General features: G+C 36.3%; 4 protein-coding genes and 2 long non-coding RNA genes across 11 annotated transcripts; 1 reads left to right on the top strand and 5 right to left on the bottom strand.

Moving 5' to 3' along the window:
- Positions 1 to 12,351: 12,351 nt before the first annotated feature.
- Positions 12,352 to 14,671, bottom strand: LOC117326803. Its single transcript, XR_004532514.1, has 2 exons — positions 14,536 to 14,671; positions 12,352 to 14,297 (listed from the first exon to the last, which is right to left on the bottom strand). It is a non-coding gene; the product is annotated as an uncharacterized LOC117326803 (long non-coding RNA).
- Positions 14,672 to 15,737: 1,066 nt separating this feature from the next.
- LOC117326776 (tRNA methyltransferase 10 homolog A-like) lies at positions 15,738 to 21,789 on the bottom strand. The gene is made up of 6 exons (XM_033883498.1): positions 21,290 to 21,789; positions 20,682 to 20,844; positions 18,190 to 18,333; positions 17,741 to 17,887; positions 16,594 to 16,699; positions 15,738 to 16,142 (listed from the first exon to the last, which is right to left on the bottom strand). The coding sequence occupies exons 1-6, from the start codon at positions 21,610 to 21,612 to the stop codon at positions 15,823 to 15,825; spliced, it is 1,203 nt and encodes a 400-aa protein (XP_033739389.1). The 5' UTR covers positions 21,613 to 21,789; the 3' UTR covers positions 15,738 to 15,822.
- Positions 21,790 to 22,227: 438 nt separating this feature from the next.
- LOC117326768 (microsomal triglyceride transfer protein large subunit-like) lies at positions 22,228 to 50,003 on the top strand. Its single transcript, XM_033883490.1, has 19 exons — positions 22,228 to 22,398; positions 24,181 to 24,365; positions 24,626 to 24,841; positions 25,161 to 25,277; positions 25,559 to 25,698; positions 25,961 to 26,049; positions 26,925 to 27,010; positions 27,351 to 27,511; positions 28,511 to 28,679; positions 29,032 to 29,142; positions 29,816 to 30,031; positions 30,395 to 30,612; positions 31,458 to 31,555; positions 32,047 to 32,168; positions 34,044 to 34,238; positions 34,876 to 35,030; positions 36,949 to 37,119; positions 37,421 to 37,569; positions 49,831 to 50,003. Exons 1-18 carry the CDS (start codon positions 22,329 to 22,331, stop codon positions 37,563 to 37,565), a joined length of 2,664 nt encoding a protein of 887 aa, XP_033739381.1. The 5' UTR covers positions 22,228 to 22,328; the 3' UTR covers positions 37,566 to 37,569; positions 49,831 to 50,003.
- LOC117326785 (zinc finger CCHC domain-containing protein 24-like) lies at positions 41,151 to 77,909 on the bottom strand. Of its 3 annotated transcripts, XR_004532510.1 has the most exons (5): positions 77,569 to 77,905; positions 74,243 to 74,428; positions 58,504 to 58,668; positions 55,797 to 57,115; positions 50,332 to 55,672 (listed from the first exon to the last, which is right to left on the bottom strand). XR_004532510.1 is itself a non-coding variant. In XM_033883521.1 (4 exons), exons 1-4 carry the CDS (start codon positions 77,827 to 77,829, stop codon positions 41,560 to 41,562), a joined length of 627 nt encoding a protein of 208 aa, XP_033739412.1. In that variant the 5' UTR covers positions 77,830 to 77,909; the 3' UTR covers positions 41,151 to 41,559. The 3 variants fall into 3 exon arrangements, 2 of the variants coding, with proteins under 2 accessions (XP_033739412.1, XP_033739401.1); XM_033883521.1 differs by lacking the exons at positions 50,332 to 55,672; positions 55,797 to 57,115 and adding an exon at positions 41,151 to 41,574 and having other exon boundaries at positions 77,569 to 77,909; XM_033883510.1 differs by having other exon boundaries at positions 50,332 to 57,115.
- Positions 77,910 to 84,820: 6,911 nt separating this feature from the next.
- LOC117326761 lies at positions 84,821 to 85,998 on the bottom strand. The gene is made up of 2 exons (XR_004532502.1): positions 85,830 to 85,998; positions 84,821 to 85,519 (listed from the first exon to the last, which is right to left on the bottom strand). It is a non-coding gene; the product is annotated as an uncharacterized LOC117326761 (long non-coding RNA).
- A 2,886-nt stretch (positions 85,999 to 88,884) lies between these two features.
- Positions 88,885 to 120,770, bottom strand: LOC117326735 (SEC14-like protein 1). 4 transcript variants are annotated; one of them, XR_004532498.1, is made up of 15 exons: positions 120,658 to 120,770; positions 109,861 to 110,010; positions 108,668 to 108,799; positions 108,110 to 108,238; positions 105,458 to 105,698; positions 104,774 to 104,907; positions 104,295 to 104,484; positions 102,464 to 102,552; positions 97,440 to 97,817; positions 96,900 to 97,037; positions 96,495 to 96,743; positions 96,150 to 96,295; positions 95,765 to 95,869; positions 93,364 to 94,167; positions 88,885 to 93,283 (listed from the first exon to the last, which is right to left on the bottom strand). XR_004532498.1 is itself a non-coding variant. In XM_033883468.1 (15 exons), the coding sequence occupies exons 1-14, from the start codon at positions 120,718 to 120,720 to the stop codon at positions 94,155 to 94,157; spliced, it is 2,157 nt and encodes a 718-aa protein (XP_033739359.1). In that variant the 5' UTR covers positions 120,721 to 120,770; the 3' UTR covers positions 88,885 to 94,076; positions 94,114 to 94,154. The 4 variants fall into 4 exon arrangements, 2 of the variants coding, with proteins under 2 accessions (XP_033739359.1, XP_033739351.1); XR_004532497.1 differs by having other exon boundaries at positions 88,885 to 93,576; positions 93,614 to 94,167; XM_033883468.1 differs by having other exon boundaries at positions 88,885 to 94,076; positions 94,114 to 94,167.
- Between the last annotated feature and the right edge of the window lie 1,493 nt (positions 120,771 to 122,263).

Genomic DNA, 122,263 nt, shown 5'->3' with positions numbered 1-122,263 from the left:
ACATAATTTATTTTCAGTTGTACATCCCAATACACAAGGATGATAATGTGTAGATAAACACCACTAAGACTAATGTGCAATACCAAAAAAGATGATATATTTATTATAATCATAGCTTGAATTTGTGTTCCATTTTTAGGTATTGGCCACTAGGACTGAAAACCAATGGCTAACTAACTACACCCCAGCTATCTATCATACACATGTATACAACAATGGTAAGGAATAGGAAAATTCATAGATACTTGATACACATTATATCCTGTTACTGTCATCGATCATGCAATTTAAGTAAGTTACCCTATTAAAATGAAGGGGGGAAAAATGGGCAATGTGAGTATATTTATTGCACTGTATCTCCTTCACTGACTTTTTACCTCTTAACAAATTTTGATCAAAATTAGTTTAAGAAGGGCTTTTATAAAAAAATTTGATCGAAATTAATTTAAGAAGGGCTTTTATATCAAAACCTGTGGGAGTGACCAGCTAAATATGACAAAACATAATATCACACACATCTACATATGATCCTGAATCTTACTACACTGTAATTATAATTGACTCACAAAAGAAGTAGCCTGGACAAGGTCCAAATATGCAGATCCTTTTCCTTGCAATGGCAAACAAATGACAATTATACTGGCCACCAATGCAACCCTAAGTTTAAGTAAATAATTGCCCAGTTGTTTTCTAATACACTAGATAATCTCACCCTAAAACTTGAAACAGACAGCCAGACCTTGAATATCAAATTACAAACCTCATCCACATTTGATATTCTCGAGACATGAGCCAGTCTAAATGACAACCAATAACTTTGAAAATAGTACCATTGAATGCAAACTTTCAGCTTTATCAAATTTTTAACAATGAGAATTCATTCTGTTTCCATAGCTACAGGGAATATCTGATGATTCAAATTGTAGGCAATGATCAGATACAGCAATAGACCAGGTTTGAATAAAAATGATAAAGGCTAATGAGCTATGAACCATTACACAAAAACATGTGTAAAGTGACCATGTCTAGTCATAGATCTTTTTGTTTTGGTTACCATCATGGCAACCAAATGGTTTTTAATACTTTGGAAAACAGTACCATTGTAATTGCCATCCCTATAAAGACTTCCAATGTTTCCATAGTAATATAATCATTCTTGAAACACCTGATCAGTAAAATTACAGATATTGATAAGTTACACAACTTCACCAAGTTTGAATATAACTGATCGAAGGACTGATGAGCTAAGGGTCAGTACACAAAACCTGTGCATAACTCTTTTGCCATGGCAACCAATTTTCGTTTTGTTAAAAAATCTTCAATGCTTATCTATGCATGGTCCTAACTTTCCTGCATAGTTCATAATTTTAGGAGGTGTTTTCTGGACAACAGACAGTCATTCAGACAGGTAATTACATTATACCCCAGCATTGTTTTGGTGGTATAATAAAATTATGAGAAGATACAAACTTTTCCAAAAGAGGATATTCTTACGTTTTGTTTTATTCCTATGTAAAGATGTATTCCTTAGAGTTGTTTCCAGTCCTGCAAAATTACGATGATGTTGAGGGTCTTTAGGAATGTACTTATTGCCCTGTATAGCAGTCTCTAGATCGTCTTTCTTAGAAGTGTTCATGGCTAGAAAATAATAATGATTATACCACATATCAGCTGGTAATCTGGATTCGGATCTTACACAAATCATACTTTTCTAAAATTTCTACAAGCTACTTTGAAAACAGAAGAATTTATTTTTGTTACCTGCAGAAAGCCTTGATTCAAGAAGAAACCTAGGTCAATTAGAAGTAAAAGTAATAACAGTCTCATAACTATCTTAACTTATTTGTCCATTTTAGATGGTTGTCAAGGTTATTTGTAGATATCATGCAAGGTTATTCACCAATTCTGTAATGAGTGTGACAGAAGGACCAAGGTTATATCTTCCAAAGCAGGATAAACATAGGGTATCAATGTCAACCCTCCTTTGAACTAGAGGACACCAAGGTCAAACTCTCCTAGAAAGAATTGACACAAGACACTATGGTTCAACCCTCCAAGCAAGGATTAATGGAGGACACCAAGGTCAAACCCTCCAAGGGAGGATTAACAGAAGACACCAAGGAAAGATTAACAGAGGTCACCAAGGTTAAACCTTCCAAGGGGACGATTAACACAGGCTATCAAAGTCAAAACTTCCTAGGAAGGATTAACAGAGGTCAACAAGGTTCAACCCTCTAAGGAACTATTACATGTAACAGAGGTCACCAAGGTCAAACCCTCCAATGAAGGATTAACAGAAGACACCAAGGAAAGATTAACAGAGGTCACCAAGGTCAAACCTTCCAAGGGGAGGATTAACAGAGGTCACCAAGGTTCAACCTCTAAGGAACTATAAACAGAGGACACCAAGGCCAAACCTTTCAAGGGAGGATTAACAGAAGACACCATTGAAGGTCAAAACATCCAAGGGAGGATTAACAGAAGACACCAAGTGATGATATAACAGAGGACACCAAGGTTCAACCCTCCAAGGAAGGATTTACAGAGGCAGCAATGCCAAACCCTCCATTGAAGGATTAACAAGAGGACACCAAGGCTCAACCCTCTAAGGGAGGAATAACAGATATAGAGGACAGTACTCAGGACACCAAGGTCAAACCCTTCAATGAAGGATTAACAAGAGGACACCAAGGCTCAACCCTCTAAGGGAGGAATAACAGATTAGAGGACACCAGGGTCAAACCCTCCAATGAAGGATTTAAAGAAGACAACAAGGTCAAACCCTCCAATGAATGATTTACAAAAGACATCAAGGTTCAACCTTCCAAGGGAGGATTAACAGAGGACATTAAAGGTCAAAACTCCCAAGGAAGGATGAACAGAGGACACCAAGGTCAAACCTTTCAAGGGAGGATTAACGGAAGACACAAAGGTTCAACCCTCCAAGGAAAGATTAACAGAGGGCGTCAAGGTCAAACCATCCAATGAAGGATTAACAGAAGACAACAAGGAAGGATTAACAGAGGACACCAAGGTTCAACACTCCTAGCAAGGATTAACAGAGGACAAAAGTTCAACCTTCCAAGGAAAGATTAACAGAGGGTGCCAAGGTCAAACCCTCCAATGAAGGATTAACAGAAGACAACAAGGAAAGATTAACTGAGGGTACCACAGTCAAACCCTCTAAAAGGACTATGCGTAATTAGCGTAAATTTCCCCGTCATGTAAATTTCAATGTTTACAGCAACAAAGGGCACTAGGGTTAACCCCTATCCCCTTGGAAGGATCAACACATGACTCCCAGGTTAACACGATACGACTGTTATATCCTTCTAAGAAGAAGACGCTAAGTTTTAGCACTCCTGACCCCAGTTTCATCAATAATTATTCACTAGAGGAAATTTGGTTACATGAAATTTTCCAGAGGAAAGCATTACAGATTTAAGTAAAGTTCGATCCCCTTGAATAAAATTTGCCCTTAAATCCAAATCTAATGATGCAGCTGTATGGAAAATTATAAGTTACTGGTTTTTAATAAGTTGGAGAGCAGTGATTAAATGGGGTAGATTAAAAGTAGACACCAAATTGCATGTTTCCAAACTAGGTAAGATTAGCAGTTCTTTATGCCCTCCTAGTCCTGGGAAAGATTGGTACAGGAAAAAGATTATATTAGCAGTGAACACAATAATTAATTATATTCTAGGTAGGATTTTACATGTAAGGATATTGAATGATGTACTTACATGTGTAAATGATGATGGTGACATGAAGAACAAAGAAAAACAATGCTGCCTTGGGAAAAATTCGAATGAACTTTGATACAGTGTTTGGAGAACAGCAGAACTCCAAACATGGTCGCAGTGCAGACATGGTTCACCTGAAAATGAGAAAATGCAGATAATATATGTTTCATTCAGGCCACCAATCAGCAGTATATTTATGAGCATTTTTGTGGTTATGTTTCATTTTCATGTCTCTATAAATTGTGAAAAATAAAACAAATCAAAGTGGGGGAAAATCACACTTTAAACTGGAAACAATCGGAATACTGCTAAGTCTTTACCTTGACACCACATTTGACTTGGGAGCAATGTCTACTTCTTCTATTTAGGAATGACTGACTTAAACTGGTTGAAGGTTATGTCATGTAGAAAATGGTTGTGACAATAAATGGAGAGAACAGAATGAATATTTGAAAGATGGGATTGCAGTTTTGAAGGAGGATACTGTGTTTGCTAATGAAACTTATAATGAGTTCCAATCAGTGATTTTCCAGGAAAAGAATTTTTTTTCTCATGGATGTTCTGCAGAGGACAGTTTAGAAAGAATTTTGATGACAATGTCTTGATAATCTTTTGGAGGGGACCAGATGTTTAGGGTTGATGGCAACTTTGCTATGGCAAATTTGATAGATCTAGAGCATGTGGTCAAATTGCCCATCTTTTCTGCGATAAGCTGGTAGCTTTTTTCAGGGTAATTTGCCATACTAATTTGGACAGTCTTGGTCTAGAGTGTGCAAACTGATTTCATCCGAGGTGGAAAAAGCTGATTGGAATAGCCTGTTTAGTATGTTTGCATAATCCAAAAGTATGGTAAAAAGTTTGCCATCTTGTTCGAGAGAACCAACTCGATTTTAATCAGTTATTTGGTGTGTAAAATTATAATTCTTCCGATTGAGGACATGACAGAATTAGAAGAAAGCGGCATCATGATCTGATATGCCTGGGATAACCTCAAGTTTGAGCATTTGGTTTGGGGTGTTGGTGAGATCAAGTATGTTGTTATTGCGAGTGGGGAAAGTAACAAGTTGGGTAAACCCTGTGTCATCAAGGAGGTTACCAAAGTTATAATGGAGTTTAGGGTGGGCAGTATTTTATAGGATTTTTCCAGCGGTCACATCTCGACTTTAATGACGAAGGAGTTATTTATCTGGGAGGCTGTCCTTAGAGATTGGTTAAACATTTTTGCACTCTGTTCAAACAAATGGATAGTGTTTTATCACTGATAATGTCTATCTTAGCCCATACTATTTCATATTCTTCAGGTGGATTTGGTTCTTCAACAGAGTCACTATAATAATAACATAATTTCTGATGGCAATTAGGACTCCACCATCTTCACCATATATTCTGTCCCTACAATATGTTTTAAAATCAGATGGGAGGACATATGAAGATAGTACACGTTTAAAGTTTCAGCTTTATCCAACAGGTGAATTTTTATCCTCATTCTGTTTGTTTTCACCATTTATTCTAGTTTTTGTTATCAATCACTGGTCAGAGGAAAGAGTTTTATCATTCAGATATTTTTTGTAATTTATCAATATATTCCTATAAAATAAGGATTAACGGAATTAAACCTATACTAAGTTAATTGTCTAAATTTTGCCCTTGCCCGATTAGTAACGGACTTAATAGATGTTTTCTATTACGTTGCCTTAATTTTTGTCAAAAGTTATTACTCATCCAAATTTATAAACAACTTTTTATACGTATTGATCAACACACTGAATTTTTTTCTGATTTTACTTAAAATGTACTGTCGCAACATCAAGACTGGATAGTTCTATTAGTCTATAATTAGATCAGGTTGTGGTATAAAGAGTCATTATTGTATCAATATTAGCCTTCGTGGTTGATTGAAGTGATGTCTGGTTGATTTTTTTATTATTGTCGGAAAGTTTAGGCCTACTCTAGCTATATATATAGGAACCTATCAGCTGATTATTAATATTGAAATCGGCCTATGTGGTACTGTCAGTACAGTACAGTACTGTACTACTGGAGTGGAGGCCTGCTATGCGATTGTTAATCCGAAGGGTTCTGATGTTAATATCGCCAAAAGCTGATTAGTACATAGTAAGATCGTCAGAAAATTCGGACTATGCGAGTGTGTGCTGTGTTCCGGTCATTCCACTCGGCCAAGAAACAGACTAACTGTTGAGGCCAAAACGTACCTGCGGAAGCTAGATATCCAACTTGGTCAAAAAAATGCCCACTCTCGGGATCAAGCCACTCAAACACCTAGGGCCTATAGCATAATGTCTGCGAAGATTAAGGTGTTTTTCTCGGGTGTACCTAATGAGTGACCAGGGAGTAATGAGTGTCCAGGGAGATACTTTTCACGCCCAGGAATTCGTTAATGAAGATTTTTTGAATTTTTTTTCTGTAACGTACATATTGTCCCATTATCTACCACCATGCAAAATCTCACTTCGATCGGACCAGTGCATATTATTAAAATGCACCGATGAAGTTGCAGTGCAGCGTGCACTCGGGTGTCCCGGGCGTATTTTACACGCCCAGGAAGTCGTTGATTTAAATTTTTTGATTATTTTTTCTGAAACATACAGATTAAACCTTTATCTAACATCATGCAAAATTTCACTTCGATCGGACGTGTGCATAATACTAAATTTTACCATTAATCTTACGAAGTTACGATGAAATTGCCCTGTATTTCGGCTGCGGTCAGCACGTGAGTGTCCAGGGCGTATTTTTCACGCCCAGGAAGTCGTCGATTTATATTTTTTGATTATTTTTTCTGAAACATACATATTATACCTTTATCTAACATCGTGCAAAATTTAACTTCGATCGGACGAGTGCATAATACTAAATTTTACCATTAAATCTTACGATGTTACGATGAAGTTGCCCTGTATTACGGCTGCGGTTGGCACAAGAGTGTCCAGGGAGGTTTTTACACGCCCAGGAAGCCGTTGATTTATATTTTTTATAATTATTTCTGTAACATACAGATTATACCTTTATATAACACCATGCAAAATGTCATTGCGATCGGACGAGTGTATAATACTAAATTTTACCGTTAAATCTTACGAAGTAGTGTACTCCAAAGATTGGAAGGGAAGTAACTCTATTGTTAAAATAAGAATGTTACCAGACTGCGATGAGGACGCGGTTCTACAAAGTGTCCATTATTTATTTATTTTATAACGAGTATAACTAATATATTGGCTATATGTAACACATTTACTTTATTTTTTTGACTCTCCATAATTTTATTTTATTTCTTAACACTAAGATATTGTTTATGATAAAGTTTTTCAAGTATAAAATCAGAATATACTATTTGGAATAATTTACTCACTTTGCATTAAAACATTATTTATTTGATTATAGATGAAGATGTAATTTATTATAAAACTTATATTATGTGTATTTTGTACTGAATAATGTCACAATGTTTGATGATGATTTAATATCTTAACCAATTTCTGCATTGTACTTTGCATAATAGTTATTGTTGTAACTCATAATTGATTCATCTATATTCATGCACCGGTATTATTTTTTATGATATTTATTTATTAAATGTTTGATAATAACTTAATATCTTAACCAATTCATGCATTTTAATTTGCATAGTAATTATTGTAAGTCATGATCTATTCATCTTTATTAATGTATTATTTTTTATGATATTTATTTATTGAATGCCTTTACATGAGTTATATATACTAACTGTTTTAGACTTTTAGTTAATTTTTGTTGTTGTTAGTTACTTAGTTATTGATAAATTGTTCAATTGGATATTTATATAATTACATTTTTTTAATAAACTGCTGTAAAACTATTCTGATGTGAAAAATTCTGACAGGATTGCCTGATAATAATGCTATGTACAGTGTGATTTTTGTTTTTAATATGTAGCATTATTTCTTTTAACAGTATAATTACAAATCTTATAAGAGCTTACAATCAATTTATTTTGTATATATTTTTTCTATTGCAATATTCCCTTTAGAGTGTTTAAACTTTGTATGAAACCTTTTGAAAAAAAACAAATTTTACTTTTAGAGTATCCTAAACTTTCATTTTTTTGGCAGTTGTCTTGGCATTTCTTACCCTTTTTCCTGTCCTGTCTCTTCTTTAAAAGGTTAAATATTGTGCTAGCTAAAACCGGCTGTACTTCTTCCTTTTTAGTTTAAACATATTTTATTGACATATAATAATGACAAAGGGATTAGTCAGCAAGTTTTTCCAACTTATAGACGACTTCTCCCATAATAATAACAAAATAATTAACAATAACATAGTCACATGATGGCATATACAGAGAGAGAGAGGGGGGGGGGGGGGGGGGGGGGGGGGGGGCAGGAGGGAAGAGGAGATAGGTACATATAAAGTTAAATGACTGCATCAGGAAAGATCACGACATATAAATGTTTGGAATGAATTCAAATATACTTGATCGATTAGAAGAAAAAAACATTTTTATATTATATGGATAAATGGAGCATTTTGGATTAAGTTTTTTTTATTATAGGAAAATAGTATGAAAAGAAAGGGGTGGGGGATAGGAAGTGATGATTAGTCGAATCTTCCCGACCTACTCAAGAAGTTTTGCACAACTTTGGCGATTTTTACATTGTCAGTGAGGGGAAGTCACCATTAAAAATTTTTGGATCCCTTTTCAAATATTTTCCCCTTAATTCCGATTAAAAAAAAAATTTTTAAAAATTTAAGAAAATTTCCCCTTTTTTTTATTTAATTTTTTTATTTTTTTTTAAAAATATATTTTTAAAAAAGGGGTTTGGAAAATTAAATTTCGAAATTCTCGACCTATTAGGTTTTTTTCCCTTTTTTGGGAAAATTTTTTTTTTTTTTTCAAAAATTTAGGCGAATTTCGGGTCAACCCTAAAAATTAATTTTTAAAAGGACCACAATTTTTAAAAAAAAAAAGAAAAAAAATTCTAAAAAAGTTTTTTTGTCTTAAAAATTAAATTTTTTAAAAAAAAGAAAAAAAAGTCCCGCATTAACTGGGCCTATATAAAAGTTTTTTAAAAATTTTTTTAAAAAATTTGTTTAAAAAAGGATTTGTTTAAAAGTTTGTAAAAAAATGCATATAAAAAGTAAAATTAAAAAAAATAAATTTTTAAAATATTAAAAGGTCCGTGTAAAAATATTTTTTTTTCGATTTAAATTGGTTGAAAAACCAAGGAATAAATACAATTTACAAATAAAGAAAAAATCTTATTTTAAAAATAAAGGGGATAACCCTTTTGGGAAATAAAAAGGAAAAAAAATTCATTTTTTAACCAAGACTTTTAAATCTTAATTTAATCCAAAAAAAAAAGTTTTAAAAATCCGAAATTTGGGGTTTCCAGGGGAAACCCTCCTTTGGGGGTTTTAAACTTTTTCCCCCATCCAAAAACCCCTTTTTTCAAAACCCCCTTTTTACAAAATTTTAAAAAATTGAAATGAAATAAAAAGATAAACTTAATTTAAAATAATTTTTAAAAACGTGCATAAAAAATTGAAATTTAAAATGGAAAATTTTTTTACACGGGGAAGTACGAGGAGTCTTTTTAAAAATATTTTTTTTATTTTTTGGGCAAAAAATTCTTTTAAAATTTGAATTGCAACGAGGGGGAAAAAACAGACGACAATATTTTAAACCCCCCTCGATGGTTTTTTAAACCCCCCCAAAAAAAGGGGGAATTGTTTTCCAAACGGGAAGAATAAATTTCCATTTTACACCGGGGGTTCATACCTAATTTTTTTTAACCTAAAGGAAAAATATTAAATTTAGTCCCTTAAAAATTTTTCAATAAAAAAATTTTTTAATTATTTTTTATATAATTTGGGAACCAAAATTTTTTGGGAAAACCTATTTTTTTATTAGACCCTTTTAAAATAAGGGATTTTAAACCCTCCCTTACCCAAAATTTTTGACATTTTTTTCGGGTTTTTCTTTAAACCCCTTTTAAGCGGAACTTTCCATTTTAAAAAACCGAAATTCACCTTAAAAATTGAAAAAAAACTTTTCACTCCCAAAAAAATTGGTTATATTTTTTTCCCCCAATTAACATAAATTTTGATTAAAAAATTCATTTTTCCCCCCCCCAACAACGTCCCAATTTAAAGGTTGTTTTGAGCATAAAAGAAAATTAATTTTTTAATAAAAGGAATTTGGGTTTTTTCCCCCCGTTTTTCTGGCAACCAAAATTTCCTTTTTATTTTAAAAAATTTTTAAAACAACCCTGATTTTGGGGAAAACCGACGACCCAAATTTTGTTGTTTTTTTTTTCTTTTGATCTTTCCCCAAAAAAAACCCCCCCACTTTTCTCCATTGGGGAACCAATGGGGAAATGGGGTTTAGGTTTTTAAAAATTTAACAGGGGCAAATTTATAACTTTTCAATTAGCCAAAGCGTTTTTCGGATTTTCAAAGATAAAAAAATTTATTTTTTTTTGTCGTAAATTGTTTTTAAAAAAAATATTTTTTTCCCATTTATTATCATGATGTCAGAATTTAAACAGGGGGTTTTATTAAAATTTTTTTAAAAAAAATTTTTTTAAATTTCGGTTTTTAAATTTAAATTACAATGAACTTATGAAGGAAAAGTGTAAATTAAATTTTTTGGGGAAATTTTTTTTTTGTTTTACCCGGTCTTTTAAACCAATCAATTAAGGCCCCCGGGGGGGCGGGGCCCATTAAAAATTTTGTGATCCGGGAGTTTGGTTTTGGGAGGTTGGTGGTTCGTTAAAAAAAAAAAAACCTGTGATAAGTGAAATTTTGCGTTTTAGAAACAAAATCTTATTTTCCAAAAAATTAAAGAAAATAAATTAAGGTTTCCCCGGGGAAAAACCCCGGGGAAAAATTGCCAAGACCGTAATAAGGGATTCCCCTTAACCTAAAATTTAAATTTAAAAAAATATTTTCCTCTTTTCGAATGAAATTTTTAGATTTAAAGGATTTTTTACGAAAAAATTAAAAAATATAAATTAAGTTCCTCTTTTAAAATTGGTTGGCCCCCAGGGTTTAAACAAATTCTGCCGTTTTTGAAAAAATTTGCAATCCCTACAAAATTTTCAACATTTTAAAAATTCAAATTTCCGAAAAATTTGGGGAAAATTTAAAAAGACCCTGGCTTGGTTTGTTTCATTACCCCCTTACAGGTTATTAACTTTTTTGAAAATCAAATTTATTTATGGCGCACCAGGAAATTTACGGTTGTAAATAATCTTAGCCCAAAAAAAAAAAAAATTTAATCCGGTTTGGGGGAAATAAAGCCCCCCCCTCAAATCCCCCTTAAAATTCATTTTGATTCCCGGGTTTTTTAAATATTTTTCTAAATTTTTATTTTTGAAAAGGGGTTAAAGGTTTCAGAAAAAAAAAAAAAATTTTTGTTTTGGGGGGCCCCCGACACCCGGGTGCACCCGATGCAAACCGGGTGCATTTCCCTATTTATATTGTCAAAAATTGTATTTTAAAAACTCAAAGTTTCGAAAAAAAAAATTTATTAACGTTTTCTAAATTCCCCGGGCCCCCCTGACTAAGGAATTTTTTTAACCTGGGAAAATAATTTTTTTTTACATCTGAAAAAAATTTTATTCTTAAAACCCCGGGGATTTGGGGTTTAAAAAAAACAAAAACGGTAATTTTTTGGAAAGTGGGCGCCTTTTTTCCCGAAAAATTTGGTTTAACCATTTTTAAAATAAATTTCCGACAATTTAAAAATAAAAATTTTTTTTCCCTAACTTTTTTGGTTCAATAAAAAATAAAAAATTTTATTTTTTGCTTTTGTTTTTTTTTTTGTTTTTTAATTAATTGTATGTTTTAAAAGAAAATTAAAAAATGAATTAAAACGGCCCCCTTTCTTTTGGGGGGTTAAAATTTTCAATTTTTGGCCCCAAGAAACGGTAAATTACAGGGGAAATTTTTCAGTAAACCCGTTTTAAAATTAAGGAAAAAGAAAAAAAACACCTCTGATTTTTGAAAAAATTTTTCTAAAAGTAAGGTATTTTTTTGATTTTAAAAGAAAATAAAAAAAAATAAAATACTTGCTTAAAAAATCTGAATTTTTGTTTTTCCAGCAATAAAATTTTTAGGGTTTTTAATTTCGCCGTTAAGTTATGAAAATTTTAAAATTAGCAAATGCATTTCGATCGAAGTGAAATTTGCATGGTGTTAGATAATGATGTTATTAATATGTTACAGAAAAAAAATTAAAAAATCTTCATTAACGAATTCCTGGGCGCGCCCGACACCCGAGTGCACGCTGCACTGCAACTTCAGAGGTGCATTTCCATATTATGTAATCATTCGATCGAAGTGAAATTGTGCATGGTGTTAGATAATGGTCTCATAAGTATGTTACAGAAAAAATTATTAAAAAATCTTCATTAACGAATTCCTGGGCGTGCAAAATGTCCCTGGACACTCCCTGGTCACTCATTAGGTACACCGGTTTTTCTCAAACCAAGGGAAACCACCCGTACAGTATTATCTTCTTCAGCATCAATAGAAATACACAATTATTGATGACGTATAACACGCATTGTGATCGGGTTACTAAAATTAAAAACAAAGAACGGATGCATATTTTCGGATAATTTAGTGGCAAAATGTTTCTCTTTTTTCCTTTTCAGAAGAACTGTATGATTCAACTTCTTTTTATTTATAATTTATACTTAAGTACATAACAGTACTTTACAGTTACAGTACAGTACATACTTTCAGATATTTCTAATGATCTAATCAATTTTGGGTTCAACTGGAACATAAATGAAACAAAATTTATTTTTTGTGCTTTTTGTTTTGTTTTTTGTTTTTGTAATTATCAGTGTGTATGTTGTAACAGAATAATCGTCAACCAAAATCGATCATTGGGAAAATGCTTTTTTGCTGCCCTACATAGAATCTATATTGGGATAAATAAAATAATCATAATTACTTACTGGACCAACTTTAATATGTAATTTTTAATTCTTGGATAATACTTGACATGGGGTGAATGGTTATATTGCAAGATCAGTCCATGTATAATACAGATTAGAGGAAAAAAGAAAAAGAAAAAAATCACAGAAATACTGCATGTCCTATGAATATTGCTAAAAGCCTTCAAGTGCTATTGGCTTTTACTGCATCTTTAAGACAGAAAAATCATAATGATAATTAATAACAATACTTGCTTAAAAATATGGCATGTATTTAATTTCTTAAAGGTTTTGCTTTCATGCAATGAAATTTACTAGGCTTTCAATTTGGCCTGCAGTTGGGCTGATTGAAGTCAATATTGAATAATTTCCCATTAAAATTACGCAACATGTGTTTGCATGAATAATATGAAAAGTTTGAGCTGAAAATCTCATTAAATATAATACATAATTTCAAATAAAATCTTTAATAAAATTATGGAGTTTTGTGAATATGAACTTCAAATTTATTTTATGATTATAAATTCTGTTGCAAATTATGACGTCCCACTTTGGGCTATATTTTGAGGAAATTGACTGGACTAAATGTATAAACCAAAAACTGAAGTCCACTCTGGATAAACTTCAAAGCAGTTTGTGTAAAGAGTGCACTTTGGTTTATGGCCTATATACATCAAAAGATAAATTCATGTTCTTATTTGATCTTTATATTTTTATATTTGAAACAAATAAAGGAAAAAAATTATAGAAAAATGTGTCACAATTGAAATAGTAGGAGTATTTTGTTCTCCTTGTGCAATGATTTTGATGTTGACCAACACAGGCCGATTCAAATTTCTGCACTTTCGCTTAAAAGAAACCCATATTTCAATCTCAATTCCAAGAATGCTGTTCCTTTACATGACAAAAACAACATGTTAATATCAACAATGTTTATGTAAGATAGAAGATTGCAGCAAAAATCGCCTTAGTGTCATGTTGTCAAAACTGGAGATCTACCAATGAAAAAGATTGTTGCAACCCAAATTAAAATTTATGAAATGGCTACTACATTTTTGTTCTTACACATATCGCTTTAAGCACCTGTAAATCATTGTCTAAATAAACACATACTTGTCGACATGAAAAACCACACTTAATGACATAGGTCTGTCTCATAATGTCATCACACACCTAGATATTGTCATTACATATATTACCCGTTCCAAAATGTCATCTCACATGGTACACTTCTATGTCATCACACATCATATACCTGTCTATGTCACCACACATCATATACCTGTCTATAATATCACCACACACCTGTCTATAATGTCACCACACATCATACACCTGTCTATAATGTCACCACACATCATATACCTGTCTATAATGTCACCACACACCACACACCTGTCTATGTCACCACACATCACACACCTGTCTATAATGTCACCACACACCTGTCTATGTCACCACACATCACCCACCTGTCTATAATGTCACCACACATCATACACCTGTCTATGTCACCACACATCACATACCTGTCTATGTCACCACACATCATATACCTGTCTATAATATCACCACACACCTGTCTATAATGTCACCACACATCATACACCTGTCTATGTCACCACACATCACATACCTGTCTATGTCACCACACATCACCCACCTGTCTATAATGTCACCACACATCACCCACCTGTCTATAATGTCACCACACATCACCCACCTGTCTATAATGTCACCACACATCACATACCTATCTATAATGTCACCACAAATGACATACCTGTCTATGTCACCACACACCACACACCACACACCTGTCTATAATGTCACCACACATCATATACCTGTCTATAATGTCACCACACATCATATACCTGTCTATGTCATCACACACCACACACCTGTCTATAATGTCATCACACACCACACACCTGTCTATAATGTCACCACACACCACACACCTGTCTATAATGTCACCACACATCACACACCTGTCTATGTCACCACACATCACATACCTGTCTATGTCATCACACACCACACACCTGTCTATAATGTCACCACACATCATATACCTGTCTATGTCACCACACACCACACACCTGTCTACAATGTCATCACACCTGCCTGTAATGACACAATTTCTCTACCAGATTTTTAGACCAAAAGAAGTCTGTAAAAATTGTGCATTATGCCCAAAGAAAAATTTATATTTCTGTAAGTAGTTCAGTTGTCACCCACCCAAATCTTAACACCTTTTGCTGGAAACAAAAACAGCTGATGTATCAAGCAGGACCACTAGATATTATTTTCAGGGTGGTCCTTCTCAATTTCAAGTGGTCCTTTCAAGATACGAGAAATATCAATAAAATATGTTGTTACTTTTTAATTCAGGTACAAAGTAAAAGTCAAAATATAATTAATATAATGAATTTTACAAAATCATTTTTAAATCACCATTTTTAGACTTGGTATTGACTATTGAATATTGTTAAGGTTATGTAACTGATAAACTAATTATATCAAAACATCTAAATGTTTTTCAGCTTGATGTAGCTAAAAAAAAGTTTCATTTCCTAGAATTTGATTGAAAAGTGACTCAATCGTAATAATGACAAATCTATAAATAGCATATGGGAGTTTTGCTTAATATTATCTTTAGCATCTAACTGATTGAAATCCAAAGTCAATCTTTTCGATATGAAAGAAAAATGGTTTAAATTGGGAAAGACTTTTCCTTTCTTAAAATGATTCATTTTTCATTAATACCAGTACAATCCAATTGAGAGCTGCTTTGAAAACAACTTGAAACAAGTAGATTTGTCAGAAGTATTAAATTTCATTAGTCGGCCTGATGGACCACCAGCCTGGACCATCTCGGTGGTCCTTCCAATACTTTGGTGGTCCAAGGCCACAGGACCAATGCTAGTCTTGAGCCCTGTAAGTAAACCATTCTTTCTGGTAAACATGTAAGTTTAATAAACCCAGCTATTTAAGAATCAACACAAACCTGTTCAGAGGAGGATAAAAAAACTTAAAAATTAACTTTTTGATTTATGGTACTTTAATGTGCCCTTCCGTCATGGAGTTAATCATCTTTACATTCACAATAATTACTGTACAAGTATCAATCAAGTTATTTGTTTTTCTCCTGCACTATTGTCAGAATGAAACGATGTGTGATCACTATCTGTCCTTTCTGTCGTGTGATGACCTTCAGAGGTATCTCCTTGACCTTGGGTACCCATGCTATAACAGCCACTATTTATCTGGTCACCAATAGACAGTTCCTGATCGGATTCCTCATTGTCACTTGTGTCATCACTTAGAGATTCCTTCTGTCCCGGATCAGATAAGTCTTTCAGTTCGACTCCCTTTCTCTGTGGTAATACGGTGTAAAATGCTTTTTGCCAGTCTTTTGTTTCTGTATAACTCAGTAGAATTTCAAAAACTGAAAATGAAAGAATATTGAAGTTTTATTTTTGCATTGATGTTCAAGAAATAAAGATCTAGTTTATGGTATATTTTCAGAACTGTACAACAATATTTGATAATATATATTCACTAATGATTTTTTTATTATCATTATTAAAGAAGGGAAGGGCTTTTGAACTCTAACCTCAACCATTCAATATCAAATTTTTGGAGTTTTTATCCTCAAACTGCAACCTCAACCATTCCACATCTAATCTTTGGAGTTTTCATCCTCAAACTCCAACCTAAACCATTCCACATCAAATCTTTGAATTTTTATCCTCAAATTCCATCCTCAATAATTAAAAATAAAATCTTTTGAGTTTTCATATTCTAACCATAACATACATCTTGTTATAGTGAAGCATATGCAATCTGCTTCTACACATATAGTCAATCAGGATATTGGAGCAAAACAAACAACTTACCATGATTTATGGTGAGTACTTTGCGTGACTTAAGTTGTATGTATTCTGATATTGGAAGCTGTGCATGTGCCAAACCTTTCTCTACTGCAATCTGGTGGCAAAGGCCCTGGTAAAATGGAGCAAAAGGTGTAAGACTATGATGGGATGCACAGATGAAGACTTGATAGTTGTTATTAAAATCAAGTAATTTTCTGACAAAATGTATCCACATAAATCAAATTTTACCAAGTTTAGGTAACTAAACACAGGTAGGGGAGGTGATAAAACTACATGTACAAGTAACAAGACACATCAAGGGGAGATAATCCAGTTTTAAAGGTAACTTTGGACAGCTAGAATGGTATTGTCTATACTGTCATCTTCAGAAAACTGGTGGAAGTTAATCTATCTGTAGACAAAAATAGGAACAGTAAAGAGAAAATATAACCTATCTGTACCTATGGACAATAAGGAGGAGTCTACTTGTAAAGAACCAGCAGACAATTAGGTGTCATGATCCATGTATACAGGTGATTCCCTATATTTAGAGGTGATAAATTATCACAGGTACAGGTAACTACAGTCATCTAGGGGAGATAATCTATCCATACAGGTAATTCCTGATATTTAGGGGAGATAATCTATCCATACAGGAAACTACAGACATTTAAGGGAGATAATCTAACCATACAGGTAATTCCTGATATTTAGGGGAGATCATCTATCTATACAGGTAACAACTGACACTTAGGGGAGATAATTTACCCACACAGGTAACTACTGACATTTAGGCAAGACAATTTATCCATACAGGTAACAACTGATATTAAGGGGAGATAATCTATCCATACAGGTAACTACAGCCATTTAGGGGAGATAATCTATATATGTATACAGATAACTACATATGTACTGACATTTAGAGGAGGTAATCTCGCCATACAAGTCTCTACCAAAATTAAGCGTTAAAAATTTATCAATACAGGTAACTACTGACTTTTAGGCGAGATAATTTATCCATACAGGTAACTACAGAGAGTTAGGGGAGATAATCTAATATAGGTTAATATTGACTGAACAGGTATCAACTGCTGAGAGTAAAGAAAAGGTATTATATCTAAACAACTTACTACAATAAAGACATTTAGGGATATTCATACATGCTTACCTTGTGGTGGTTATGATCCACAAGTCCTCCAATGATGTAGACTTTATCTGGTTCAAGGTCTGTGAGAATGTTTGGAGAATCACTAGACAGATAAACTATTGAGTCTTGGTCAAACAGTTCCTCATACCCCTTCTCTGAGCTATGAATCTGATGAACAGAAAAACTTTCTTCACATTTTCTTCGAAATTTAAACACCTTAAAATGCTGGTATACCACATACATTTCAATTTTGGGTACTACAATATGGAAAATTACATTAATTGCAAAACCTTTGTTTAGGATTATCCAAGAAATAAGTTTAGTTTATTTCAAAAGGGGAATTTGAGAGTGATGGAGGACACAATTGAAAAATATATACATATATTAAACTTATTGGTTATCTATATACATGTATATAATCGCTATAATGTATTTGACTTTGTCAATCTTTAATACACAACACTACTTACATCCCAATTTTTGTAGTCCCCTACCCCATCCAGTCGATCCTTGATCTGGCCATTGATACCAACAACATGGAGCTGAACAGGATTGGCAGACCTCCTGTTGGTGGAATAGCACCATCGGATTTGTTTTCCCAGTTTAAGAATGTCCTGTCAACATAGATATCATGATCATATTATCTTAATTAACAGACTATGTGTTAGCTTTCACTACTTACTAAAAAATAAATTACACAGACTTCCGTTATGTGTTAGCTTTCACTACTTAAATTACACAGACTTCCATTATGTGTTAGCTTTCACTACTTAAATTACACAGACTTCTGTTATATGTTAGCTTTCACTACTTAAATTACACAGACTTACATTATATGTTAGCTTTCACTACTTAAATTACACAGACTTCTGTTATGTGTTAGCTTTCACTACTTAAATTACACAGACTTACATTATGTGTTAGCTTTCACTACTTAAATTACACAGACTTACATTATGTGTTAGCTTTCACTGCTTAAAAACACAGACTTCTGTTATGTGTTAGCTTTCACTACTTAAATTACACAGACTTCCATTATGTGTTAGCTTTCACTGCTTAAATTACACAGACTTCTGTCAAGTGTTAGCTTTCACTGCTTAAATTACACAGACTTCTGTTAAGTGTTAGCTTTCACTACTTAAATTACACAGACTTCCGTTATGTGTTAGCTTTCATTACTTAAATTACACAGACTTCCATTATGTGTTAGCTTTCACTACTTAAATTACACAGACTTCCATTATGTGTTAGCTTTCATTACTTAAATTACAGACTTTTGTTTTGTGTTAGCTTTCACTGCTTAAATTACACAGACTTCTGTTATGTGTTAGCTTTCACTGCTTAAATTACACAGACTTACATTATGTGTTAGCTTTCACTGCTTAAATTACACAGACTTCTGTTAAGTGTTAGCTTTCACTACTTAAATTACACAGACTTCCATTATGTGTTAGCTTTCACTACTTAAATTACACAGACTTCCATTATGTGTTAGCTTTCACTACTTAAATTACACAGACTTACATTATGTGTTAGCTTTCACTGCTTAAATTACACAGACTTCCATTATGTGTTAGCTTTCACTACTTAAATTACACAGACTTCCGTTATGTGTTAGCTTTCACTACTTAAATTAAACAGACTGTATGTATGTTTTCACTACTCAATATCAAGCATTCATGCATCTTTTAGACATGTAAAATAAAGCTTAATGAATACCTTCCAATAACTGCTTATTTTGTTGGGACTTTTTGCAAATGCACACAAGCTAGAGTCTAGATATATAAATATAGGGCCAAATAACTTCTCATCCAAGTAAATTAGTAATGGAAAGAGCAGTGGATCATGGCAAAAGCATATATTTACACTTATCTAGATGAAACTTCATTGGTATTGGTACTACATGTATCTAATAATTCATTTTCCCATTGATCAATAATTTTGGAGAATTTTCCCCACACATGTGGGTGAATGTTGCGCCCCATTCCGTTGCTAATTAGTGTATTCATGTAAATAAACATTGTTGTACTTTGTTGCAACTTCAACATTCTGATGATGTCACATTATTTACAGGTTCCGATGTTGTGTCTGCGCTCTGCACTGCCTGACACGAAGACTGCATTTAGTATTTTTTAGTATTTTTGTTAGTTTTTGATTTTTGAATTGATGAGATATAGTAGAGCAACATCCAATAATACCAGCTATGAATAGTGTTTCACGAAAAATGGCAAGAAACTCATAAAAAGTTGTACTTTCACTTTCTCACCACATTTTGGATCAAAGCCAGGATCGACTGTCATTGCAACAATGGTTTTAATGCAATATTTAATCTACCAATGTGTGTGTATAACTGAAAACGCTCTACATAATACAGTATGTCTTTGAAAATCATCTCTCCAAATAATAGATTTTCGCCACTATAAACACTGAAGAGTTCCAATATTGGGATATGAACATTAACATTGATTACAATTTTTCCAAAAGTGCAACCCTGTATATCCACTTTCCAACTTGAAATGAGATTTTTTGCATATGAAATTAATTCATTTTAATATGTAGATTTTGCTGTGTACCTGAATGATTTCTGCGACAAATAGGGGAAAAGTTTTATCATAAAACCAAAAAGCCATAGTTGGGCCTTTACCAGACAATAAATCAACGTTTTTGAAGGAAATCATTCAACTCAATCAGATGCATCAGACTTTTCGGGTGAAATATTGACACTGTGTTAAAGTTGTTTACCTTACTAAATGTGGGAGTAACCTGAAAGGGCCATCGCCAATGTTTACTTTCAATTTAGATGCTTATTGAGTATGTATAACATTGTAAACAGGGAAATAAAGGCAAGGAAAAATTAGTGTTGCAAATGAGGTGCTTATATAATGTAAGACACCATGAACAGTGATGCGCAAATAATGATTCAGTATTAAAAACCCAAATAGGTTCCAATAATATGTCATACCCTCTCCTGCATGTATTGGTCAAAGGAACAATCAATAGCCACAGACACACGGCACTCCGATTTGGCCATGGTGTTCAGCTTCAGCTTTTTTCGACTAGGGATAGGTTCTCCTCTTTCCTTTGCTTCTATGCGTCTTTGTTTCTTCTTCTCTTTATCTTTTATTCTTAAAATCAATTGCAGAGCAGTACTAGTTTAACATACATTAATATTGTAATCCTAATTTTATTCCTGAATCAATCATGTATCGGTTATATCAGTTATATAACAGATATTACATAATAACATAAAAGCTATATAACTTTAATTGGGTCATGATAAAGATTGTTAAGAAAATATGCAGTAATATCTATAGTATATTTACATTAAAATCATCAAAAGGGCTTACATTGCACAATTCAACGGTCTCCATACATGTACTGGATAAATATTTTTTAATCATAAGTAACTTACGAATAAGTACACATACTATAGCTATGGTGACACTCTTATACTCCGAATTCGGATTATTGGGCCATCGGACTATCGGGCCTTCCGACTATTAAGCATTCGGATAAGCCGGTCACCATGTAGGTCTATACTATATTCATGAGTAGTAGTTTAAATGGTACCTTTTGATGGGTTTATATTTCAACCAATTCTCGTGTTTTTTAAGTTTACGCAGCTGCCTTTTCGATAGCTGTTGGGTTTCGGTAGAAGCTTCGTCTGTTGCATTAGGTGTCGAACTACCGGCAACGTCCGTACTTTCATTGTCATTAGCTGTCGAACCACCGGCAACGTCCGTACTTTCATTGTCATTAGGTGTCGAACTAACGGCAACACCCGTACTTTCATTTTCATTAGCTGTCGAACTACCGGCAACGTCCGTACTTTCATTTTTTAAAACAGACTCGCCGATATCGTGTCCTTCACTAGTTTCCTTAGATAAATCCATATCTTGACACAACGGAAATATTGCTAAATGTGTGTTATTAAAATTCAAGTACACTATCGATATTTCTGAGAGCTCTTATACTTTCCAAAGGACCATTCTGCAAAGGGTTTGCCAGTAGACGAGCTGAGGTGCTCACGGATCACGTTCAAATGGGCGCTGACATATTGGTTAACGCGAGATCTCGCGTGACTGCAATAGAAAAATTCGTCTGCTAAGAAACTGAAGCTGGGAGCTGGCTGGTAATTTTAACACACGGTCCTACTAATTATGGTTACTGGTAATCTGATAACGTGTGACCTTTTCTTATAACGCTGTTGATGCAGACATTATTTATATATCTACTCTACAATAAGCTTATGTCTAACAATCCCCCTAAGTTTGCTATTTTATAATGGCCTTATCAACCCCTTACGCGAGTGCCCAGCATGCTGGTTCATCGCTAAATCTGGTTAGGCTACAGGGTATAGCCCGATGTCCAGCCATTATCTCTTGTCAAAACAGAAAGAGGTGTATAAACCCCGATAAGGGTTGACGAGTTAGATTATACGTGGCATTAGATGCATAAGCCCTTCATCAATGAACCAACCAGTGATATAATGACAGCTCTGTACTTGTAGTATATTTTGAACTTTGCTCTCGGAATGTGTGGACTTTGGGGTCATACATATAGTCTCGCTGGCTGAATTTCCACAGTGTGTAGATAGAATTTAGTATCTATGATGATGACTTTGTGGGGAACAGTTGATGTAAAGCTGCTCTTGGTACTGGCACTGTTGACTAATCAAAGTAAGTGGTACATATTGTTTATTTCAACTTTTCCACCATAACCAGGCCATCAGACAGATGGGGTAAGGAACACCACTGAGGCTGTTTTTCAGCATGTATATACATGAGACCGGATGATGACGTGGAGTGCACCTCCCTACACTCTATCCAAACAACTTGTGGATGTTGTACCACCATACATCCATCGCCCATAATTGATAATTGTGGATATCCACTAGTTTCTTCATATTGATAATAAATTTGGGTGAAATGCATGTATTAAGTATACATAGCACAAACAAATAGAAATGATTTATATGAAACAAGGTAATTACAATACTGGTACTGTTTTCATACTGCGTATCATTCTGTAAAATTAGTCATACTTTTAAGACATGGTAATAACTTCTGAGTTTCATTTTCTAACTGTGGAAAGATTGAAAGTATCTATATAATGATTATTATTATTATTCCTGTATGTGGTGTCCGACTTTTGAAATTGAGAAAATATGCTGTTGTAAATTCTACTCAGCTAATTTAACTACATGTATACAATTATAATGTACATTGTAGATTTAACAGTTTCCCTTTTTATTTATTTGACCTTATTAGTTAAAATTAAGGTTAAGGTTATTCATTGGAACAAACTGATGTATATCTATGTTGTATCCCACCATGCTAAATTAAATATTGTGTATCATCTTATGGGTATTGAATGAATGTTGTTTGAAGATTATAAACATTAAGCATGTATAAATTTTATAAAGTAGGTCAAATATTTGATTATACCACTACCTAAATACTGTTACTTTAATTAGATATATTATGGAGTTAGTTATTAAGAAGAATTTTGGAAAATTGAATTTCTTGATGGTTAAAATGAATTTAAAATTATTCAATGATAATAAAATAAAAACAAAAAAGTTTGTGACCTTGACCATATAATATGGTCTTAAATTTTCACCAAATTTTTCATTAGGATGCTCAGTTGAATATTTAAATTTTTTATTTTGACTTTAACTTCAATGACACAATACTGCAGAATATTAATTATAATAAGACCTTTGACCATTCAACACACTTAACTTGTATGTTCATGTTTAAATTTGAGTCCTTCCATGACTCTACCATATTTAAGTATGGTTACAGCACAACACTTTCTAATTAAGCTCCATATGGAAAACAAAAGTAAAGCAATATGATCAAGGCCATGACAGCCATCATTAAATTATATGCAATCTCATAAATTTTGAGAAACAACCTTGGTCATATCCAGTAATATATGAAGCCATGAACAAGCTTTTATCATTGAAAATGTATCTAATAAAATTATGGAAAAGATGAATGATAAAGAATAAAACTATTGTGTTTGTTGAAAGAAATTAATGAATTCTCAAATCATTTCAATTTATAAGAATTTTAGCTTTTATCAATAAAATATTGATTGTTAATGATAGAAATACCAATAATATGTTTAAAGATAGGTAATTGAGCCACCTTCATATACCAGTAGATCATCGAGCCACCACCAGTTCTCGTTAGATCATTAGTCATCCTTATTTCCATTGAGATCATGATCCAATAACCTTCATTTTAAATAAGATTACCATCTAGTTGGCTTCATTTCCTACTGACCCAATCACCACCAGTCATCATCTAGTTACCTTCATCTGTCAATATTTCATCCAGTCATCCTCATTTCCCAATTTATTATCTATCCATGTTTATTTGCCAGTAAACCATCCAGGCTTTAATTTGATTCCAAATGTTAATATAGTATTGGTATGTAAACTATCTTTGCAGGTGTTTCCTTATCACTTGAGAATGGAAAGACTTACAAGTACTCTTATGAAACAACTATATACTTCAATGAGTTGAATACCCCTAAAGTGAAGCAAACACAGAAAGATGTAGGGTTCCGGTTGACTGCAGAGTTAGAGGTCACTCCTATATTTCATGCCAGTGAAACTCAGCTCCTGAGACTTCAGGTAATGTTAGCTGTGATCTGTTTTTTTCTATAATATATATATTATAAATAAAATCAATTACTTTGGAAATGAACATAAATTAATTCTCTTCTTTTTTAAGTCACTTGAGGCAAAGTCTCAAGTGACCTACAGTATTCTAATTGCTATATGTTGTCATCATGCATCGTCTGTAAACAATCTACATTTTGTCTTCTCAGAACTCTCTGAACCAATTTTATTTATTAGATGTATTCAAATCTTGTTCATGTCTATATTTAAAGATCACAAAGGCATCAGTATCTAGTGCATCGAGATCAGGACTGGAGAGGAACTTGGTGGTGCTACTGAGGTATCCTGTCTACTTTGAACTGAATGCAGCGACAGGTGTTGTAGGCACTATTTATGGAGCTGATTCTGACTCAATCTTCTGCTCTAATCTGAAAAAAGGTGTGATATCCTTGTTCCAGCTAAGAGATGAAGATGGGGAGAGACAGGAGGTAAGTCCATTCAAGTGTTTTTCATTCAAAGTCTGCTGGAACTTTGAAATGGCATCATGACATTGATGGTTTATTCTACTTATCTTGATGAGGTATTTAGATATTTCTGTGATTCAAACTTTTGCTGAAAAAAAAGAAGAGAAAGTACAAAAAGTTTATTTTAATATTTTCTGTAATAAAAGGAATAAATGTTCCAAAGAAAATGTAATCCTGAAACAAAAATCAAACATCATAAGCAGAAAATGTGATATCAGTTTATCACAAAAATATTCTTATTTAAGGTATCAGACAGAAGTTCAGAATGATTTGTTTTGTACAGGTTGATGTGTCTGGGGTATGTGACACTGCATATATGGTGTCTGGGAATTCTGTCACAAAGACCAAACACAACTGTAACAACTTGGAAATTGCTGGTCAGTTCAGTAATCCCAGCAAGGTAAGTTGGCTTTTCAAGTTCAAGATTTACTATGGTACTTTTATTATTACTTTTATTTACATGTGTAAATTAATTTGCATAACACATGTGCAAGTAAATTTAAAAGTAAATTTGATTTCTTTTTTGAGAAATACATTCTGTGATTAAGAGAGTTTGGATATTACTTAAAATAAAGTGGTGTCAGAAATGGTTTGATTGGTTAGTTTGTTACAACATTGGAAATAACATCATTAAAAAGTCTTAAATCCTAGCACATATTAATGAGTTTTCTTTGTGTTTAGATGTTTGGAATGACTGTAACATCATCATCAGTTGCTAAGTATCAGCTAGGGGATGGTGTAGTAGGCAGTGTGTCGGGGACAGAGAGACACATTGTGGTTCTCAATGCTAAACCAGGAGTTTCCACTGTTGTTACTTCCACGTAAGCCTTTGCTACATTAAAACTGTATGGGAACAAAGTATCACAGTATCTACAACATTTTAGAATAAAGTTTCAAAATAAGTTCATTGGTTTGTTCAAGGATTTGATAAAAGATCTTTTCTTTAATCTTGATTCTTATATACAATGTAGTTTGTATTGGCAAAACATTTATCTTGAACTATTTACATCAATAGTAATATAGAGTTACCAGTATATTAAATGAATGGAATAGTTTTTGATGCATTTTTAATAATATCTCCAGACAAAAGCTGAATCTTTTGAGTAGTATTGGAGGATCAAAGACAATGACGGGAAACACAGTGGAGGAGGCAATAGAAAGAATCAATAAAGGTAGCTCTCATAGGTTAAATTATGCTATTTCTTTACTTAACATTGATGTCAATATTTTTTTTTCATACGCCTATGAAACTTAACAATTATTTACATCATTGCTTATGATTAATTTCTAAAACTGTGTTTCAGATTTAAACACAGTTATGTACAATTTCGCTTATCTAATAAGGGCTTCTTTTGAACAAATCAATACGCAATGTCAGTGGTCGTATTGTTATGTTGTGTTTTTTGGACCATTTACATTTTTTTTTCATAGAGGTATGAAAAGTAAAATTTAACCAATCAGAAAGCTGCATTCTGCATACAAACAATGGAAAATTCATTATATCAAAATAAAATAAATAATTAAATATATACACTGATTTTACAAGTTAAAAAATATAGATTTTTCATATACATTTTATATAAATAATATTTTATATAGACTGGAAAGGCCCTTATTGATAAACAATTACATGTATATTAATTTTTAAAGATCAGAACATAGCATATGTGTTTTTAGGCTTTTTGAAGTTAACTGCACAACATACCAGAGGGTATTTACTATAGATATGTAAAATGTAGAAGTAAATCCAAAATCTTGTTACACCAATTGCAAGCTTTAAGCTGAGATGAGTGATGATTTGGCACATATACAGGACATAACACAAACCTGTTTCACATTCTCTCAACTCCAGAGTGAAAGTAACAAAAAACAAAAAGAAAACACTGACATGTAAATGAAAGCTCTACCTAAATCTTTGATGTAACAAATATGAAAAAAATATAGAATACCATAGACACATCTGTAAAGGTAGGAGACCAGGTTATTGGTCAGATGTGTTAACTTCTAATAGTTAAACCACTTATATCTCCTTGTTCTTACATTTTAGCTGCAACTAGTGCCAGAAACAAATACAGTCCAATGTTGATGGGCAGTGGCTCAGAAATACAGAATTGTGTTGAAAATTGTGAAAAGGTAAGTGCATGTACATTGTAAGTACACATATTACAACCCATCATTGATCAAGTATCTGTCATGAATCTGGAATTACTAAGTTTTCATCAAAAAGTATCAAATATAAAGATTGTAATTGTATGCAGAGGAAAAATTATAATTGTGTATTAATCCTCAAATAGGGAGAAATGTGCATTATCAGACATCACTAGGCCAGACTGCACAATGATACTGTTGCAGTTAGAAGTGTTTTTAAACTGCAATTGTTCTGAAATTCAAATTTTTCAGTAAGTCAATAATATAATCTTACTTACAAATGAGCAGGTATCTTGATTGTGAGTTTGTGTTTATTCATTTTTAGCCTATTGATGTCTTAAAGAAGGTTAAAGACTCACTAAGCAGTGATAAACTTTCTACAGCTGAATCAGGCCGAGCATTTCTGAAGTTACTGCGCTCATTTAGAGGGATTGGGAAGAACACGATTGAGGAAGTGCTCACAAGCAGTGATAGCTACTATGTTGTGTAAGATCATGTTTCCTATTTCAGTGAATTATAGCTGAATTAACTTAACATTGGAAAGGCATGTAAACTTTATATTTACTATTTCAATTAAATACATAACACCTTATATAGAATATAGATAAGAATTCTATCCTGTCTCTGTTAAAAGTTCTGACCTTTTTTCTATAGATATGAAATCACATTTCTTCAGATATAACAGCCTTTAGATGTACATTGTATTCCACTACAATATTTAAGTGATGTGTAGTAGATATTATCAACACTAGATCACAATGACACTCGATGACTTCACATGATCATATCAGAAATGTATTGCATCTATGTAACATCAATATTACATAATAAGTATATGCAAAATTGCAAGAGAAAAATAAGCATTCACCCTTGTGGTTGTGGTACGATGGCATCTTAACCCTCAGGGTACGGTTCTTAAACTGCCAAACACTCGGTGAGCCCCCTGATTGTCAAACTAAAGGGGTTAGAAATCCCATTACTCTGTCACATTTATCAACTGATGTGACACAAGTATTATGTTCCATCTCAGATCTCAACTTATTTGACAGTGTTCCATAACAGACCTCAGCTTATGTGACAGTGTTCCATAACAGACCTCAGCTTATGTGACAGTGTTCCACCACAGACCTCAGCTTATGTGACAGTGTTCCACCACAGACCTCAGCTTATGTGACAGTGTTCCATCACAGACCTCAGCTTATGTGACAGTGTTCCATCACAGACCTCAGCTTATGTGACAGTGTTCCATCACAGACCTCAGCTTATGTGACAGTGTTCCATCACAGACCTCAGATGATGTGACAGTGTTCCATCACAGACCTCAGCTTATGTGACAGTGTTCCATCACAGACCTCAGATGATGTGACAGTGTTCCATCACAGACCTCAGCTTATGTGACAATGTTAAACCACAGACCTCAGATGATGTAACAGAGTTAAGTCCTTTGGTGATGTCTTACTGTACACGTATTATATTCCATCACAGACCTCAGCTAATAGACGTTGCTGTGGCAGCTCAGACACCAGACTCTCACAGGGCCTTGATGGATTTAGTGTCCTTCACCACAGATGGTGCCACAGAATATCAGGAAAGGCTGCTGTTAGCCCTGGCATACACAACACACCCAGATACTGCCATCCTAAAGTATTTCTTGGTATGTGTTTATAGCTGAGTAGCTGCCTCATTCAAAATTCTTTTGTCTGTCATTGATGGAATTGTCTGTTAATCTGTGAACAATTTTTTGTCATCTCACTACCAGACTTATTTGAAAATTTATTTTGTCAAATTGATGAAACTATGTATACATGATAAGAAATCAGATATCTGTGACATGTTTTATATCATCTGACCCCAAGTTATAAATGTTGATGGTCCCTACCAGACAACCACTATACAGTCTGTACAGTTATCCTTTATTTTGTAGAATTTGAAAGGTCTCAGTCTGGTGACAACTTTTACCACTATATATCTACTCTATGTCTACCCATTTTGTTTTTACTTTGTAGGACCTGATGGCCAAGCCCTTACCCAGTGAGAGATTAAAAGAGTCGGTTGTACTAGCCCTTGGTGCCCTGGTACATACATACTGCCAGGACATAGCCAGCTGTGGTAACCAGGTACACAAACTTTCGCACCAGTCTGTGAACATAGCTGCATTCCATTTATTTAATTTTCAATTTCTGAAAAGTTGTAATCAGCTTGACATTTTCTATAATCATCATACAAATGTAAACCATGTGAATCTACATGTATTTCCTTCACAAAGTAAGAGAGTTTGAGCAAGTCTACAAAATATTTAAATGTGTATTTCACTGATATTGGTAATATTTCACTCTTTCAAAATGAACACACAAGTTTCCATGTGTTAAAAATGTTCTAAACCTTTTATGAATGCCCAAATACTATGAAATAATAGGAAGATAATAAGAAAAACAGTCACAATGGATGCAATAAATTATTCTAGTATATAAAACAGAAAAAACAAAAACAAAAACAGAAAAAAAGACATTCAGACATATGGTTTAATTGTAGTTGGACCATTATCATCATCATCATGCTATTTACACTACTCCTTGGTATATTGTGGACCCATGTTATTAGAGAACCGTATGTTGATGTAGTCCTTTTGTATTAGGTTGATGTTGAACACATTTAAGATATATTACAAATCTGTCACTGATAGACTGCAACATACATGTATAAGAAAAGATGTTTTGAGTCATGATCATATCATCAGATCTTTTATTCACTGTCAAGTTGACATCATTATCAATGACTGTAATCTTACAGGTTATAGCAGATTATGTAAAAGCTGTAAGAGAAAGTCTAAAGTCTTGTGAAGATGAGAGCTGCAAACTAAGATATGTCAGGTCGATGGGGAATTCAGGACTTGCTGATTTTGGATCTGATCTGATAGCAGTCGCAGAGTCATCCAGCAGCCCAATGCTTTCCATCAGTGCTATACAGGCTCTTAGGAGATTTTCACCAGGCTCTCTCACCAGTAATGTAAGTTAACATCAGCAAATTTACCAATCTTAAATCATACTGTTCCAATTTTGTGTCATAGTGCTTATGTACTTCATTTCTCAACAATGTCTGATCAAATTAAAGGTCACATTTTTCTAGAAATTAGAGCTGTCAGCTGATTCAGTGTCATTGCTTGATTTCTTAATGAATTTTGATCAATTACATACATTAATGAATGTCGAATATAAGAATAGTTGTAATGATAATTGTCAAATAATGACATTTATTTGCTTGTAGAATGGGAAAATATGTGTGTTAGAGACATTTTCTTAATCCTAAAAATTACATATCTTCAGTTTTATAGACAAATTTATTCAAATGAAAATTTTAATTTTTTTACAGCAAAAGGCAGCACTGAGTCGGATGTTCCATCAAAACATCAAACAGTTTGACAGTAGTGTAAGGATAGCAGCCGTTGAAGTCCTATTGAAAAACCAGCCAACTATTGCCGAGGTCAGAAACATCATGTTGTCTGCTGTAGGTGATCAGAAGAATCATGAGACCTCCACATACATCATAAAGAGGCTTGTGGATCTATCAGAATCTGACAGTGATATAAGGTAAATATCATAACAACGGTACTAACACAGTGTCTAGTTCTCCCCACAGAGAAATAGGAAAGGTATGCTAGTTGGGAAATAAAATAGTCCTTATGTAGTTAAGAGGAAACAAATTAGAGGGTTAGTCTCCTATAAAGTAGTTTAACATTTATATGCACAGTGTGATATTGTAAGGAGTGTGTGGGACCTGATCAAAATTCCCGAATTCAAACAGATTTATGTACATATGTATATGTATAATACTGAACTATCTGGATAGTGGCAATAGACCAGACCAGATCTGTGATATGCAGGAAACTATTCAGTAGGTGTGAGACAAGACTTGTAAATCAATTCAATTTCAATTTCTTAATTAACTGTGGACCATATTGCCCATTGGTACATATTATATACACAATGGTAATATATGAGAACAACAGTAATACAAAATACAAAGTGGAGGACGAGTTAAGAATCTGTACATATAGCCTAGATCTTATTGGCTTCGAAAATAAATTTGCATGGTATGATCTAATTCACTGATGTAAGTTACACCCAATAACTTATGTGTATCAAGTTAAAATACATAAAACAAACGAAAAGAAAACATGACATGCAGCTCAAATCTTAATAGCTTCGAAAATGAATTTGCCTAAATGAGTTAACTCTTTGATATTATTAACACTCAATAACTGCATTAATTTAAACATTGAAGGTTTTTGCCAGTGATATCTTTTAATGAGACGAGCGGCTGGTTTCGATCGCTAAAGAATGTGCGTACATACAAATTCTTTGATAAACATATTCTGTAATTCATAGGAATAAATAAATATATATAGATCAGACAATATCCTCTTCTCTTACAGGTCATTGTTTAGGCAGATCCTATCAGATCCCAGTATGAACAATTATTTTGTCTTTGCACAAAGAGGAAAATCTAGTGCTTTTAGCAGTTATCTCATGGGTAAGTTGTGACCACAGCATGCATACATGTGCAAATCAAGGTGGCAATGAATATTTTCCTTTTTGTCATGCAATCATACAGAACAGTTTATTAATTAAGCATTGATGTCCTTTTTTTTTAGTTTCATTGGGGTATGAAAAAAACTTTGTATGCAAACTGCATTAATCTACATAGTGGATTCTTACAAAAGTTTGCAAACAACATTTTTTTCATACCCCTCTGAAAGAAACTAAAAAATAATTGACATCAATGCTTATAATTAATTTTTGAACCAGTCAGAAAGCTGCATTCTTTGTACAAACAATGGAAAATGAATTGTAGGTTTGAAGTAATTTCACTTAAATTGAGCTGGTGAAAAATTGTAACCACTTTCAATATTTAACCATAGCATTCTGCAGTTAACACGAACCTGTTTACTAAAATCTCAGAATATGTTTACAAGTCTTTGTTTGTATCTCAATTCTTATTGTTTCAACCTGTGTTTTATGCAGCCACAAGGGAGATGAACAGTTCATATGGTCTATATCAAGAAAACTCAGGCACTGGAGTGATGAAGAGAAGTGCCATGGTGGTGGACATGGAAAGCAAATACACCAAACAACCTCTGCTGACTGTAAGTCTAAGTGTTTTAGTGAGCCTTCTGTGTTTGTTTCATCCCCACCTCCCCTCCCAAAATAACAGGAGGCGGTGTTTAACCGCCACCCTCCCCTCCCAAAATAACAGGAGACAGTGTTACACCTCCACCCTCCCCTCCCAAAATAACAGGAGGCAGTGTTACACCTCCACCCTCCCCTCCCAAAATAACAGGAGGCGGTGTTTAACCGCCACCCTCCCCTCCCAAAATAACAGGAGACAGTGTTACACCTCCACCCTCCCCTCCCAAAATAACAGGAGGCGGTGTTTAACCGCCACCCTCCCCTCCCAAAATAACAGGAGGTGGTGTTTCACCTCCACCCTCCCCTCCCAAAATAACAGGAGGCGGTCTTTCACCTCCACCCTCCCCTCCCAAAATAACAGGAGGCGGTCTTTCACCTCCACCCTCCCTCGAAAAATAACAGAAGGCGGTGTTTCACCTCCACCCTCCCCTCCCAAAATAACAGAAGGCGGTGTTTCACCTCCACCCTCCCTCGAAAAATAACAGAAGGCGGTGTTTAACCGCTACCCTCCCCTCCCAAAATATCAGGAGGCAGTGTTACACCTCCACCCTCCCCTCCCAAAATAACAGGAGGCAGTGTTTCACCTCCTCTCTCCCCTCCCAAAATAACAGGAGGCAGTGTTACACCTCCACCCTCCCCTCCCAAAATATCATGAGGCAGTGTTACACCTCCACCCTCCCCTCCCAAAATAACAGGAGGCAGTGTTACACCTCCACCCTCCCCTCCCAAAATAACATGAGGCAGTGTTACACCTCCACCCTCCCCTCCCAAAATAACAGGAGGCAGTGTTACACCTCCACCCTCCCCTCCCAAAATAACAGGAGGCGATGTTTCACCTCCTCTCTCCCCTCCCAAAATAACAGGAGACAGTGTTACACCTCCACCCTCCCCTCCCAAAATAACAGGAGGCAGTGTTTCACCTCCACCCTCCCTCCCAATATAACAGGAGGCAGTGTTACACCTCCACCCTCCCCTCCCAAAATAACAGGAGACAGTGTTACACCTCCACCCTCCCCTCCCAAAATAACAGGAGGCAGTGTTTCACCTCCTCTCTCCCCTCCCAAAATAACAGGAGGCAGTGTTACACCTCCACCCTCCTCTCCCAATATAACAGGAGACAGTGTTTCACCTCCACCCTCCTCTCCCAAAATAACAGGAGACAGTGTTTCACCTCCACCCTCCCCTCCCAAAATAACAGAAGACAGTGTTTCACCTCCACCCTCCCCTCCCAAAATAACAGGAGGCGATGTTTCACCTCCACCCTCCCCTCCCAATATAACAGGAGACAGTGTTACACCTCCACCCTCCCCTCCCAAAATAACAGGAGGCAGTGTTTCACCTCCACCCTCCCCTCCCAATATAACAGGAGGCAGTGTTACACCTCCACCCTCCTCTCCCAAAATAACAGGAGACAGTGTTTCACCTCCACTCTCCCCTCCCAAAATAACAGTAGGTGGTGTTTCACCTCCACCCTCCCTCGCGAAATAACAAAGGAGAGCTTTAAAGACAATAGTATGTTGGTGTGTTGCTTGAGAAATTTTAATCCTTGTATATTCCATCAGTCATAATTGTGATGAAAGGTCAAAATTTAAGTCTTTGAAATTCTTGTCTTTGCAAAAAATATTCACTTGGCTTACATAATGATTACTATGAAAGCTCAATGATGTGCCCGCTATCACAATTAATGAGTTGCTGGGGCATGCCTTATTTTCTGTAGTTTGGCCAGGTTAAATATTTGATTTAGGTTAATATTCTGTGTACCGTATATTGTCTGTATGTCTGATTGTATTATTCTGTATTTGAGGCTGATATTCTGTGTATTTTGTCTGTAGTTTGGATTGTATGCTGAGGGTCTAGCTGCCCTGATCGGTGATGCTGAGGAGGGAGCAGAGGATGTAGAGGCTACAGCAGGAATGTCCTTAACACTCATGGATGTAATACTGCCATCTGTGGAATTCTTTAGAGGGTCTGGTGAACTTATGTCGGCTGTGTGGAATGCCCCTTCTGACCCAGTTTCTGCTTTACAAGTGAGACATCTAATCAGCATCTTTTCTTTTAAAGGGACATTCCTTCATTCGGACATCAGAAACGTGCCAAATTCTTATTGATAAAATCTATAACCGAATGAGGATTATATGAGTTTTTGTGCCTACCAGTAATTAAAGTATCGCAGAAATGTACATAAAAATGACGTTTCGTACACAAATACCGTCTGTCTTTGCGGTAATAAGTGATTCTTCGGGTCAAATTGAGAATTTTTAGGATTTAATACTTGAAGCACGTTGGTTTCCCTTGAGAGTAAAACTGCCGTATTGATGTAAAGATGATAACTTTTACTTCTTGAATTCCCATTAAGTTTCATTTTGGCAACCTTAGTATACACTTTATTCAGAGAATGTCCCTTTAAATATAAGATGTTCAATAGTAAGCTTTTATAAAACATTAATTAAGTCATACTTAAAGTTATGAATAGTTAAATCATCATACTGTGTTGTGTTAAAAATGCATCAAAAACTATTTGGCATTACCAGTAAGTGCATACATTGTAAACAGCTGCATGACTATAAAATGTGGTACAATTCATATAGAGTAGATTGTTGATGATTTGAAATGAAACTTATTTTCATTTATCTCAGTCTTTCTTCATTTCTTTTCTAAAACCAGGGTAATCTGTTGCTGCAAGACCATGCCCAGAAGTTCCATCTATCAAATGGCCTTGTGGTTGACCTGGAAGTTCTAGGTGTTGCCTCTATAGATATGTCTGGTAGTGTCAGTATCAGTCTGTGGTACAAAACCTCCAACTCTTTAATTAAAAACAGGTAAGACTCCAATGTTAAATCTCTAATCATACAAGTATGACCTCCAGCTATCTCTCCCTCCTCACTGATCTCCAACCAACAAACCATCAACACCTTCCTCACACGCAGGTACAATCTCCATCAAACAAACCATCAACACCTTCCTCACACGCAGGTACAATCTCCAACCCACAAACCATCAACACCCTCCTCACACGCAGGTACAATCTCCATCCAACAAACCATCAACACCTTCCTCACACGCAGGTACAATCTCCAACCCACAAACCATCAACACCCTCCTCACACGCAGGTACAATCTCCAACCAACAAACCATCAACACCTTCCTCGCACTCAGGTACAACCTCCAACCATCAAACCATCAACACCTTCCTCGCACGTTGGTACAACCTCCAACCATCAAACCATCAACACCTTCCTCGCACGTTGGTACAACCTCCAACCATCAAACCATCAATACCCTCCTCACACGCGGGTACAATCTCCAACCAACAAACCATCAACACCTTCCTCACACGCAGGTATAATCTCCAGCCAACAAACCATCAATACCCTCCTCACACACGGGTACAATCTCCAGCCAACAAACCATCAACACCTTCCTCACACGCAGGTACAATCTCCAACCCACAAACCATCAATACCCTCCTCACACTCGGGTACAATCTCCAACCAACAAACCATCAACACCTTCCTCACACGCAGGTACAATCTCCAACCAACAAACCATCAACACCTTCCTCGCACGCAGGTACAATCTCCAGCCATCAAACCATTAACATCCTCCTCACACTTGGGTACCTACACCAACCATTAATACCCTCCTCACACTTGGGTACAACCACCAATCATCAAACCATCAACATCCTCCTCACACACGGGTACCACCACCAACCATTAATACTCTCCTCACACTCAGGTACAACCTCCAACCATCAAACCATCAACATCCTCCTCACACACGGGTACCACCACCAACCATTAATACCCTCCTCACACTCGGGTACCACCACCAACCATTAATACCCTCCTCACACTCAGATATAACCACCAACCATTAATACCCTCCTCACACTCGGGTACAACCACCAACCATCAAACCATCAACATCCTCCTCACACTCGGGTACAACCACCAACCATTAATACCCTCCTCACAATCGGGTACAACCACCAACCATCAAACCATTAACATCCTCCTCACACTCGGGTACCACCACCAACCATTAATACCCTCCTCACACTTGGGTACAACCACCAACCATCAAACCATCAACATCCTTCTCACACTTGGGTACAACCACCAACCATCAAACCATCAACATCCTCCTCACACTCAGATATAACCACCAACCATTAATACCCTCCTCACACTCAGATATAACCACCAACCATCAAACCATCAACATCCTTCTCACACTTGGGTACAACCTCCAACCATCAGCTCCCTTGCTATGTACAGTTCTGACCACTAACCATTTTTTATGTTGTATTTATGTATAACTTCCAATATTTTTGATCAGTCATTTTGGATAAATTTTGGATAATTTTGGACTAAAGTTTTTAAAAAAGTATGTTTCGTCTCTGTATACTGTATAGTTAGTAATATTTGCATGGATTTTAATGTTGCTGTATTCACAGTCATTAGATATAGCGCAAAAATAAAAATCAAGCGAATATTTATACCCTGAATATATTATAAATATTTGTTATATATTCACAAAAGCGTGTAAAATAGTTTGCCTGTTTAGTACAGAATATGTACAATTTAGTTTGTGCAAAATTTGATATCTTCCAACGAGTTCTGCCTGGGAAAACTGTGAAATATTAGCCCTGCAAGATTTAACAACAGTAGTTGTATTCCAATTCTACTATGATATAATTTTGTGTTTTGTGACCCATAATTGTTTTATTTCAGTGGTGCCCTAGTGGTGGAAGGATCAATGAAGTTGGACTCCAAGGTTCTAAAAGCAGGAGTTAACATGTATGCTGAGTCAGAGGCCAGCATTGACTTCAAAACTGATGTGGACTTTGCTGAAATGCCATTTAAGATGTGTTTGCGTATGTCACGACCCAATGTTTCATTTCGGTAAGTTTTTATGACATATATTACTATCTTATATATACTACGGGCTCCCGTAGCAATGAATAGAGACTGCAGTATACGTTATGAGACTACAACACTGATTGACCATGTGACCACTGATGTGATGTCATCTATCTCATTGTGACTGCATAGATTTTGTTGATAAAAACTTCACAAGTTGACAAAAGAAGAGTGCAGTAACAAAAAATAATTTGACTACACTCAATTATAATATAAATAAAAGATGTGTTAGCAGATGTAGTTATGGTCCTGTAATCATTGTATTATTTCTTTCTTTTTATAGTCAAACTGTGGAAAAATATGAAAGATCTAGAAAAATTAAGAAACGCTACAGAACAAAGCAGCGCCGTACAACTTCATCACCTGGTGTGTCTTACCTCATCAACCAAAAGAATAGTATCCAGTGTACTCTGATAGCCATGGACTAGTCAGGTAAATAATTCACCTGTTTCTACCACAATAGGGGGGTGTTATTCAACTCTTAAGGCATGATATAATCATAATAACTGTTGAATAACATTGAGTTTATACCACATGTGGAATAAACTCTAAATGCCTTTTGATTGGTTTAAAAGGTGACCTTTGAATGGAACTAGCTTTGTTATGTGGTTCAATGCATTTTGTTTGCTATAATTTGAAGACCACTTCACAAGGTCCCGGAAATGATAGCACAACAGCAGTAGTTTGCAGTTTTTTTGTCATATTCATACCCCCCGCAACGTCCGTCCGTCTGTCACAAAATTTGTCCGGCTCTGCAATCGCTCATTTCTTTATGGATTTCATTCAAATTTGGTATATAGTTAGAAGACCATATGGAATTTTGTCCCCTACAGTGATTTTGCGATTTAGCCCTTTTTAACAGAGTTATGCCCCTTTTTCATACAAAATGTGTCATAATTTTGTCCGGCTATGCATTCACTTAGTTTTTGATGTATTTTCTTGAAACTTTATACAGAGTTGAAGGATGGCATTAAGTTGTGTCTCCAGTAACGGCTTCTTCCGAAAAAAACCTTTTTACAGAGTTATGCCCCTTTATGTAAAAAATGGTTACTAGCTTGTCCGGCTATGCATTTCCTTTGTTTTCAATAGATTTTACTAAAATTTGGTATGTAGTTAGAGGACCCTATGAGGCTTAGCTCTATGCAAAGATTTTGTCGAATTACCAGTTCTAATAGAGTTATGCCCCTTTTTCTTTAAAAACGAGCAAAATTTTGTTCGGCTATGCATTCACTAAGTTCTTACCTAAACATAGAACATGTTTGATTTGGTTATAGTACTATAAATAGGCAGCTTCACAAAGTATCCAAACCAATCATGGAAAAGCGGGGGGTATACTTGTCACCCCCTCGGGGACAGCTCTAGTTTTAAGAATAATGCAGATTTTTATCAATTTCTTGTTTTGAAAAGAATAACTTATTATTTGTTATGCTTTGTAATAAATTGAAATATTTCCATATATATCTGAAATTGTCCGTTTTGCATATAAATTAGCAGCATTTAAGTTTAGGTCATATTTTTACATGGCACCTGATATTCTGAAAAGACATTAGACATTCATTGAATATCAGCATGATTGGTTTAAGGTCAATACTACTAAAATTTTGCTGTTATATTAGTCATCACTTGCAGTTAAATTAACTTACAGATTTTGATGGAACTTCACAAATAATATTTTATAAAACACCCATGAGTGGTTTATTCTATGTATGTGAAATTTCATTGAAATAATAAAAAATACAAATTAAATGTATTACAGAATTAATGTCTTTTCTTGCTCAACATGGCAATTACCAGGAATATTGATGTCATAACTCAAAAATCAAGTAAGGAGTGTAAGGGTATTTTGAACCTTGCTGACTTCCTCTATATTTGTAATTGGCATGGCCAGTGTTTTCACACCTGGTTCATTTTTAGCTCGTCTCTTCAAAGAAGAGGGAGAGCTTATGTTGTCTCTCTGGCGTAGGCGTCGGCGTTGGTTTTTTGATATAAGTATTGAAAGGCATAGTAATTTATGGTCCCTGTATGGGTTAAACTATCCCCTGCCGGAGTTAAACTAAAAGATTTTTTGGGGAAAAAACAGATTTTTGAAAGTTTTTGGTGCAAATGTATAATTTTCCCGTTAAGGTTTTGGTGCAAATGTTGAAAGGTATTAATGTAGCGGAACTGGACTGGGTCGATCATCGGCGACCAGGTAGCTCAATCTGTAGAATATCCGGCTAGTGTCCGGAGGTCCCAGGTTCGAACCCAAGTCTGGCTATGAATTTTTCCACTCCTACTACATTTGGTGCCTGTGACCAAACCTTGTTTCAAGTGAGGTGAATACTTGACAAGGGGATACCCGAACCTGGGTTGTGAGTTGTGAAGTCTTCGGGGTCGAAGACTTAAAAAGGGAGGGAAGAGTGTAGCGGAACTGGACCGGGTCGATCATTGGCGACCAGGTAGCTCAATCGGTAGAGCATCCGGCTAGTGTTCGGAGGTCCTGGGTTCGAACCGTGGTCTGGCCGTGCATTTTTCCACTCCTACTACATTAATACATCACTTTATAATTGTACTAGGGTGCTGATAATTGGTAATAGAGTCCCTCTGGAGCTAAACTATCCCCTGCCAGAGTTAAACTAAAAGATTTATAAGGATTTTTCAAAATTTTGGACATAGAATATTTCTGCATTAAGTTTTTGATGCAAGTGTTGAAAGGTATGAATACATCACTTTATAATTGTACTAGGGTGCTGATATTTGGCAATAGAGTCCCTCTTGGGTTAAACTATCCCCTGCCGGAGTTAAACTAAAAGATTTTATTTGGAAAAAACCAGAACTTTCAAATTTTTGGACTTAGAATATTTCTGCATTAAGTTTTTGGTGCAAGTGTTAAGAGTTTTTAATAAATCACTTTATAATTGTACTAGGGTGCTGATATTTGGCAATAGAGTCCCTCCTGATTAAGACTATCCCTTCCTGGAGTAAAACTAAAAAAATTGGATTTTATCTTTTGAAATCTGTTTTTTTTTTTTTTTTTTTTCAATATTTGGACTTGAACATTTTTGCGTTAGGTTTATGTTGCGAGTATTGAAAGGCATAGTAATACATGGTATTAGGGTCCCTGTGAGGGTTAAACTATCCCTTGCCGGAGTTAAACTGAAAGATTTTTTTGGGGGAAAAAAACAGATTTTTAAAATTGTTTGTGCAAGTGTTGAAAGCTATTAACACATCACATTATAATTGTACTAGGGTGCTGATATTTGGTAAAAGAATCCCTCTTGAGTTACACTATCCCTTCTTGGAGTGAAACTGAAAAAAAGGGAGTCAACTCTCATTAGGATAATTATCAAAAAACTGAAGAAATAGTCCAAAAGCAATTATTTAATATATTTATTCAATCTACAACAGCATAGCTTGTCTCCCAAATGTGTGTCAATAAGTAATTTACATATATATATACATAAATTGGTATGGTTTTGAAAATTGCATGAATACACAATCTGATCAAGTAAACAATATAAATATTATAATGCAATTTGCGAAACCATACCATTTAATGTATTTTAATTATTTATTGATAAACACTTTGCGAGACGAGAGCTATGCTATTCTCCAACAGCTCTTGTTATACCAGAGTTATTATCCCTTTGACACTTTGAAGGCTTGATAACTGTGATATATACATGTATAAGTGTTTTTTTTGAGTGGCATTTTTTATTTGATTATTTTTGAGAAAGTTTCAACTTTACAAACTTGTAGACTTTGCTATGACAGATGTGGCATTTCAATGTGACAATCAATCTAGTATTTCAATATTTGTATTCACTTGATACAATAATGCAATTCATTTTTGTATGGTACAGGTGTACGTGTATAATATATATGATATGTTTTTATATGTAATGTGCAGAAACATTAAATTCAAATTGGATGGGTCAAGGGTTCCAAGGTTAAAGTCACACTTGCTATACATGTATAGAAAATAACCAACTGGTTCAATTCAAGCATTAAAATCACCAACTGATTAAACACTTCTTTTATGGATTTTGGTTAAACTGTATGCAAAGGTCACAAGGCAGCAGGGGCATTTATGTCTTTCAAACATATTCTTGTTTTCTACTCTAATACCAGATTAAGTTTGTTTTCAGATAGTTTGACATCCTTTTATCAAACAAATAGGTTGTCTTTTTGACTCAAAATAACATTTCAAGAAACATGTGCAGTGATAATGTTTAATATGTTATGAGTAATGAAAAATACCCTCCAATTATCGACCTCTCTCACTGTAAATGGACACTACCACTAAGTTAAAGGGAAATTCCCACCAGTCTGAGCTAGTCATGTTATATAAACAAACATGTTCTTCAAATTTATATTACTCCCTCCTTCACAAAATCGGTTCCAAGGAAGTTGGTCAATCTCATATAGCTTACATTTGGGTGGTCAATAGCACCAAATCTGTAATAAGAAGGAGTACCGTAATGAAAAATACCTGCCCATTTTGGGGCTCAATCAAGCAACTTAGATTCTACAATCTACAATAAGTAGAGGGAAATTCCTAGACGTAACGTAACATATACTATCCATGATTTACACTTAAAATATCAATTTACTGTTCAAACATTACATTCAAATTGTAAAATTTTCTGCAAAAGCACATTTATGGCCATAGTGTAATGTATAATATTTGAGATGGCAAGCTTTGGTTCTGATTCAAATTCTATACCCTTGGTGTCATACCTGTCATTGTAAGTGATTCATGAACTACTAGTCCTGTTGAAAGATGAACACTCATTGACAGATATCTTTGTTGTGAGTGCTAAAATTGGCATGAAGGGACACTAAACATATATAAAAATGATAACATTAAGGTAGCAGTGTACAGTAAAAATGCCAAATTCTGAAAAATATGGCACATGCTTTAGATATGTAAACATTGCCAGTTAACCTTACATATAACCTCTAATAAAGTATATACATTTGAAATCTGTACAACATTTGCAATTTTAATAGAGCTCTGAAGGATAAGTAAACTGATATTTTCTGTGGTTTTTAGAGCTGTGAATACCATGGTAACAGCTTAAAAAATTCTCAAAAATTGCAAAATATTATGATATTTGACCCAAAATGGCACAATTCTCTACACAATTTTTTTTCTGAAACCTATTTAAAATCAAATATCTCTATCCCAAAGACAGAATTAATCTTGTTTGGACATATGTTGTAAATTAAGTTTTTCCGCTATCTTACCTTTTCTGTGGGCTTCCATTTTGCGCTGTAGGCGAAACTAAATTTCCTGTGTAAACACACGTTCGGAAAATCCGGATATTTAAAATCCGGAACCAATTTATTGATTTTTGTTTTAATAAATGTGAAGCCTGTATGTACTACTTCATACTGGATATACCAATTATAGTGTACATTTATTTTTTCATTTTTTATACATATCATAATACAGGAGTTATTTGCTTAACAAAAAAATTGCCCATGGCCAGGCTGTCTTACTGTGGTGTGCTACCTTATACATCACTTTTGTTAATTCTAATTTTACTAAAAAACCCATGAATGTCTAGAATATGTTCCGACGAACAAAATGACATATCGGGTTACTGTGTATCTTTAATAGTCACCGAGTATTGCTGATTTCCCTGAGAGGTGTATTTTGACAACTTTTTCTCCCAATCCAGTAATAAGGGGAGGTAATTTTAAAGATGAAAACTCCCATAATTCTGTATATCTCTTTGAATAAAGTTGTGTTTTGAGTTGAATGTGGTACTTTGAGTCTCTGTGCATGTAATCAAGCAAAAAATACTATACAACTATATCAAATTTAGCCTTGTAATATGATGTCATAGTTACCATGACGTCATCAGTAACTATGACGTCATCAGATGGTATCTATGACGTCATAAATACTCAATGGTGTCATAATAAATAACCAAATTCCTTTCCAACCTCAGCTTAGCAACACATGCAATATTCTAACTGATAAATCATGACATGACATCCAAGATTTCAAAATGTCATGCCTATGACATCACAGTCATCTGTTTCCACCCCGGTAATTCAGATATGTACCAATGATCATATGAAAGTGTCCGCTGATCCCATTTTATGCGGAAAATGCTATTTTTTCTGCTTTACCGAAGGAAGTGACAATAATTGACAATATTGTATCAACCGTACACTCAATCAATTGAAATTACATGCTTACCAATGTATAAATAAATTGAAAATAATGGTTTCACCAAATATTTCAAAAAATAACACTTACTGTAATAGTTTCCATGGATACGGGGTAATAAATCAGGTAAAACAAACCAGAATTCAGTCTATATGGTTTGTTAGATACCCAATAAGTTATTTTGGGTTTGTTATAAAACATAGAATATCTTTTCAATTTACACTGACTCATTAACATTATGCTTAATTAACCCACCCTTAAAATGGGTAAATATGCGAGTTACCTCCCTTGATTCCTCTAATATGACAAGCCAGATAATAAACAAGTTTTAAATTGTTTTTATGCATTTTTGAGCAATAATGAACTAAAATGAAGCTTAATCAAGCATAATTAAGCACAATTTCCAAAAAATAACATTTTTCAGCCCTTATAAGGTAGCAGTGTACAGTAAAAATGCCAAATTCTGAAAAATATGGCACATGCTTTAGATATGTAAACATTGCCAGTTAACCTTACATATAACCTCTAATAAAGTATATATATTTGAAATCTGTACAACATTTGCAATTTTAATAGAGCTCTGAAGGATAAGTAAACTGATATTTTCTGTGGTTTTTAGAGCTGTGAATACCATGGTAACAGCTTAAAAAATTCTCAAAAATTGCAAAATATTATGATATTTGACCCAAAATGGCACAATTCTCTACACAATTTTTTTTCTGAAACCTATTTAAAATCAAATATCTCTATCCCAAAGACAGAATTAATCTTGTTTGGACATATGTTGTAAATTAAGTTTTTCCGCTATCTTACCTTTTCTGTGGGCTTCCATTTTGCGCTGTAGGCGAAACTAAATTTCCTGTGTAAACACACGTTCGGAAAATCCGGATATTTAAAATCCGGAACCAATTTATTGATTTTTGTTTTAATAAATGTGAAGCCTGTATGTACTACTTCATACTTGATATACCAATTATAGTGTACATTTATTTTTTCATTTTTTATACATATCATAATACAGGAGTTATTTGCTTAACAAAAAAATTGCCCATGGCCAGGCTGTCTTACTGTGGTGTGCTACCTAAAAAGCAATATGGAAACAAGGGTATCTATTGAGTTCTTTTTCATAGTTACATTTAATTAAGAAAATAGTTCTTGTTTGACCCAGTGTATCATTTTTGGATGATCACACCAAATGTCAGTACACATTGTTTTTTTGTTTGTTTGTTTATTTGTAGGGTGTTTTTTTTGTGTTTTTTTTTTTTTTAATTTAGAAATTAAAAGATACCATCGGTTCTATGTTAAATTATCAGTGTGTTTCTGGATATATGCTTGTTGTTCCTGTGATTTTCTTATGTAGTAGTTATAATAAAACATCCCAAGAAGTCTTATATGATATGTACATTAGATAAAAAGAATATGATAATATTTTTTTCGGTCTTAACAAATCACTAACCATGTTAGAATAAATGAATCTGTCTATAGAATATTCAAGTTTTATATTGTAAAGTAACACAATTCCCTATTTTCCCTGCTATATAGAATTAATAGTTAGCACATTTATAGAAGCTACTCCCTGAGTTATCTTTCTTAGTGGGTGGTTTACTGATGCATATTCATTGAGATGGGGAGGAGGATGCAGTTGTGATTGACACCGCAGTTCTGTGTAAGATTACTGGGTATCAGGTTTCACCATGTAATTAGTCAGTTAGAGAGTACATTGCAGTTCATTGATGCTGACATACACTGGTGTATGAGTATACTTGGCAGACAGCTGTACATAGCATGTCCTTGTAGTCTTAGACTACGAGGGTCAGAGTGGTCCACCCATAGCACCTCCTTGTAGTCTTAGGCTGTAGGGGTCAGACTGGTCCACCCATAGCATGTCCTTGTAGTCTTAGGCTGTAGGGGTCAGACTGGTCCACCCATAGCATGTCCTTGTAGTCTTAGGCTGTAGGGGTCAGACTGGTCCTCACAAAGTATGTCCTTGTAGTCTTAGACTAGGGGTCAAACTGGTCAACACATAGCATATCCTTGTAGTCTTAGGCTGTAGGGGTCAAACTGGTCCACCCATAGCACGTCCTTGTAGTCTTAGACTACGAGGGTCAGAGTGGTCCACCCATAGCACCTCCTTGTAGTCTTAGGTTGTAGGGGTCAGACTGGTCCACACAAAGTATGTCTTTGTAGTCTTAGACTGTAGGGGTCAGACTGGTCTTCACATAGCATGACCTTGTAGTCTTAGACTGTAGGGGGTCAGTCTGGTCCACACATAGCATGTCCTTGTAGTCTTAGACTGTAGAGGTCAGACTGGTCCACACAAAGCATGTCTTAGGCTGTAGAGGTTTTAGGCTACTCTAGAAGGAACTGCTGGGTTAAAGCCTTCAAGCGCTAGATTTGTTTTGAGGGTTTGGTCTAGTCAAAGTGTTTGTTCCTTTGAGAGGAAGGGAGTTGCTACCCTAGAGGGGTCTCTCTGATGAGGAATCATGATGTTATTGTTCTTCCATACAATATATCCTTAAAACATCATATAATTTGTTCCATCTGCCTTTCATTTTGAAATAATCTTTGGAGACAATCAAATTTGAACATTTGTAGACAAAGATTTTAGTGAAACCCCTAGATACACCACTCAATACCCCATCATTCTGCTCACATCATTGTTTAGAAAATAGATTCATTTGCTGGAATTTGAAGACAACATCTTTTTTCTGTAATGTCAATATAATTAAAAAGTAAATATAAAAACATTTCCAATTATTTTAATTGCTATGCCATCCAAGTTTGTTTATATATCTTCTGCAGGATGGCGATGTGTCATACCAATAGTAGCTAAGTCCTGGTTTCCTGTGAGAAGCTATTAGGTATATAATATGTATTTTAGTACTTTAGCTTGTATTACATAACACTTGGACTGCATATGGCACTTATTTGAGATAAATCTGGAGTTTCTTTGGTAACACCAAACTGTATGTTATATAGACCTATTATGCTGAGTCTTTATTTAGATATGTACATTAGTTATAGTGCTGAGGGAAAAGGCTTTGAAGGCTAAGGAAGGGGGTATGATATAGGGGGTGTCCCACAGCTGACTAGCTCTGTCAGCCATGTGGGGTCTTATCTGGGCCTTGCTGCTATAAGGTTATGTTGCTATGGTAACTGGTATTCACATCCATTTTCAGATCTATATGTAGGTCCTTACTTCTGCTTCAAATTCCATCATCTACACACAAAATTCTATGATAAAATCTCATAATAAATATAGTTAACCCTAGCATGTCCCAGAGGAGGACATACTGGCATGTGGACCTAATCTTAATTAGCTCATTGTCCAATAAATTTTATGACACCATCACCGTAGCAATACACTAAATCTTTCATACAAATGCAGTCATCAGTGAAAGTAATTTTATACATTATAATTATCAAATCATAATCATATATAAGCAAGTTAACTTTTTTAATTGTTTAACATTAAACCAACAACAACAACAACAACAACCCCAACCAACCAACCAAAAATAAAGAAAAAAATTCAGCCTCAATTTGAGTGTCTTTTATTATCAAATCTGGATCTGCCTCCAGATTTTATACATGGGCTTTGTGTATAATCAAAATTTCCTAGTTAAGGAAACATTTTGAAAGCCATAAACAGCAACTATAAGCTTACCTAATGTGTGATAGCCATGTTTCAACACCCGTTTAAAATTACAACATTACAACGTAGCCACTGTAGATACCAGTCTGGATGCTGAGCAAAATATTAACAGTTTTAGCGTCTAATGTTATGGACATACGGCCTTTGTCAGTGGACAAGGAAAGATAGGAAAATGAGAAGGAATATAGTATGGCCGCTGGGCAAATAGTGGAAGTTTTTCGGTACTAAGCTGCCGGGGGAACAGCTTCAGCTAATAAATTTATACTTTTAATATCTTTGACTCATTAAAAACATGTGATTAGTGAAATGGGGAAGGTTGCTAAATAAAACCTTTCATTTCCCCTCTACATAATAGAGCGACAATACCATATGGAAATTATTTAACAAGTTCACTAACTTGCGACATGTCACAGGCTTTTGGGTGGGTTGCATTAGCTAGGTTGCATTAAAGTTTAATATATTCAGTATTACTCCCACGCAAGTTTGAAGATTCTTTTTATTTCATAACTGAAATTCTTTAGAAAATTCTTTTAAGCAAATTTCCCCATCTTTATTACCTTCAATTGGGTGTTACACTTTTAACTAAAAAGATAAACAGGCGACAAGTATTATTACATGTGTGTCATAGGATAAGTACGACAAGAGCATAATATATGGCAGAACAAGCCGGTTATGTACTTTGCAAATGACATTTTATTTCGTATAAAGGATTATAATAATAATTTTAAAAAATCACAGCATCGTGTTTTTAATCATTTGTGTGATTTAAGTTGCTACCAGGAAATAAGGGGCCGAAGTGGCTGAGTGGTTAAGGTGTCCCGACACTATATCACTAGCCCTCAACCTCTGGGTTGTGAGTTCGAAACCCACGTGGGGCACTTGCCTGGTACTGGCCGTAGGTTGGTAGTTTTTCTCCGGGTACTCTGGCTCTCCTCCACCTCCAAAACCTGGGACGTCCTTAAATGACATTGGCTGTTAATAGGACGTTAAACAAAATACACCAAAACCAGGAAATCATTGTAATGATGTTCATTGTGAGTCCAATTATTTTATGGATGGGACATTCTCAGTCCAGTAGTATTATCTGTGGGAGATTGTCAGCCCAATATTTGTGTGTGTTGGACATTGTCAAACCAAACGTTATATATGGGATATTGTCAACCCAATAATTTTATATGGGACATTGTCAACCCAATAGTTTTATACGGGACATTGTCAACCCAATAGTTTTTTGTGTGGGATATGGTCAACCCAATAGTTTTTTGTGTGGGACATGGTCAGCCCAATAGTTTTATATGGGGTATTGTCAACCCAATAGTTTTATTTGGGACATTGTCAACCCAATAGTTTTATATGGGACATTGTCAACCCAATAGTTTTATATGGGACATTGTCAACCCAATAGTTTTTTGTGTGGGATATGGTCAACCCAATAGTTTTGTGTGTGGGATATTGTCAACCCAATAGTTTTATATATGGAACATTGTCAACCCAATATTTTTATATGGGACATTGTCAACCCAGTAGTTTTGTGTGAGGGACATTGTCAACCCAGTAGTTTTGTGTGTGGGACATTGTCAACCCAGTAGTTTTGTGTGTGGGACATTGTCAGCCCAATAGTTTTATATGCGGTTATGTAGAACATATGGGTCCTTGTTAGAGTATTATGTGTAGGATATTTTCAGTGTGTAGTTACAGACATATTTTGTACATTGACAATATAGCAGACATGTCCTGTCATAACTTAGATTGACATTACCTATATTGGACTATCGCATGTCAACACACGTGGATGGACAAAAATACATATTCCACATGTACAGTATACGTGTCCTCAAATCGGTATGTGCCACAGCACAGGGTTATAGCACAGAATGGGAAACCCAAGTCAGGAATTTCAACCTTTTTTTACATACTGGTTATGCATTGGCAATGCTGTGGTGTTAATTTGGTGAGAATTCCAGTATGGGTACTCCGGAGACCTAGCTTGTAGGAGGTTCTATCTGCTACAGTGATGGCTGATTTATGGGCACACCTGGTTGGACAGCAACTTTATGGAATGTAACCCCCACAAATTCACCGAATTTGAGACATGTAACACTGATTAAAATTCTTTGTAAAAATAATACAAAGTAAACTAGGTTACACGATATTACTGAAAGTTGATAGCTATGACAAGTTTCACTAATGGAATGTTTATGAACCAGACATTGTGATTCATAATCATTTTTATTTATCATAACATACCATGTACATGTTCCAGATCTGATATCACAGCTGACAATTACCAAGGGTCATGTTGGCCTGATGATCTATGACCCCACCTATTATAATTGGCCGGTCTATCCTGAAATGTTCCCCAAGGATATCAGTCCTCTTTATGAGATCAGTCCTCCCTACACCCCACCTCCTGGGTACCAGGATTGGTATTAGTTTCACTTTAAAATATCTCTTGGGGACATTCCTGCCCTCCAGAGCCTTAGTTAGGGTCATTCCTCCCCGTTGACCCCATGGGGCCAGACTCTTCCCTTCTCTCCAGGGCAATGGTCAGGATCATTCCTCCCAATTGACCCCCAAGAGGTCAACCCTCTGCCTTGGTTGGGGTCAGCCATGTGGAAGTCATTACACAGATCCTATCAGATAACAAGAATGATACATATGGTAGTCAAACTGCTGTTTACTATTAATAGCACACAGTTTATGGGACACAACTATACTGGTGTTTTGTTTTGGTTTTTTATGTATAATAATTACTTCCACTTTAAAATTACTTGCAGTCATCAGTTTTCTACTTGGTCTAAATTTGTTATCTCATTTACTGGTGAATTGACTGAAGATTTGTATGATCTGACCAATGTACACAAATATGTTTTAGGGTGATGGTGGAAACCAGACAGCTGCAACCAGTGATCTTGATAATACTCAACACTTTCCAAAGTCCTGCATGTGTATACAGCCAAGCTCTCCTAATGATGGCAGGACCAGCTTACATATCAGAATCTAGACCAACACCAAACTCTATTTTTAATAAAACTATATTTTCTTATTCTCTCGTGTTCAGTCTGTTAATTCCAAATATTTTCATTCCAAATTCTACTGATAATGAAGTGATAAGGGATTGATTGTTTCATTAAATTTACCAAACTTTCTTTCAATATATTTCACTGTTTGGACTAATTTCTTTGGTCCTCTTTCAGAAATTCTATATATGGGCATTTTAATTGTAAATAACTTATTTCTTACCGCATTTGTAGTACTGATGAGATACCAGTAATTCAGTGCTGCTTACCACAAGATGTTGTATATAAGCTCAGAAAATTGTGTCTATGTTAATTTAGTAGAACCATATTTGTATAAACAACAATGACTAAGCCAATTTCACAAAAAGAAATTTTAATGAAGAGCTTGTAAAATGAAGATACTGATTATATAAAACAAAGAAAATAGAAATAAATGCACACTAGTTCGTTCTTGCATATAACTTTTCATACATCTGCATGCTAAATAAAATAGGAACTCACAACGCTCAAACGATTATAATAACAACACTGTAGTATGGATTACCAAAGTATTGCACACGAATGAAACTGCCAAACTTTAGTTTAAAATATGTACAACTGATTTTGGCACATATGGAACAAGTTACATTCGTCTGGAGAGACTAGAATGTACACACACGTATAGTTAAGCCACTTGAGTATATGTCATTTAGGACTACAAAGCTAAGGATATTGTGTACACCACACACAGATTAATATGACTACAGGAGAGTATTATATTGTGTACACCATGTTGTATATAAAAACTTATATCATGTACACCACACAAAATTGGTATCGTAAATGACAATTATTTCTGCAGCAGAAACAACACAGTTTGTCTCATTGTGTACAACAGCATAAGAAAATATGATCAGCTTAAGAAAATATGATATCCTACCTATTTTTAACTTATAAGAATAATAACTAAAACTCAACATGATTATTTATCATAAATTAAAACTTATAAAGAAAAACTACACTTATTTAAGGCAACACTCCCATGAGGATCAAAAGTTGAGCCAAATTTACATCTACACTAGTCAAGGAGAACATAGAACATTATAGAAAATTACTTGTATTTTAATCATGATAATGTGTGAAAATATGGGTTTCTTGTAACCTGTCAAATTACAGGCATTGGAACAGAGATAATAAACAAACATCTTTCTTTATATCAATTAATGAGCAGTATGATTTATTTGGTCTTTTTATTTGTAAACAAATATATACATATCATTCTTGAAAACAATATATAGAAATTAAACAGTATGTTAACCTCTTTCTTATAATATCTCAGCATATTGCCATGAAGTGATATCCCAAATATAACGATGATATGGACAATTATACCTGAAATAAGTGACATCATCATCACCAACATGCAACTAATTTTCTATTAGACATTGATACCCAGTGTAATAATAGCAATATTGATAGAGTGTAATTAGACAAAGACAAAACATATTTACACTTAAAATGATATGGTGTAATAGGATGACATCATAACTACACTTTCATTGATACAGTGTATTTATACATTGCCATTATAATTAAACTAACAGTGTAATTAGACAATGACAAAACTCAATTACACTTAAATTGAAAGTGTATTTATACATTGTCCTTATAATTACACTAACAGTGTAATTAGACAATGACAAAACTCAATTACACTTGCATTGATAGTGTATTTATACATTGTCATTATAATAACATGTTATAATTACACTAACAGTGTCATTAGACAATGACAATTTAATTACATTTATAATGATTTAGTGTAATTAAAAAATGACAAAACAACATTACACTTGCAATGACAAAATATAATTACACTAGCAAAATCATATTTACATTGATAGTGTAATTAAACATTGTTACAGTGTAATTACAACTGTTATCAACAAACATTAATAGTGTAATTACAGACATTGTTCAAGTGTTATTGCAAGGTGTAACTACGCTGAGACTGACCCCCAACGTAGCTAGACTAGATTTAAAGTGTAATTAGACAATAATGAACAGTGAAATTAAACAGAAATCATTACAGATTGATTCTACCAAAACAGTGCAATGAAAAAATGTTGATTGATATACAGTAGATATGAAAAGGACAGCATTGCTGAATACTTCTCCCTACCATTGGTACTAAGATTACTGTATTCATATTAGTATGCTTTGATAACAATACTTATGTTACAAGAACTGTATTTTTTTTGTACTCTTTATTATCTTTATTCAGCACTTTTGAACAAGTGTGGAAAAATATAAAACATACCAAAAACGGATCTGTTTACAGTTGCCAATTCCAATATCATACATATTTTCTAGTACCTATATATATATATAAATACATACTCGTCAATTCTGTCCTTTTCGGATATGTTTATGCAAAATCAGTCTTTATATATCTATAAATAACTAAAGCGAATTAATAAACTTATAAATAAAGATCAAAATCTACCAACAAAAAAATCCACAATATCTACATGCTGAAAGCAAATTATACACAAGTACCACCTAAAATACGAAGACAATATACGTACACAGCAAACATCCAATTCAAGATTGATTTTATCATGCAAATATTATTTTTTATACAAAACATTTCACACACATTTCACCACAACCTCACTCAATTAAATATAAAATCTATTCATTTTAATAATGATTGTGTTAATTTATATTTATATATACAATATACCCTCTCTCAATGCCACCCATCAATATCAAATCTTTTTTCAACATTTTTGCACTTAGAAAAGTCATAAAGAGATAGCAACTCATCATTAATAAACAACTTATGAAGAAATGAAATACCAAGAGAATAAACAGGATTCAAAATACACCAATCATGAAAATGTAGTTCCTACTGAGATGTACTAGCTATGTTTGCTGGCCAGGGGTTTGTTTAAACTACTACAGGCAGAGATTTGGTTCTCATGACCGAGAAATATTAAAAAAAAAAAAAAAAAAAACTTTAAAAATCGAATATTTCTGTTCATGCAAATTACTGACAACATTTCCCATAACAATAAAAGGAAAGTCAAGAAATTTCATTCAGGTGAGTTTTTGATCTCTTGATTTGTAGGACGCCTTTTGATGTCATTTTCCTGGCCAGCAAGAACAGAACATCAACACATCTGTCACATATTGAGCTTACTATAATATGGGAATTTCTTCTATCATAATAAACGAACATGGAAATATTTTCTTGGTGGTTCAGTACAGATGTAACATTGATTCTGTCATCAACGCTAAACTTCTCACATGATAAATGTAGCATAGCAGTGACTGTGGGTATCTAACAGTGTGGTTCTGTTTCCATGCCAACAATGGAACCAATTGAAACTAAATTGTATCAAATGTCCTTTGATATATTGACACTTTAAACCAACGAGATTAAGATAAATACAATAAGCTCCAAGAATTGGGTGATATTTTTCTCCCAGAGAGATCTGCAAATTATCAATTCGTAATTTTTTTTTTTGCATAAGAATTCTATCCAATCAGGATCAAAATAATTCCACAATACCATTATGTTAAACATTCTAATATAGTACTGCAATAATCTTGAGTAACTTAACTATAATTATATAACAACTAAATAAAAAAATGCTTTCACCATGTGACAATGCATATCTAATATACTATTTACAATGAGGATAGGAATTCTGCTTTAGTTATTGAGAAAGAATTGCCTCTATCTCAGCATCTCTCTATCAAATCATTTTAACTTTGGTTATGAATGCATCAAGTTTGACAGGCCAACACAATGTTACATCTGTAATTAACCAGTAGGAATAGAATAGATATCTATGACAATTTATCCTAATATAATCACCTTCTATCTTCCCATCATATACAAATAATAAATATCAATATAAAATCTCAAAAATCTTTGTGTAAATAATAATAAAAAAGTCTTATAATATAACTCGATAATCTTGAATTAGATTCTCTTGTGAAGCAGAAATTTACATATCAACTTTACCATATCTTGGTCAAAGTTCTCACTGTTCATAGTTATATATTGGAATAGCAGTTATACTAAGAATACAACAAAACCTAGTACAAGGGCATATCATTCAAGGTCTGGTGAGCTAGCCAGTTTCCCACTTACTCACATCTGGAATATAAAAACTGAGGAGAAGTGAAGTATATCTATATGTGTAAAGATTCAGAGCCTGTTGTACTGAGACACACATTGGATCTACTGTTTTTGTTGATATTATTTATATCAAGTTCTAACTGCTGCCAACACTTCTGGTTCACTTAAAGCTATGTAGATAATGTATGTTGTTGTATCCATATCTCATGATGTTCAAAACAGAAATAGGATAAAATTCATATTTACCAAATGCTCTTAACATCTTTGAAATGGTCATACTTCTAGCTGTGGACAGGCCAGCCTACACTTTTGGCCTTGTAACCAGGGCCAGTCATACTGGTGGCCTTGTGACCAGGGCCAGTCATACTGGTGGCCTTGTAACCAGGGCCAGTCATACTGGTGGCCTTGTGACCAGGGCCAGTCATACTGATGGCCTTGTGACCAGGGCCAGTCATACTGGTGGCCTTGTGATCAGGGCCAGTCATACAGGTGGCCTTGTAACCAGGGCCAGTCATACTGGTGGCCTTGTGATCAGGGCCAGTCATACTGGTGGCCTTGTGACCAGGGCCAGTCATACTGGTGGCCTTGTGACCAGGGCCAGTCATACTGGTGGCCTTGTGACCAGGGCCAGTCATACTGGTGGCCTTGTGACCAGGGCCAGTCATACTGGTGGCCTTGTGACCAGGGCCAGTCATACTGGTGGCCTTGTGATCAGGGCCAGTCATACTGGTGGCCTTGTGATCAGGGCCAGTCATACTGATTCCTTGGTCTCTTGTCAGCAGTGCCAGCCATATTGTGCCCTGGTAAATAGGGCCTGCTGTTGCCCTGGTGGAAGGGCTAGCCATATTGTTGCCCTGGTGACAAGTGCCAGACTGTTGTCCTGGTCATGGTCAAGGATCAACTATTTTGTTTGCTTGGTGACTAGGACCAGTTATACTGTTTGGCCTGGTGACTAAGACCAGTTATACTGTTTGGTCTGGTGACTAGGACCAGTTATACTGTTTGGCCTGGTGACTAGGACCAGTTATACTGTTTGGTCTGGTGACTAGGACCAGTTATACTGTTTGGTCTGGTGACTAGGACCAGTGATACTGTTTGGTCTGGTGACTAGGACCAGTGATACTGTTTGGTCTGGTGACTAGGACCAGTGATACTGTTTGGTCTGGTGACTAGGACCAGTTATACTGTTTGACCTGGTGACTAGGACCAGTTATACTGTTTGGTCTGGTGACTAGGACCAGTTATACTGTTTGGTCTGGTGACTAGGACCAGTTATAATGTTTGGTCTGGTGACTAGAACCAGTTATACTGTTTGGTCTGGTGACTAGGACCAGTTATACTGTTTGGTCTGGTCACTAGGACCAGTTATACTGTTTGGTCTGGTCACTAGGACCAGTTATACTGTTTGGTCTGGTGACTAGAACCAGTTATACTGTTTGGTCTGGTGACTAGGACCAGTTATACTGTTTGACCTGGTGACTAGGACCAGTTATACTGTTTGGTCTGGTGACTAGGACCAGTTACACTGTTTGGTCTGGTGACTAGGACCAGTTATACTGTTTGACCTGGCAACTAGGACCAGTTATAATGTTTGGCCTGGTGACTAGGACCAGTTATAATGTTTGGTCTGGTGTCTAAGACCAGTTATACTGTTTGGTCTGGTGACTAGGACCAGTTATACTGTTTGACCTGATGACCAGGATCAGTGATACATTTTATTACCCTCCTGACTAGATCAACCAGCCATGTTGCTGGCCCTGATGACAGAATCTTAACATGCTGTGGTTGGCATCCTATTTAACATGCACTGAAAAGCTATCTAACCACAGAGGGAAGTATAACTGATTTCATTGTCTTGTGATCGTTACGCCATTACAGTGATAGTCATTCTAACATCAGTACTCTACAAAAAGATGGAAATTCTGAATGTGTGAAAATAAACCTCTGATGAGCTTTCAAATATTTAATGTCAAGAAGCATATCTTCTATAATCATCAGCTTAGAATTCCTTGTCATTGTATCAAATCGAAAGAAACATGCAAGAAACTGTGGTCAGATTTCTAAAAGGCCTCTTGTTTTGTCAATCTGATTCTGACAACATTTCTCCACAACTTCGGTGTTGATTCTCACTGTCAAACCATTCCTGGTATGATCCAAACCAAACATATACAAAGAGGTTGATATTCACACCACTCCTTGTATGTATGATATCATCCCCTCATTTCAAGGCCAATATCAAAACCTCTTCTAGTACAAGAATTCTTCTTTTAACCTCAATTTTACCCTGACTGGCCGACGTGTCTACAGTTAGTAATTAAAGGGGGATATGATTTCGCTATATTCACAGTCATTAAACATAAAAGTGTATACCCCCCAGTATTTGTACAGTGAGTTATAACCTCTGTCAATGTATATCACATGCTTGTGTATGTCTCAACTTATTTATTGCAGATTTTTTACAAGGTGTTGTTATACGAAAGTTATGACTGGGACAACTGCGAAATAGAAGCTCTGCAAAATTTAACAAGTATATAGTACATATCGCAAATTTTCAATCTCATACAGTTTTTGCCTTCATTTAGATCTAAACGTCCACTTTCTTATTCATTTACAGCACAAAATCAGCACATCCAAACTACAGTACTAGATTTTTTCATTTCATGGCCACTCGCATTAGATTGAAATGATCACGCCATACATAGATTTCATCTTGGATCTGATTTAACTATGTACTTGGTACAAAACAAATTACTGAAGAAAATCTTCATCATCGTAACTAGTTTTCATATCCCTAATTGCTTTCAGCAATGGAATCTAAAGAAAACATTTCATGTCTTCCTGTCGATAACCTTTAGTGACGTCCTTGACCTTTGTCCTTGCTGATTGTCCTTGACCTAGTTCATCCTCCTACAGTAGTATCCCAGTACCTTACACTTTTCACATAGATGCTGTGGATGTACCTTGCTCTGATCGGACACATCTAAGCCATCAGGTTTTTCAAGGGGCCTCTGATAAGTGACAAAAGGAACATGCTTTCAGCTCAATGATATTTTATTTACTTTTATCAGTTCGATAAGGGTGTAAGTGGCTTGTACACAGCCCCTATATGAGGATACATGCTGTTATTTAAATGCATGAAAAGATAATTTGCAAATAAAAGTGTGAAAGCAAGCGGGGAGACATATATACATTTGTAATGTGGGTATGAGGTACGTGTACCTGTATGTGGGTATGAGGGATGGGACCTGTATGTGGGTATAAGGTACGTGTACCTGTATGTGTACCTGTATGTGGGTATCAGGGATGGGTACCTGTATGTGTGTAAGAGAGGCATTTTTGTGGGTATGAGGTACGTGTACCTGTATGTGGGTAAGAGAGGCATATTTGTGGGTATGAGGAGTGGGTACCTGTATGTGGGTATGAGAGGTGGGTACCTGTATGTGGGTAAGAGAAGCATGTCTGTGGGTATGAGGTACGTGTACCTGCATGTGGGTACGAGATACATGTTTGGGTATAAGGTACATTTACCTGTATGCGGGTAAGAGAGGCATATATGTGGGTATGAGGGATGGGTACATGTATGTGGGTATGAGGGATGGGTACCTGTATGTGGGTATCAGGGATGGGTATATGGGCATATTTGTGGGTATGAGGGGTGGGTACCTGTATGTGAGTAAGAGAAGCATGTTTGTGGGTATGAGGGGTGGGTACCTGTATGGGTATGAAAGACAGGTACCTGTTAGTGGGTATAAAGGACGAGTACCTGTTAGTGGGTATAAAGGACGAGTACCTGTTAGTGGGTATAAAGGACGAGTATTTGTTAGTGGGTATAAAGGACGAGTACCTGTTAGGGGGTATAAAGGACGAGTATCTGTATGTGGGTATAAAGGACGAGTATTTGTTAGTGAGTATAAAGGACGAGTACCTGTTAGTTGGTATAAAGGACGAGTACCTGTTAGTGGGGATAAAGGACAAGTACCTGTTAGTGGGTATAAAGGACAAGTATCTGTTAGTGGGTATAAAGGACGAGTACCTGTGAGTGGGTATAAAGGACGAGTACCTGTTAGTGGGTATAAAGGACGAGTACCTGTGAGTGGGTATAAAGGACGAGTACCTGTTAGTGGGTATAACGGACGAGTACCTGTGAGTGGGTATAAAGGACGAGTACCTGTGAGTGGGTATAAAGGACGAGTACCTGTGAGCGGGTATAAAGGACGAGTACCTGTTAGTGGGTATAAAGGACGAGTACCTGTGAGTGGGTATAAAGGACGAGTACCTGTGAGTGGGTATAAAGGACGAGTACCTGTGAGCGGGTATAAAGGACGAGTACCTGTGAGTGGGTTTAAGTACTGGGACATAGAAGTGATGTAAACCTGGTTTTAAATGACATACATACCTGTTTGTGAGGGTAGACGTTGATATGACACTTGATACACTCCTGGCCCATGTTGGCCCAACTGTTGCCACTCATCCACTTGCGTTTACATTTGGGACATTTGTATTCCCCGAAACATCTTTTCTTTCCTTGGTAGGGTGTGAGTCCCTCCCCTTTAGGACGAGCCTGAAGTGAAATCAACATATTTCTCAATTCTAGAGTTAAACCACTTACTTGCAAAAACACTAATGGAATAATAATATACACTTTTATTTGCTCAACCTGTGGACAGTACATGTGTGGCCTGGTTACTGTTCCATCTATAGACGTTACATGTGTGGCCTGGTTACTGTTCCATCTATGGACGTTACATGTATGGCCTGGTTACTGTTCCATCTATGGACAGAACATTTGTGGCCTGGTTACTGTACCATCTATGGACAGAACATGTGTGGCCTGGTTACTGTACCATCTATGGACAGAGCATGTGTGGCCTGGTTACTGTACCATCTATGGACAGAACATATGTGGCCTGGTTACTGTACCTTCTATGGACAGTACATGTGTGACCTGGTTACTGTACCATCTATGGACGGTTCATGTATGGCCTGGTTACTGTTCCATCTATGGACAGTACATGTGTGGCCTGGTTACTGTACCTTCTATGGACAGAACATGTGTGGCCTGGTTACTGTACCATCTATGTACAGAACATGTGTGGCCTGGTTACTGTACCATCTATGGACAGTACATGTGTGACCTGGTTACTGTACCATCTATGGACAGAACATGTGTGGCCTGCTTACTGTTCCATCTATGGACAGAACATGTGTGGCCTGGTTACTCTACCATCTATGGACAGTACATGTGTGACCTGGTTACTGTACCATCTATGGACGGTTCATGTGTGGCCTGGTTACTGTTCCATCTATAGACGTTACATGTATGGCCTGCTAACTGTTCCATCTATGGACAGTACATGTGTGACCTGGTTACTGTACCATCTATGGACAGTACATGTGTGGCCTGGTTACTGTTCCATCTATGGACAGAACATATGTGGCCTGGTTACTGTTCCATCTATGGACAGAACATGTGTGACCTGGTTACTGTACCATCTATGAACAGAACATGTGTGACCTGGTTACTGTACCTTCTATGGACAGAACATTTGTGGCCTGGTTACTGTACCATCTATGGACGTTACATGTGTGGCCTGGTTACTGTACCATCTATGGACAGTACATGTGTGGCCTGGTTACTCTACCATCTATGGACAGAACATGTGTGGCCTGGTTACTCTACCATCTATGGACAGAACATGTGTGGCCTGGTTACTGTACCATCTATGGACAGAACATATGTGGCCTGGTTACAGTACCATCTATGGACAGAACATGTGTGACCTGGTTACTGTGCCATCTATGGACGTTACATGTATGGCCTGGTTACTGTTCCATCTATGGACGTTACATATATGGCCTGGTTACTGTTCCATCTATGGACAGAACATGTGTGGCCTGGTTACTGTACCATCTATGGACAGAACATGTGTGGCCTGGTTACTGTACCATCTATGGACGTTACATGTATGGCCTGGTTACTGTTCCATCTATGGACAGTACATGTGTGACCTGGTTACTGTACCATCTATGGACAGAACATGTGTGGCCTGGTTACTCTACCATCTATGGACAGAACATATGTGGCCTGGTTACTGTACCTTCTATGGACAGAACATGTGTGACCTGGTTACTGTACCATCTATGGACAGAACATGTGTGGCCTGGTTACTGTACCTTCTATGGACAGAACATGTGTGACCTGGTTACTGTACCATCTATGGACAGAACATATGTGGCCTGGTTACTGTACCTTCTATGGACAGAACATATGTGGCCTGGTTTCTGTACCATCTATGGACAGAACATGTGTGACCTGGTTACTGTACCATCTATGGACAGAACATGTGTGACCTGGTTACTGTACCATCTATGGACAGAACATGTGTGACCTGGTTACTGTACCATCTATGGACAGAACATATGTGGCCTGGTTACTGTACCATCTATGGACAGAACATGTGTGACCTGGTTACTGTACCATCTATGGACAGAACATATGTGGCCTGGTTACTGTACCATCTATGGACAGTACATGTGTGGCCTGGTTACTGTACCTTCTATAGACGTTACATGTATGGCCTGCTTACTGTACCATCTATTAACGGTACATGTGTGGCCTGGTTACTGTACCATCTATGGACAGAACATATGTGGCCTGGTTACTGTACCATCTATGGACAGTTCATGTGTGGCCTGGTTACTGTACCATCTATGGACAGAACATGTGTGGCCTGGTTACTGTACCATCTATGACAGAAAGAAACGTTCCAAATTATGTTTAAAATATACCTATGTATAGATAACATTATCAGGATATCAAATGTAACATTTATATGCAATATCAAGCAAAGCATCCTGCACCATGTGGTCACCATGGGGGACATGTATGGCCCTTCCCTTCAGCCAGGGGTTATTGATCATACAGCATGGTCACTAGATAGTCTGATAATGTTATCTATACACATGCATATTTAACATAACATTATTTGGACAATTTCTATCTGTCATACATCTATGGACAGTGCATGTGTGTGACCTGGTTACCGTGCCCCTTCTGACCTATTGACCAGTACATGTGTTGGTTGGTTACCATGCCCCCTATGACCTATTGACCAGTACATGTATTGGTTGGTTACCATGCCCCTATGACCCATTGACCAGTACATGTGTTGGTTGGTTACCGTGCCCCCTATGACCTATTGACCAGTACATGTGTTGGTTGGTTACCGTGCCCCCTATGACCTACTGACCAGTACATGTGTTGGTTGGTTACCGTGCCCCCTATGACCCATTGACCAGTACATGTGTTGGTTGGTTACAATGTCCCCTATGACCTATTGACCTGTGAGTACATGTGTTGGTTGGTTACCGTGCCCCCTATGACCTATTGACCAGTACATGTGTTGGTTGGTTACTGTGCCCCCTATGACCTATTGACCAGTACATGTGGTGGTTGGTTACCGTGCCCCCTATGACCTATTGACCAGTACATGTGTTGGTTGGTGACCGTGCCCCCTATGACCTATTGACCAGTACATGTGTTGGTTGGTTACCGTGCCCCCTATGACCTACTGACCAGTACATGTAGTGGTTGGTTACCGTGCCCCATATGACCCATTGACCAGTACATGTATTGGTTGGTTACCATGCCCCCTATGACCTATTGACCAGTACATGTATTGGTTGGTTACTATGTCCCCTATGACCTATTGACCAGTACAAGTGGTGGTTGGTTACCATGTCCCCTATGACCCATTGACCAGTACATGTATTGGTTGGTTACCGTGCCCCCTATGCCCTACTGACCAGTACATGTGTGGCCTGGTTACCGTGCCCCCTATGACCTATTGACCAGTACATGTGGTGGTTGGTTACTGTGCCCCCTATGACCCATTGACCAGTACATGTATTGGTTGGTTACTGTGCCCCTTCTGACCTATTGACCAGTACATGTGGTGGTTGGTTACCATGTCCCCTATGACCCATTGACCAGTACATGTGTTGGTTGGTTACAATGTCCCCTATGACCTATTGACCTGTGAGTACATGTGTTGGTTGGTTACTGTGCCCCTTCTGACCTATTGACCAGTACATGTGGTGGTTGGTTACCATGTCCCCTTATGACCCATTGACCAGTACATGTGTTGGTTGGTTACAATGTCCCCTATGACCTATTGACCTGTGAGTACATGTGTTGGTTGGTTACCATGCCCTCTTTGACCTATTGACCTGTACATGTGTTGGTTGGTTACCATGCCCACCTAAGGATGATACATGATGTCATACCTAAGTTATGTATACAACTATTTATAGAGTGATGATGTTCTGTTTACATTGGTGGAGTTACAAATCAGGCAGTCGACAGGAACAACCCCATTTGGTAGAGTATGTGTTGTACTTGCGTTACTCTAAAGTTCCAATTAGCACTAGTCAACATCCTATTGTACCACCAATAATATTACTTTGTGATAATGCTTAGAGCAGGTTAGAGACAAAGTTGATCATTCAAACAGATTAGTTGAGCAACATCTACTTTCATAGATGTCACAATGACACAACCTAAGTTGTTTAGTTACTATCAATATTTCCTTGCTCGGTTACATGTCTAGCAGTGTAATAGCAGTTAAAACAGGCAATGAATCCATCACAAGACATGTCTGCTGTCGGCTGCAAAATCTGACTCAAAATCTAAATCAGAACATGCTGACACATGTATACACACCTACAGTAGACAAGGACAACACGTGTATACATGTTTCTTACATTCAACATAAGGCTCAGAGGGCTTGTACAGCTCATATATTAACAAGAAATATCTTTAAAAAAGATAAACGGCATAGTTTTAATGCTGGTGGTTATAATGTAAAACTGCCGGTGAAATAAATTAACGAACTAATGCGTTTCAGCACAGATAACAAAATTCTATCAGCTTGAATAATCTTTGGTGGTAATAAGACTGCATTTGAATCTGGAATATAATTTTATTGATGTGTCATTTGAAAAGATACATCCACTTATTCAGCTTGCATTGAATCTTAACTTTGTTTCGTTTTTTAACTGTATATCTGCATTTTGCATTTACCATTAAATTGACCAATCACATACTTCATCTTGACCAGTAACGCCACCTGTTGCATCATATCCGGGGCCAAAAGAATATTATACGGCTATGCCGAAAAACTATACTTTATAATTCTTTAGATAATGTTAAATGAATGGTTAAACATAAGTAACTCCTGTGACCTTATCTGACCATTCAGCTCAGCACAACAGTCCACACTACTGATGTATATCATCATACCAGATTAACAGTCCACACTACTGATGTATATCATCATACCAGATTAACAGTCCACACTACTGATGTATATCATCATACCAGATTAACAGTCCACACTGCTGATGTATATCATCATACCAGATTAACAGTCCACACTGCTGATGTATATCATCATACCAGATTAACAGTCCACACCGCTGATGTATATCATCATACCAGATTAAAAGTCCACACTACTGATGTATATCATCATACCAGATTAACAGTCCACACCGCTGATGTATATCATCATACCAGATCAACAGTCCACACCGCTGATGTATATCATCATACCAGATTAACAGATTAACAGTCCACACTACTGATGTATATCATCATACCAGATTAACAGTCCACACTGCTGATGTATATCATCATACCAGATTAACAGATTAACAGTCCACACTACTGATGTATATCATCATACCAGATTAACAGATTAACAGTCCACACTACTGATGTATATCATCATACCAGATTAACAGTCCACACCGCTGATGTATATCATCATACCAGATCAACAGTCCACACCGCTGATGTATATCATCATACCAGATTAACAGATTAACAGTCCACACTACTGATGTATATCATCATACCAGATTAACAGTCCACACTACTGATGTGTATCATCATACCAGATCAACAGTCCACACTGCTGATGTATATCATCATACCAGATTAACAGATTAACAGTCCACACTACTGATGTATATCATCATACCAGATTAACAGATTAACAGTCCACACTGCTGATGTATATCATCATACCAGATTAACAGATTAACAGTCCACACTACTGATGTATATCATCATACCAGATTAACAGTCCACACCGCTGATGTATATCATCATACCAGATCAACAGTCCACACCGCTGATGTATATCATCATACCAGATTAACAGATTAACAGTCCACACTACTGATGTATATCATCATACCAGATTAACAGATTAACAGTCCACACTACTGATGTATATCATCGTACCAGATCAACAGTCCACACCGCTAATGTATATCATCATACCAGATCAACAGTCCACACCGCTGATGTATATCATCATACCAAATTAACAGTCCACAGTGCTGATGTATATCATCATACCAGATTAACAGTCCACACCGCTGATGTATATCATCATACCAGATTAACAGTCCACACCGCTGATGTATATCATCGTACCAGATTAACAGTCCACACTACTGATGTATATCATCATACCAGATCAACAGTCCACACTGCTGATGTATATCGTACCAGATTAACAGTCCACACTACTGATGTATATCATCATACCCGATTAACAGTCCACACCGCTGATGTATATCATCATACCAGATTAACAGTCCACACTGCTGATGTATATCATCATACCAGATTAACAGTCCACACCGCTGATGTATATCATCATACCAGATTAACAGTCCACACTGCTGATGTATATCATCATACCAGATTAAAAGATTAACAGTCCACACTGCTGATGTATATCATCATACCAGATTAACAGTCCACACTACTGATGTATATCATCATACCAGATTAACAGTCCACACTGCTGATGTATATCATCATACCAGATTAACAGTCCACACTGCTGATGTATATCATCATACCAGATTAACAGTCCACACTGCTGATGTATATCATCATACCAGATCAACAGTCCACACTACTGATGTATATCATCATACCAGATTAACAGTCCACACCGCTGATGTATATCATCATACCAGATTAACAGATAAACAGTCCACACTGCTGATGTATATCATCATACCAGATTAACAGTCCACACTACTGATGTGTATCATCATACCAGATTAACAGTCCACACTGCTATGTATATCATCATACCAGATTAACAGATTAACAGTCCACACTGCTGATGTATATCATCATACCAGATTAACAGTCCACACTGCTATGTATATCATCATACCAGATTAACAGATTAACAGTCCACACTGCTGATGTATATCATCATACCAGATTAACAGATTAACAGTCCACACTGCTATGTATATCATCATACCAGATTAACAGTCCACACTACTGATGTATATCATCATACCAGATCAACAGTCCACACTACTGATGTATATCATCATACCAGATTAACAGTCCACACCGCTGATGTATATCATCATACCAGATTAACAGTCCACACTGCTGATGTATATCATCATACCAGATTAACAGTCCACACCGCTGATGTATATCATCATACCAGATTAACAGTCCACACCGCTGATGTATATCATCATACCAGATAAACAGTCCACACCGCTGATGTATATCATCATACCAGATTAACAGTCCACACTGCTGATGTATATCATCATACCAGATTAACAGTCCACACCGCTGATGTATATCATACCAGATTAACAGTCCACACTACTGATGTATATCATCATACCAGATTAACAGTCCACACCGCTGATGTATATCATCATACCAGATTAACAGTCCACACCGCTGATGTATATCATCATACCAGATTAACAGTCCACACTACTGATGTATATCATCATACCAGATTAACAGTCCACACTGCTGATGTATATCATCATACCAGATCAACAGTCCACACTGCTGATGTATATCGTACCAGATTAACAGTCCACACTGCTGATGTATATCATCATACCAGATCAACAGTCCACACTACTGATGTATATCATCATACCAGATTAACAGTCCACACTGCTGATGTATATCATCATACCAGATTAACAGATTAACAGTCCACACTACTGATGTATATCATCATACCAGATTAACAGTCCACACTACTGATGTATATCATCATACCAGATTAACAGTCCACACTGCTGATGTATATCATCATACCAGATCAACAGTCCACACTACTGATGTATATCATCATACCAGATTAACAGTCCACACCGCTGATGTGTATCATCATACCAGATTAACAGTCCACACCGCTGATGTATATCATCATACTAGATCAACAGTCCACACTACTGATGTGTATCATCATACCAGATTAACAGATTAACAGTCCACACTACTGATGTATATCATCATACCAGATTAACAGTCCACACTACTGATGTATATCATCATACCAGATTAACAGTCCACACCGCTGATGTGTATCATCATACCAGATTAACAGTCCACACTACTGATGTATATCATCATACCAGATTAACAGTCCACACTACTGATGTATATCATCATACCAGATTAACAGTCCACACTACTGATGTATATCATCATACCAGATTAACAGTCCACACTACTGATGTATATCATCATACCAGATTAACAGTCCACACTACTGATGTATATCATCATACCAGATTAACAGTCCACACCGCTGATGTGTATCATCATACCAGATTAACAGTCCACACTACTGATGTATATCATCATACCAGATTAACAGTCCACACCGCTGATGTGTATCATCATACCAGATTAACAGTCCACACTACTGATGTATATCATCATACCAGATTAACAGTCCACACTACTGATGTATATCATCATACCAGATAAACAGTCCACACTGCTATGTATATCATCATACCAGATTAACAGTCCACACTACTGATGTATATCATCATACCAGATTAACAGTCCACACTACTGATGTATATCATCATACCAGATTAACAGTCCACACTGCTCATGTGTATCATCATACCAGATTCTTTGTAATGTTGTATTAACATCCTTGGTAGATGCTGGCTAAACCGTGACATTTTAACATACACGCCCCATGACCTCGGAAGTACATCAAGGTCATTTACATGAGGAAACTTTCTTCATCCCAGTTTCTTACTGCCCTTATAAAAGACTGTTCTAGTTGTTAAAATCAAATGTTGAACTGTACTGACAATTCTGCCAATTACAGTCCCATACCAGATGTAAATTATATGCCAAGAATGCACAGCAGATGAGTTCCTGTAGGAATTAATTCTACAAATGTCCCAAGTAAGATGTTGCAGTGACAAATAGTGTAGTGTCACTGGTACTTTGAGCCATGTAAAAACTAACTAGTTGTAGAGTACAGACATACTACAAGACAACACATACAAGCTCTTCAATCCGATACATCAAACCTTCCCATCCATTCCATACCTTCAAAACTTTCATTTGTATCTCCCATCAGTTTGTGGAGGTACCAGGACTTTGAATCAATGTTCCATTATTTCAAAATGCAACTGTTTTTTGTCTTACCAATGACTGTAGTATTGAGATATAGATTCCATCTCCAGTGTATGTATAATTGTAGTAGCTGGCTTTAGTCAAACAAGAGGCCCAGAGGGCCTGTATCGCTCACCTGGTTTCATGAGATATGAAACAAGAATGATGCTTAAACTTGTATATTTGTTGCTGGTATTGCTGTCAATATATATCATAAGCATTTTATATGGGTACATGTACATTGTTTTTATTTTAATACTAAATATGCCAAAAAGTGCATTAATCCATGAAATGAAATTGACTTTTGGCGCGACCCTATAGGGATGCTACCACACAAATGTGAGTGATATCCATTGCTTGGTTTCAGAGAAGAACTTGTTTAGACCAATTGACCCCTTTTGACCCTGCCCTCTGCCCCCTGGGGGGTCAGCTCCTTCCTTTATGCAATTTCCAATCCCTTCCCCAATATGATGCTACCAGTGAAATCATTGCTAAGTTTCAGAGAATAAGTTGTTTAAATCAATTTAGCCAAATTGACCCCTTTTGGCAACATCTCCAGCCCCCTGGCGGCCAGGGTCAACCCAAACATTTTTACAATTTTGAATCCCCACCCCATAACCATGCTACCATACAGATGTGAATAATATCCATTGCTTAGTTTCAGAGAAGAAGTTGTTTAAACAAATTGACCAATTTTGAATCCCCACCCCATAGTGATGCTACCAGGCAAATATGAGCGATAGCCATTGCTTGGTTTCAGAGAGGAAGTTGTTTATATGAATATAGCCGGATTGACCACATTCGGCCCCGCCCCTCAGGCCCCTGGGGGGTCAGCCCCATCATTTGTACAATTTTGAATCCCCACTCCATAATGCTTCTGGGCAAATATGAGCGATAGCCATTGCTTGGTTTCAGAAAAGAAGTCGTTTATATGAATATAGCCGGATTGACCACATTCGGCCCCGCCCCTCAGGCCCCTGGGGGGTCAGCCCCATCATTTGTACAATTTTGAATCCCCACCCCATAGTGATGCTACCAGGCAAATATGAGCGATAGCCATTGCTTGGTTTCAGAGAAGAAGTCGTTTATATCAATAACGCCAAATTGACCCCTTTTGGCCCCGCCCCAGAGGCCCCCAGGGGGTCAGCCCCATCATTTGTACAATTTTGAGTCCCCTACCCATAGGGATGCTTCTGACCAAGTTTGTGCAAATTCCGATCAGCGGTTATGAAGAAGAAGTCAAATAAGTCAATTGTTGACGGACGGACGACGGACGACGGACGGACGACAGACGGACGGACGGACGACGGACGCCACGGTATGGCATAAGCCCAGGTGAGCTAATAACCACACAAGTTCAAAGTGTATAGACTAACGTTACTCAGTTTTTATTTACACTTTTGGAAGTTCAACCATATTTAAGCAAAAGTAGGAGACAAATTTGAAGGCGAGACCTCCTCTGATGTTCTAATTAAGGTGTTTTGTCATCGGTAATAATCCAGCTCAGTGCCTGTAAAGATCAATTTTCCTCAGACAACAACATCTACAACATAACTCACAATATATCTTGTAGGTGTTCAGTTTCTTGTGTTACAATTTTGTCTGGAATCCTCTGATCTTGCTTTACAGTTGTATTTAGACAGATACATTGTTTACATATCAAACAAAATGATACAATATACAAATCTCAATCAGTTTGTACTAGCTTCATTACCAGGAACCATTTGTAGCAGAATTACTGTTAATTTATCAATTAAGCCAGTTTAATTTAAATTCCCTCCCTGCAGAACACCTTATATTGAAGGGTTTTTTTTACTTTTACCAAGATGATAAATATGGTTTTTTTCTAAAAGTAACTGTATGTAGTGTATAACTGTATTGCTCACTCGGATATTTCAGTGATTACATATTTTTTACCCTGGACGGCCAGACTCACAATTTATACCAAATTTGTTCCCTTTTACTCAAAGATGCTTCAGATCAAATATGGTATATGGATTTTGAATAATTTGCTTTCCCTCATAGGGCCCAGCCCCTCTGCCCAACCATTAGTACAATTTGGAATCTCCATCACATAGGAATATTACCAGTCAAATATGAAAGTTATATATACATTACTTAGTTCCACAGAAGTAGTAATTGATAGAAATATAGTTGAATTGCTGCTTTTTGGTTCCACCCTCAGCCCCCAAGGGGTTCAGATCCACCAATATGTGTAATTTTCGTAAATATACATATTTTCAATCGTGAACATCCAGGGATGCTTTCAGTCAAATATAAGTGATATCCATTGCTTTGTTTCAGAGAGGTTTGGCTTGGTTTGGTTTATTTTGTTTAACGTCCTATTAATTAACAGTCAGGGTCATTGAAGGACGTGCCCGGTTTTAGAGGTGGAGGAAAGCCAGAGTACGCAGAGAAAAATCACCGGCCTACAGTCAGTACCTGGCAACTGCCCCACGTAGATTTCGAACTCACAACCCAAAGGTGGAGGGCTAGTGATAAAGTGTTGGGACACCTTAACCACTCAGCCACCTTCAGAGAGGAAGTTAATAGAAATAAAGCAGAAGTGCCCACTTTTGAATCTGCCCTTCATCCCCCTGGCAAGTCAGCCCCAACATCTGTACAATTTTGAATTCCCCTCGCCTCTGAATGCTTCCAGACAAATCAAATCAAATTCTGATCAGCAAAGTAAGAAATAGCTAAAAGTCTATAACATATATTGTTATCAGTACCTTTTCGAGAAATAGCTGTAACATATATTATCTGTACTTTGAGAAATAGTGAGAAATAGCTATAACATATTGTTATCAGCACATCTCCGAGAAATAGTGAGAAATAGCTATAACATATTGTTATCAGCACATCTCCGAGAAATAGTGAGAAATAGCTATAACATATTGTTATCAGCACATCTCCGAGAAATAGTGAGAAATAGCTATAACATATGTTATTATCAGTACCACTAGAGAAATAGTGAGAAATAGCTGTAACATATCAGTACCTCTAGAGAGATGGACTGATGGACCACAGACAAAAGATATTCTAAAAGCCCATAAACTGAAGATGGTTGACAGGCAAAAGGGTGGACGACAGATGCTGCATAATATGCTCAGTGGCATTTCCCGCATGTGAGCTAAAAACTGATGACAATGCAGAATGGGCGAAACATTTTATTTTCATGATAACGGGTAACCAACCAGTACAATGAACTTTGTATTCACCACTAATAAACCATAAATGTCCAAATACCTAAGTAGCATCCACAAACCTACATTATGTCAACATACTCATGCTCAATGCAAGATATTGTCAACAAACCAAACTAACCCTAAATGTCGGAGAACTTGTCTACATTCCAGTAAGTGATGCATACCTTGACAACAAACTAATACAGGCTGCTAGACTGGTATAAACAGCAGTGGAACAGAGAGTGGGAGGGGGCACCTAGTGATGGGAGGGGAGATCTACACTCCTCTCATTGGGGTTGACAAGCCAACAAGTAACACCAAATTCCTCTCTACACTATAGATTAATGGCCACAAGTAGAAAACCATACAACTGTTGAATTTTATTGGCCAGGAGAAAAGTCTATTGTGTGGCTGATAATGTTTATAATACATCATGGTCCATGGGACTGGCAAGAGGCCAGGCTGTTAGTCATATAGATGTGTATCTCCTACCCTGGAAAGTACCACACCACATCACCTCCCCTAAAACTAACACACCACATCTCCCCCTAAATCACACTACCATACAACCCCTACCCCTAAAATACAATACCATACAACCCCTCCCCCTAAAACACACTACTGTACAATCCCTCCCCCTAAAACACACTACCATACAACCCCTACCCCTAAAACACACTACTGTACAACCCCTCCCCCTAAAACACACTACCATACAACCCCTCTCTCTAAAACACACTACCATACAATCCCTCCCCCTAAAACACACTACCATACAACCCCTACTCTCTAAACACACTACTGTACAACCCCTCCCCTAAACACACTACATACAACCCCTCCCCCTAAAACACACTACCATACAACCCCTCCCCCTAAAACACACTACCATACAACCCCTCCCCCTAAAACACACTACCGTACAACCCCTCTCTCTAAACATACTACTGTACAACCCCTCCCCCTAAAACACACTACCATACAACCCCTCCCCTAAAACACACTACCATACAACCCCTCCCCCTAAAACACACTACCATACAACCCCTCCCCCTAAAACACACTACCATCCAACCCCTCTCTCTAAAACACACTACCATACAACCCCTCCCCCTAAAACACACTACAATACAACCCCTCCCCCTAAAACACACTACCATACAACCCCTCTCTCTAAAACATACTACTGTACAACCCCTCTCTCTAAAACACACTACCGTACAACCCCTCCCCCTAAAACACACTACCATACAACCCCTACCCCTAAAATACTATACCATACAACCCCTCCCCCTAAAACACACTACCATACAACCCCTCCCCCTAAAACACACTACCATACAACCCCTCCCCCTAAAACACACTACAATTCAACCCCTCTCTCTAAAACACATTACCGTACAACCCCTACTACCATACAACCCCTCCCCCTAAAACACACTACCGTACAACCCCTCTCTCTAAAACATACTACTGTACAACCCCTCCCCCTAAAACACACTACCATACAACCCTCTCTCTAAAACATACTACTGTACAACCCCTCCCCCTAAAACACACTACCATACAACCCCTCTCTCTAAAACATACTACTGTACAACCCCTCCCCCTAAAACACACTACCATACAACTCCTACCCCTAAAACACATTACCATCCAACCCCTCTCTCTAAAACACACTACCGTACACCCCCTCCCCCTAAAACACACTACAATACAACCCCTCCCCCTAAAACACACTACCATACAACCCCTCTCTCTAAAACATACTACTGTACAACCCCTCTCTCTAAAACACACTACCGTACAACCCCTCCCCCTAAAACACTACCATACAACCCCTACCCCTAAAATACTATACCATACAACCCCTCCCCCTAAAACACACTACCATACAACCCCTCCCCCTAAAACATACTACCGTACAACCCCTCCCCCTAAAACACAATTCCGTACAACCCCTCCCCCTTAGACACACTACCGTACAACCCCTCCCCCTAAAACAAGCTACTGTACAACCCCTCCCCCTAAAACAAGCTACCGTACAACCCCTCCCCCTAAAACATACTACTGTACAACCCCTCCCCCTAAAACATACTACCGTACAACCCCTCTCCCTAAAACATACTACTGTACAACCCCTCCCCCTAAAACATACTACCGTACAACCCCTCTCCCTAAAACATACTACAATTCAACCCCTCCCCCTAAAACATACTACTGTACAACCCCTCCCCCTTAAACACAATACCGTACAACCCCTCCCCCTTAAACATACTACCGTACAACCCCTCCCCCTAAACATACTACCGTACAACCCCTCCCCCTAAAACATACTACCGTACAACCCCTCCCCCTAAAACATACTACCGTACAACCCCTCCCCCTAAAACATACTACTGTACAACCCCTCCCCCTTAAACACAATACCGTACAACCCCTTCCCCTTAAACATACTACCGTACAACCGTACACAGAATTTTTCGATTTTACAAATGCGGAAAAGGATATTTCTTGAAAACTATTTAGGATGAATTTAAAACGGGGCGAATAGGTTTTGTGTTGCTCAAAGGCGAAAATAACATTCTCTGAATCTACTTCCCATAGGAAATGATTGGAATACTACTGGATACACCAACTACACACCCTGACAGCACTAGAGATCAATGTCTCAAGGGTAATTGTTGCATCCCCAGTCATTTCTTTTAATTGATACCAAACAGTAGTTTAAATGACATGATTCAACAGTAGTTTAAATAGCATGATTCAACAGTAGTTTAAATAGCATGATTCAACAGTAGTTTAAATGACATGATTCAACAGTAGTTTAAATAGCATGATTCAACAGCAGTTTAAATAGCATGATTCAATAGCAGTTTAAATAGCATGATTCAACAGTAGTTTAAATAGCATGATTCAACAACAGTAGTTTAAATAGCATGATTCAACAGTAGTTTAAATAGCATGATTCAACAGTAGTTAAATAGCATGATTCAACAGTAGTTAAATAGCATGATTCAACAGTAGTTTAAATAGCATGATTCAACAGTAGTTTAAATGACATGATTCAACAGTAGTTTAAATGGCATGATTCAACAGTAGTTTAAATAGCATGATTGGTAAGAAGTTGGGAATTAAAAGTAAAATGACCTAGAACTTCCGTTCTCTCTTAGTTAAGTGTAGGTATGACTTCCACCTCTAGTTTTGAAAACAATCAATGTTGACATTTCATTATCAATAGTCAGGAATTGGTCGTCTTTCCATGTTAATAGATATAGATTATAATTGATCCTTAGTACAACACTATCACCAATCTTCTGGTCTCCAAGGTATGGCATTATGATCTCCTGTCCATGGTTCTTACAATCTACTTGGATATAGACCACAAGGCTACAAGATCTACTATGAACACAATAGTAGCAGATGAGGATTAATTTTACCTGTGGACAGTCTTTGATGTAGTGGCCTTTGGTGAAGCACAGATGACAGAGGTAGGTGCTGGGAGGGCGTTTACTGGGCTTCCTGTCCAGGGACAAGGACAGGTCGCTGAAATGATCCACCAAATCATTGATGCTCCCATAAGGTGAAGTTGATACCTGCTGGGACAATGTGCCCTGGAACGCATTCTGAAAGGTAAAAAGACTTTAATCAATAACAAGATACCAGGTAATCTCAAACCAAACACTACCAGGTAATCTCAAACCAAACACTACCAGGTAATCTCAAACCAAACACTACCAGGTAATCTCAAACCAAACACTACCAGGTAATCTCAAACCAAACACTACCAGGTAATCTCAAACCAAGCACTACCAGGTAATTTCAAACCAAACACTACCAGGTAATCTCACACCAAACACTACCAGGTAATCTCAAACCAAACACTACCAGGTAATCTTAAACCAAACACTACCAGGTAATCTCAAACCAATCACTACCAGGTAATCTCAAACCAAGCACTACCAGGTAATCTCAAACCAAACACTACCAGGTAATCTCAAACCAATCACTACCAGGTAATCTCACACCAAACACTACCAGGTAATCTCAAACCAATCACTACCAGGTAATCTCAAACCAAGCAATACCAGGTTATCTCAAAACAAACACTACCAGGTAATCTCAAACCAATCACTACCAGGTAATCTCAAACCAAACACTACCAGGTAATCTCCAACCAATCACTACCAGGTAATCTCCAACCAAACACTACCAGGTAATCTCCAACCAAACACTACCAGGTAATCTCAAACCAAACAATATCGGGTAATCTCAAACCAAACACTACCAGGTAATCTCAAACCAATCACTACCAGGTAATCTCAAACCAAACACTACCAGGTAATCTCCAACAAACACTACCAGGTAATCTCAAACCAAACAATATCGGGTAATCTCAAACCAAACACTACCAGGTAATCTCAAACCAATCACGACCAGGTAATCTCAAACCAAACACTACCAGGTAATCTTAAACCAAACACTACCAGGTAATCTCAAACCAAACACTACCAGGTAATCTCCAACCAATCACTACCAGGTAATCTCCAACCAATCACTACCAGGTAATCTCCAACCAATCACTACCAGGTTATCTCAAAACAAACACTACCAGGTAATCTCAAACCAAGCACTACCAGGTAATCTCAAACCAAACACTACCAGGTAATCTCCAACCAAACACTAACAGGTAATCTCAAACCAAACACTACCAGGTAATCTTAAACCAAACACTACCAGGTAATCTCAAACCAAACACTACCAGGTAATCTTAAAACAAACACTACCAGGTAATCTCAAACCAAACACTACCAGGTAATCTCAAACCAAACAATACAATTCTGTGATTTGGTCTTTTACCATAAAAAAAAGTTTAGGTAAGGATTTTTTTCTCATTTTTTTTTTGCAAACATTACATACAATCAAGGGTTCTTTATCAAAACAGTACATTAGAAGTGAAACTTAGGCCCTTGTGGGAACAAAGCTGTTCCTTTGTTGAGCAAGGTAGGGGTAGACAAAGACCCCTGTGGGGAAAAAAGGTAGAAAGACAACCCACTGTGGGAACAATAAAACAATAAAAAATATCTCAGGCTATAGGTCCCTGTAGAAAGACACAGGCCCTTGTTGGAACAATATAAAAAGTCACAGGTCATCGGTCCCTATAGAAACAAGGTAGAAAGACACAGGCCCTTATTGGAACAATATAAAAAGTCACAGGCCATAGGTCCCTATAGAAACAAGGTAGAAAGACACAGGCCCTTGTTGGAACAATATAAAAAGTCACAGGCCATAGGTCCCTATAGAAACAAGGTAGAAAGACACAGGCCCTTGTTGGAACAATATAAAAAGTCACAGGCCATAGGTCCCTATAGAAACAAGGTGGAAAGCAATAGGCTATTGTGGATCAAAGTAGATTTAGAGATTTGATACTTTCTCCCATTTATTGGTCAATGAGGTGATCTTAATACACAGCAATTGGTTTCAAAGGGATGGATAGGTTTAATGTTAATTTAGTGTTAAATCTTGTAAATTAAACAACTTGTGTGCTTTTAAAAAACAATTCTCAAAAGAACCTCATTTTCTTTCAATTTCACATGGTGCCTTAGAGAATATTCTTTTAACTATAAAAGTCAACATGAGAGTTTTAATCACAGCCTTACTTTCCAGGCTATGACAACAGAAGTGCTGCCCCAGAACTCCCCTTGAAGATGCCCTGCCTACATGCCACAGGATAAAGTGGGCACAGCTGTGGAGGGCCACAGTAACATGCCAGATCCCAGGGGACCTTCACCCCTGCTGATTTACCAGTCCACCAAAACAAACCAGTTCTCAAAAATAAACATACACTAATTCTTGATTATTCCAGACCACATTGGCCTGGAGGAAAACAATGTCACAAAACGGTAAACCAAACTTTTTCAGAAGATCACTTTTTCTTCTTGAATCCAAATAACGTACTTATAACATTGGGTAAACGTGAAATTATAATGAAATAAATCAAACCTATACAGACTTAAAGAACGATTATTTATCAGATGTACTTAAAAGTTATGCAAGCAAAAACAGCTTTGACATAATTTTTGAAGAATTACACTATAGTTCTATACAGAATACTTCAAATTTCAGATATAATTTCGTGAAAATGGCATTATTTTCTAATGCCTCGACTCTAGCAGAAACATCTGTTGGTATGTGCTGTGTCTGAGGGGCTAGATAACAGATATGGGCCTCCTCAAGAAAGTGCCCCGTCGCGAGGCAGACGATACCGTCCCCGGCAAACTCCAGCACAGAGTGTTTGGCTAAGTAGGTTATATTTTGGGCCGTTCAATATAAACGATACAGAATTCCTAAAATGGTTTATATATTCTATATTATGTATAAATATAGACGCTCTCTTCACGCCGTAAGGAAATGGGTCATTTGCTTCCAAGTACATCTGATGATAATTAGCTCTGAACAGCACGTGTCGAAACACCACTCGTTCACTTGGGTTTTTTCTCGAGTCTTGTAAAATATACTTGACAGTAAGTAACTATCACGGCATCGTTTTGACGAAACGAAACACACATTCACAAAAATGTAAAGACAACTTGAAATATAGTATACAAGTGCTTAAAGGCCCGTAACCAACATGTCATAACAAACGAAATTTTGTCAAAGATATTCGTGATCTGCCATATTAGTTTCATGGCTGTCGTCACTTGGATACTGTGGCTGGAAGTTCAGTTCCCGAAAATTGATTTTGTAATTTACATGTGCTACTTACAGTGTTTAGGCCATTCAGCGATACCGGGGACCAACCGTCCGGACCGTAAATATTCTGTCCATTTTTTAGCAAAGATGTTACGGTATTGACGGAGTTGACCGTAGATACAGGGCTGGACCACGGATCACTGTAGAGAGACTGACTCCCTTGTACCCCTCCCTGGCCGTCCGCGAGGGTAAGGTAGACCCCCCAGTTCATGAGGAGCTGAGTGGGCTGGTACTGAAGTGACCCAGCGCTGTCCATGGTGGCCAAGGAGGTCATATTCACAGATCTTCACCCCACCGGAAAGATGTTCTAAATGCCGAAAACTTGGCCAACTTCGTGTAAAGTTGTGGAAGGCGGGGTCATGCTGCCATTCAACTTCCTTGGCACTGTCTGATGTTGTTCAGTCTGACGTATTAGGTAAGGGGCGGAGATTGCAGCAACTCCATTGGCTACACAGCGAGCAGCTACGGATGTGGCGCGCACCTGTGGCGATGCTGTGGCGATGGACCATCCTTATCTATCAATTTGCAAAATGAAATAGGGGAGAAAATAAATTAATTGCTTTCCAATGTGTTAATAGTGAAGCGTTTGTGATTTTATTAGTATGCGTTATGTACATTTATTTTTGGGTATTACGTTACTGTCGCTGAACATGGTGGTTGCGGACACTTTTCAGGAGGGGACTAAAAAGTATGGTACCCCCTCACTTACACATAATGTTTTGACGTGTATTATACATGACTTTTCAAAGTGGAAATTGACTGCTAAGCTTCACCTCGCTCTGGTAGATTGGCCTTTTGTAACAATTTTAACAAATTCAACAAATCGAAATTAGCTTTGCTCAGGTACACGAATGTTTTCTCTTTAATGTCATTACGTCATTTAACATGAGCTCGACTTCTTCATGTACTAATTCGTACCTCTTTGTGATATTAAATAGAAAATACCAGGTAGCAGGTTAAGTAATAGATTTAGAGATTCTGCGTCAAAATATTGTTGTTTTTTTAGCGTTTAAGAATAACAATGACCTTCCTTTATACTGCCTATACATTTTTACTTATATATAGTAATAAATGTAGTTGCCGCTAAACTAGTGAACAAATAAATCATATGCCCAAAACTCGTTGATATAGGAACATCGAAATTTGATAGATCGAACTATGTTTTTAATCGCTTGAAACCGGCGGCATATAAAATTCGTGCATTTTAACTTAAGATAGCGAGGGGCCAATATATATATTTTTTAGAAATTGAAGGGCGCAATTAGAAATTACTTTTCACGTCACTCGACAGTTATCAAGTTAAGTTAAATGTGTTGCATTGGCGTAGTGGTAAAATGCGTCTAGTTGGTACCTCCATGTCTAAATATAGCATATACGTGCAAAAAAAAAAAGTCCATAAAATACAAGCCGGTTTTAAATCGAGTTCCCGAGAGATCGGTTGAAAGCAAAGAGAGATATCCGGAAAATTAAAAGTTTACGAACTCCACCATACCATTTTAAAACTGCCGTCACGTGAATTTTGACAGGTGTGTATACCCTAATGATGGGTTTGTCAGTCGCGTGTGGTTTTCTTACTGACTGAACCCATAATTATCATTTTTCTAAACGCATATCTTCATGGAATAATTATCATCATAATTATCATATTATCAAGTTTGTTCAAACAAGTCATTCCTTGGAGCGTTATTAGATCCAGATCACAGTACCGGAATGTCGTAATCAAGCGAGCAATGTCATTTTTCAATTGGGGTTGATGCCGAGACGAATTGATATCAGGATCACCAAAGCTTGGAATAAGTCTTTGAAGTCCAGTGTTTCCTCCCTAGATATCGAGAACAGAGAAATATGGTGACTAAATACTGCCCTGTTGCATTGGCGTCTCACGACAGAGTACCATGTGACAACAGTACCCGTCAATACGACAGTGTGCTATGTGACAAAATTACCCGTCAATACGACAATGTGCCATGTGACAAAAGTACCCGTCAATACGACAGTGCGACATGCGACAAAACTACCCGTCAATACGACAGTGTGCCATGCGACAAAAGTACCGTCAATACGACAGTGTGCCATGCCACCAAAGTACCGTCAATACGACAGTGTGCCATGCCACCAAAGTACCCGTCAATACGACAGTGTGCCATGCGACAAAATTACCCGTCAATACGACAGTGTGCCATGCGACAAAAGTACCAGTCAATACGACAGTGTGCCATGCGACAAAAGTACCGTCAATACGACAGTGTGCCATGTGACAAAAGTACCCGTCAATACGACAGTGTGCCATGCGACAAAAGTACCCGTCAATACGACAGTGTGCCATGCGACAAATGTACCTGTCAATACGACAGTGTTCCATGTGACAAAAGTACCGTCAATACGACAGTGTGCCATGTGACAAAAGTACCGTCAATACGACAGTGTGCCATGCGACAAAATTACCCGTCAATACGACAGTGTGCAATGTGACAAAATTACTGTCAATACGTCGTACCAGTTTTGATTCAGATTCATATTTTTATCAGGAAAACAAGATAGTGATAATAAAATGTAGGTACACGTTTGATACAATTACCATTCCACATTATCTCTCAGGTCTAAAGCATTCCTCGTGAATTTACATTAGAAATAATGTAAGTATCCAGGAGTTTGGATCTGACTGCATATTGAAAAAGTTAGGAGTAACCTTTACTTTCCACACAGGACAAAATCCACAAAGTCTATTTTTCCTTGGGATTTTCGTTTATTATACCGTCCCTCAATACTTTGAACTAGTGCGTAAGTCTGTAATAGAACATTTCATAGATTTTGGCAAGTTTGGATACAAATAGAATGGAGATTCTAATTCCATAAAAATGTTATCATGCCAACCTAATATCTATTTACCAGTTTTAATTTTTGGGGGTTTCATGATACTCTGTTGATCATAATAGACGCAATTAAACTCAAATAAAACTTCCTTTCATGTGGGGTTACATCTGAACCAACGTTGATCAATCTAAGAACTTTGTATAAGTAGTAGCTGTACAAATTGTATGTGAACACGATGACTGGTTTTCGAGAGCATCCGAGTTTCTCTCCGTATTCGAAGACTGTCTTTAAACTATAAGTATACATTTTAACATCTTATGATGTTGTTGCTCCACTGGTAAATTGTCTTGATTGGATAAATCAACATCATAGTCGGCTAACCATAACTCGTTATGTAGGTAAGGATAGGTCATTATAGTCGGCTAACCATACCTCGTTATGTAGGTAAGGATAGGTCATTATAGTCGGCTAACCATACCTCGTCATTATAGTCGGCTAACCATACCTCGTTATGTAGGTAAGGATAGGTCATTATAGTCGGCTAACCATACCTCGTTATATAGGTAAGGATAGGTCATTATAGTCGGCTAACCATACCTCGTTATGTAGGTAAGGATAGGTCATTATAGTCGGCTAACCATACCTCGTTATGTAGGTAAGGATAGGTCATTATAGTCGGCTAACCATACCTCGTTATCGTAGATAAGGATAGGTCATTATGGTCGGCTAACCACACCTCGTTATCGTAGATAAGGATAGGTCATTATAGTCGGCTAACCATACCTCGTTATGTAGGTAAGGATAGGTCATTATAGTCGGCCATACATACCTATAATTATAGGGATACGTCTCATCAAAGTATTTCTGTGGACATCTTGAAAAGAGATGCAATTAATGTTGATTGAGAAAAGCTTTCAGAGCCTTATTATATAGGTAATCATCTACATTTAAAATACTACACCTAAATATTTGCATTTGTCTACTCTTTCTAACACTTCCCCACTGCATTGGAATGTATATGTAGAATAATCCTTTATTCCTTTACGCATTATCCTGACCTTTGTTTGACCAATATTTACATTCAATTTCCGTGATTTGCAGTAGTCATCTTACTTGTCATAAACAGAATGGTAGACGTGTGTGACCACCAGACACTAACAAATCATCGACGAACAGCAGGGCATTGAACGTAGGATGCTCAGTTTGTAAAGGTGTATTCAAGTCCTATCACCAGAATCACGTAAAAACTTTAAACAAGGACTAATACTGTCACCCTGATTTACACCTCTGTTGTTTTTAGTTGGAGACGAATACATAATTACCGTTCTTTATACAGAGATGACTATTATAATACATACTTTGTATAATGTTTATGTTATCAATCGTTTATGGTGCGAGAAAAATACATCGTGTAGACTTCGTTTTAGGAGTGTCTCTCACCGACAAAACGTTATTTGATTTCAGTTATGACAATCTCTTTTTTTGTCAAATATTTAATTTTCATATTTTAAAACCATATGTTCATATACACATGAATGGTATTTCAAACAGCGAATTATTCAATAAGTTTATGTTTATACCTTCCAATTGATATTCCGTAATTGTTAATTTGTATTGTATATTAATATAATTTGTATATTTAAGCAATACATATTCAACAGTTATGAAATACAGCCAGATACAACACGCAGAATTTGAGAATAACAAGAGATCCCAGAGGGATCTTGGCGCCCACCATTGAATGATCTTTATAGGTTCCATGTCAGATTGATCTTTTCTCTACTTTTCCCTTCCTCTAAGTCTTACTAATCTGTGTTAATTCAGAAACAGCCCTCTAGTACTTTTCAAGGGGAACCTATATATAAAATTTAAGATTTAGCGATAATGGCTGTCTGTTGTTTTCGGATTGGTCCCAAAATGCAACACCAGGGACCAAGGGCAACCTACATATGAAATTTGAGAAAGATCCCTTCAGTACCTTCTGTAAAATAGCGATACCAAACTTCAATTGTCAAAATACAAGATGGCTGCCTGTCGGGCAGGTTGTTTTCTGACTGGCCTCAAAATCCAATTTGCATAACTAGGCATAGAGGGCAACCTTCAAATGAAATTTCAGAAAGATCCCTTCAGCAATTTCTGATAAATAGCGATAACAAACTTCAATTGTCAAAATCCAAGATGGCTGCCTGTCGGCCATGTTGTTTTCCGATTGGTCTCAAAATGCAATATGCATAACAAGGCACTGAGGGGAATCTACATATGAAATTTGAAAAAGATCCCTTCAGTACTTTCTCAGAAATAGCGATAACAAACTTCAATTGTCAAAATCCAAGATGGCTGCCTGTCGGCCATGTTTTTTTCCGATTGGTCTCAAAATGCAATATGCATAACTAAGCACCAAGGGGAGCCTACATATTCAATTTGAGAAAGATCCCTTCAGTACTTTCTCAGAAATAGCGATAACAAACTTCAATTGTCAAAATCCAAGATGGCTGCCTGTCGGCCATGTTGTTTTCCGATTGGTCTCAAAATGCAATATGCAAAACTAGGCACCAAGGGGAGCCTACATATGTAATTTGAGAAAGATCCCTTCAGTACTTTCTCAGAAATAGCGATAACAAACTTCAATTATCAAAATCCAAGATGGCTGCCTGTCGGCCATGTTTTTTTCCGATTGGTCTCAAAATGCAATATGCAGAACTAAGCACCAAGGGGAGCCTACATATGCAATTTGAGAAAGATCCCTTCAGTACTTTCTCAGAAATAGCGATAACAAACTTCAATTGTCAAAATCCAAGATGGCTGCCTGTCGGCCATGTTGTTTTCCGATTGGTCTCAAAATGCAATATGCAAAACTAGGCACCAAGGGGAGCCTACATATGTAATTTGAGAAAGATCCCTTCAGTACTTTCTCAGAAATAGCGATAACAAACTTCAATTATCAAAATCCAAGATGGCTGCCTGTCGGCCATGTTTTTTTCCGATTGGTCTCAAAATGCAATATGCATAACTAAGCACCAAGGGGAGCCTACATATGCAATTTGAGAAAGATCCCTTCAGTACTTTCTCAGAAATAGCGATAACAAACTTCAATTGTCAAAATCCAAGATGGCTGCCTGTCGGCCATGTTGTTTTCCGATTGGTCTCAAAATGCAATATGCATAACTAGGCACCAAGGGGAACCCAGATATGAAATTTGAGAAAGATCCCTTCAGCACTTTCTGAGGATTAGCGATAACAAGAATTGTTAACGGCCGGACGGACGACGGACCACGGACGCAGGGCGATTTGAATAGCCCACCATCTGATGATGGTGGGCTAAAAATATTGAATGTGTGTCATGAACATGTTGGCTGCTTTGTACGTATACCTATGCTTAGCCCGAGTTTCCTCTGGCCCTGACACCACACCTATGCTGTAGTGATGTGGGTCGGTACGCTAGGTACCATGCACGTGGGCATCGGTTCCTTTGATCATAAACCAGTCATTGAATCAGATTTTATCACACCCTGGTACAATACTCACTGAAGCATTACGGTTAACACTGGTTTTCCATAAAAATCACAGATCCTGCATTTTCCCACTAGAATCTCCGATTTTAAAATCGCTGTCTTCATCTCAACCTAGCCCCTACATTTTCATTGTTTTCATATCAGTTGCGCCCGCTGTAGTTTTTCAATTTTCATCGATAGTTATTAGCTTCGTCTGAAAGGCTCTATCTTTCCTGTTCACTTACAATAGACCCCGTTACCGATGTTTAGTCACGTTGTAAACTCACTTTTCACTCAAATTAGACAGAGCTTGTTGTGAAACCCATTAAATTACATACAATGTACATGCATTCTTAACGTTTAATGCATTTTTTGATCGGGGTTTCTAAATTATTTTTTTTGTCATTTGATCGAGTTTTCTGCGTTGTACTTTTTTTTTTGTTTTTTTTCTGAGCGATCTTTTCAAGTTTGTTTTCCACATTAGTACTGCTGTCAAACTGACTTTCACACTGACCTAAAGACCCTTTTAAAGCCTAGTTTTTCACCCAACATTTCATTGTTTTCCAAATACCAAAGTTTTAAACACTAAGCCTGTTTGAAAACCACTTATGACAAAGTGAGTCCGTTATAGATTAAATCTCATTGTAAATGCCACTTCCGCCTTTGGGAGTCCCGTTTTGGACCTTGCTTACAGAGCCTGCTTATATTAGAACATAAATAAATTCAACTCCATTGCATTTTACATCCAAATAGTGCACATCATGGACCGAACTGCAAACAATTTATATAAACATTTGACCGTGAGTTGGGGATTCGTCAAGTCCCTGTGATTGGCTGTAAGTGCCGTTTTCCGCAACTTTAAGCCCAGCAGTAAAGCCCACAGAGAAACCTTTTTAATAAGTTCTGTAAAAAAAACCACCTACTGATGACTGGGGTTGAAAATGTAAACAAACATATATAATCTGTTTTGTTTATTTTATTGCTAACAATTCAAAATGTATTGCAAAATGGTTACATAATGGTAAACAAACGGCTGATTTTGTAACATTCCTTTCTTGTACACACATCAATTGTAGCCGGTAGATATCAAATGATGACTAATAGACTCGTATCTCATGTGATGTCGATTGCGTCAATCAACCAGCTAAAACCATTGACATACAGATTTATACGTAATATGATAATGATACAAATGTCTGCATGTTTTACCCCATGAACTGTACGAAAAGTACCGTATACAGTTGATGTATGTTTATCCACAAATATTGACACTTACAATCAGGTATCAAACTTGTACACAGTGTTTTTTTCTATAGGACATACACACACAGGGGAGGAGTATAATGGTTATATCAGTAAAACACTTTCTCTGTATGTGGTTCAACACAAAACCAAAGTAATCACACAAGTGCAGCACTCAGTACAACTGACGACAGGTCATAATGACACCTACAACAGACATTATACCAATTATAACATACATTATAACACCTATAACAGACATTATAACACCTATAACAGACATTATAACACATATAACAGACATTATAACACATATAACAGACATTATACCAATTATAACAGACATTATAACACCTGTAACAGACACTAAAACACCTATAACAGACATTATAACACCTATAACAGACATTATAACACCTATAACAGACATTATAACACATATAACTGACATTATGACACATATAACTGACATTATAACACATATAACTGACATTATAACACCTGTAACAAACATTATAACACCTATAACAGACATTATAACACATATAACAGACATTATAACATTTATAACTGACATAACACCTATAACAGACATTATAACATTTATAACAGACATTAAAACACCTATAACAGACATTATAATACCTATAACAGACATTATAATACCTATAACAGACACTATAACACATATAACAGACATTATAACACCTATAAGACATTATAACACCTGTAACAGACATTATAACACCTGTAACAGACACTATAACACCTATAACAGACACTATAACACCTGTAACAGACATTATAACATATATAACAGACATTATAACACCTATAACAGACATTATAACATCTATAACATACATTATAACACCTGTAACAGACATTGTAACACCTATAACAGACATTATAACACCTGTAACAGACATTATAACATCTATAACAGACATTATAACACCTGTAACAGACATTATAACACATATAACAGACATTATAACACCTGTAACAGACATTATAACACCTGTAACAGACATTATAACACCTGTAACAGACACTATAACACCTATAACAGACATTATAACACCTATAACAGACATTATAACACCTGTAACAGACATTATAACACCTGTAACAGACACTATAACACCTATAACAGACACTATAACACCTGTAACAGACATTATAACATATATAACAGACATTATAACACCTATAACAGACATTATAACATCTATAACATACATTATAACACCTGTAACAGACATTGTAACACCTATAACAGACATTAGAACATCGATAAGACATTATAACACCTATAACAGACACTATAACACCTATAACAGACATTATAACATCTATAACAGACATTATAACACCTGTAACAGACATTATAACACATATAACAGACATTATAACACCTGTAACAGACATTATAACACCTGTAACAGACACTATAACACCTATAACAGACATTATAACACCTATAACAGACATTATAACACCTGTAACAGACATTATAACACCTATAACAGACATTATAACACCTGTAACAGACATTATAACACCTGTAACAGACACTATAACACCTATAACAGACATTATAACACCTATAACAGACATTATTACACCTATAACAGACATTATAACATCTATAACATACATTATAACACCTATAACAGACATTATAACATCTATAACATACATTAAAACACTTATAACAGACATTATAATTCCTATAACAGACATTATAACACCTATAACAGACATTATTACATCTATAACAGACATTATAACACATACAACAGACATTATAACACCTATAACAGACATTATAACACATATAACAAACATTATAACACCTGTAACACATTATAACACCTGTAACATACATTATAACACATATAACAGACATTATAACACATGTAACACATTATAACACCTGTAACATACATTATAACATTTATAACAGACATTATAACATCTATAACAGACATTATAACACCTATAACAGACATTATAACACCTGTAACACATTATAACACCTGTAACACATTATAACACCTGTAACATACATTATAACATTTATAATAGACATTATAACATTTATAACAGACATGATAACACCTATAACAGACATTATAACATTTATAACAGACATTATAACACCTTCAGCAATTTCTGATAAATAGCGATAACAAACTTCAATTGTCAAAATCCAAGATGGCTGCCTGTCGGCCATGTTGTTTTCCGATTGGTCTCAAAATGCAATATGCATAACAAGGCACTGAGGGGAATCTACATATGAAATTTGAAAAAGATCCCTTCAGTACTTTCTCAGAAATAGCGATAACAAACTTCAATTGTCAAAATCCAAGATGGCTGCCTGTCGGCCATGTTTTTTTCCGATTGGTCTCAAAATGCAATATGCATAACTAAGCACCAAGGGGAGACTACATATTCAATTTGAGAAAGATCCCTTCAGTACTTTCTCAGAAATAGCGATAACAAACTTCAATTGTCAAAATCCAAGATGGCTGTCTGTCGGCCATGTTGTTTTCCGATTGGTCTCAAAATGCAATATGCAAAACTAGGCACCAAGGGGAGCCTACATATGTAATTTGAGAAAGATCCCTTCAGTACTTTCTCAGAAATAGCGATAACAAACTTCAATTATCAAAATCCAAGATGGCTGCCTGTCGGCCATGTTTTTTTCCGATTGGTCTCAAAATGCAATATGCAGAACTAAGCACCAAGGGGAGCCTACATATGCATAGACATTATAACACCTATAACAGACATTATAACATCTATAACAGACATTATAACACATACAACAGACATTATAACACCTATAACAGACATTATAACACATATAACAAACATTATAACACCTGTAACACATTATAACACCTGTAACATACATTATAACACATATAACAGACATTATAACACATGTAACACATTATAACACCTGTAACATACATTATAACATTTATAACAGACATTATAACATCTATAACAGACATTATAACACCTATAACAGACATTATAACACCTGTAACACATTATAACACCTGTAACATACATTATAACATTTATAATAGACATTATAACATTTATAACAGACATTATAACACCTATAACAGACATTATAACATTTATAACAGACATTATAACACCTATAACAAACATTATAACATTTATAACAGACATTATAACATTTATAACAGACATTATAACACCTATAACAGACATTATAACATTTATAACAGACATTATAACACCTATAACACACATGATAACACCTATAACAGACATTATAACACCTGTAACAGACATTATAACACATATAACATACATTATAACACATATAACTGACATAATAACAGACATTACAATAGATATAACAGGACAATGTAACATCTTTAATAGACATTATAGCACCTATTACCAGACATTGTAACATCTACAACAGACATTTTTAAACCCACAAATAGATATAACACAAATGATATTATAACATATATCATGCATAACACTATAACACACATAACATTAATGTATAAGATCTGCAATATAACTTTTTTCATCCTCAACTGCCAGTAGAAAAAGTTCAATTTGGGCCTTTGCGAAATTTTAGAACCCACTTTATTGCAAGCCCATCATTCATACAAGTATGAAATCTACAGAAATCCATTCCATACAGATGTACATATAATGTAGACTGATGGTAAAAGAGTTGATGATATTTCTGACATGAGACAATGGTTGGTTTTATTTTATTTTTCTACACCTGATATATACATAACAATATTCTCAATAAGCAAGAAATCCTAGAAGGATCTTGGTACCCACCATTGATCTTAATTGAATGCATGTAAAACTGAAATTTTCTCCTGTTTTCTCATATTCCTCCTCTCCTCTTAATCAAAATAAAGGAAAACCTACCAATGAAATACGAGACAGATCAACCAAGAACTCTCAAAGAAATAAAAATAACAAACTTCAACTTTAGAAGAGAAACCTACACTTTGAAATTTGATAAAGCTAAAAGAACAAACTTTGGCAGGAAACATTCAAAATGGTCACCTGTTTCCCATATCGTGTTCTCAATCAGACCAGTGTCCTTTTTGATCATGCACAAATTCAAAACTGAATGGGCCCAACTAGGAACCATGGGTAACCTACGCTTTGAGAAATATCCACAAATATCCTCCTGGACGTCAAGAAATAGTGATAACAAACTTCATGTGAAGAATCTAAGATGGCCACTTGTCAGCCATTTTGTTTTGCGATTAGACACAAAATTGAATGGACACCACTAGGAACCAAGGTTGAAACCTATGTGTGAAGTTTTAAGTACATGTATTCCTCAAGAAATGGCGATAACAAGGATTGTTTATGGATGTACAACGGTGCATGGAACACAAACACAGGGCGATTTGAATAGTCCACCATCATCAAGATGGTGGGCTAAAAACGCAAAATATTTGTGATAATGGTGCCTTTCAGGTATTCTTTAGGGTTTTTTTTAAATGAAAAAGATGATGGTAACAAGTGACGCTTCACATCATTACAAGTTTAACTCTACATGCATGAAACAGTTGCTACAGCTGGATGGTTAACAGTGTTAAAATTACATACCCAACTATCATATAAATATGAAGGGTGTGAGGAATTAAAAGATTCTGCAGTATATTAAGTACTACACCGTGTACATCCAAGAGACATTATATCCTCACACTTTTTTCTGTGTGGGGCCCATAAAAGGTACATCAAGTTCAAACCAAGATCAGATTGAAAAGAGTTCTCAATAAATTTATATTGTACCTATTTTGGCAAAATATAAACGATTTAAATAAGATCAGATCATGGTATTAAGTTCAAATAGACACCTTATAATGAAGGTACAGCAGCCCCTTAAGTAGTCATGCATCAGTCCACAGCATCGTCATTTGGCACAGAAGTCAAATATACACATTATTCCAACAAAATTGTGCTTGGCAGTACTTCAGTTTTGGAATTACTTAACCACGAATCACTAATTAATTGGGTAATCAAATGTCAAATATTAAAATTTTCACACAACATTGTAATGGGATGTTGCATAGTTCTCATTCGATATTGCACGTTCATCATATATTTAATTATCTTGTGCATAAACTTGACTGTTAATTTTACCAGTGTTCAATAGCTGCAAAGTTGATCTGATCCCAAGGAAATTCACATTAATTTATTACAGATTTTTACATCCAATTTACTTATGGTTTGTTTCCATCAGATTGATTACCAATCACAATATAACATGGGCAAAACACTGGAGTAGCCCTTACCCATAAAAACATCAGTGTTTCAGCTACCAATACTTATTAAACAACAACAGAACAACAGTTCTCAGCACTAGGTGTAGCACTTGGGAAAACCGAGCACTCTTAAAAAAGTATACATTGTAGACGATATGTTTTCATCTCAGCTACCTAATTCACATTTAATATCGTAGCTACCTCAGTTTTGATACCAGTTAGTTTAGCTTATATAATGACTAAGCTTTGATATCAATTACCGTTACCTAAGTCAATCTAAGTACCTGCCTCTAATAAAACTGAAGGTGCACCCACCATATCAAGCTGTAAAAATAACTAAACATATCTGCTCTGATAATAACTTGACTTCTTACACTTAAGGAAATCTGTAATGAAGGAGTGGAGACCACTTAAAAAGTATGGTATTACAAGGTAAACATATACCATCCATGTTAATATAAGGTAAACATATACCATCCAAAGTCTGGCAATGTTAACTCTTCAAATTTTTAGTGCCATTTCATAATTAAAGTAAAACTTATTCTCAATGTAATGCAAATTCATAACGTGAAAATACCCCGGTAAGGAAAAACACATCACTGCAAAAATGTTTTGGCAGATTCTTCAGTAACAAAGTGGAAGAACAATTACTGACCTTCAATATTTGTCGACAAAGGCATTTTCATTAATCAAATACAATTAATTTATTATTATAGATTTTCTATAAAAAATTAATAGTGCTGATGGTTTGATGAAGAACAGCCATTTAAATCACAACTCACAGTATACTGCAGTATGTCAATTTGTTAGCCATAAAATACAATAACATTTAGTTTCTCTCCTTTCTACATACTCAAAATTACAAAAACAATTGTATTCAGTGATCTCAGATAAGTCAAAAACATATGAATAAATTATACAAAAATGATATAACAAAATGTTTATCAAATTGTCTAGAAACGAATATCCTTATAAACATGAATGATAAAACATGATCAACACCGTGGTTTAAAAATGTATTCAGATCGCTACCCTGCTACCAACACTCTCACAATCTCCTTACTCAATAATCAGATCGCTACCCTGCTACCAACACTCACACAATCTCCTTACTCAATAATCAGATCGCTACCCTGCTACCAACACTCACACAATCTCCTTACTCAATAATCAGATCGCTACCCTGCTACCAACACTCTCACAATCTCCTTACTCAATAATTAGATCGCTACCCTGCTACCAACACTCTCACAATCTCCTTACTCAATAATTAGATCGCTACCCTGCTACCAACACTCTCACAATCTCCTTACTCAATAATTAGATTGCTAACCTGCTACCAACACTCTCACAATCTCCTTACTCAATAATTAGATCGCTACCCTGCTACCAACACTCTCACAATCTCCTTACTCAATAATTAGATTGCTAACCTGCTACCAACACTCTCACAATCTCCTTACTCAATAATCAGATCGCTACCCTGCTACCAACACTCTCACAATCTCCTTACTCAATAATTAGATCGCTACCCTGCTACCAACACTCTCACAATCTCCTTACTCAATAATTAGATTGCTAACCTGCTACCAACACTCTCACAATCTCCTTACTCAATAATTAGATCGCTACCCTGCTACCAACACTCTCACAATTTTCTAACAGAATCTTAATGAGTAATCTAAAACAATATTAATTGTATGGGAAGAACTTTTCTAAAAGTGTGGTCTTGCACACAATGAGGCTTGGTCATGTAGATATACACAAAGATGACAAATCTTCTAAAAATCACATTCATTAATCAGAACTCAAGTCAAAATATGTTTATATAGTGATAAAACATTCTGCTGAGAGTTTGTAACACTGACAATATGACTAGAACAACTGGTGACACAGATATATCAGAGGTGTTAAGATGATGTTTGTAAATCCATGTCTAAATTTGTACATCTAACACCACAGCCAAATACAAATCCTCGTTTCCATTTCATTTCTTAGTTATCTTGATATGAAGATTTAAATTTCATATCATAAAAATTCTTGAAAAGACTATTACTTAACTATTACCAATAAGTAAGATTCCTGAGTTTCTCACTTCATGTCATGACTAAAAGGTCACAGGATAATTACACGCTATCAACACTATATAGCATGGTGTTCTAAGACAAATTACAACTAAAATAACTTGAATATATAAAATTTAGATAAATAAAAATCTAAATCCCACAATATATGGATTCTTTAATATCTAAACCTGACTGGCATGATTGATGTCATGACCAGTACATGGTAAGTCTCCCATGATTAATTTTGTATTAGTACCATCAGTACAACTAAATACTCTTTGTCATTCATTAATTTCATTAAATATCAAAACATTTAAAAAGAGAAATTAACAAGTGAGAAACAAAATATATTTTTTAGATTGTTTGAAATGTGTAAATAATTGGGCTGTATAACTGTTTCCCATACCTAGTGTTTATCATCAGATAAAGAAGTCATAAAAGTACCACAGGAAGGCATCATAAGGGGAAATGTATAAAAATATCCTCTGAAACAGAAACAACCTACACCAAATCGTAGTCGGGCGACATATCACAGATACACATATTATCACATGGGCAATGGGAGATAACTCAATAACTTGCTATATCCAACAAGTACCAGCCAGATGTCTCAGCTTCTGCGTCTCATACAAAATACCCAGACCCTAAATACTGGGCCATGATCACTCCTTTGTACAACGGGTCAAGTCTGCCGCACAGTACCAGACAGAAATTGTATTCTAGAGATAGATGTTAGTGTTACGTGTTTATCCAACTAGGTATGGAGGGTAGTGTAATTTACCTAACTAGGTATGGAGGGTAGTGTAATTTACCTAACTAGGTATGGAGTATATACAATGTAGTGTAATTTACCTAACTAGGTATGGAGTATATACAATGTAGTGTAATTTACCTAACTAGGTATGGAGTATATACAATGTAGTGTAATTTACCTAACTAGGTATGGAGTATATACAATGTAGTGTAATTTACCTAACTAGGTATGGAGTATATACAATGTAGTGTTATTTACCTAACTAGGTATGGATGGTAGTGTTATTTACCTAACTAGGTATGGAAGGTAGTGTAATTTACCTAACTAGGTATGGATGGTAGTGTAATTTACCTAACTAGGTATGGAGTATATACAATGTGTTATTTACCTAACTAGGTATGGAGGGTAGTGTAATTTACCTAACTAGGTATGGATGGTAGTATAATTTACCTAACTAGGTATGGAGTATATAGTGTTCTTTATTTGCCTAACTAGGCATGGAGTGGACTGGAGTAATCAATGTTTATTTATCTAATACCTAACTAATTACGGAAAGAAAATGCTTGTCAATACTGACTATGGCAATGTACACAGCAGAAAACAATGCATTCGACTGGATGCTGTGATAAGGTGGTATGATATGGTGTGTCCATCAGTCTCTAGATGACCACTGACATGTATGACTGTCAGAGTGTCGCTGCTGGCCAGCTGGTCATGTGACGAGGTAGGTTTAGTGAGACCCAACTCTAGAAAGTGACTTCAGAGACAGCTTTCTCCACAATATGCCCTTACTCTCAACAGAGCTCCAGTACACCTGGGAAATGTTTACTCTCAACAGAGCTCCAGTACACCTGGGAAATGTTTACTCTCAACAGAGCTCCAGTACACCTGGGAAATGTTTACTCTCCATCAAAATCTTCAAGCTTCTGTCACCTTTTTAGCCTGAAATAAAAAAAACAATTATAAAAGAATCACTTCTATTTACTAATCTATAGACAGGTATCATTCTCTTCTAGACTTCAGGATATAAATTGACTTACTAAATTCAACTATATCAAACAGACTATTCAAGTTGACATACTGTTATCAAAATCTAATCAAAATTGATTTATGGAAGAGAACCAATTAACCTCACAGAGTTTACAATGTACCACCACTAACCTCACAGAATTTACAACGTACCACCACTAACTTCACAGAGTTTACAATGTACCACCACTAACCTCAGAGTTTACAACGAACCACCACTAACCTCACAGAGTTTACAATGTACCACCACTAACCTCACAGAGTTTACAACGTACCACCACTAACTTCACAGAGATTACAATGTACCACCACTAACCTCAGTTTACAACGAACCACCACTAACCTCACAGAGTTTACAACGAACCACCACTAACCTCACAGAGTTTACAACGTACCACCACTAACCTCACAGAGTTTACAACGTATCACCACTAACCTCACAGAGTTTACAACGTACCACCACTAACCTCACAGAGTTTACAACGTACCACCACTAACCTCACAGAGTTTACAATGTACCACCACTAACCTCACAGAGTTTACAACGTACCACCACTAACCTCACAGAGTTTACAACGTACCACCACTAACCTCACAGAGTTTACAATGTACCACCACTAACCTCACAGAGTTTACAATGTACCACCACTAACCTCACAGAGTTTACAACGTACCACCACTAACCTCACAGAGTTTACAACGTACCACCACTAACTTCACAGAGTTTACAACTTACCACCACTAACCTCACAGAGTTTACAATGTACCACCACTAACCTCACAGAGTTTACAACGTACCACCACTAACTTCACAGAGTTCACAACGTACCACCACTAACTTCACAGAGTTTACAATGTACCACCACTAACCTCACAGAGTTTACAATGTACCACCACTAACTTCACAGAGTTTACAACGTACCACCACTAACCTCACAGAGTTTACAACGTACCACCACTAACTTCACAGAGTTTACCATGTACCACCACTAACTTCACAGACTTTGTTTACAATTTATCACAAATCAATGCTAATCCCACTATGGGAGTCACTGTTTACAATAATAGTTATGCTGTGGCTCAGTTGCACAAGAAGCAGTGACAAAGCTTTATCAAGTGTTTACCTGTGGATTCAGTTGGCTGGGACTGTAGTGAGATTTTGCTTACCTGTCACTTTCTGGCATGTGGAACTGCAGAGAGACTGTGTTTACCTGTGGATTCAGTTGGGTGGAACTGCGGAGACTGTGCTTACCTGTGGATTCAGTTGGGTGGAACTGCGGAGAGACTGTGTTTACCTGTGGATGCCGTCAGGTGGAACTGTGGAGAGACTGTACTTACCTGTGGATGCCATCAGGTGGAACTGTGGAGAGACTGTGCTTACCTGTGGATGCCGTCAGGTGGAACTGTGGAGAGACTGTGCTTACCTGTGGATGCCGTCAGGTGGGACTGTGGAGAGACTGTACTTACCTGTGGATGCCGTCAGGTGGAACTGTGGAGAGACTGTGCTTACCTGTGGATGCCGTCAGGTGGGACTGTGGAGAGACTGCTCTGTGATGTGCCGATACTGAGGGATGAGAATGCACTATGGCTGGACTGCAAGCTTGTCATTGATCCCCTGTGTGAAATAGTGTTATATTCAGCAGTGGGGACACATTGGGGACACAGCTTGAACTGTCAATTAACTTGGTATTTATATTTTTAAATCATTGACTCCTTTGTAAAAGTTTGATACCTTGTTCTTGTTTATACTTTTACTGTTACATTTTAGTTAATGGCTGTTATGTTGTATTTGTTAAATTTTGGTTTTGGAGAGGTGATACGCTAAGAATGGTCCATAATATTGATTTAATCGTATTATATACAATTACTAGGACAGAGAGTTAGAGACTACTAACCTGAAGGCTGCAGACTCCAGTATCTCTGTGTAATACATGACCTTAGATTTGTGTGTGGCCAGAGGAAAGTCAAACACAGCTTTCCCTGCATCAAAGTACTTCCACTGAAGTATGTAACTTCCTGTCTGACTGGTCACATGAGATCCCTGTAAAACAACACTTTAATGTCAAATTTCCCACTAACAAATCAAAAGGTCAAGAAATTCAAGACATTTATCTGATCATACAGAGATTAGGAGCAATAGGAACATACATATGAAATTTGAAAAGTAATAAGCTTTGTAGAAGAATTATCTAATGACGAATGGATGGAGGGACGAACAGCTGACGATGGACAATACTAACTTGAACACTATCTCCATCCCGACATATATGAGGTGGTTCTACGATACTTAGGTCCATGCCCACTTGCATGGTTTTGTCGACGTATTGTGTGGAGCCTATACCACCAACAGCCCCGCTGATGTGGTGTTGATGCAAGGGGTCTCCTGACACCTCATGTTTACATCGTAACACGGTGAAAGTCACATCACCCTTCAGAATGTCAAAGTCCCAGGTAATAACAGACCCCTTCTGTGGAATGGATATCATCACCTACAAAGACAACATTTTTAACTATGTTAAACAATTTGAAACAAGTTATCCTTCCTGTACAAATATTACTACCATATCAATGCTACTGTTCATACTTTGGAGTAAATAGATAGAAAATTAATATTGAAGAATGATCTCTGAGTATAAATGTGTTACCTCATGGGGGAAATCTTTGACTATGTGACAGGTCTGGTATAAACTATCAGGACTGAGGGGTGGGCCCTCAGGGGCCTTTTCTGTAAACTCCTCCTTATAAAGGGATTTTGGCACCAACCCTCCTTCAGGTACATCACACTGGTAACAAAGAAGATTAAGGTGTAAAACAGCTATACAGATCACATACATGTTTATATATAAATACATTACATTTAAAAGGCTTGTTGATTACATCATTTATTTGATTTTTGTTTGTTATTAAAGTCAGTTTTCACTGATGACCTAATTTAATACTTCTCACTTAAATGTGCAAGAAAGTTTTTAGATTGAAATTATACAGATTTAAATTATACAAACGAAAATCTTATTTAATACTTCTCACTTAAATGTGCAAGAAAGTTTTTAGATTGAAATTATACAGATTTAAATTATACAAACGAAAATCTTATTTAATACTTCTCACTTAAATGTGCAAGAAAGTTTTTAGATTAAAATTATACAGATTTAAATTATACAAACGAAAATCTGATTTCAGCTTACAAAACAATCTCCACCCAGGAAGTCAGGTATATATTTCTTGTCTATGAACTCAATGAGCCCTCCAGGTCCTTGGTAGTCATTGCCTCCATAGATCATGAACTTCTGTCTGGTGTCCTCATCAATGAAGGGGCTTACAAGTGTCCAGAGAACAGGGAAAACTCGGGGAGCGCGGACAATGAGTAGGCGCCCCATTGTCTCTGGGTAGTTAGCCTCCACCATCTCTATGATCCTGAGTAAGGCCCGTATACCTGGCCTCCACAAGTGTCGCATGCTCAGCCCGTCAAGGTCCACAATACAGGTACAGGCACTCACAGGGAATCCACGCAGTCGTGTAGCATCTCCTGCTCTCCGTAATCCTTCTTCATTAACATACAAAACCTGCAATACATAAAACAATATCATACAAATTAAACCTACAGTATATAACACATTCCCATACAAACCTACATTATATAACACACTCCCATACAAACCTACAGTACATAACACATTCCCATACAAACCTACAGTATATTACACATTACCATACAAACCTACAGTATATAACACATTCCCATACAAACCTACAGTATATAACACATTCCCATACAAACCTACAGTATATAACACATTCCCATACAAACCTACAGTATATAACACATTCCCATACAAACCTACAGTATATAACACATTCACATACAAACCTAGAGTATATAACACATTCCCATACAAACCTAGAGTATATAACACATTACCATACAAACCTACAGTATATAACACATTACCATACAAACCTACAGTATATAACACATTACCATACAAACCTACAGTATATAACACATTCACATACAAACCTACAGTATATAACACATTCCCATACAAACCTACAGTATATAACACATTCCCATACAAACCTACAGTATATAACACATTCCCATACAAACCTACAGTATATAACACATTCCCATACAAACCTACAGTATATAACACATTCCCATACAAACCTACAGTATATTACACATTCCCATACAAACCTACAGTATATAACACATTCCCATACAAACCTACAGTATATAACACATTCCCATACAAACCTACAGTATATAACACATTCCCATACAAAACCTACAGTATATAACACATTCCCATACAAACCTACAGTATATAACACATTCCCATACAAACCTACAGTATATTACACATTCCCATACAAACCTACAGTATATAACACATTACCATACAAACCTACAGTATATTACACATTCCCATACAAACCTACAGTATATAACACATTCCCATACAAACCTACAATATATAACACATTACTATACAAACCTACAGTATATAACACATTACCATACAAACCTACAGTATATAACACATTCCCATACAAACCTACAGTACATAACACATTCCCATACAAACCTACAGTATATAACACATTACTATACAAACCTACAATATATAACACACTCCCATACAAACCTACAGTACATAACACATTCCCATACAAACCTACAGTATATAACACATTCCCATACAAACCTACAGTATATAACACATTACTATACAAACCTACAGTATATAACACATTCCCATACAAACCTACAGTATATAACACATTACTATACAAACCTACAATATATAACACACTCCCATACAAACCTACAGTATATAACACATTCCCATACAAACCTACAGTATATAACACATTCCCATACAAACCTACAGTATATAACACATTCCCATACAAACCTACAGTACATAACACATTCCCATACAAACCTACAGTATATTACACATTCCCATACAAACCTACAGTATATAACACATTCCCATACAAACCTACAGTACATAACACATTCCCATACAAACCTACAGTATATAACACATTACCATACAAACCTACAGTATATAACACATTACTATACAAACCTACAGTATATAACACATTCCCATACAAACCTACAGTATATAACACATTCCCATACAAACCTACAGTACATAACACATTCCCATACAAACCTACAGTATATAACACATTACTATACAAACCTACAGTATATAACACATTCCCATACAAACCTACAGTATATAACACATTACTATACAAACCTACAGTATATAACACATTCCCATACAAACCTACAGTATATAACACATTACTATACAAACCTACAATATATAACACACTCCCATACAAACCTACAGTATATAACACATTCCCATACAAACCTACAGTATATAACACATTCCCATACAAACCTACAATATATAACACATTCCCATACAAACCTACAGTATATAACACATTCCCATACAAACCTACAGTATATAACACATTCCCATACAAACCTACAGTATATAACACATTCCCATACAAACCTACAGTATATAACACATTCCCATACAAACCTACAGTACATAACACATTCCCATACAAACCTACAGTATATTACACATTCCCATACAAACCTACAGTATATAACACATTCCCATACAAACCTACAGTATATAACACATTCCCATACAAACCTACAGTATATAACACATTACTATACAAACCTACAATATATAACACACTCCCATACAAACCTACAGTATATAACACATTCCCATACAAACCTACAGTATATAACACATTCCCATACAAACCTACAGTACATAACACATTCCCATACAAACCTACAGTATATAACACATTCCCATACAAACCTACAGTATATAACACATTACTATACAAACCTACAGTATATAACACATTCCCATACAAACCTACAGTATATAACACATTCCCATACAAACCTACAGTATATAACACATTACCATACAAACCTACAGTATATAACACATTCCCATACAAACCTACAGTATATAACACATTACCATACAAACCTACAGTATATAACACATTCCCATACAAACCTACAGTATATAACACATTACCATACAAACCTACAGTATATAACACATTCCCATACAAACCTACAGTATATAACACATTACCATACAAACCTACAGTATATAACACATTCCCATACAAACCTACAGTATATAACACATTCCCATACAAACCTACAGTATATAACACATTCCCATACAAACCTACAGTATATAACACATTACCATACAAACCTACAGTATATAACACATTCCCATACAAACCTACAGTATATAACACATTCCCATACAAACCTACAGTATATAACACATTCCCATACAAACCTACAGTATATAACACATTACTATACAAACCTACAGTATATAACACATTACCATACAAACCTACAGTATATAACACATTCCCATACAAACCTACAGTATATAACACATTACCATACAAACCTACAGTATATTACACATTCCCATACAAACCTACAGTATATAACACATTCCCATACAAACCTACAGTATATAACACATTACCATACAAACCTACAGTATATAACACATTCACATACAAACCTACAGTATATAACACATTCACATACAAACCTACAGTATATAACACATTCCCATACAAACCTACAGTATATAACACATTCCCATACAAACCTACAATACATAACACATTCCCATACAAACCTACAGTATATAACACATTCCCATACAAACCTACAGTATATAACACATTACCATACAAACCTACAGTATATAACACATTCACATACAAACCTACAGTATATAACACATTCACATACAAACCTACAGTACATAACACATTCCCATACAAACCTACAGTATATAACACATTACCATACAAACCTACAGTATATAACACATTCCCATACAAACCTACAGTATATAACACATTCACATACAAACCTACAGTATATAACACATTCCCATACAAACCTAGAGTATATAACACATTCCCATACAAACCTAGAGTATATAACACATTACCATACAAACCTACAGTATATAACACATTCCCATACAAACCTACAGTATATAACACATTCCCATACAAACCTACAGTATATAACACATTCCCATACAAACCTACAGTATATAACACATTCCCATACAAACCTACAGTATATAACACATTCACATACAAACCTAGAGTATATAACACATTCACATACAAACCTACAGTATATAACACATTCCCATACAAACCTACAGTATATGACACATTCCCATACAAACCTACAGTATATAACACATTCCCATACAAACCTACAATATATAACACATTACCATACAAACCTACAGTATATAACACATTCACATACAAACCTAGAGTATATAACACATTCACATACAAACCTACAGTATATAACACATTCACATACAAACCTACAGTATATAACACATTCACATACAAACCTAGAGTATATAACACATTCACATACAAACCTACAGTATATAACACATTCCCATACAAACCTACAGTATATGACACATTCCCATACAAACCTACAGTATATAACACATTCCCATACAAACCTACAATATATAACACATTACCATACAAACCTACAGTATATAACACATTCACATACAAACCTAGAGTATATAACACATTCACATACAAACCTACAGTATATAACACATTCCCATACAAACCTACAGTATATAACACATTCACATACAAACCTAGAGTATATAACACATTCACATACAAACCTACAGTATATAACACATTCCCATACAAACCTACAGTATATAACACATTCCCATACAAACCTACAGTATATAACACATTCCCATACAAACCTACAGTACATAACACATTCCCATACAAACCTACAGTACATAACACATTCCCATACAAACCTACAGTATATAACACATTACTATACAAACCTACAGTATTCTATCTTTTATCTAAAGATGTACTAAAACCTTTTACACACTGCTCTTCATTCATATACATTACTTAAAAGTATGTTTCCAATTTATATGCTGTAATATCACTTCAATATTTAAATTGTCACAGTTAGATTTCTAAGAAACCTATCAAAAATGCATGTCATCAAAGTAGGTATTGGGACAAGCCATTCAGCTGACAAAGACATAAATTAGTATCTACATACATGTTTTAGGAGTACTTCCTCCCCGACAGATTTCATTAAACCTTTCACATCCATTTGTCCAAGTTTGAGGACATACAATGGTCGTCCATCTACAACAAAAACAGACATATCATCATTGTACATCTAGTCATCAGATTTCTATATCAGTTCTGATGATTCAATGGAACACAAAACTGAATCTCCTCCTCTCCTTGTCCCCATACCCTCCTCCTCTCCTTGTCCACATACCCTCTTCATCTCCTTGTCCCCATACCCTCTTCATCTCCTTGTCCCAATACCCTCCTCCTCTCCTTGACCCCATACCCTCCTCCCCTCCTTGTCCCCATACCCTCCTCCTCTCCTTGTCCCCATACCCTCCTCCTCTCCTTGTCCCCATACCCTCCTCCTCTCCTTGTCCCCATACCTTCCTCCTCTCCTTGTCCCCATACCTTCCTCCTCTCCTTGACCCCATACCTTCCTCCTCTCCTTGTCCCCATACCCTCTTCATCTCCTTGTCCCCATACCCTCCTCCTCTCCTTGACCCCATACCCTCCTCCTCTCCTTGACCCCATACCCTCCTCCCCTCCTTGTCCCCATACCCTCCTCCTCTCCTTGTCCCCATACCCTCCTCCTCTCCTTGTCCCCATACCCTCCTCCTCTCCTTGTCCCCATACCCTCCTCCTCTCCTTGTCCCTATACCTTCCTCCTCTCCTTGTCCCCATACCCTCCTCCTCTCCTCCTTGTCCCCATACCCTCCTCCTCTCCTCCTTGTCCCCATACCTTCCTCCTCTCCTTGTCCCCCATACCTCCCTCCTCTCCTGGTCCCCATACCCTCCCTCTCCTTGTCCCCATACCCTCCTCCTCTCCTTGTCCCCATACCTTCCTCCTCTCCTTGTCCCCATACCCTCCTCCTCTCCTTGTCCCCATACCTCCTCCTCTCCTTGTCCCCATACCTCCTCCTCTCCTTGTCCCCATACCCTCCTCCTCTCCTTGTCCCCATACCCCCCTCCTTTCCTTGTCCCCATACCCTCCCTCCTCTCCTTGTCCCCATACCCTCCTCCTCTCCTTGTCCCTGTACCCACTTCCTTTCCTTGTCCCCATACCCTCCTCATTGCTTAAGATATCCCCAGAATTGGATGAATTTTATATTATATGCTTTTGAAAGTAATGAAGTTCAGATGGCTGTGATTGTATCACTTTGAAAGCAATGCATTTCACATTGTGCTTTGTATATTTCACATAGATATTCTTTCTCATGAATTGTAAATAATTCTTACATATGGCAATTTACATTTTCATATTCCTATATTTACATCCTGAGTGTTGCTTCTTTATATGAAAATACCAAGTAAAAACAACAAACATCTGTTTCATGTACTAATTTTCCACACAGTTCACAAGTTAAATATTAATATGCCAGAAAAAAAGTCCCCATTTCATTTCCGTAAATTGTGTTCTACGCCATTTGTTCACATAAATAAATCTAATTTAAAACAACATTGTTTATGATGTTAATTGAAGTCTTTTTGTTTTAAATGAAAAGAAAGGGGGAAAAAGGACTGGAAACTGCAGAAGGACACGTAAATGATGGTGCATTGGCGGGATCACAGGCTGTTCCATTAATTTTGCATCTTTTTGTATACACCTATCAAAAGTTCATGTTTTTATTCCTAATCCCCCTATTGTAAATATATACAATGAATGGATTTTTTTCATTTTCCTTGCACCTATGAATAACAGTAATTATCTAAATATCTTCACCAAAGGCTATGCAGATAGCTACTGTTACTCATATGAAAATGAAAAAAAGCCATTCAATGCCTACATAGTTATTCTGGTTTATTCAGCCCACCTTTGTCGTTGTAGTGCCAGCCTCCACTGTAGTACTGGTTCATGATGTCACCTGGTTGGTACGTCTCTAGGAGATGGTCAATATTGTGCAGTTTCCTCCAAGCCAGAGAGTGTACCAGCATGTCACGTGACTTATCCACAATGAATTCACGTGCTCGTAGAAAACGTAGAATGTGAGCATCTCTTGGTATCTGTAGCAGTACATTTTAGACTGGCATAATCTCAGGATCTCTAATTTATAACAAGTTGTTAATGCAATAATGTTATGCTAAGGTCTGAATATGAACTAAATCTGTCCTTGTGTTTAGCAGGTATCTATAGACAAGCTTTACACAGGCACTGGCGTGCACTTACATACAGATACAGCTATTACTACATAACCTCACATTTTGAAAAGAAGGAGCATAAACAAGCTCTACTATTAAGTAAGTCTCTTTGCTTGTCAACACCCCAGATTGGCTGATGTCTGACTGAACCCACCTTTCCTTTATGAGTTTCCTGGAGCCATTGTCGTAGCTGTACAAGTCTACTTTCTTGTACTGGGGTAAGGGAGCCAAGAAAACGCTCAATATATACATCTTCCAGCTTCCCAGTCTTGTCCGGGGGAGACAAACCTAAAACAAAATATTAACATTTGATGAAATTATCATTAAACTAAACTAACTCTTCTAAATGCAATCGTTAAAATTCAAATGGAAATGGATTTGGTGCTGCAACACAGCTATACAGTTTTCTGAAGAATCATTAAATAAATGGATTTAATGTTCTAGTATGTCTTTATCATGAATCCCAACTTGAGACGCACCAAAGGCAAACATTTGGTTTGGTTTTATTTGTTTTGTTTTTAAATGTCCTATTAACAGCCAGGGTCATTTAAGGACATGCCTGGTTTTGGAAGTGGAGGAAAGCCAGAGTACCGAGAGAAAAACCACGACCTACGGTCAGTACCAGGCAACTGCTCCACGTGGGTTTCGAACTCAAAAACCCAGAGGTAGAGGGCTAGTGATAAAGTGCTGGGACAAGGAAATAGTAAAAACATCAGGCTGGACTGACTCGAGAGACAAAGACTTTAAGACACTCCAGGTCAATAGAGGGTCTATTTTTACAGATGTTTGTAGCAGTAGTCCAAACATCAGGCTGGACTGTCTATGACTGAGGACTTACCTTCTAGGTCAGTAGAAGGTTTGTTTGTACAGATCGTGGCTGCAGTAGCCCCCAATACCAGACTGGACTGGCTGCTGTGACTGTGGGCACTGTTTGAGCGGCTCCTCAAGCCACTGTCCTGGGATGGAGTGTCATCTGTCTTGATGTCAATGGCTGCAGTCTCTGGGGGCTGCCATCGAGGTGTGTAGGGTACACCAGAACTCAGGATCTCATTAATGTAGTACTCAATCACCTCCTTTCCCTACAAGTCAAACAATGAAATATTTTTACAAAATGACAAAGATGTTATATGGTGTTAGTGTTTGTGTTATGAATACAGTATACCCTGTGTGTAATATACATGTACATCTATACGGATGAAGAAATTTATTGAAATATTGAAACATTCTATCCATTTGTCAGGAGACAATTTATTTTATATTACCCAGTAAAACTAAACAAAGAAATAGCTAACAAGTACACAGAGGTGATATGAACGATGGTTACTAAAGTGAGATATTCAATACACTAAGATAAACTTAATCACGATATATTTTATTTAAATGATCATAACATGAGACACTATAGTGTTCATCAAATATATTTATCCTCGGGTAATCATCTCCCAGTTCCTGAATTATTCCATGCTGATATTTTTCTTTAGGTAAGTTTTGTTGTGGGCAGATTTCTCGGATTTGATTGACCTGTGAGTTTACAGACAGCCTAAGAGGTTACACTAGCAAATGTCCACAAGTTGTTACTGTAGAGTACAGTAAGGGCCCTGTCGTAAGTTGTAACTGTAGAGTACAGTAAGGACCCTGTCGTAAGTTGTTACTGTACAGTACAGTAAGGGCCCTGTCATAAGTTGTAACTGTATAGTACAGTAAGGGCCCTGTCATAAGTTGTTACAGTAGAGTACAGTAAGGACCCTGTCATAAGTTGTTACTGTAGAGTACAGTAAGGGCCCTGTCATAAGTTGTTACAGTACAGTACAGTAAGGGCTCTGTCATAAGTTGTTACTGTATAGTACAGTAAGGGCCCTGTCATAAGTTGTTACTGTATAGTACAGTAAGGGCCCTGTCATAAGTTGTTACTGTAGAGTACAGTAAGGGCCCTGTCATAAGTTGTTACTGTATAGTACAGTGAGGGCCCTGTGATAAGTTGTTACTGTAGAGTACAGTAAGGACCCTGTCATAAGTTGTTACTGTACAGTACAGTAAGGGCCCTGTCATAAGTTGTTACTGTACAGTACAGTAAGGACCCTGTCATAAGTTGTTACTGTATAGTACAGTAAGGACCCTGTCATAAGTTGTTACTGTACAGTACAGTAAGGGCACTGTCATAAGTTGTTACTGTATAGTACAGTAAGGGCCCTGTCATAAATTGTTACTGTATAGTACAGTAAGGGCCCTGTCATAAGTTGTTACTGTATAGTACAGTAAGGGCCCTGTCATAAGTTGTTACCATACAGTACAGTAAGGGCCCTGTCATAAATTGTTACTGTACAGTACAGTAAGGACCCTGTCATAAGTTGTTACTGTACAGTAAGGGCCCTGTCATAAGTCGTTACCGTACAGTACAGTAAGGGCCCTGTCATAAGTTGTTACTGTACAGTACAGTAAGGGCCCTGTCATAAATTGTTACTGTACAGTACAGTAAGGACCCTGTCATAAGTTTTCAGTACAGTACAGTAAGGGCCCTGTCATAAGTTGTTACTGTACAGTACAGTAAGGACCCTGTCATATGTTTTTACTGTACAGTACAGTAAGGGCCCTGTCATAAGTTGTTACAGTAGAGTAAGGACCCTGTCATCAGTTGTTACTGTATAGTACAGTAAGGGCCCTGTCATAAGTTGTTACTGTAGAGTACAGTAAGGGCCCTGTCATAAGTTGTTACTGTACAGTACAGTAAGGGCCCTGTCATAAGTTGTTACTGTACAGTACAGTAAGGGCCCTGTCATAAGTTGTTACAGTAGAGTAAGGACCCTGTCATAAGTTGTTACTGTACAGTAGAGTAAGGGCCCTGTCATAAGTTGTTACTGTACAGTACAGTAAGGGCCCTGTCATAAGTTGTTACTGTATAGTACAGTAAGGACCCTGTCATAAGTTGTTACTGTATAGTACAGTAAGGGCCCTGTCATAAGTTGTTACTGTATAGTACAGTAAGGGCCCTGTCATAAGTTGTTACAGTACAGTAAGGACCCTGTCATAAGTTGTTACTGTATAGTACAGTAAGGGCCCTGTCATAAGCTGTTACAGTAGAGTAAGGACCCTGTCATAAGTTGTTACTGTACAGTAGAGTAAGGGCCCTGTCATAAGTTGTTACTGTAGAGTACAGTTAGGGCCCTGTCATCAGTTGTTACTGTACAGTACAGTAAGGGCCCTGTCATAAGTTGTTACTGTATAGTACAGTAAGGGTCCTGTCATAAGTTGTTACAGTAGAGTACAGTTAGGGCCCTGTCATAAGTTGTTACAGTACAGTACAGTAAGGACCCTGTCATAAGTTGTTACTGTATAGTACAGTAAGGACCCTGTCATAAGTTGTTACAGTAGAGTACAGTGAGGACCCTGTCATAAGTTGTTACAGTAGAGTACAGTAAGGACCCTGTCATAAGTTGTTACAGTAGAGTACAGTATAAGGGCTCTGTGGACACACGTCTTTCTCACTTATTACCTTCTTTATATTGGCAGCATACTGTTTCATTGCTATCTTCTCAACCATACTTTCAAAATTGAAGAAATGTTTGATGTCTAAGCTTGCACTCTGTTCAAAACAAGTCCAGTCTGGGTTCTCGGTGTGTACCTGTGTAAAAATGATAATCGATTCAAATTGTTTTGTGCATATCATTACAATTCTGTATATGTATATATAATACAACAGCTCAGACAGAAGGGGAGAATTTGAAATTTGAAATTTTTTTTTATCTACAACCCAGTTTCACAAATCTTTCTAAACTAAGAATATTGTCTTGGTTTTTATTTTTCATAATGAATTATTTACAGTTATATGATAAAAAAATCTGAATGACTATCTCGAAGAGATAACAAGCATTTCTTACAATAATGACATGGAAAGCCATGCAGAAAGTCATTGATGGATATTTATTTTAATCTAACAGTAATACAAGTACACTGATGTACACTATAATGTTAAATTATTGTTAATATTTTATCTAAACAATCTCCAAAACATGTTAACTATTACATGGCCAGTATCAAGTGCTTTACTCACAGAATATTGACAATGTTCGTTGATTATGATCCTTGAGGAGAAACTCTCATTACGAGCATCTATTTTGAGGACACGGTTGCGACTGTCTAGGGCATTCTTCTGAATAAAATACACATGGTCAACTCCCATGATCTGAAAATTCAAGTATAAATAACTGTAAGATAATTAAGACTATTTTGAGATACAAGGGAACAGAAAGTGGACCCTGAGGGCTGTTGCTTGTCCATTTAGTAGTAATACAGACTGACCAAATAATTCAATACATCACTTCTAATTAAACGTCATTTATTTATAAATAAATACAAGACACACGAATCCATCATTTCTATTAAATGACAAATTTCAATAGAATGTTTGCAATGAAATCTTAATTTCAAGGCCAACTTGATGATAAGAACTACTGATTTCAGTAACAGTAAAGTGGTTGTGATATGCTGGAGAGCCCCAGAACGAGAGCAGGTGTAAATGACATTTGATTCTGTAAAATCAATAAAGAAGTCAGCAAAGTCTGTCGACATAACCTCTGTACTCCAAAAATATCCGCAGATCAATTAACAGTTGATGGAATAGGAAATCTATATATACTTAATTACTACAGTATAGATTTCCTCTTCTGTCGAAACAGGCGCTAATTACACTACATGAGCGAAGTTGGAATTTGCTGTACCATATATGTCAAGTTATGATCATATAACATGAATACACACAAATCTTTTCCCAAGCTTCCATAAATGTGTGGGGAAGAACATTTATATACACCTAGTGACATTGTGCAACAGTCATCTATTCTACACAATCATTTACCAGTAGCCTCTTGCAAAGTGATAGGTTCCAGAAATATATTACCAGACCTCTAGATCATGACTGATCATGATCACATATTAAACTCTCGAACAGGATTGACCTAAAGGACTTCTGAACCTAACAATTATGGCCTGTTATAGGATTAAGAAATCATATGTAAGCAATTTTGTAATCAAATCCAAACAGCTGCTCAGGCCTACTGTTTCTACTACCTACACCACATGATACATAAATTAAACCAGATGCTTTTGTCATTTTCTAAATCTACACATAATATATAAGCAGGAGTAAGATATCAAGCTGCAAGATGGGCGGTAACTGGTAGTGTCAACACAGTTACAGTCTGTTGTCTTAAGTATACATTAAGGATGTCTACATACAGTTAGTACCTTTTTCAGAATATAGGGGGCATCCACGTTGAGTTTACACCTGCGTTCCACCACATGTTCAGCTCCATCCTCTGTCTTGTGCTCAGAAATGATCTCACAGCCGAGGAATACTGGAATCATTTTACAAGTGGGAAATCGCTTCTCATATGCCTACAACATACAACAACACAATCCAAATTAATCTTTATGAGAACATTGTATCTATATATCGCTATCACTCAGCCATCTAAAAGTGATTCACAAATTATTATCTGTGGTTATTGATGCCGGGACTCGAACCAGCGGCCCTTCAGTCACGTAGCCTCATGCATCCTATACCACTAGACCACCTTGCCTCCCTATAATCCTTCAGTATCTTCACCATTTGGTGGTTGGTTCTAATTTATAACTTCTTATATTATAGACTTTTTGTATACTAGTTACATGCATGTTTTCAAGTAGGAAAAATTCAAATAAGGTCCCAAATATTTCTTGAGGTAGAGATGTTCTGGGGAGATTCGTGTACTTTTCAGTTTCAAAATCAATATGGCAAGTAACTACACAATGTGACATACCATATATAATTTGTTATAAAAAAATTAATAACATTCATATGTCCAATGTATATGCATAATAAGTTGGCCCATCATTGTCTAAAAATAAGATTTCAATGAAATAGTATTCTCAGTTCCGAACTTGTTTATTCCATTGTTTTGCGGTGACGTACTTTACTTTGAACCAGGGCCAAGGGATGATTACAATAATTACTGATTAAATGCTATAGTATCAACAATTACATGTATATAGCAAGTTGTGCCAAATTGGGTTCCGATTGGTCTAAATGGGTACAATTACTGTGTCTTCACAGTATACTTTATTATGTAAATTCATATGCAGTGTTGCTTCTTATTTCTACAACTATATATATTCTATAAAACTACAGATCAGAGAATGCACAAAAATATCTGTCAACTAATACTGTCCTTGGCCAAGTACAAATCATTTAGTGATCATCAATGGTCTGCCAAAAATACCTAACAATTAGGTATTATCTATGACAGGGCAGAAGCCAAGTCTGATCTATTAAGGCTTGTTATATGATGATCTACAGACATCTCATACTTAAAACATATCCTTTCTTCAAGTCCGGCCAATCTGATATACTCCATTTACTTATATACATAGAGATTGACTAAAAGCCAAATCCCTATTCCCCTACACCTACTTAAAGGTATCAAAAAGTGGTAAACTAATATAGAGAGTTCATATTTGGATATTATCTGAATAATGTTAATAACTAGAGCCAATTCTCATTTTAAACTTATATCCAAGTCGAGGTATATAGATATGAGAACACAACATCTCTGAAGTATAAAATTGGTTCCAGTTGACAGATCTAAAGTACCATGGTACCCAGATCATAGGAATCTAAGTCAATACATGTAACAGTCCTATACCCATGAAAGCACAAGGGTAATTATAACAACTCGTGTGGAACTAGAGGCAAAACTACATGATCACATATACAGATGCCACAACTTACTATATATAGTTATATATGTGTGTCAACCAATACTTGGCCAATGTACATGTACTACTATATAGGTAAAGATGTTTGGGTGATTTACATTTCGCTATTGTCTTTTCACCACATTAAGTACCCAGCACCTACAGTAAATGTTCCTTTTATCAAAATTCCTTATTTCCAATGATTACTGTATTCAATCTAATACACTGTGTATACAGTGTTAAAGAAAAACACAAATGGGGTGCACTTAATAAAATCATATACAAGGAGTTTCCATGTGAAATTAGTTTTGAAAAATGTGCACCTATCTTATTTCCCAGAAAAAAATGGTAGGGAGTGCTAAAATTACTGAGGCAGGTGTCCTTGATAGGTAAAATGCTGTATCCTGATCAGTTCTATCATGTTTTGACACAGATTGTCAAAGATCAGGGAACCTTGCATTGGTAACCTCTGATAAATCACAGTAAAATATTACATATTAACCTAGGTATCATTTACCCTATATATATGACAATAAGTGTTGAGCACTGCCATATCGCCACTCCTTGGTTCTGTAGCGTACATATCTAATTACATCAAAGACTATCTATATACACCTCCACCGAGTTGTAATGTAACGTACAAACAATAGTTAACAAGATGTTTTACGTAGAACTTGCGTCATAGCAGTGTTCCATAACAGGGTTTATTTGTATTTTAGGGTTTGTAGTGGTCGTGGATCACTGGTCCAACCCCAAGAGATCAACCCTGTCAGCGGCTTCTATCACACCAACTCATTCTACACCCAGCCACTGCTTATAGCAGCAATACTAAATCTAATTTAAGATTTTTTTTTTTATTTAGTCATAGGAGCATGACAAATGACCCACAAACTGAATTATATTAATTTGTGATCGCCCAAATTTGGGTTTTCGATACAGCATGGTAAAATCTTTTATTATAGACATACAAGGCACTACATGTATTTAAAACATTCATCATACCTCAACTGGCTGGTTTGTCATTTACCAACTAACTACATACAATATGTACCACTTATTAATGGACAGGCGAAAGGTGAAGACATTGTTATATTAAACTAGAAAATGTCTGTAAGACATAAACAACAAGAGATCCCAGAGGGATCTTGGCGCCCACCATTGAATGATCTTCATAGGTTCCATGTCAGATTGATCTTTTCTCTACTTTTCCCTTCATTTTACTAATCTGTGCAAATTCAGACATCCCTCCAGTACTTTTCAAACAAGGGAATCCTAGCTATATAAGAAATTTGAGATTTAACGATAATGGCTGTTTGTTTGCCAGGTTGTTTTCAGGACAGACTGGTCCAAAAATGCAATACAAGGGACCAAGGGGAACCTACTTATGAAATTTGAGAAAGATCCATTCAGTACTTTCTCAGAAATAGCGATAACAAACTTCAATTGTCAAAATCCAAGATGGCGGTCTGTCGGCCATATTGTTTTCCAATTGATCTCAAAATGCAATAAGCATAACGAGCCACCAAGGGGAACCTCCATATGAAATTTGAGAAAGATCCATTCAGTACTTTCTCAGAAATAGCGATAACAATCTTCAATTGTCAAAATCCAAGATGGCTGCCTGTCGGCCATATTGTTTTCAGATTGGTCTCAAAACGCAATATGCATAACTAGGCACCAAGGGAAACTTACATATGAAATTTCAAAAAGATCCATTCAGTACTTTCTCAGAAATAGTGATAACAAACTTCAATTGTCAAAATCCAAGATGGCTGCCTGTCGGCCATGTTGTTATCTGATTGGTCTCAAAACGCAATATGCATAACTAGGCACCAAGGGGAACCTACATATGAAATTTCAGAAAGATCCATTCGGTACATTCTCAGAAATAGCGATAACAATCTTCAATTGTCAAAATCCAAGATGGCTGCCTGTCGGCCATGTTGTTTTCCAATTGATCTCAAAATGCAATAAACATAAGGAGGCACCAAGGGGAACCTACATATGAAATTTGAGAAAGATCCCTTCAGTACTTTCTCAGAAATAGCGATAACAATCTTCAATTGTCAAAATCCAAGATGGCTGCCTGTCGGCCATATTGTTTTCCGATTGGTCTCAAATTGCAATATGCATAACTAGGCACCAAGGGGAACCTACATATGAAATTTGAGAAAGATCCCTTAAGTACTTTCTCAGAAATAGCGATAACAAACTTCAATTGTCAAAATCCAAGATGGCTACCTGTCGGCCATGTTGTTATCCAATTGGTCCCAAAATGCAATATGCATAACTAGGCTTCAAGGGGAACCTTCATATGAAATTTGAGAAAGATCCCTTCAGTACTTTCTCAGAAATAGCGATAACAAACTTCAATTGTCAAAATCCAAGATGGCTGCCTGTTGGCCATGTTGTTTTTCGATTGGTCTCAAAACGCAATATGCATAACTAGGCATCAAGGGGAACCTACACATGAAATTTGAGAAAGATCCCTTCAGTACTTTCTGAGAAATAGCGATAACAAGAATTGTTTACGGACGGACGGACGGACGGACGGCCGGACGGAGGAACGGACGACGGACCACGGACGCAGGGCGATTTGAATAGCCCACCATCTGATGATGGTGGGCTAAAAATCAATTTAGTCATTAAGTCCATTAAGAATTATAATAATCTTAATTTACAGTGAAAGTATACTACAATGTATATGAAATCAATCTATATACCTTACCTTTGTATATGAACCAAATCTGCTGATGTCTCAAACAATATCTCATACATTATCTTTTTATGGCAGCAATGGGCAAATTTGATCCTTGACCCTTTAACTGATGACCACCAGAACATGATTCTTAAGTGTGGATATGAAGCAAATATGTTGAGGATTTCACAAAATATCTAGTATATATCTTGGATATAGTATAATGTAAGTATGTATAGTGTAAATAGTATACATGACTGATCTCACAATATTTTCCGTTGTTTTGAACTTGCATACATGTAAAATAAATACTGCATTATTCGTATTTATTCTCCCTCCACAACTAATTCCCTCTCTCACTTTTGACATAGATCAACATGCATATAAATAACCCTAATATATGTTGAACATAATTACCTCTTGTTATAGTGAACAAAATCTTAGGGGAATTGATCATGAATAAGAAATAGAAAACTTCTTGCATTTTCTACACAATGCCCATATTTGGCAATAAAAGGGGCATAACTCTGGTAAAATAATCACAAAATTCTGTAATCAAGGTATTGTGGTAAAGAATATTTGTAGCAAGCTTCATAATAATCTGTTCATAAATAAAGGTAAGAGAGTGCTAACAAATAATTGTTATATTAATGAATGAGCTTTACCTGAGCAAATATACAATGCCGCTTACCAATAGTTGAAATACAAGCCAAAAACCTGTAATATATGTTAAATATGATTGCTTCTAGTTATATTGTGCAAAATTTTAGAGAAATTGAATAAAAAAAATAGAAAATTTCTAGCATTTTCTACACAATGCCCATATTTGGCAATAAAAGGGGCATAACTCTACTAAAAATTATCGCAAAATTCCGCTTTATGAACTCGCTTGAACTATTGTGCCATAGAATATTTGTAGCAAGCTTCATAATAATCTTTCATAAATAAAGGCTAGAGAGTGCTAACAAGGAAAAGTTAATGTACGGACAGCGCAGGGTATACCATAATACGACCCCTCATTGACGGGAGTATAAAAAAATGTCCAAATTATAATCATTTATTAAATGATTTGTTCAGGATTCAATTAATGTCAAAGTTTGTTGTTGATCACAATTTTGGTTTTAAACATTATTTGTTCCGCCCAAACAGCAGGAATAATACCCCTCTAAAACATGTCCTCCATCGCCAGCACTTCCTCCCCTTCCGATCTCTTTGATTCCTCTCATTATGTATATATAATTCTCATCTGGAATGCGTCATCTTGACTACCACCAAAAACATTACAAGGCCACATGTTTTAAAGGATTGACAATGCAAATAGCAGCCTGGTTACGTTGTTTCATGCCTGTGGGCACTACCTCTAGGTACACTGATATTCCTCGTATCAGCTGAACAGTTCTCCATGTTTGACAATGAAAGGCTTGCTAATGAAAAGATCCACTCACTTTTTTATGTTATTTGCATGTAAAGCCTCAAGCTCCAAGTATAACATGTTTTGCTGTTGTATTTAGTTCTAAAAAAAAGTTACAAACACCAAACTTTTTCTGTCTCAATTAATTTCCAGGAAATGCTTGTTTTGACAAGCATGTCAAACTACACTAGGTTTTCATCCATGTTTGCAATAGGCATATCATTTTAATTCTTTTAAAAATCGACAGCTGTTGTCTTTATTGTGACTCAATTCATAATGTTGCATGTCTTCCTCATACTGAACAGGACTACTGGCTCCCTTGCATCTTTTGATAGTTGTGTGCGGAGTGAAGTTGCTTATTACCACAGCATGGTGATCAGTACTGCAATCAACTTTGTTAAACATTTTTTACTCCTTATTACTTTTAAATATTGCCAGAGTTTCCTCTGGCCCATAACACCATAAACTCAGACATTTTGATGGACAGATCGATATCTGGTGTTGGGGCCAGAGTAAATTTGGGCTATATTCAATAATATTGAGCTTGATGAGAAAAAAATGTTTATTAGGTGGTAGTACTGAGGCTGTTGCAGTCAGTTACATTTTTTTTTTCTTTTTGAGGAAAGGATGCCCCCTCTCCCATCGACGGGTGGCCATGGGTCCACATGTGACTAGCATCAATTTTAAAATTTAGTCCAAGGTTGTGAAATGTAAATTTAGTACATTGCTGTATAATTCTGTTAACTTTTTGTAGAGTTTCTATAATAAGTTTAAATGCTTCAATTAAATAGAACTTCAATGAATATAAAATATTCCCATAATTATATGCTATGTAACCTTGTACTTGTAACATGTCCCGAGCAAGCCTACCTTATAAGCTTGTGCTATACTGTAGTAAACATATATACACCTTACCAACAGTCAAGTGTTCGCTTTCTATTTGTACAGAGATTTTTTTACGTTCACACCTGGAGAATAGAACATGAAAAAATGCCATATTTGATTTGGTCAAAAATGAAAATGTTTGCAGTCATGAATATAACAGACTTGGTATTTATATAATCATTTATTTAATGACTTAGCTGACTGACAGTGATTTTGTTTGTGTTAGAAGGATTGGTGAGCAGAGAACTGGTTTACATTAATTTACAAACTAATATACACATGGACAAAATCAAACTAACGTATATCTGGTAAGAATATGGTGATACATCAATAGGTACTACCTAGATACATAATTACAAAATAGCCACAACTATTTATCAGGTAATTAATGTTTTGTAACAGGCCTATATGAATTTTCAAATTGTAAAACACATAGCGACATCGTCTACTAACAATATTGTGTCACAAAGACTCAGGATCTCAATAACTAGCTCTGATCATGATTCAAAGAATAGATTAGTAGATAATTTTAAGTGTTTCTATTTCAGAGCAGCATATATATCTACCTATTTCTCATGATTGTCCTCGATATCATATAGAGAATCAGGAAAAGACTGCACTGTCTATTTCCTTCTCAACTTAACCTGCAGGCATGAACTGTGAATGAACTAGAACCTTTGTACTATTTGATGAAGAAAACTGATCTAGTCCTATCAGTATATATATACATGGTATATACATTGGAAAGTCTGTTTAATCAATAAGGAAATGGCGAGGTGAAAAACTTGTTATTATTATTGCAATAAGATGAAATCTGAGTTCATAAACTCTGTTGTGAAAATTGGAGCACTTTATTAAGTACCTAAGTATTCAAAATATCAAAATCTATGTTCAAGTGGATACTTCCTTTAGGTACACGCGCAACAGGCATCTATGTATAGGCTACAACAGATACAGTCAGGATACTGTCATCAATAAAGGCTGTGCTCAATAGTTTGCTGTGAAGTTTAATAAGAGGTTGCTCCAGATTACATATTATACATACTTGAAATCAATGAAAGCCTTCAATAGAAATGCTGCCTATTGCTAGCCTGATAACCCTGGAAATGTTTTATTCAGCTACAGACATCTCATCAAAGCTACATTGCTAACCTGAGAGACTTAAGTAGATTTTTAGGTACTCTATATATTATATGCTACATATATGCATGCATGGAATTTAGAATATGCCCAAATCTGTGGTAACACTTTTGTTAACTATAACTTTCCAATAAATACCTGGTGTTTTGCTTTCTGATCATAAAACACTAATAAACAGTAAATCCAAAACAGCCAAAGCCTTAAGCTTCAGGCACTGGACGACTGCATCAGATTGGAAGATGTTAGACAAAGGACATAGAGCAATAGGTATGGATATATATATACTGAATCATTGTAGAAATTGATGTAAACACTTACCACTGATTATAATTGTTGTATCCAGGGGCTTATAGCAAAATTGAGGCCTGGTTCCAAAACAGGTTTCATAACCAACTTACATTTTTGGCAAATGGAAAATTCATGAAATAGGAGATCATAATATCAATTTATATATACTGACCCTTAAAAATATGTGTAAGGCTTCTGTTTGTGTTATAGGAAAATTTACAATTTTAATTGCCGATACTTTTAGTGTTATTTTTTTTAAGATGCTTCGACGAGGATGTATTTATACAACAGTTTTCGCATACCGACAAAGATGGTGTTATAAGAAATCTATATTACATAATTACCTATTATGTGCAACGTCTCTGATATACATGTACTGGTACATGATATAAACTCCAGAATAAAGGAAATCAGAGCTTGAACGACTGTGTACCCTATATATGCTGTTAACGCTATATCATGAATACGATAAATTAGAACAAGACTTCTTGTTCAGAGTGAGGCTTTCTGTTCTGACAGGGTATACAAGCTAAAGGCCAAAAATAATTCCCATTAATGGGTCAGTTCTAAAAATGCACTGGTATGATCAGTTGGACAATATTAACAGAGGAGGGTTCAAATGACAAGTCTTGGTATCTTTTATTTGTTTTATTTATTTTACAACAAGTTTTATCAACTTATATTCATCACGTCCAATCGGGGAATGGAACCCCGGCCACCTAGGTGCAAGGCAACCATATTACCACTGTGCCATTTGACCATGGTATCAAAGTCTTGGCTTAAGCTTATGTAATGCTCTTTTCAACCTATGCAGGGTTTGGCAAGCGATGTGCGAGCATATAATTTATATATGTGTACGTATACCACACAGAAGGAGCTCGAGTCTTGGCTGGTTACACCAGCAGACACAAGAAGCGATGCATGGACAATTGTCCTCGTGAGGCAGTTAGTACGACCTGTTTGTGTGTCAAAACTGTGGTGATGTTAAATAGGATACACATATGTACACTACTGTACGAAAAATAACGCACCAACAATAAAGACACTACATGTACATGTGTATATATATATGTTGTTAGCGCTCATCCGCCAGACAGGATGCATGTATTATATTTGGCTAATCAGAATCACTCATTAGGTGTTTATTTTAAAATGATTACATTCGCTGTTAGGAAAGCAGCTCATGCTGTATATTTCTTAACACCTGATCAAACTGATTGAACTTATTATCAACTTTGAACTTGACCCTAACAGTCACAGGCTATAGTAATGTTGGCATCAAGACTTTCTCACGATGCATTGTTCGGGATATACGTTGTTCAGCATTATATAGCAAACAGAATTGCAAAAGTGTTCTTGCAAGGTTCATGTCACTCATCATCATTTGTATAAATCTTCAATATACAAAGAAAATCATGGTCTGGCTTCATCAACAAAACTGTGACACACATGGAAATTCTGAAGGTTATATATACAGCCATGGACAGCAGAAATAGAATGGAAGATTAAACTCTGAAAAAACTGGTAATATTTTCAGGGAATATTATTTTGTTACATATTCATGACCATTAAATATAGAGTGAAACAGGGCTTCTGCTATGAACTTATGAAGGATATGGGACTGAATATGGCCCCTTTCCCAGTTTAGCAAATTAAAGCATTAAAAATTTCCCCAACCCAAGCATTAAAATTCCCCAAATAATAGTACACTGTAGTTTAACAACTTGCACATCATATTTCTTGCACTACACACTACATACTCATTTACAGATGATCATGAGTTGACTGGAACAGAGAAGGTAAGAGTATAGATCCTGTTCAAGGAAACAACACAAAGCCTATGCTGGGACTCGAACTAGCGACCCTTTGGTCAAATAGCCATGTCCTACCATGGCCACTATATATAGACCCCTAAAATGTATATAACGGTTTACTGCAGAATGTTTACAAGGCTGTATTAAGCAAAATTAAACATCCATGGACTAGTTTTGACTGGTTAAACTGCAATAATATTAGCCCCGTAAAATTTAACAACTATATATTCAGTATATAACATGTTCAGCAAGATTTTTTGACGTGAACATTCCAAAACTTAGTGACAATCAATAGTATACGATCTTTATTTAGAGATCTGTTTTTAATTTGGTCAAAGTGCACTTTGGCGCTATACCACACATCTGTTAATATAACCTACCGTAAACCTGAAGCAAAGGGGAAGGAAGCAGTGTAAGTCAATTCCAGACAATAATATATAGAAGCCTGGTTAGCATATACGCTCATTTTAGATTATCAGCTTTTGCTAATAATTGCATATTATAGTGACACATTTTCCATGTGCCATTGAGCAAATCGTATGGTGATAAAATGAATTGTCCATAGTTTTAAAAGGCTAAAAGTCATGTAACATTTTTATTATCAATACTCTCTGGTTTAGGCGTGGTAGTTTTAGGTAAACGATTCCGTCGATCCTCTATTCCTCTTAAGAAAGTACAGCTACACATATAACCTTTAAAATAGTTCACTTCTCTGTGACCCTGAGATTCTAAATCAAAGTGACTTTAATCGTTAGTCATGGCAGACAGCTGTCAAATATCGAGGCACGTGTACAGCTGATTGTCAGTTTCCTTGTTTCGATTTACGGACAGTGAAGATACAACAATATAAAACAAGCAAGAAAAAACGTAGAACATTACAGGTTCCATAATGATTCTGCAGTTATCGAGACTTTGCTATTTATAAAGTCATACCTTATCGTGGTGACACGAGAGTAGACTGTACACAAAGCGTTGACACCAGTTTGACAGATCAAGTTCAAGACGACTCGTAATGAATGTAGACAGGTTCTACTTAGATAAAAATAAGTATAACAAATAGTATGTGTACTCACCGCCATGACAAGTTCGAAAGGGTATTTATACACCCTTACGGGTGACTGGTATGTCTGCACCATCACCAATTCAGAATAATCCGACTAGCCTAACAAGAAACGACCAACACTCCCGTCGCATCACGGGCCTAACAACACATGTATGGTTTTTGTTGTAATACAATATAGTCCGTTGTATTAAACTGGGGGAAATCTAAATGATATCCTTTTACTGCATAAAATAACAAAAACACTAAGTGACATTGTTAAGCTATTCAAATAGACGGTTGTCAATACAAAATATAAAAACTCAAACATTTTGAATTATTTTTATATTTCTTTGAAATATTCTTCCGCATCTAAGGGAAATAACTCTTCAAATATGATAATAAGGTATCGCACTAACAAAATATTTAAAAAATAAATAAATGCAGGCTATCTTTTTGCATGTTATATAATTGTTAGAGCATATGCTATTTCTTTCTGAGAAGTGATCAAAGTAATTTCGCAAGATTAATGAATATTGGTAATTTCACAAGATTAATGAATATTGCCATGGTAATCCTAACTGACAATGGGATCATGTTAATATTACAGTAAGCCTTTGCATTGTTTGTACATGTACTGCATTGTACAGTAATCAATGTAAAATTACTGAAATGTAATAAGGTTTAGAAATACATACATTTGAAAGAAGTTGTTTATTGACAAGAGGCCCACTGGGCCTATATAATTCACCTGTTATGCAGTTTATGAAGATATTTTATTGGATGCATGTTTTCATGACAGTAATAAAATAGGTAATTGATGTGGATTTCAAAAAAATACCTCTTCTTTTTAGTATGAAATTTCCATATGTCAACTAATTTTCAAACCTGGCTGAAAACTTACTGATTATCAAGAAATTAGGTGAAGATTTCAGTAGATAATTACCCCGGCTGCCAAGGAACATTTGAAAGTATGTAATAATTTAAACACAAACATGTAAGAGCAGTGGGAAAATGCACAGCCAGATTGGGGTTCAAACCCGGGACCTCCAAACAGTACCAATTGAGCTTAACCTGGTTGCCAATGATCGACCCTGTCCAGTTCCATTACACACATAGCTATATATGGTAAAGATCATTCATCTGAACCTAATATTTAAAATCATCAGACTACTTATCAAACATCATTTCACACCTTAAAGTTGGGTCCAGGTGGTTCAATTACACTAAATTAATTAAGGTAATGTTGTAATGAAGTGCTATTAATTTTGTTAAATGAACAACCTTGATGCACTTTCATGGTCACATTGGTGTCAAAAGTATTTAATTGGAAATCTTTAGAATAACCATTCGAGTCTAGGATGCGATATTGGGTCAGTAGCATATTTGGATGAAAAGGCTTTTAAATAACTTTGACCCACTTCCGATGTCACATATATAGGTCAGATGTGTTAAAACAATTGAAATAGCAATGTTCAATGTATATCACATTCAAGGTCATATGGATCAAATGTGTTAAAATTATTAGATGAGATGAATTGAATAATGAAAAGTCATATGATATTTGGCAAATAGCAAACTAGGACAAAGGGTTATCACATTTGTTTAAATCATTAACCCTGATCCACATCTATCGTATA

Source organism: Pecten maximus, chromosome 1, assembly GCF_902652985.1.
Source record: "Pecten maximus chromosome 1, xPecMax1.1, whole genome shotgun sequence".
NCBI lineage: Eukaryota > Metazoa > Mollusca > Bivalvia > Pectinida > Pectinidae > Pecten > Pecten maximus.
This window is presented reverse-complemented; position numbering and strand designations above follow the sequence as displayed.

What these genes read in the sequence shown, in the direction of transcription:
- LOC117326785 (XM_033883510.1), bottom strand. Translation starts at nt 77,829, where the DNA reads ATGACCTCCTTGGCCACCATGGACAGCGCTGGGTCACTTCAGTACCAG. An exon ending in CGCTGAATGGCCTAAACACT is followed by an intron (nt 74,429 to 77,568) that starts GTAAGTAGCACA and finishes TTTACCTTTCAG; the next exon opens with AATGCGTTCCAGGGCACATT. An exon ending in ACATCAAAGACTGTCCACAG is followed by an intron (nt 58,669 to 74,242) that starts GTAAAATTAATC and finishes ATTTCACTTCAG; the next exon opens with GCTCGTCCTAAAGGGGAGGG.
- LOC117326768 (XM_033883490.1), top strand. Translation starts at nt 22,329, where the DNA reads ATGATGATGACTTTGTGGGGAACAGTTGATGTAAAGCTGCTCTTGGTA. An exon ending in AAGATGGGGAGAGACAGGAG is followed by an intron (nt 24,842 to 25,160) that starts GTAAGTCCATTC and finishes TGTTTTGTACAG; the next exon opens with GTTGATGTGTCTGGGGTATG. An exon ending in CCAAACAACCTCTGCTGACT is followed by an intron (nt 32,169 to 34,043) that starts GTAAGTCTAAGT and finishes TTTTGTCTGTAG; the next exon opens with TTTGGATTGTATGCTGAGGG.
- LOC117326776 (XM_033883498.1), bottom strand. Translation starts at nt 21,612, where the DNA reads ATGGATTTATCTAAGGAAACTAGTGAAGGACACGATATCGGCGAGTCT. An exon ending in ACCAATACATGCAGGAGAGG is followed by an intron (nt 18,334 to 20,681) that starts GTATGACATATT and finishes CTATGTTGACAG; the next exon opens with GACATTCTTAAACTGGGAAA. An exon ending in AGTACTCACCATAAATCATG is followed by an intron (nt 16,143 to 16,593) that starts GTAAGTTGTTTG and finishes TTTCATTTTCAG; the next exon opens with TTTTTGAAATTCTACTGAGT.
- LOC117326735 (XM_033883460.1), bottom strand. Translation starts at nt 120,720, where the DNA reads ATGGTGCAGACATACCAGTCACCCGTAAGGGTGTATAAATACCCTTTC. An exon ending in CCCCCTATATTCTGAAAAAG is followed by an intron (nt 108,800 to 109,860) that starts GTACTAACTGTA and finishes TTGAATTTTCAG; the next exon opens with ATCATGGGAGTTGACCATGT. An exon ending in ACGAACATTGTCAATATTCT is followed by an intron (nt 108,239 to 108,667) that starts GTGAGTAAAGCA and finishes ATTTTTACACAG; the next exon opens with GTACACACCGAGAACCCAGA.